This window comes from Pocillopora damicornis, chromosome 2 (assembly GCF_964200805.1).
Source record: "Pocillopora damicornis chromosome 2, jaPocDami1.2, whole genome shotgun sequence".
NCBI lineage: Eukaryota > Metazoa > Cnidaria > Anthozoa > Scleractinia > Pocilloporidae > Pocillopora > Pocillopora damicornis.
This window is the reverse complement of record NC_142671.1, coordinates 12,604,796-12,745,148: the sequence shown is the minus strand read 5'-3', so window position 1 is coordinate 12,745,148 and position 140,353 is coordinate 12,604,796. Positions and strand designations below refer to the sequence as shown.

Genomic DNA, 140,353 nt, shown 5'->3' with positions numbered 1-140,353 from the left:
TTTTTAAAAAGGAGGATGATGTGACGTGATTTATTCAATTATCAATTTTATCCAGTCATGTGCTCGGCGCATGTGATCATTTCCAGATCCCACGACAGAGTTTGCACTATTTACTGTAAAAAAAAAAAAAAAACGAAAGAACTCTACTGACCTTAAACAGTATTACCCCGCGTATTTTTTCCTCTAGCTTAGGATCAATCTCATAGAAAATATTTGGTTTTCCAGCTCTAGGTTTATTATTTTTTGCTATACCTAAGAAATTTGAAAAGGAAGCCAACCCACAACACATTTACTTTACAGTTTGGTACTTTCATGAAGTACAGTGTATATATTCTCATAACTGAATTTAAAATACAAAGTTCCTTTTTTTCCCAAAGGGACAGTCGTTTTGAGCGGGATATGCAGATGAGTCAGACGTTTTGCGTATTATTATCACAACTTTTATTTATACTTGGAGCTGATGCCAGAGACGACAAGGTACCTTATTCGATAGTTAAACATATAATAAGGGTAGATGTTTTGCGAGCTGAGTTGCGTAGTATTTTTCCGAGCCCCGTGGGCCAAATGTGACAGAACATCCTTTTTAGATGGAATAGTGTTTCCAAAGATAATAGAGTTTAGCTCGCCAATTGACAAATCATTTTGATGAGCTTCGGGTTTTGTCTCCGTCTTAAACAATCATTTATTTTTCTAATGTTTGAAATGGCTAGTCATTATTTTTTCAAATTCAGATATGCAACTTTCTAAATAACCCTTGCTGTTTACAGATTACTTGTGCGGTTGTGGCCATCACCATGAACTACCTTTCTCTCGTGACTCTTTGTTGGCTAATTGTTCAAGCTCTCTACCTATTCAACTTTACAAGAGCACGTGAAAGCGAAGAAAAACAGCACATGAAAAAAAAACTCTATTTCGGAGGAGCATGGGGTGAGTGAAAGTAGCAGAAAATAACCCAGTTATGTATGTGCGTGTTAAATAAGATGTGGCAAATCTAACAGTATGAACAGCTGCTGGAAGCTACCCAAATTATTTAAGATACATCTTGTAAATTTTGAATTTAGATGATTTGAAATGCTAGTGGTTGTTGCTGCTTTGGTGGCGATTGTTCTGATTTAATTGCATGGTTGTGCTGAAATCAAGAGGATATAAACAACGGTTTATATTATCTTGGCTGAAATATATGAGGGTGGTTATGACGATGTTGGAGTGAAAGATCTTACCAATTGCTGGTGTGGTGTCGCTGTTATCGATGGTAATGGTGAAATTGGAGTGAAAGGTCTTTCCAATTGCAATTGAGGCGTTGGTATTATTGTCGGTTATTGCAGTTTAAGTGGAGTGAAATGTCTTGTCACTTGCCAACATGGTGCCGATTTTGTCTTTAGCTGTAGTTATGTGTTTTGGTGGAGGCGCTGTTAGTCGGTTGGTGATAGTTGAGGTTATAACTGCGGTTGATTAAAAAGGGGGTGGTTGTGGTAGACTCTTGATGTTGGTGCTACTGCAGCAGCAAATCAGTTGATAATTTCAATGGGCCCTATTTCAACCTTTACCGTTTACTGTTGTGGCTGCAGTGCCGTGTCATGGTTGTCATATGTGGTTTTTGCTAATGTAGTTATATGGTGATAGTTCTCAGATATTGCCCTTGATTTTTATTTTTTTTCAAAATTGTTGTAACACAAATCTACTTCTAAAGGAGTTTCCTCGGAAAACGCCTGCTAACGCTTAAGAACCTTCATTTTTGTTTCAGGTCTGCCACTTTTTGCTGTATTTTTTCTTGCTTCCAAGTACGAGACATACAGCAAGCACCCACAGTGAGTGATCAGTCAGTTAACTCAAGAGTTACTCATCCTGTGACCATAATCTTTGCTTCTCCTATTTCTTTATCCTTTGTTAGAAAGCTAGTAGAAAAATTTGGGAATGTCATTAAAATAGCAGTAACATAATATGATTATTCTTCAATGGGCCCTCACCATTTTTCATTGAGATACGTTCCTCTTTCTTTTTCAGTTGTTGGATTTCATTCGCTGATACTGTAAGCTGGTCAGTAACGACGCCCATAATTACGTTAGGAATGGTGAGTGTAGAACCTCGTGAGGAAGCCATTACGGATATTTTATTTCATTTTTTCTTCTTCTTTTACCTTGATTTCTATACATCTTCAGATTGTACCAGTAAGAAATCGACAATCCCATAATATTGTGTTGATAACAAATATGGCTCTGCGTGTGTTTTTTTTGGTGGTGGGCTGGGGGGGGGGGGGTAAAAGTCACTATATTGCATACTCTTCTCGTATCGGCGGTCATTACGCAATTTACGTAATGATTCATGCATATTGGAACAGACTACTGATGGCGAATACTTATCTCTATGAAGTAACTAAAAATTTTGAGAGCGTATGGATATTCAAGCAGAGAGTGAGCAGGAAACGTATCGTGTAATGAACTTTTGAATTGTCGTGGAATGTCGAATGACCTCAAGATAACCTGCACGGCATATCTAAAGAATTAAATAAGATAGATTCACAGAAAAAAGTCTTATTTTATACTAAGATCAACCTTAGCAAATAGGACAATATTAAGGAAGAGAACCTTCGATTTATGCGGACCAAGAGAAGTAGCAAAGATATCCTTTTTCGTGAGAGTTTTGATGCGACATTAGACTTCGGAAATTGGATGATCATTAGAGCAAGATCTCTTAGCAAAGGATAATTTGCCCTCTGATTTGAACCAATATAAATGTCAAACTCTCAAGACATATATAGTAATCAACGCAAAGATAAAACTCATGGACATGTTATTTCCCTTTTCAGGTACAAGTCATACTAATAATCTTATTGGCTAAAGCTCTAGTCACCTATCGTAAGTCCGATAAAACGGAGGAAAATGAGTACAAGAAAAGTATCATCAAGTAAGGCTTTTCAGAAATATTTCACAAGTATGTGATTACCTTCACAATCCTGTGCTATATATGTTTCCTAGTGGAAACCAGTCGTTGATGTTAACTATCGTCTGTTAACCCGTTTAGTGTAGAAACAATCAATATGTCCAACTAATATTCTCGTTTGTGGCAAAACTTGAGCAAATTTTCAAACAGCTTTTACCTTATCGTTACTCATCCATTCCACACTTTTTATAAGCAATACCGAACATGTGACATCTTCAACAGGTCTGGACTTCAAACTGTGGTTTGCATAACCATCTCAGTTGTTCTAACTTGGCTTCTGGGGTCATTGTCGTTGAACATCGATCGAGATGTCTACCACACCTTATTCTTGATATTCAACGCAATGCAGGTAAGAGAATTGTTTTTACACACGAAATTTAATACTTGCCAATTTTTGATGAACGCAAGCCGAATGTTTCATTCAAACATCCTAAATAAAGTAGTTCACACAGGCCTATTGCGGCCACTCACTGAGTCTCATTACTGATGTAAATTTAGTATCATAAATCGTAAAGGTTATTTTATTGCTGTATTCTTTTGTTATGAAATGGTAAGCAGAACATGACACAATTAGTTGAAAGCTTACTCAAAAGACGAGCTTCATAATAAGAGGAAAAAAATGTGACTCAGATGCAAAAATTATTTAAAGGACACTTCCTTATCTGTTCTGTCAACAGGGAGTTGCTTTCTTCCTGTTTTACGTTCTCTTAAATGAAAAAGTCCGCCAACTAATACTTTCTGTTTGGGAATGGAAGAACTCTTTTGCAGAAACACCATTTGATGATCATGAGGCCATTGAAATCGAAGAAGAAAAGGTATGTTGTAAGCATGCGGTGCGACTGAGTGGTTTTCATCGTTGATTGACTAACTCTTCCATGGAACTGTGTCTTTTTTTTCAACACAGGAAAAAGATAAAAAGAAAGGAAAAAACAAACGAGCGGGCAAAGAAAACAGTGCCCAAGACGGAAAACAAAAGAGACTGGAGAACAAACCAAATGAGGCTGCTATAAATAGCATACAGACGGTGACCGAAGCAGCCTCCGACAGTAAAAGTAAGAACAAAGGAAATTCTTCGGATACCAAGCCAGATGTTCAAGGTAAAACACGAAAATATGAGGGTATGGTTTTTGCAACTGTTGAGAGATCACCCAGAAAGTTGCCCCCTATAGAGCCAAACGAGAAGACCACTTCGATGTCAAAAGCGAAAGAGCCAAAGCGAAAGAGCCAAAGCGAAAGAGCCAAAGCGGAAGAGCCAAAGCGAAAGGAAGCATGTACGGGTTCGCAAATGATCCCGAACCGCAAATTATCCCCAAATTGGACTGCAAATGATCCCACACCGGAAATTATCTCTGATGGGGACCGCAAATGATCCCAACTGGCTTCTTTTTGTAACTTTTTTCACACTACGATGTTATGAATGGCACCTTCATAAACGGAATTAGAATTCTCTTTACTATATACCTTAAAATTATGACCGAGATTTTTTTTCGATAACACAATAGACGCTACATATTTTTCCTTAACTAGCTACACATTGGTATGCCAGCGTGGTATACCGTTCTATCCTTAAATCAAATTGTATCATGTTAAACGATAAAAATATAACTATATTTAATCTGAAATATTGTAAGGTTTTCCATATATGGGTGTTGGGAAAAAGAATGGAAATATTATATTACTTTGAGCCATTCGATACAAAAATTATAATAAGACAGGTTGATTATTTCTTATTGCTTTTGGCGATCTCATCTAAGTACAATTTCTTTCACCTTTTTCTTATTGCGGTTGTGAATTTGGTACAGAACAGTTCCTCCGTTCCTACGGTAATCGGTGATTAGTTGTACTATTTTGTGATAAGCTATGTTTCTAATTACGTCAATTTTCTAGTTGTAAATCTCTCTGGTAAAAGTTAACCTCGCACAAGAATTCCTGGAAACTCCTGCTTCTTATACTATTGTTGATTACTATCAGACTGGTTTTTTTGGTCAAATTCTAAAGTCAAATTCACGATTCTAGAATATTTCTTGAATTTTAAGTTAACACCTTCAACACCTCTTCTTAAAAAAGGTGACTATGATTGTAAATAGCTTATGCTTTTTCATCTCCGCACTGAATTTGTAATTATATAACTTATGCGAATAACACGTAGTTTTCTCAGGAGCGGTACCTTAAGTACGCCCCTCCTTCTCCAAATTTTCTGTTTACTCTGTTGTTATATAACAATCTTCTAAGGCTATTTTCTCGTAAACTATCTTTTCAAGCGTTATTTCAATTCTGCCAATAGGTTAACTATAATTTTTATATTATCAATCTTGTCTTTGTTCTGGCCGATCTTAACCGTAAAATTAAGAAATTTAAGGTAGAAGATGATTTTGTGATTGCGTAAACAATTCGAAGGTGCATACTTAGTATACAGGAACTGTCGTACGTACTATAACGTGATTAGCTGGCTGAAACGGAGCGATCGCGATGTAAGAAGATTGACAGCTTAGAAGTGTCATCTTTGGTGTCACCTTTATAAGCTGGTGCACAGCATCTTTCAATCAGAGAATATAGCAAAGACTTATGTCAAAAGAAATAAGTTGAACTGTGGCGATTAAGCTCAAGACTGGCTAGTTCCCGAGGGTAAGAATTGTAATAGGAGCTCAACCAGGTAATAAAGAAAATTCAACCGAGTGTTAGAGAGTAATTCTTCTAACAATCAGTCTATTGACATCACCCGGCTGGCAACAACAGCAACAATGTTAATAAAAACAACAAATACAACAACGTAGTGTTTTTGACTAATAAGTTTCCACCCAACTTGCGGCACTGCTTGTTTTTTTTGTACCTAATTCCAAATTCCCAGTTCCCTCCTCCAAATGCCCGATTATTTCTCAAAAAGTCAAAATACAAGTTAACAGTGTCACCATTAAGCTTTTCCAAGGAGAATAACTGATCGATGTTGGTCTCTAACAAACTGGCGTTGTCTGTTCTTGCTCGCTTCACTCGTTGGCCGGGGGAATCGGCTTCATGGCCTTTGCAAGTATCATTTCGTCTCCCACTGTCACTCTCTGCCTTTTGCTGCCGGTCATTTTCTTCTTCTTTTGTTACTGAGGTAACATTATCTACTTTCAACCACCTCGTTTCGCTCTTAAGTGTCACGAGATCACTGTAGCACATCATCTATTGTTTACTACGTTTCGCTCTTAAGTGTCAAGGGATCACTGTAGCTGATAAAGTACTTGTACATAGAATGATTAGCCTCAAGGATCACCCCTTCGCAGGTGTTCTTCAGCGAGTTTTTCTTTCCCTTGACCAATTTTAATTGTGGGAACATTTAGCGTTTCACAAACAGTCTTTACTACTCCCTTAAATTCTGGACCTTAATCGCTTTGCAAAATTTCTGGAGGGTCGTGTTCGATCTAAATGTCTAAAAAATGTTTCACCTCTTCACAGGTCTCTTTTGTTTGAAGAGGGCGTAAGAAAAGAAATCTACTGAAAATGTCAGTAACAGACATTATGTATTTATAGGTATCACCGTCTATCGTAGCGGGCATGCTAACCATGCTTGCAAGATCCACTTGACGTCTTTCTTGTACTTTCGATGCTCTGATTGGCCGGAGAGGCGCCTTATTTTGAAAAAGGGGTCTAACTTTTTGCTGCTGCTTCATTGAATTTAGACTTTGTTGGATGATTCGACGTGATAACCCACCGTAAATTTGAGACATTTGTTTGCTCAATTTTTTAGCGCCTTCCCCTTTCCTATTGGTAGTACGCACTATCCACAAGCTGAGAAACGTCCAACTTTTTCACCACAATGCAGCTAGTTGCCTTTTCGACTATTCGTTTCTTCGGCTGTCCAACTGTCGGATCATGGATTTCTTTCACGGCACAGATGTCGCTTTGTAACTTCCGGTAAACCCGTCGCCTTAACCCTTTGTCACCTTTCTTAGGCTAATCTAATATATTCTATATATATATATATATCTGACATCTGACCGCATGTAATTATATATATATGTGCAAACATCGAGCACTCTCAACGCGCATTGATTTCGCTCCAATATATATATATAATTTTTTTAACCTTCCTCTGATATGTAAGTCCATGCTACTCCTTATTTTTTGGTCGGGATCATTTGCGGTCCCCATCGGGGATCATTTCCGGTCTGGGATCATATGCGGTCCAATTTGGGGATCATTTGCGGTCCAGGATCCTTTGCGGTCCTGGGATCATTTGCGGACCCGTACAAGCACCCAAAGCAACCCTAAAGGTAAGAAGCGTATCTCCTATTCGTTTTGGCCTATACGTATTTTAAGGTAACCTACTTTACAGCATAGGAGTCAGTTGTTATTTTTTATTTCAGTGATTCACTCATTTTCATCAAAAATAAACTGCTAGAGAAGTCCGGTTTCAAAACGTGTCAGTTACGTTGTTTCCTTTTCCTGCCTCGCGGATTGTAAATGGATACCGATGAACTGCTATGAAAACCTGACGCAATTGTTAGGGTGGTCTAACATTCCATTTCTATAAATCAACATACTGCCAGTGAATCTATGGTCTGGAAATCGGGGCAGCCTCCTTTGGCTTGGTTTGGGTTGGTCACGCGACTCACCTGCAGAAACTTGATAAGCTTAGTCAACTTTTTATCTTGAATGGGTATCCAAACACTTGATTCTCTTTGCTGTTTCCCCCTCAAAGAAATTCGTTGAAAATCCAGTGCCTAAACAAAAGATGGCAGATGCTCCCACTTCACCGAAAAATAAAAATCCACGTCCATCATCACTGTCTGCTCAGTCATCACGGACACCGGCTGGGAAAAAACGTGGAGTGATGTTTGAAATGAAAGATGATCTTCCTGTCGCAGGTGAGGTATTTCTGGCAAAACAGTAAATATCCTTCCGTCTTTCGCTATTTCTACGAAAAACGAGCATAACTATTATATGCCTACAGACAACGGACATTCAAACCTGCTGATAGGATAGGTGACTAGGATAAATGTTTACTTTTCATGTTTTATGCATTTTGCAAGAAAAATATTCCCGATACGAGGAGCTTAGATCTTTTCGTTGATGCCCTGTTATCTCTTTTTGACCTTCCTCCTTCCCGCGTGACTCCGATCCAGTTTGCAGTGTCTCTTTCATCATCACGATGCTTTACTCGTGGTAGCTACCTTTTTCTAGAAGTAAGCCGAGTGCAAGTGATGACAAAAAAAATTCAATCATATTTTTTTTCCTGAGTTGTTCACGTCCACATTATAAGGGTGAAATTATTATTTATGTGGTTTATGGTTTTTTTCGTTTTCATTTAAATACTCACCATATAACAGATAGTATGGCTCTAAATCGCATGCAACAGAAATCGTGCACTATGCATACACATCTTTACCAAAGTATTTAGAAACAATCGTTTTAGTCATCAAAGCTATCGCCAACTGAGAAAATACTCTTCGTAGATTTTATTTCTTTCCTTCATTGAATAAAATTTTCCATTTTTAATTTCGCGTTTATTTTGGTTTTCTTTTGTTACAATTTCTCTTTAACCAAATAGCGTCGGAAAGTTGAAAAAGGTTCTTTCCCATGTTCGCAGATCAATAGCGTTTAAAAAAATTTGGTCAGCAATTTCATTTTTGAACATTTTTAACGAGGACATCTCTCGTTTGCTTCTTGATTACCTTTCATTTACACTACTATGGCTGTCAGAAATGATCTGTGTTTTTAAATTACACTGCTAGAACTCTGAATATATGAATTATTTTACCTAAGAAGTGCGATAGTTGAAATAAATGACTATAAAATGCATCTGAACGAAACTGTTGCTATAGAATATGTTTTTTTGCTGTTGTTTTTTTTTTTTTTGTTTTTTTTTTTGTAGTTGTCCCATGTCGGAAATGAGGACGTAAGTCAGTGGCCATAGTGTTCTGAATGACATAGCATCTGATTTTTCTGTAAGCATTTTTTAGCGCTTAATTAAAACTGAGATGGTCCTTTGCAGTAAGTAAAAAAAACACCCCATACTTATATATGCAGTTGATTACCTGCACAGAATAGTCAACTATTATCATTTTTTTATTCATTCACTATCGTCCTTCTTTAGTAGGATTCATCTTCCCACCATCCAGCTCTAAAACCAGGCCATCGCAACCAGCAACCAGCCCCATCTCCACTCAGAAAGGCCAAAAGCAAATGGGAAAGAAAAGAACAACAAAAGGGAAAAAATCTGTGTAGCACTTATACTTCATACCTTGTGCTGATGAGCCAGGGGCAAGTACACGGAAGCTGCATGGCCAGTTAGTATGGAAACTGAGAATTCAACCAACGGCGCAGAATAGCACTTTTAAGTGCTATTCTGCGCCGATCGAGATTTAGTTCCAAGAGAGATTGGTACACATATGTAAACATTAGTGAAATCTTTAAGAGAAACAAAGTAAGAATGAAAAAAGTTTCAATCCAAAATATGAAAACCTAACGGCTCCAACCGTAGCTGGATAATGGATAAACCGCAAGATTAGGAGGCTAAAGAAATGTCTGTCCATCTTGGGCGAGTATTGACAATTCCACCAAGCTATTTTTTTTGGCTAAGCCATGCTGCTTCCTGTAATTAAGCTCGATTATGTGTTTTGATGTGAACGAAAACAGCACGGAATCCTCCTTGCATCGCGTTTTGGAAGAAGAGAACCAAAGATCAAGATTATTTTTTCTGTAATTAACGAAGAGGTTCACAAAGAATGGCAATTCTGCAGCACTTTTAGTAAACAGGGCAAGATCCCAAATGCGAGCGAAATAGAATTGTCGATCTTGATGAATAAAGACATGCACTGCTTTTTGTTGGTTCAACATTGAATGAAACGGTTAATGGTTTAGGTATTCCAAGAAAATATTGTTATGGGATTTCTGAGCGACATTCAGCACTTTTCATCTATAAAGAATAATCTCCTCACCATTAGCGTATGCTCAAACCCCAAACCCTAACCCCAAATTTAATGTGACTTGAGGCTTTCATTGGACGATAAATTTTATCAAGAGTATATAGGCTAAAGATAAGTATTTTTGGACTTAAATGCAAAGGAAAAAACTCATTAAAGAGTAAAATATAAGTAAAAGTGAATAGTAATGTATTCCATAGAGTGTCTTCATTGTTATCAAGATTTTTCTCGCATTTTCAGAGTAATGGTCATTAAGAACACAATACAGTTAGTGAATTCAGATTTCTTTGGTGCATTTTTCGAGAAGGAAAACATCTTAAGGGGTGATATTTTCATCTCTTCGGCAACGTGCCCTCTCAGTGCATTAGCAAGGGGGGGGTTATATGTTTTTATGTTGAAAAAAGTAAACAGCAAAAAACAAAACAAAATAAACAAAAGCAAAGCAAAAATAACAAACAAAACGAAAAAAAAAAACACAAACTTTTGAAACCGAATGAAATTCATTCACGTTATGTGCGACTCGAGTTTGGATTAAGCTTGTCACTCTCTTTCTTTCCGTGATATTTCTCAGGTAGACCTCGTTTTTACTTTCCACACCGGTATAAATCATTTTCGGCATTAACCTCAGCACGAATGTCAACAGCTGCAATTTTTCAGGCTTTCGTGTACCGAATGGAAAGTTGTAATTATAATATCTCTCAAGCTGGATTATCAGCATTGACATATCTCTGAGCTAAACTTGAACAGTTCAAATATCCAAAGTTAAAATCATAAAAAAACAAACAAACAAAAAAAAACGATATTTTTGGCAAGGAAACACCTCCCCTCAAAGCCTGAAATGAAGCACAAAGACCCTAGGCATAAACCATTTATCTCTTACGATTGCGATCGAACTCTCCTGAAAAGCGGGTTTTTTGACGGGATATAACTAATCAATAATGCAGGTCTTTCAAAGATAATATTTGTATTTCTGGGGAAAATATGACATATAATAACCCATTTTTATCTACAGACATTGAAAGTGAAGGATGACACCATGACTTTACCCACGCAATAGATTTACTTTCAAAAACAGAAGTGATCAGTAAACGCAATGTGAAGAAAGTAGACCGAATTTAGCATCTGTCACTTCATTTAAATATCGCAGACGGCGACAAACCTCCCCAATTATTATGCTAAGTGTCAAAATTAAGAAATTCGCGTTTTGTTTTCTGCGGGGTGCCAAATTGTATTTTCGCATTAAACTCGTTCGTATAGTGCTTTGAATTTTTATCTCAAACGTTTTAGAGGAGAACAGGGACCCCTGCGGTAGTTTTAGTTTTTTTTTACTTATCTTTTTTTAATGTAACTTATTTACGTACACACTTCTCCTTCCCCGCACGAAAAGTCATAGCAAATCATGAGCAGGTGTGAAAAGCAGGCTGAGTTAAAATTTTGAAATCCGTTGTGTTACATCAAATTGTCACCCTTCATTTTGATTAAATTCAAATGTATTCTCAAAATTTCCATTACCTGACTTTTCTTGACTGTTTTTTTTCGCGCCGGCTGCTTGATAAAGATCACCAGCCAATAATATTTCCTTTTATATTTTATAAACCAATCAGTACTTTCGTTGCAAATGTCTCAAACGTAAACAAACATGGCGGCGTTTCCAGAGAAACAGAACGTAATATATTTCGCGAAACTGACCCATGTTTGTATCGGCAACATCGGTTTGGTGGCTACAACCTCGAGGAAAAGATGAAACAGATATTGTGCAGTTATCATAATAGGTTTTTCCATCGTATAATTCTGGCGTAAGACGTATTTGGCACGAAATTAAGCAGAGGAAATATGGCATGTTACGAGACAGGGCTGACGACAGCTTGTCTTGTTCGCGTGCGAAATAGACATTCTGGAAGAGGAATTTACGTGTCCAGGAAATAGAGATTATGTGCTCTACAACAGATAGATGCTGGGCATCTCCAAGAAACAACCAGCGTCTGAACCAGACATTCCCTCAAGAACAAACACCGACTCAAGGCAGAGCAAACAGAAAAAACCCACGACTGACTCATCCAACAGAATCCGGTTTCTCAGGCAGATTTATTCTGTCGCTATTGGTCTTTATCATAAACCTCATTCTATTCGCATTACTTCTCAGTTTTGTGATTCTCGTGGTTCCAGTGTGTTTTTTCGCGAGGAAACTCATTCTTTATTTCAGTATTCGGCATTATCGCGATGGAAAGCTGAGCAAAATGTCGGCTTCCGAAGCTGTTTGGCTTCAAGCAAGTTGTGTAAATACAGCTCCGATGTCTAATGTTTTCTTTCTTTTTGAAGGAAGAATAACCATCGATGAGCTTGAAAGCTTTGTCAAAAGTAAACTTGTGCATCAAGAAATGCTTCTAGGAAATTTACGATTACTAAAACTAAAACAATCTCCCGTGCCGATCTTGAGTGGATATGGATGGGAAGAAATAGACAATTTAGACGTAAACAATTGCGTTTTTGAATTTAAAGGAAATTCGTCGTCAGATCCTGGAGATTTGAAAGAAATTAAGGAAATATCCAACTTCAGTGGTGGAGAAGAATTATGGAGAGTGGTCTTGTTTCCGAAATTTAATGGGAGCGAAGATACTGGGGTGCTGTTTCAAATGCATGAAAGCATTGCGGATATATTCCCCTTTGTTAGAATTGTACTAGACTCGCTTGATTACAAGACTGTCTTTCTCAAGAGGCACTGCTTCTTCCTCGGACGTTTAGCCTCTTGTTTCTTTGCTAGCTTCACTGGACCACTTGTAATTCTCAAGAGACTACTCATGACAAAGCAGGAAGATTTATGTGGGACTGATCATGAGGGAATGCAACAGAATAGTGCAGACGATACCTTCCAAGTTTATTGGTCTGGACCGATAGATTTTAAATCTGTTAAGCGGATCAAAGATGTTACTCGTACAGAAGGTAATATTATGTGATATGAATTAGTAGGAGAACTGGGAAATCTCCAAGAGGTTATATTCTTTAAAGTAATTGTAGTCAAATATTTTGCTGAAGTCAGAACAATTTTTTTCCAATAACAGGAAAAAAACAAACACAACATTAGAGAAAGTGATAGTTACAGCGTAATTGGGATTACAAGTTAAACAACCGTTAAAATCAGATGTTAGAGCAACATTTGATGCGCAAAATGCTTGAGCAGTGTTTTATAAATATATGAACTTGTAGAAATGTTCTCCATTTGCTAACATAACTCCAATTAGCTTCTTTTTTTTTCACTCTATTTTTAAAGAAAATTATAAGAGAAGTTCTGTTGAAGTAGTCTCAACATTAAACAATATTGGTTCTGGCAAATGTTGAGTGAATTTTGGAAGCATTGCCTTAATCTATATAGACATATGTGTATTTTTAAAAAGTGCTTGTTCATTACTGTGGTTAGTAAAACACATATGCAACTTGTATTTTGCATCCTGAAGTCTTTAAGAGGGACCAAGGCAAATTTTTTTGCCAGCAGCCCAGCAATCCTATGGGATTCACTTTCTTATTCTGTCCATTAAGCAGTGCTTTCAGTAAGACCTGGTACCCGTGGGAGCTCTGGTGGGTATTCTGTTGTAAGTTGAGACCTAAAACACCTAAAGTTTTTCTATAGTTCTTTCAGTTGAATAATTTTTGACTTTATGAACAAGTTTTGATAAAAATGACTGATATTGTCTCATCATATATTCAGCATACATTCAATACATTTCCAGCAAAAAAAAAAAAAAAAAGATTTTGAGATTCCAAGAACATACTGACAAAAATTTCAGTAACCAGTAACCATATGTCCTTTCAGTGGACTTTTTGAGTGAAACTCAAGAAGCAGGCTTGCATGTCAGCAAATGCAAGATTTTGATCAGTAATAAAATGATCAGTTAAACAATTGTTATAAAGGAGACATATATTTGAAGATCATCAATGGAAGTTTAACAACAAAACTCTGTTTGAAGCCAGTTTATTTTTGATGGAAATGATGGGATAACAAGAGGGAATGTTTTTTATATTATTCTCTGGTGGGTACTTTACTGAGGTAGCCACCTTCAAATCTGCTCTGCCTTCATATTAAGTAATTTGGTTTTATCAACTGAGTTGATATTGAAAATTGGCCACCCTAAAGAGTTTCTAAAGCTGATGTTTGGGTTAGAGTTAAGTAAGAGGAAAGTGGCTAACACTTGAAACCTCAGGTTTAGAAACTCTTTGTGGTGGTCAATTAATTTATCAAATCACATTTTCTTTTAAATTTACCCTCAATGGAGTTAGCACCACATTTTCTTTAGAAACTTAATCCCTTATGTAAAATTGGTTTGGATCCTTGACTGCTTGCAATACTACATTAAAATGCATTATAGATGTATTTGAGAAAGGGTTCAGTAGGGGAAAGTGCTTGGCCTTTTATTATGACTGTATGTTCTTGTGAGACATCCTCCTCCCCAATCACACTTCCCAATGTCCATCCTTGGGTTCCTATATATTGGATTTGAGGTTCACAAAGTTTGATATAGTTGAACCTCTCAGGATAGGACATCCACAAAGCTCTAAAACGATGTCCCCTATTATGGTTAGCTTCTCAGTAGTGAACTTTTACTCAACATCTACCCAAGAAATTGGGAGCTGTTCATCCATTGAAGCAGGGGTTTGCTTGCAAGTCAGTGTTTTTATTTGTAGCTGGTCATTGCTGGAGATTTATTATTTAGGTTATTGGTCAGGTCATCTGGCAAGGTTCTTTCAGCGGAAATGTTAAATGTACATTTTGATATTTATTTATTTCATTGATTTTTTAGTTATGACCAAGAATTAAAAAGTTTCACTTTGGTGTTATTTTTTTAATTGATAGATTGATTGATTAAACTTGTTTTATTTGTTCATTTTGATATCTAATATTGAATAAGCAAGATGTAAAATAATTTCTTGGAATTTTTTATTTCAGTTGACATTATTCTGCTTTCATGTGTGGCTGGTGCTATTCGTTCCTTCCTCCAGAAATCCAGAGTTCAATACCCTGATGATGTTCGAGTCTGTATAAGAACTGATGTAAGACCTCAGCATTCCAGACTTGAGCTAGACAACAAATTTTCCATGGCTTTTATCAAACTACCAGTTGGCACAGAAGGTACAGTCCCAATGCTTTGTTCTCTAGAACAAATAGTGTTCACAATGGGTTTTATTTATATTTTAACCAAGGTGAACTCACTAAAATATTGAGAGCTTTCTCTCAAAATGAGGGTTGAGGTTGGGTGTGATTGGAGTTCCCTTCCATAATAGCCTAATAACTGTGATTTATTAATTTGACAGTGGGTGCACTTGTAGCAATGTAACTACTGCTACAAAAGTGGTCTTAACATTTGTGAGTTACTCAATGTTACAATTTTTATGAGACATAATGCTATGTTGTGCTTTTGTCTTGTCTTGAAGATGACTTGCTGAATTTCATTATAGAAAGTGCTTTTTGTGTTGGGGGATCACAAAAAAAATTGATACCCATGACATCTTAAGATGTCATATAGATATTATTTATTATTATTATTTATTATTTATCTTTAGTATCTTTATTATTTATTAATGGCTATAGATTAATTAGCTATGTTTCCTTCTTCGAAGGTGCTGTGCCTCGGCTTTGGGAAACCAGACGCAGAGTAGACAAGTTTTCTTTTACTCTTGAAAGCACTATCATGTATGGCTTCATCAAGCTGTGTCTTCTTCTGTTTCCCTTGTCTGTCGTGAGGAGGCTCATTAATTACCTGCTAAACAAGGTTTCGTGTACTGTAACCCGAATTCCAGGACCTAACATGCCAGTCTATTTGAATGGCAAAATGACAAAGATGATGGCGTGCTGGACTCCTAGAAAGACCCAGAATGGTTTTTCAGTCTCTATTACAAATCATAGCGGACAGATTTACGTCGGTCTAGTTACTAAACCCTCCCAAATGAATGACCCTTCACTGTTACTGGCAGAGTTTGAGAGAGAGGTGGCCGATTTAGGCAACCACTTGGGTAAAAGAGCATTGCCATCGCATCTGCGTTGGCGTCTTAAAGTGGATCAACAACTGGTTAATGCAGTTAACGAGGAAAGGGAGAGGGAGGCCGCAGAAAATGACTTGGTTTGATTATAAGTGAAATTCAAGGCTCCGTGACAGATTCTTGTAAATTTCACGGCAGTGTACAGTCGGTAGTTTGTTTCTCTGAAAACAATCTAGTCCTCTCAATTATGTTCCTAACGATTCCCCTAAGTGTTTCTCGATCGATGGGTAAACCAGGAAAGGAAAATCTGAAGTTATCGTTTCCTCTTCAATGCGTTACATGAAAGGACAAAAAAATTAAAAGAAACGTACACCAAACATTATAAATTATTCACGGCTGTGCTCTAGCAGGGACTAAGCGCCGCAACTGACCAACTTTTGTTGATGGGTGACCTTTACACATGGCTTTTATGAAAACTTCCAAGAGCTGGGCTCCTTTTTTTTAAAGTTATTTTTTTCTCAGACCACTGTCGTCTTTACTTTCTACTAAGTAGTTTGCCTACTCCTAGAAATGAAACTTCTATGGTATAGTGACCACGCAATATGGAGCTTTGTTTTGTCGGTGCAGTTTAGGAGAAAAACTAGGCTCTAAGCCCTTTACACCTTAATATGAATATCCATTTTCTCAATACCCTTTTCTATACTTTCCTTTGGCACTGACCAAGTTAATTCGTTTACAATTGAAGCTTCTTAGGTTGCCGATCATTTCCTTAATTCTCATGATATTAATGAATGGTTCAACAGTTTTACTGTAAGGAGAAATTAGATGCTGGTCACTCTTAGGGTTTTTGGGGTTGAGCAGAGACTTATCTATTTCAATAATTTTATTCAATTTGGCCTCTGTAGTTTTTTGAAGAGGAAAAAGAACGTTTCGTTATTTTTTACCATAGTTGATTCATACATATTATACCTCATTAGTAAGCCTGATAAGATTATTAATATATAAATATACACAAATGAATGTAAATTATAAAAAAATCTTAATAAGTTCAGACTCAAAAAATGTCAGTTAAGAATACAATAAATATATATTGTGTACTATATGTAAAAACGTACAACAAATACAACATATATGCTTATCCAGAAGGTGATGATCAGTTCTTTAAATGCATGATTTCTATGTTATATTCGTGCCTTGGACGTTCATACTGTGTGTTGGACGAATTACCAAGTCATCTTTCTCTAGTTTTTCGTTTTCAAATGAATGTCTACTTTGCAAGTCAAGGGGTAGGTCTTTTGGGAAGTTCTTAAGAAATTATAGATAGGTCCTTCGCTCTTTGCCACCTTATCGTAAATCAACAATATTGAGATGTGTGCTTCTGCTGTAGTCCAAAAGTTTAGAGATTTAAGTTATATTGCTTTTGGAAGGAACTTAGGACTTGGATGATCGATGTTATGTTGTGTATGAAATATCATCATCTGAATGGTGATATTATATCATCGATAGGTTTTGCCTGTTTTGGCTTTGGTTCTTAAAAAGCTGATAACCTTTTGACCCTTGAGATAATATCCGGTTGTTCTGTACCAAGTAAATCAAAGAGAACCTTCAGTCTTGGAATCAAAAACTGTTCAAAACATCGCTTAGAGAAGACAGTTGTTTTCATAATAAATTCTGCAAGTGTCATCCAATTCGACATTGGCGTACTTTTACAGGGAACTTGCTCTTAATTTTGGAAACAAATATGGCTCTGCTTGAAACAGAGGCTGGTTTTGACACTAAATCACGTTGCTCGATGAAAGAACTAGTAAGAGCAGGAGTTCACCAAGTTACGAACTGAAAAGTTAATTACATGTCGAGAAGTTCGTTTGGCACATTCCAGTTAAAATTTGTCCATGTTTCAAATCCATCTGGTGCCTGTGCTCTATGAGCCTTTGTGTTGCATAAGCCTACCAGTTCATGTTGTCTTTTCTGTTGAACGGATCAACTGATCAGGAGTACTATTTTCAGCCGGTTCATTGCAATGTAAGATGGTTGACGTACCAGACGTTTCTACACGTTGAGGCAGATTGTGAAATCAAAACGTTTCCGGAGATGCTTGACCATTGCAATTTTGATCCACGCCATTTCAAGAAGTTGTTGAATTAGGTTTCGTAATTACCGATGGTTTAATTAGATTTCATCATTTCTTTGTAATGGTAATGCTGAAACGTTTCCCTTTCTTCTTTAATTGAAAATACTACATGACAATTATTGAGGGCAGCGTTTTTGACCCACAAATCTCGGACAATGGAGTCTGAGATGTTTATCTACGACTTTTAGATTGCAGACTGCGTGTATTGAGATCCTTTCCAAATTGAATATCTTGCATGTTCCTTTAATTTTTTGGCATTTGAACATTCAATAATGCAAATTCACACTTATTAAATTCACCTCAAATCCATGTACAGAAAACACAAAAGCTTGTACGTGTTCATTGTTTATCAACAAATCCTGTCTTGGCTCTTAAATACCTATTAAAATGTTACCATCTGACACCATCAAGGATATCTTAATACGATCTTAACACGAGTTTTCAGCACCACGCAGTTCTAAATTGAATCCCTGCTAGGTTGAAGGGAAGCAAAATGGCTTTGGCGCCTTGTAATCAGGAAACCAATCTAGACTATTTCCCTTAATGGTCGGACGTTTATTTGTTGTGTAAGTAAACTCAAGGGTCGCATTACAGAAGAGGGAAAGTCATAACAGCACTAAAAAGGAAACAAACTAAAAGGCCCCGCCAAACAGATGTCAAAACGGACGAGTCCAAGTCGACCTCAGAAGGAATTATGCTGATCCATTAGTGATTCTCTCGACAGCTAATCGTTGGGTCGTTTAATCATATGTAGATCATCGTGAGTCTTACTCGGACAAAAACGTCTTGTTTTCTTCGCAAAAATGAATAATGCGACCAACGGGACGGAAGCACCCCAAGCTCAGATGGACTATGTTGTGGAACCACTGGGCCTTCGAATTTTTCGCCTCACGGTGTATGTCATTATATTCTTGCTGGCAACGTTTGGAAACGCTCTCGTAATTTTCGTGGTTTATAAAACACGAGAACTGCATACAGGTAAGTTAATTTCATCTTCACAAAGCACAATTACGCGTACGTTCTTAAGAGGATTACGGATAAAAAGGATAAACTAAGTACCCCGCTATTGATGGTCCTCTGCTCTTGAGATTTTTCTTCAAAATCTTTTTTCTTGCGTTGCGTTCAAGTCACGAAAGTAGTATGACGAAATAGGGTTCTACAATTTGGAGTCACTAATACCATAAACACGCTGTTCTTTTAATGGTGTTGCCACTTTTTTGCGTGAAACCTCAACATTCGAAACAAGTCTAAACGACCTCGCGCCTAAATTCATGATTCATTGTCAAAAGAGGGTTTATAGATGAATAGCGACGAGCGGCATTGAGATGTTTAGAAGTTTCCTTTGCCATTTTAACTTCTAGGCCTATTTGTTACGATTTGTGTAGTAAACAAAAGAGTTATTCTAACACAAAGCGAAAATCCCTAATTTCCTCATGTTTTCGTGTGAAGCAAAGTTTGCAGTCAATTTCGGACACGGGTGAAAAGGTGTGCGAGTTTCCTGTCTAAGGGCAAACAAAAGGCAGTTCCACATCTTGATTAAGTACACATAAATATTTCACTTCGAGCATTGCTCCATTAACTGGCGTGAACTCCCTTTTCTCTGTTGACCCATGGCATAATCAGTGTTTCTGCAAAGCTTGCATAACTTCCAAAAGATCACCAACTTCGCTTTAAGCGTGATTTGTCTTCAGTGGATCCATGACGTCTACTCAAGTACAAGCAAACCATTAGAGGCACCGTGAACGCGCTTCAAGTAACAATGATGGTGAACAAACATTACTACAACAGAAAAGAAAAACAGAAAATTGCAGAAACAATTATTATAACAACGGAAGAATTTATTGAAATAAAGCCAAAGGTTTTGAAGAAAAAAGTGTTATTACTGCGTAAATTATAAATTGTCCAACGAAATATGGTTTTTGTTTCCATCAGTAAACCAGATATCATATTAGAGAAGCAGTATGATTAAGCATTCGGTCTGCCAGCTTTCCGATGAACAAAGAACTTTTTATTAACTTTATAATTACAGAACAAGAGGATATTACGCCATTTTATGCGAATTCCTAGCATTTCCCTTTTTTTTTTTTGCTTTCGTTTCACCGTGTAACAAGCCGATTCTGCTAATTATTGGAGTCATTGGTATTAATAGGACGATCGTATGTCCGTCAGGAAATCATTCACATTGACTTTCGTGACCTTTTATGTTTTTGTACGATTTTTCAAATCACGTCATTTAAAAAACTAGAAATGTAGATTACGGGGGTTAATATTATAAATACCGACAACCAAGATAGGAAAGCGTGAATAATTTATACTCAAATGGTTAGTTGTGGAGAGTTCTTCCCAACTTTCCTTATTCGTGGTTAATATCGGAGTTTTAATAATTACTTACAAAACTCGAGGTCATGTTTTGATACCGAGTAATCCTGAAATATTGCTGTTGTTTTACAATATGGAAACCTGAAGACAATGGATCATGATAAACTTGGTCGTTTTTATTTAAATTTTAATCGAAGTACTTATGAGCTTCCTGAGATTGTGGGTGGCAAGGTAACAGCTTAGCCACGCACAATTCTTCTTAGCTGAGTGTTTTTCCTCTTTGGGTAATCCAAAAAGCATATGTATTTACTTGGCCACCCGCACAAGCTTGACATGTCTCTTGACTGCTTTGTTTAAAAAAAAGAAACTTTTCAAATCGATTGTCTTTTAACTTTTCAAACCACTCGATGGATCTTAATAGCCAACAAGTGGCTGACACTCAAAATTCATCCCCAGGCCTTTACAGTCACTAAACAAAAGATAATTACACAACGTGGGTACGAGGAAAGACTGACAAGTATACTCATCCATAGTTACATACGTTTTACAACAACTTGGCCTACATCAAAGGACTGTCTTTAGGTGTAAATTTACGATAAAAATATTGGGTGAGAGAATTCATAAACAGGTCTTCATCTTTCGAATAGTTCACGGGTTGTCATCTCAAATGGAAGCTGTGTATTTAACTAATTCTCCGTTATTCCACGGGAATTAGTGGATGGTATACTCCTAGATGTTGCTGTAAGCCGGTTGTTGACGGCTCGATAAACGAGATCTTTGACAATCATGTTATTTCTTTTTTCTTTCTCTCTCAAAAAAATGTCATTAAGTTGTATCTTGCATGCTGAGACGATCGATTCAAACATTTTCACGTTCTCGTCTAACAAAAATAGAAGATGAGAAAGAACCACATCCTGCCTCCTTCTAAAGAGAACATGCTAACGAATGAATTTTGTTTCACAGTAACGGGTTTTCTTATTGCTAATCTTGCCGTGGCGGACCTTGGAGTAGGGATGCTTTGTATTCCATTCACTGTCGTATATTTTGAACTGGATTTTCACTGGCCATTTGGTGCCTTCATGTGTAAACTCCTTCCTGCTCTGATGGCTTGCTTCGTTATGGGATCGGTGGGAACAATGTTGGCAATTTCATTGGGTAAGGAATATATTCAAAGAATACTTTTAGCAGTAACAGATTATTATACTAAAAGTAGATCTCAATCAGTTATATTTCAATTTTAGCTTCGGTGTATTGTTGAGCCGAATATAATCAATTGATTGCCCAGGGTAGGTTCTTAATGGAAGAAATTGTTTCGTTTATTGCTTGCTGATGAATCCCTGAGCTGAGACTGGGAGTTTAGCCTATGGTTTTGACGATATCGGCACTCCTTGGAAGTAGAGACCACAGAATCAAAGAGCACCCTCCGTCTTCTATTGTACTCTGCTTTAGATAATAGTACGTTCTCCAATTGCAGATCGCCATCAATCCATAGTGCATCCATTTGGTATGCGTATCACACGGTATCAAGGCAAGCTGATCATGTTGTTAATATGGCTGATAGCTCTTCTCCCAGCGCTGCCAATGCTGGGAGTTATGACTACTGAACCATCTCCAGCAGGCGTCGCCTGTAAAGAGGACTGGCCTATAACCACTGGATTTCCCTACTCTAAAATATACCTATTATGCACTTTTGCATTGACTTACGCTATTCCTCTTCCAATCATGATACTTATCTACATCAAAATCGGTGTAAAACTTCGTAAAGCTATCAAAGAGGGGGCTGACAGACCTGGGTTCACTCAGGCTCAAGCTACGAAACGGATCATCAAAATGTTGGCAGCGGTGGTTGTTTGTTACGCGTTGTGTTTCCTTCCTTTCCACACCTTGTATTTCATGATGGACTTCGGGGAATATCAATCCAGGTAGGTTCTGATCAATTTATCGGTTTTACTATACTATTTCGCGCAGATAAGTTTGTTTTCTGATTCAACAGCCACAAACAGGAGATATGATTAGCGGAATATGCAAGCATCGGTTGTCATCTGCGGTCATCATTCATAGAACAGTACAGATAATAAGAGTTGTGGAAAAAAACAACAAAACAAAGCAAAACAAAACGAAACGAAACATAATAAAACAAAAAACATCCCGAAATTTCAAATAGAAAGATAAACAATAATTCTAACAGATGTCTCTGTAAGGTTGACTCGGCAAGTGAACAACACGGACTCCCGGAGCTAAGGATTGCCATCTTTTTCAAGAAGTTAAATGCCTCGTTATAATCTTTTTGCCTTATAAAAATTGATGTAAATTTAGTAAAGCGATAAGTCTAAGATCAATGAAAGGCATTCATATCAAAGTTCCCCCACTCGATACACTATCCAAACATGACTGATCGCTTGTGCTAGCTGCCATCTTATTTCTGGATATACACCCACGCATGCCCACTGCTTGCTCATCATGATAACTGTATACATCTCACTGTCTAACTTACGTGAAGCCTTTTCCTTACATTATTCTCTCATAGGTTCTTTCCAATCCTCCAAAGTTTCTCAAGCGTCTTCATGTACTCAAACAGTGCTTCCAATCCTGTGCTTTATGCTTTCTTTGGTGATCATTTCAAAATGGGAGTCAAACAAGTATTTAATTCTACTAGACTGCAGAGGTTTCGATCCAGAAAATCAACCTCTTATGGTTGGGGGTCACCTTCCACAATTAACATTTAAGCGGTTAGTTGTGAGCTGTAAATCTAATGTAAGCAAATATCTAAAGCTTCGATAAAATATTGCATAAAGATCAATTGTAGCCTGCTTAAGTTAAAATGCTGGATACCGTACATAAGTATTCCTGTCTTTGCCTTCCTATAAAAACACACCCTTATTTCCTTCTTAATTTTTAACAAACTTATAGCCTTCAGTCATAATTGAGTGCCAAACAAAAAAGGATAATTATTTTAATACTGTTGCGCCATGAGAGGATGAAGCTAAGAGAGCGACTTCCACGTGTAGGTCCATAAAGTATCCAGGGTATTTGGTTTCAGCTTGTGCGTGTTGTAGATTTTGATGAAGATCAAATTAATGGTATGTCATGAAATAAGGACACATAATTGTCTATTTATAGACCATACTACGATCTCACTTTACGTGAGTGATCTAAGAAAAGCTTTTGAAGGACTATGTTGAGAAAAAGGCCAATATGGAAGATTTTATCTCTTAGCTTTATTTTCTCTAGGTTAAATTGCCAGAGGGAAGTACAGGTGGACATCTCAATTTTTTTTATTTTTTACCGGCAGATACATGTACATCATGCAGTCCTATTTCCAAGTCCTGATGTACGGCAACAGCGCAACGAACCCAGTTTTGTATGCTTTCCTTGGAGACCAATTCAAGAAAGGATTTAAAAGAGCCATTCGCGGCGGGAGCCAAAGAGGTTTCTACACACCGCGAAGTACGATGAGCACTCGAGCTAGTTCAACTCGATAAAAAAGCTTCCACGTCGTTGAGATTTCCGAAGACCTGGCTACCGTCACTTTACTAAGTTCTTTGAAGGACCAAAATAAGATGGTCCAAGAGCGAAGATTAAGAGATGCTAATCGTATTTGGTTTTTCTCCAATCGCACCACAAAAGTTGTCACATGGAAATGATCCTTTGCAAGCTTTATAACAAGTCACTCGAAAATTAAACGCTACGAAGCCTTTTGTATATATGATAATCTGAGACGCTGGCCTTTCCAGACATTGTACGATCATTAAAAGCTCCCTGTGAGCTTTTTTACTTTATTTGAGAGGAAGGCAAGGAAGAGGTCGATTTAGAAGTTCCGTTCCACTTTTCAAAGGCTATGACTGTTTTGGTCAGCTTCCTTTGAGGGCTTGCGACCTCTGAGGAAGGAAATGCTCACATTCCCTAGACCCAGAACTGAAACTTTAGGGCAATTATAAGGATAAAAGGATAAAACAGCCAAAGCCGCATATCCTTGCGTTTTAATGTTCATTTTAAATTTTATTGGAGTTAAAAAAAAAACCCTTAAAGTCTAGATAAGTCCAATTCTCTGCGGTATGTTGACTTTTGAAGTAGTTGTATGCTTTGCATCGCAAATCTACATCAATCCGTGCATAAGTATATCTCTTTCGCTTTAGCTCTAGCCGGTGAATCCTTGTGGGTGCATGCAATTTTTTTCTAACTCACACTTTGACAAAATTTGTAACCATCTTTTTCAACATTGAAGACCAGGCTCAAAATTACTATCATCTTTAATCTGTATTAAAAGGCATCTCTAATATTTCTCATTCGATAGTAAACAGATTGGATAAAGAAATTAGGTTTTCTAAGAATTTTCTCCTTTGCATTATTTTAAATCACCATTAGTTTGGCAGATTTAGCCTACAGCATTTACATGTTACAACAACATGTAAATAAAGCTAGAAAGCATCAAGCGCTAAGATATATTAACTACACAATATAATTACCTGACTTGAGTGAAAGTAAGCCAAGCAGATGGGCAAATTTCAATTCCGCACTATATTGCTTTTTTTAGTATAATTTTTCCTTTAGCGTTTTCAATGAATTTCCTATTGTTACAATAAAAAGTAAATGACAGAATAGACTTCACATCGAAAAGAACTTAACAAGTTTACTTCATACTCAGCATAGATGACAGATAAGTACATGTTGTCAAACTTAAAGGGGACTTAAAGAAAATCCAGCGGGTCATCCCTGTGCATTTTTTGTCCGACAATAGCGTCTAAAATCGGACTCTGGCGTCTAAATTCAGAGAATGATTTCTAAAATCGTATACTGGCAAACTAGTCTCTAAAATAGGACTTTAGCATCTAGAATTGGACAACAGCGTCTAGATCGGACATTTGCCTTTAAAATCGGACTCTAAACTCCAGAATCGGACACTAAAATGGACATTAGCGTTTTGAATCGGGCACTAGTGTTTAAAATCTGACTTTAGTGTCTAAAATCAAACACTGGCATCTAAAATCGGACACTAAATAAAAAAACTGACACTAGTGTTTAAAATCAGATACTAAGGTCTAATTTCGGACACTGGTGTGTCTAAAATCGCACACCAGAGTCTGAAATCGGTCTCTAGTGTCTACAATCATGCGCTTGTCTCGAACCAAACATTAGTGTTAAAATCGGACCTTGGCGTTTAAAATCACACACTACAAATGGGAAAGTAGTGTCTAAAATCAGGCAAGTGTGTCTGATATCGGACCCTAGTGTCCAAAATCGGGCATTGGTGCCTGGATTCGGACACTAGTGTATAAGATATTAGATGCCGCCGTCTCGGATACTCTTTGTTGTTTTCAGTTCTCCTTCGCCATAGGATAGACAGCCAACGAGGTCTTGTATTCACCCTTCACTCCTTGGCATTGGAAATCATATAAATATTCTCTTTACTGTTCCCTTGAAATTTCCTAAAGTGCTGTCAGGGAGAATTGTTTAACCATCAAGAGCTTCTTTAGTTAGTGGCCACTTCCCTTATTTTCGTGTCTTTAATGTTTGATAGAAGGTTTATGCTATGAGGAGAAATTAGAAGCCAGTCAATTGAGGGTTAAAGTGGGAACTCGATTCTTTACGACATAGCTTTCTTGAAAATCGTAACTTATCGTGTATTATATTTTCTACGATGAATATTCTTCAGAAGGTCCAATATCGTTGGACCAGTGTTAAATTTGTTAAATTTAAAGATTAACTCAGAAGAAAAGATTGAAATGTAAAATTTTTAATTTCGGGGAGTGGACAAATGAAACACGGAACCAGTAGCGATTAATTGAATGCTAATTCCGTCTTCCTCTAAGCGCTGCTCAGTGAAGACTAAAAGTGGAGAAAGTGATACTCATTGTGGTAATACAGGCAAAGAAAATGTGTATTAATAGAGCCCAACCCATACACGAAGACATATTTGTGACTTGAGACAATTCAAAATTCCCCCTCCTTCATTTAATTCCTGTGTTAGGCCCGCTCAGTTCCTTATTTCCCCTTTACCCCGCTTTGCCTAGTAGATCGGTGAGGGGAAGGAACAAAAACCCAAAATTTTCGGCGAAATCCAGGCGAAAATTCCATCACATATGGAACAACTCTTAACCTTCGTTATCAAGTCTCCAAGGGTTTAAACGAAATGTGACTTAACTTTACAGCTTTACAAGATAATTTGGTTTTGTCAAATGAATTGATAATTTAAATTGGTCACCGTATAGACTTCCTAAAGCTGATTTGGTGCCCTCACGAAAATTTGTGAGTCCTCTCCAACACACACGTCTGCGTGTGTAGGTTCCCATGATTTTTTTGTGGTATCGAATTCTTTCGATGTTGGCACGGCAGGAAATAACAGATCAATTCTACAATAAATTATTCTGTAGTTTTTAAAGTTCTAAGTGCTTTTTTATACATGTACATTTGAGAGGCTAACTGCTTTAATTTTGAGTAAATATTTGGTCGAAGAGTGAAAACTGAAAACGTTTCACGAGAAAACTTGAACCTCGTGGATAGACATCTATAAAAGTTGAACATTTTATTTTTAGGAAGATGGATCACATTTATTCACTGTACCTGCCATTTTCTGACTGCCTTCATAAACAACTGTAATGATAACAACTCGGAGATATTAAACTCTAGCAATGATTGACGACTGCCCTCAACCCTGCTGGTATCAGTTAACCCTTCAATTGTCATTTTCTTATGCTCTCATCGGCATTTCAGCATTGTTAATAATAATAATTCGAAATGAATTTAGAAGCAAATGACTGATTATTCAGAACTTTTAATCACTTCCTCATTTCATTGCGTGGCAAAAACAGACATTCTGTTGTGGCTTCTGGAACTTATGATCATGGAATTACATATGGCTGGTTGCCCTTTTACAGTTACCGAAACATGTTTTTGAACTGAAAAAAAAGTGCAGTTGAGGAATTCGTGTTGTGCGCATCGATTCCACAGTTATGTAGCCAATTATATCTGGTGCGGTTATTTTGTTTTGTCTTTTCGTTTACTTTTGTACTATATACACCTTGTGGTCGTTCTTTTTCCCGGTCGTTTTCTGTAGTTTCAATTTTTTATTAGATACGCAAAGCACGCCGATTCTATTGAAGTGCCACAAGTGCCGTCGTAAGCATGGATGAGTTATATTTCAGCGCACGTTTCTTTAAAGGGGTTTTGCTTCTTTTGAGTAAAGATCTCTGTTGACAGCTCAGTTGTTTACATTAAAAACATGGCCGATGGTGTGGCCATCGGCTGAATACCTCATGAAGGTGCTAATTACATCAGAGCCATTTCTGGTTTTAGGTTCTACCGGAAAAGCGGTTTATGGCAAATTAATTACTTTACCAGCGAATCCCATAAAAGAGAAGGCAACCGAGTAAATATTAGGTTTGCGGAGGGCTTTTTTTAATGAAAAGTCAAGACAAAAGTCGGCGGGGTATGGCTTAGTGGAATTTATAGAAGACCGTACGTAATGCAGTTACTAAGGCTCAGGAGACAGTTTCCGTCCTTGAAGTGGGAAGTGTCATTTAAAACCAAAATTACTCCAGGCGTTTATTCATATTGTTTTCAGAAGTTGAATAAGGTCGAATGTGAACTTTGCATAGTTGTGCAGCAATTGCTTGAGCCGTATTCAGAGGACGATTAAGTTGTTTAGTGAGAACTTTGTGTGATGTGGCCCACAAATGAGACGAACATGCTTGTCAATACCACTTCCACACCGATACTAACGGTTGCCGAACCGTTGGGATCCAAAATCTTTCGATTAATTGTGTACACAATAATATTTCTTTTCACCGTCACTGGAAATGTGTCTGTACTTGCTGTCGTTTACAAGATAAGGGAGCTTCATTCTGGTAAGTTGAACATCTAGACAATCTATCATTTTTGGTGTGGTTAATTATAACGATCACTGAAATAGCCATAGTCCAGTACATACCGAAAATATGAACGCCACAATAGAAGAAGCACTTTAAAGTGTGCGAAGTAGGGTATTGCGTACAAGGTGTTGTCTGCATTAACAAAGTTTCAATCAAAACACCATGTATAGGCATTTTTGTTTAGATTATTTTCGATCAAATTACCCTTCAAAGTTAGGTATATGCCACAAATACAGCAGGAATACATTGAAACGCGTGGGATGAAAAAAAAAACTCTCGTGATCGATTGATTTATTAAATTCGTTTCCTTGGTGTCTCTAACTGGTTTATCAGCACAATGGAGCTCAGGGAAGAGTAAGAATCTTTATAATCTTTTAATTTTAATACTTTACGAAAATATCCACTAATACGGTGTGATGAAAATGGAATTGGTGGCAGATTAACGTACGTCGCGGATCGGGAGATATCCATGTCTCTAACAATCAGTCTATTTTTCTGCATGGTTTGAACATGAGCCAATCTTGGTCAACCATATTAGCAACAATCCGAATTTATTATCACTGAGGGAATTTAGACGATTTGTAGTCATGATATCTTAGTCAAGTGGCCTTATTAGCTATCCTTTGTCGTCGTGTCAAGTGTTTTTAAACACTTTAAAATTTAAAAATTTTAAACTAGGAAGGAGTGCATTCCAAAAACACTCCACAATTGTTTACCACGGTACTAAACTTAATAAGTTTGTATAAAACTTCTATTTTATCTGCTAATGCCCTCGGCCAAAGTATTGCCTACCAGAATCAATAAATTTGAAATTTCCCTAAGAAATGCAAATTTGAAGATTGCTATTGTAGTTTTGGGACAAGATTTATTGAACAACTCTATTGGCTGACCTTTAACAATTTGTATGGATCGGTTTCAAGGATAATTTATTTTATCTCTTTATATCGCTTTTATTACTTGATGCAATTGCTTTAAATCCTCCTGTCTCCCTGGTGATAAGCCATAACAAGTAGCAACTGGGTACAATTCAGTTTCATTTAGAGATAAATCATGTCAACAATAGCTAAGGAATTCGATTTTCAGAGCATTCCAAAAACACAAGCACAGGTATGATTTAGTTTTAATGTTCTAGATCATTCGATCTTTTCCTCTGAACCTTTCGGGATGTTCTAAAAATGGCAAAAGGACTATGCCCAGTGTTTTACATAAGCTATGGGTTGTGTTGGCATGTTTTGAATTCATGAGTTGGAATTTGCTTTGTTTCACAGAATTGTCACCATTTGGACTTTAACACTCCATCGAGGTTAACATAGCGATTCAGTTTTTTTGCATCTGTTGGTCGTTTTGACGACAAATCTATTGAAGTGAAAAGAAAATGATGGGCCTCCAAGGCTTCAAAGTAGAGTAGATTTGATACTATTCCTTTTCATGAGCAATTCTTTACACATATGGACATTTAAACTCTATGTTATTGGTAAAAAAAACTCTTAAATCTACTTCATGTGAGTGCTGTTTTAAGTCCCAACCAACTACAAATTTGCAATGCCGCCAGGTGAATTGACACTCTTTTTTTCAACTTTCCTGGTTGACGACAGGATTCTAAGTGGCCCTCAGAAAAACAAAATGGATAAATGTAGGGAATTCGTCGAAGTGCTTAGGCGTAATTGCTTTGAACCGCATGACGCAAACTTATGGCATTTACTCTTTGAAGAACCCGACGATCATTAACATCTGTCCTCGTTTCTAAACATTTATTAGTTAATGACATGTAACTGCATAAAGTAATCGTCCATCAACTGAACCGTTGTCAGAAATGAAAGCCGATGGAGATATTAACTGTTAATTAATATAAGGTGAACAGAGGTGCTAATTAAATTTTGTTAGGACAACAAAAGAATAGAATCAAAACTAGACCAACATGGATGTTTAAACCTATAAAGAATATAACCAATTTTATTGGTAGAATAGTACAGATAGCTGGAGTTAATCTTATTGTCGACGTTCTGACGCCATGTTAGTTTCAAGGAAGGTTTGCATCGCTCCAACCTTCTATTGATATGAGCCACCTCGATACAAAGTTCGACGTTCTTTGAAACCGTTTGACCCTCAGAAGCGATTGGTGTCTAAACAGCTTTATGGTAAAGTTTACAGTGACATGTTAAGGTTGTAAGAGGTTTAGGATAATCAGCTTCAATTCCAGGCAAAAGATGTCAAATTACGTTCGTTTTTATGTTGACTGTTCATAATTTTTTAAGTACACGCATTCTAGGAACTGTCGGGATGCACTGGGTATTCCGACAGTAACATTCAGTGGTGAATTGGACTTCTTCGCCTTTTCCATTTATCAGTTTTTCCAACTGAAATTAATAATCCTCACGCGCTTATCTCCGCAAAAACCAAAGGGTTGACTTTATTGAAATGATTTTGTTTTTTTAACTCCCTAACAAATCTAATACACATCAGATAGCATTTTTAATATTATAATAAAGAAAGTGAGGATTAGAAAATAAACGTTAGCAGGTTAATGTGTGGAAGATAAACTATGGTGTTGACCTTTTTTTCACTACTTTCGTCATAATGTGAATGCCCTCTTGTCTTCAAAATTTCAAAATTTTTAACTGAAAAAAGTATATGTCGCCTTATTTCCTACATCTTAGATGGAAAATATATGGTAAGCCTAGATGGAAGCCTCTTAACACTTTCCTGCTGTGAAACTTGTGGGATTACTTCCTTTTCATACCTCAGACTTTCGTGCAGTTTAAAGAAGAATAAAATCAACTCAGGGAGATTGTCTCCGTCAATCACAGCTATTGCTTCTCTTTTCCCAGTTACAGGTTACCTCATTGCAAACCTTGCTGTGGCTGATTTGAGTGTCGGCATCTTATGCATCCCCTTCACAGTTCTTTATTTTGAACTTAGATACTGGCCATTTGGGTACGCTCTTTGTAAAATCATTCCCACGGCACAAGCAATGTCTGTTATGGCTTCCATTGGAACACTAGCGGCTATAAGTCTAGGTAAGTGTTGTTTTGCTTAAAAAGTGCCAGACTCAAGTTCGGTTTTCTTTGAAGGCCGGCTTGGACAAGCGGGTCAAGTTATTAAGGTCGACATGTGTTTCTTTCTTGACTGAATTTTCTGAGGACGGTTATAGTGAAGCTTCCCCGACTTCACGTTTTGAATTCAGTTGTCAATATAAACTATTAGGTCAATCAATTCGGCTCTTGGTTTTTCAAAAGATCTCAGATCAGCTGATATGTCTTGTCGGCAATGCAGGGTCCTCTCTTATTTTGTCGTTTTTAATATCAACTGACTCAATGAGAGCCTGACTTAAAGATTATGTGAAAGCGACCGAAGAATCGATAGGTAAATAGAGATCTTTCTAAGATAATTAAGACAGCAATATTGTATAGTAAGTGCTCTAAACAGCTCTTTTCAATTTCAGATCGTTACCGAGCGATTGCTTATCCATATGAGCCCCGCATTACATTATATCAGGCGCGTTTCATCATCGTTGTCGTTTGGCTGACCGCAACCCTAGTTGGCCTACCGTTTGTCGCAGTGATGCAGTTAAGGGAAGATCAGGATGGTCTCTATTGTTCGGAGGATGGCTGGCCCAATGAGACATTCAAAGACATTTACAATGTTCTGTCATTTTGTCTAACATATGCCATACCACTACCAACTATAGCGGTGTTCTATACTATAATTGTAATGAAGCTTAATAAGGCCGCAAGGGAAACGTCGGACAGTGAAGGATTTAGAACAGCGAAAGCCAAGGGAAAGGTGGTGAAAATGTTGATAGTCGTGGTGATTCTCTACTTTCTTTGCTTTCTGCCTTACCACATCACATATTTGTGGTTTGAGTTTGGAGAAGGACAACAGTACAAGTAAGTATAAATATTCTTAGTACGACGGTCTCCATCTCCTTCTCCTTCCCTTTTCACGTGCCAGTTTTCTTTTTTCTTGACCTTGTCACCTTCCTTTATCCATAAGGAATCTTCACATTTGTATGAAATAGGAAAAACAAACATGCATGTCCTTCTCCTCAGTGCTTTAATTTGCAAGTGACTGATACGTATTGATATGTATATATTACTTCCTACAGGTGGGAATAGGTTTCGGTGTGGCTGAGTTCGCAAATCAGACTGCCAAAGTACATCCATTTTTTATCGTTCCAACCATGCCAAACTCTAGCAACAGTCCTGGGGTCTTTTATGTCCCCTGTTTATCCCTGTTTATACTGTATCAGTAAATGAGGCCACCCGCCTATCAATCATTTGAGAAAATTCGATCATAAAATCATTTTCAGACAACTGTCATTTCAAAAGGCAGCTCTTCATCAGCAATTAATTCCTTAAGTGTTTGTAAACCCTCAAACTTCAGCACGACAGGCTGGCTCTTTCTCAACTGAGTCAAACAGGCAGCGGTGTATGTCATTTTTGTTGTTGTATTTACTATTTTTGTCATTGTTGTTGCTCATATCTTCGTTGTGGCATTTTTAGTGTTAAAGCTTAACTTTTTGTTATTGTTTACGCTGTGGCTCCGTTAATCTAGTATTAGCAGTTGCTTGCGTTGTTTTGCATTCATATCCCACTATCATTTTGTATCATAAACTTCAGTCACTTTAGTTTTGAATTTTGCGAACTCGTTGGTTGCGACTTAAAGCCGATTTAACAGGCTAATCGGCCAAGTATTGAAAACAAATTAATAAACCATAAACAGGATATGCTTCACAAATAGCCTCAACGTTGGTGTGCGCCTATCCAATTGTAGATAACCGACTGAGATGCACGCAACTTGTTGAGACAAGAATGCGACACACTAGTCGGTGGTGCGTTTGTGATACCTCTACGAAACATATGCACGGTAACAAGAAATCAATTTGATTTATGGTAAACATAAATTAAATAAAACAACAACAATAGTGAAGTTGTCTACGCATGTCCTCTGACAGAATGTCTCAAGTTGAAAGCTCAACACATTTTAATATGGGAAACCAATAAGGTAAACAGCAGGATGGTTATTCCGTGTGTTTTACTTCCATCTTTTGTGATCTTTCTTTTCTTCTTTCAAGGGGAAAATGGATTCTGTTCTCCTATTGCCAAGTACTGGTGTACGCAAACAGTGCGGTAAACCCTGTGTTGTATGGTTTTTTAAGTGAACAGTTTCGAAGAGGATTCGCCCGTTTGGTGCCTTGCTGTCGAATCTGGAGTAAAGATTACAAGGTTTCAAGGTCAATGTGCTCACAATCTACTTATTATGATCGTAAGACTGTTTGTGTGACAGATGTTTAGTGTGCTTCTAAGGTTGAAACTCAAAGTTCCATTAGGTTAAGACCAAAGTTTTCACAAAATGTTTATGCTGATGAGCTGAAGACTTTAAGCAGTAGTTCCATTGATGCTCGTACCTCCAGATGCAACATTTTATAAAATATTTTTGAACTGGAATACTATTGGTTGAGCTGCTCGGTTAGATTACACCATGGTGCTTGATTGGGTCTTTTCAGCTTGCAAAGGCACGAAGTGCTGAAGGATCTTGAACGAAATCTTACCATCCCTAGGGATGGCTTTGCTTTTGCATAAAACAGCTTCACCTGCTTAATATAAAGGTTCATCTTGAAAAAAGCAAGGCGACTATTGCAAAGTTTAGCCTAAAAAAAACTTTCCTTAATGCACGAATCATACAAATAAAGCAGGTTCGATACAATTTTCTTAGGGAAATGTTTGAAAAGGAAAACATATTTGCGCATAATATTGCGACAGTATTTAGATTAAACCGTAAAAGGAGATGTATAGCCTTGTGCTCTGTAAGATGTACTATCGCTTCAGACTGATTATGGCTCCATAGAAATTAAAAAAAAAAAAATTCTCCATTTGAGAATTTGCGATTGAGGCTTGGAAACACGCCATGTTCATCTTGAAGGTTTTGCTGATAAGAACATTTGGTGGATGTGAAATGCCTAATCATATTTCTCATACATGCAAACGCTCATCCGTGCATCACATTTTCCATCATTCACTAGGTATCCATACGCCAGCAGTGTTTCACGCGTCATCGAGAGACCGACGACAATTTACCAATCAGTGTCTGTTTGGATATAAAGAGCTACGCAATGAGCAACAGAGAAGATGGTTCTCATTCAGAACGTTCATTTCCACTCGTGCCAAGCCTGGAAACAGCCGAAGATCACTTTCGAGTTGTATCTTGCATCTCTATTTATTCATGTTTTCTCGTCTTTGAGATCATACGTGTATTCACGCATTTGTGTCATTACGAACCCTTTTGCGGTGGGCTACAATTAACAAGGGCCCTACCTTTTTCGTTTTCCTTTTTCTGGTTAGTTCTTTTTGAATTGATCTTTAAATATCGTCTACAAGGGCCACGAGGGTGGAGTAGTTTGTCAAGGATCTCCCTGAGGGTTGGTAGAAACTGGGTAATCTGGATTAAACTATTCTCAAGCACCACTACTTTTCGTCGTCTGTCCCCATTTGAAATGATAACCATGCCAGACAAACAGCTGGCCCAATTTACAAAAAACAAAAAGATATTTTGGGGGACTACGAAAGACATGCATTGCTTCTGGCTCATATGTCGCACACCGTAAAACAATTACCATTAATCCTGTATACCTCCGCTCTCATCGTACTTTATTACTTCGTGACTATTTCAGCGACTGGTAATGCACTGTGAGGTTATGAACAACGGATGTTATTATAAAGAGACGGTTATCAAGGATGGAATATTCTCTAGATAGATTATCAAAACAAGAGTTATACTGTAACAATTTCTCATGATCCGCTTTTCGAGCAGCCGTTTCTGTCCTCACTGAGGAACAAGCCCTGGAGGTCTTTAGAACTTAATACGGGTAAAAGAGATTTCAGTTAATATTATCAGCGATATGTTGACGTAAAAAGGTTTTTAAGGTTGACTGAACTCTTTACAAATCTAAATAACTGAAGTATTTAAAATTTCGCATACTAATGTCAGCCATTAGGAAAGCCATCGATAAAGTATGATACATCGCAGGACATTTTTAAAGATGGTTTGACATTCTCTCCAAGCTTATCTTGCAAAGAAGGAACAATTTGACAAGTAACAGTACGTAAAAATAATTATTCTGGGGACTTTCTCTCACTATTTAGGCAAACCTAACAGTTTTAGATTTTAACAGTATTCTTTACAAGGACATAGGAGTAATTGCCTTCCGCACCACCGTGCACATGGAATTTAAATTTACATCAGGTTATGTCTCCACTCTAAATCACCCCTTTTTCTGACAAAAAGGGTTGAGGGTGAAATAGTGTCAGTTGAAACTTAGGTTCTTCTATCCCTTATACTAATAATGCTAAAAGTTAGAAGAGACACTTTACAATTTTCATCCAACGTGAAACCCAAAATGTGATCTATTTACACTTAACGGTATTGTTTCTACTCTGCGATTTTCTGGGCTCCAATTCACAAAACCATACCTTCCTTGCTGGTTTCAGGACCTAATTTACTGATGAATCAGGGAATTGAATTTTCTTTCCTGGTTTACCTCTTTTACATATTCATCTCGTCTTTCTTGGTTCTCTCTTTGTAGCGGTTTTTGCCTTATCAGTACTTGGGTTTATTTTAGCTATTTCTTTCTAATCATATTAAAGTTACTATGCTTGTCTGTAATCTAGTTTTGTTTTTGTCATTCGCCTTCACAGCTCGGTGTAATGGCACTTAGGCTGATAACCTTATGGGTTTAAATAAGGATGTCGGGCCTTGGGCCTTTTGGATGACGTTCGCCAGTGTTGTGGTCTCAGTGTGCCCGTATTGTCTCACTTCAGCGACATGTATTCCGCGTCCGCTTGGATTGTAACGTGTCCATATACTTCTGTACCCAAGGTTATTCTGTTGCTTTCGTACTTACATCTCGTTTAGGAGGTTTAAATTCACTTTGAACTGCAAGCGAAAAACATGAGTAAGCAAGTGGTAAATTTCCACAAGGAAAGTTCACATTATACTAGTTGTTTATCATCAAATTTAAAACACTTTGACTCTGCATAATGTTGCTGTAAACGTAGACATATTGATCAACATACTTTATTCTTCACTATGATGATATTGCCTTTACAAAGAGAAGAATGACGTTAAAAAACTGCCAGTTAAGTCTCCTTAAAAAGTAAGTAAAAATAATCAACGACCTCAAAGTTTTCCTGCAATTTTTTCTATATTTTGTCAAACCAACTTTATCGAATTTAAAGTGGACCACATCAATGGGATTTCCATTATAGTTTAGTTCTCATAAGGCAGCTTTCTCCGATAGATAAAACAATACTCCTGAATACAAACCTGCTCAACAAGTTGCTTTTCATTTTGAGTCTCGGCGCAGTTTAATCCTTTTTCGAACATTTTTTTGGCTTCTTCTGTCTTTCCTGTCATAGCTAAAACTCTCCCATAAGTAGCCATGACACTGGCATCATCGGGTTTCAAGTTGAGTAGCTTTTTAAAGTATATTGAGGCTGTAACGAAGTCCTCATAAAAGGCGTGGCACTTTGCTAAGTTCTCAAGAATTATCTGAAAGTGAATAGAATGACAGAATTAAGGTAACTGTTGAAAACAGGAATATACTATAACAAAAGAAGAACTCAAATGATATGGAGATGATAAGAGCATCATCCATAGAAATGTTACTCTTAACTAGAGCCTGCCTTAGGAGCAATTCCTTGGAATTGGCCTTAAGACTGATGACATTTATTATAGAGACTCTCGCTATTCCAAAATGATTGTTAGAACCACTAGGTATCAGACCTGAGTAACGTACCGTATCACTTGGAAATTTCTCGTGCGCAGACTGGATTACATCAAGGCCTTGTTTCCTGTGCTGATTTTCAATAAAACTCAGATATGACTCATTGTACTTCTCGGGACCAAAATCACCTTTACCTAAAATCATTAACGTTCTCTGCGAGTCTCCACTTTTAGCTAATTTTGGAAGCAATCGCCCAAAAATCATTGCGCTTTTGGGGAACCTGCAACCAAGAGTACTCTCAGTAAAATTTCGGTGTCTTTCTTTAGAAAAAATAATTATAATATCTCATTAGAGCCGAATTTTCAACATCAATAAGCGGAATTTAGGGGCCAAGTCTTAAAACGAGTGTGGATTTGGAGACTCGGGCGGCAAATCTCCTAAAGTATTAAATTATCATAGGGCTTTTCTAAGCTCGAGGCAAAAAAAAAAAAAAAAATGACCACCCCCGGCCGTATCGACCAAAGGAATAATTTTTACTTTTCAATGCCATATTCCACCGTTTCCTCATATGGTCTCGTAGGCCTTTTATCTCCAAGTAGATCTTCATCTAAAAAGTCTAGAGCAGCGAAATCTCTGCCTGAGGCAAAATCTGTGCCTACCTGAAAACAGCAAACAAACAAAAAATGAAAAATAAAAAAAGTAAGAGGAATTAGTCATGTAGAATCAAGAATCATTTTAAGCTTTTTTTTTTTAATTTTAAGCCCGTGTTCCTGACATTCTAGAACATTTAAAGCCCGATCTTCTAGAAAGTTCGTCAGGAATGCCGCAATGGAATAAATTTAAGAAGGAGAAATAGGAGCTAATTTGTTTAAGTCAATTATAGTTTTAAAATAATTATGATTATATAATTTACCAGTCTTTCGAATAACTGTCTTGCCTCCTCATGATGGCCGTTGTTCAGGTAATAATCTGCCATGCCTGCGTTCAGCGGAGGACTTGACGTATTCATTTGACCCTTTCGGTATTTGGTCACTCCTAAAAAGAAAAAGAGAGTTCTTTTCATTTTAGGTAAAACACTGACAATCTAGCGTTAAAAAAATATCAAGAATGTATAGAGCGAAAATTAATGAGCTTAGCTGTACTATTATATCTGTCTCGAGAGAAATTCATGTTATGCGCTATTGCTGGTCGCTGGTCTGGTTTCAACATCCGATGTGGTTGCGAAGGCCGATTATCGAACTTTAAAACGTATCAAGTTGTGTAATTGATGATTCTTTTTTCATCCTTAATCCGTTAATATTGTATGTCACTAGTTCGTAAATCTCATTTACCGTCATTCTGAAGGCGTCAAATCTTTCTCATCACTGAATCCTTTAAACTTAAACTAGCAGGCCTTAAGCCAAAAAGTTCGGCAACAAAAGCCACAAGCCATAGCGTTGGAGATTAATCATACTGAATCACGAACCTGCTTTCTTGAAATACGGATGAGCGTCATCAAATTTTCCAGCCACTGCATAGCCGAGCGCTACATTCTCCTGAGCGTTCAGTGTAAAAATATGTTCTGGACCTAAAGATTTCTAGAAAAGAAAACAGCAACGGATATGATTATATGTGAGACCTCATTTCATGAAGGTATTTTCATAATAAGCCCGTTTAAACAGTCTAAAAGGTCTTCAGTTCCGTTAATAGTCAAGATTAGGATTTTTAAATCTTAAAAGATTAAGCCTTCATCACCTAGTAACCAAGGCGTCACTATGGCTGCCTTTTTCGAATTAAAGGTTAACCAAAAATATCTAGGAGAAATGTCAAGACTTGTGCCTTCGGTGGCTGAAAGAAAGGGGAGGTGGGGGGGGGGGGGGGGAAAGAGAGGTTGGAGTGCGAAGATCTTTGTGCTTTCTCGTATTTTTGAGTCATTGAATATTAGCTAAGCTAAATTTACTAGAAAGAGGAAATCGCCTCTACCTCTGAAGTAAACCAAAATTCGCCGTATGGAATTATTTGTAATAAACTAAAATGAGATCAACATTTGAAACTCTTCAATCCACCATTCGCTGGACGGGGTTGCTGCCAAACACTATGTCCTTATAATGACCGAATGAAAGCATCATCGAGACATCAAATTAACATCGAAAACTTTGCTTCTCCCGTTGCATGCCTACTAATGATACTAGCGTCCGTCAGTTTACCTCTAAGATTTCCGCCGCTCGTATGGCGGTTTCAGCTGACTTGATAGCATCCAAATTGAGTAGAAAGGAAGAATAACTAAGTAACGTCTGACCTACGTCATGATGGTTCGGTCCATAAGCTTTAGTGCGGATGTCCAAAGCTCTGAAATATGTGTAATATATTCTTCTCAACACCGAAGCAATAACAGGGAAGGACAATCAATTAAAATATATATCATTAGAGCTGAATTTACAAAGTAAAGGTAAGGGGTTCAGAGGCCAATTTGAAAACGGGTGTGGATTTTGAGAATTAGGCGGCACACTTCGACTAAGATTTGCCAGGAGTACCCCCCCCCCCAGATTAAAAGCTGTCGCGTGACCAATGCCACCAACTTTGTCAAAGTTAAATACTCCATTTAATTCATGATCTCTTTATAGCAATGACACCATAACGACGAACGAGCAAAAACAAAGTAAGGCAATTGCAAGTTTACCTTAGATACAATGGCTCAGCTTTGCTCCTGTCGTAAATCCTCAAGTAAGCCATACCAAGATTCAACAAGGTACCACCCACATCAGGCGGAAGCTGGCCAAAATATGCTTCTTCGTACATCTTTTAAGTATTATATGAGAGGCAAAACAAACAAAGTAAAAGGAAATACTCCTTAAAGAATGCAGGATTTCTTGGATAAGAACTATCCCATTGTAAAACATCAAAAGTTCCTTACGCTAGTCCTGATTTACATCGAACTTGAGATCCAAGCCATTGAAGCATTGGACTTTCGCAATGAAATATTTTTTAAAGCAAGGAAAGCGTCATAAACTCTATTTACAGTGAAGGGGAAATCTTGTTGAGGTTTATTTTTTCTTTTAATTTATTTCTTGTTTGTTTGTTTTCTATTGAAATTGTGTATCAGAAAACGAAACTGGGATACAAACACACTCCTTAGATCGTTAATAGGTTCAATTATCCTTACTTCTAGGGCTTCCTCGAGAATTTTGGCACAGTCCTCCCAACGTTCCATAGACTTATACAAAGCACCAATGTTGTTCATTGTGTCGGGGATCAGATGATGGGTCGGTTCCAAGGTTTGTCGGTGAAGCTCAAGACATTTATTGTAATATTCCAAAGCCTAGAACACAAAAATAGGTAAAAATTACCCTCCGGATTCCAATTATTAGCAATTTAGACTGCAGGCTAAATAAAGATAACTCGTACATACCTCTTGGAATTTGTTTGTCTTGTAATATAGCACTCCTAGACCGTGTAATGAAGTTGCTACTCTTGACCACCCATTTGGCCATTCATCGGCAAACCTGATCCAGTCACCAAACAAAGGAATTACTACAATTTGAACGAGTCACAAAATAGAAAGATCTGCGACAACTTCGCGGGACAAAGAGGAAATCTGAGTTTCCCTGGAGACTCGACCTATTTACGGTTTCCCAGTGAAGTACTATTAACCAAGCGACTAGGAATTCTTAGGGGACCAAAGCGATAGTTTAGCGTAATGAGTCACAAGCGATTTATAGGATAAGTTATGTGTCCCAAGTTTCAACATGGTGAATAAATTTACGGCCTATCTTTGCATACTTTTTGCTGAGCTCGAGGACTTCCCTGTGCAAAGGTTCGGCTTCATCAAAATGCTCGGTATCCACAAGCAGGCAAGCTAATGCATTGGCCATTTCACAATAATCCATTGCTACTTTTGCATCTCGACGGATCTCTTCTTCTGAATAGGCTGACTTCTGCAATAAAACGAGGGGAATGACTAAATATACTTCGTTATGATCCTCAACTCGACGATGAATAAAACTTTCAGTCGAAAAACTAACATGAACTGCAGTGGGCGGTGCACCCCCTGCACCTAGCCCCCTACTTTTGCTTGCCCATGATCGATCCGAGTGGACGGCCTCGCATGGGACTTCTAACCAAACACATGAAATAAAACTTCTAAATTGCAGAAAAAACCTGATAGTACATCAAACTCGGGATCCTCAAGGACATATAAAAGCCAAATTCTTAGGAAAGAGCAAAATCACAGGGACTAAGGGTGATATAACCAGCTCTTCAGCAAACTAGCCAGGAAAAAGAGAAACTGATCATGTATTTAAGTTACTGCTTGCCTGCAGGCACAATGCTCTCTGGAGAAGTGGTTCAACAGCTGTCATATTCCCTGCATCACCTTGGTACACAGACATTTGGAACGCTAACTTGGCAAGCTGAAATTAAAGGTGACATAGATCAAACAGAGTTCAAACAGACGATAATTCTTCCGTCTGGTTGAGTAGATAAATATAAATTCTCTTGGTTGGATGATGTTGAAAAAAAATCATCAAGAATAGTGAAAAAAAAAATTTCATAATTGGAAAACTTTTCTTTTGCTACGTCCGTCCAAGTTTGGATGGATATGGATGTTAAGACCAAGGCTCATCAACGATTTATGTCTAAACCCAACAGTAATCCAAATGTAGCGTTTAAACCTATTTCTATATCCTATTTCATTCCTCTTCTTTCTTCTTTGGTAAAAGTTGAATTTACCTCTCCATTATCCAAATTGTGAAATTAAAATAACTTTCTTTGTATGTAACACATTAACATCGCGCATGATATCCTTTTAGTACCTTTTTAACAGCATCGATCATTTCTCCTCCTTTCTCTTGTTCTTTGAGATACAAAAGTGCAAGCTGATCATTAAGCGTCTTTTGATACAAAGCCGTTATTTCTTCTCCTATTAAACCGGTTGCGTTCCAGTAGCTAACCAGGTCGTACTTATTTTCATCGCTAAAAATGAATCAGAAATGCTTCATATAAATCGTGGAAAAGAATCAAGCATGGATAAGTTTGAAATGTGTTTTATCTTGGATTGTATTTAATTTTAGGATTTCAACAATCCACGCCACGTGGGAAAATGCGAAGAACATTCATATGGTGGCAAATCATGGGTTCTGAACTGAGCAATAGCTTGAAAAAGGAAATACAAACCTGAAGAGTGACCAGAATATCGAAGCAGTTGTGAGACACTTGATAAGACGATCTTTCTCTCCACACTTTACTAAAAGCCATGGGAGCTCCGTGTAAATGTGGTCTGGTATTGTAGTATCGTAAACCAAATCTCTCTCCTATCGTCAAAAGAATAATAATGATGAAAAGTACAGTGAAATAACATGACGATCCAGGAGGAGACATCGTTTAGAAACGTTGTCAAAAAGCTTTGCCCTCTCACCCTTAGTCTTGCTCCAAAATAATCCACCAATAATATGATGTAATGAATGGTAGTTGACTTGTCCATGCAATATTTCTCTTTAACCGCTTGTGACAATTCGTCATAGGTAAACCTTTAAACAAGAAGATGCAATCGTGGTATAAAAACAAAGAAAAGAGGTCGCTTAAAATTTTTTAGTGAAATTTAATGTGGGAATTTGTGGAAGGGGGGTAGTGCACGTTAAGTAACAGACTTTATTTGAGCCAGATCCTATCATAACAACCACTTGGCCGTGGAAGGTCTGGTTATGAGACTAGCCGATATCTCAGTCGATTCAGCTAACGTGAAATCAATGAAAGGCTTGATGCTTCGTCCCCTCTATGGAAATCACGGTGACATAAATGAGCATGCTGATAATCAATTTTCAAAGTAAAAGTCTTAAGTACCCTCGCATGGTATTTGATACGACAACAAACTAACACTAAAAGCGAGCAACGGTCCACCGGTAATAATTTGGTGTTTTAAGATGCATTTACGTGCAAACGAGTGCCAAATACTGGGGGATCCTGATCACAAACTTACAGGGTGATACAAGCAAATATACTGTATTTGGGGGAAACCGCTGAACGCAAATTAATGGTGCAGGTAACCCAGACTGTTCCTGGAAAAGTGACTTTCTTTATATATATCTTTATATCTTCATTCTAAGTTAAAAATAAGAGTCCAAATATGATTCAGTAACCGCACACTTAAGTTACCTGTAAATCCCTGATCGCTCCAAAATGAACTCTTCTATGGCGAAGTAAAGGGTAGACCACATTTGGTCCGTTATCTTGAGGATAGACTTGATCTCTGTCTCAGAAAGTCCTTGTCGAGCCACCACTATACAGCACATCACCTGAGAAATTGAAAAAGCGCTGTTTAATAATCTACTTTTCCATGTTCACTCCTCCAATTCATCTCAAGAACAAAGAAAAAATCGGTTTGTTACACACGTCTTTGACCAGATTCCCATCATATTCTTTAGGGTTATAGTCCACTTCTAGTCGCTGTAAACATTTATAAAAGAGTTCTTTTGTACTGAAAGATGAAAGAAATATACCGCACTTAATTCAAATTCAGAACCTAAAACTAGTAGTAAAGTAAAAGTAATAAAATACATTGAAAGTAAACTTTTTCTCACTCTTTCGTTTCCAGTAAGGAATCAAGATGTGCGTCTAGTTGAAAGAACTCTCCAAAGCTGCACAATTCCTAAAAAAAAAGTGAACCTCAAGCTATGTCAAATGGTAAGGGCTCTCTTAAAATATATGCATCCAATCGTATTTGTCTATTTCTTCATTACTTCTCTCTCCCTCTCTCTCCCTCTGCATTACGCGCCTTGTTTCATGAATTTGATGAAACTTCTCCTACCTTATGCAAGTCGTAGTAACAAAATAAGGGAATTTCCGATTCCTCTGTGCGAACATATTATTATCTAGGCCCCACTTAGATATAATTATCACACTAAGGTAACAAAGGTGGTTGTGGTAAACTATCACAGGAGCCGCTGGAGAAAAACCTCACATACCTCCAGTAAAATTTTCAGGTACAGAGGGTTTTCTGTTTGCGTCTTATGTACAACTTTCTTCTTTTGCTCGGACGATAAAGCTTTTCCTCGGACTTTTAGGGTTGCCTTGAAAATAAAATGAAATGGATGAGATTAAAGGACATCTGAAGTCAAAATTTCCGCTTTTGAGCTTTGCCTAAGGTCTGGGTTTTTATAGAGGAAGACTTAGAGGATGAGTCTGTCACGTTGGAGGTAACCTATAATTTTGTCCTTGCGACTATGGAGTGAGAGATGCACAAGGTCTCACTTTGTTAAACTTACTACTGCAATTTGTTCCCTTTCCTTTTCAGTTAATGACGCCATATTGATGGTAGCATAACCTCTTTCTTCAGTGAGTTCAGTGACCATTTGGACTTCGGCAGAAATTACCGATGCTATGAGGTATGCATTGGATGGCAGTGCTCTTGGAAGCCAATGTAATATCTAAAGGATAGTATGTAAACCAAGATTATTTATTAAATCAAGAATTCCTATGTTTTACTTTCAATACCTTTTTTCGTCTCTCAATCTGATTATCTATCTGTCAATTTACATCATCAATTCAGTCGATAAAACCAAAATGTCGATCTTCGCCGTAATTTTCGTCTAGTCAAAGTCACTTGTTGGTTTGCTCATTGCATGTAAATGGTCACTTGTTGTTTGCTGGATTCATCGACTCGCTGTTTCTATTATTAGTTTTGTAGGATCAATTTTCGGTTAGACAGCTTGTCAAATTAATTACCTTGTTGGTTTTTCCAATGTCATCGACTTTGTTAAGAGCATCAATTAAGATGATAGTGCGGAAGCCTGCTTTAGTAATATTCCTGACGGTTTCTGACAGGTCTTCGATAAGAATGCGAATATCTCCACCACCAGTTCCTGTGAAGTTCTCTTTGCCTGTTTCCTTCTGGTTAGACATCTTTAGCTTGAACCAGCTGATAAGCTCATCCAGGAGGTGCTTCAGTATCTTCCTTGGCTCTTCAAAGAGTGCAATCGTAATTAAGGGATTACAAAGCTAATGTAATACATGAAAAAATTACGGGCGTCTGATTGGCTGAAAACGAGTACATCTTTTTATGTAACACGAGTCCAAAGTTGTAACATGAGTGCAAATTACAAATAGCGTGCGCGTGCTGTCAAGATTTCGTCCTTATTTTCTGTTACGCTTTTTTCATGTAAGTTATTAATAAGTAACAACATAGGTTCTCGTGCAATTTGGTGTAAATTAGCACTTACAAATTTTCAAAGACTGCAAATTGCACTCACCTTACGGGCTTGTACTATTTTGTTGTCTTTGAAAATTTACTCCTTCTTATTAACACCAAATTGGACTCGAAATCATGTTATAACCTGTACAAAGTACGAGGATTCTGAAATATTTTTTCGAAATGGCAATCACAATAATAAGTAGAACTAAAATTTTACGCTTGTGAGACTGTATCAGCGAAAAGATAACAGATTTTGTTTTATTTTTCTTGCACCCTCAGTTTTCTCTTTATTTGCTTCTCTTTCTTTCAAGGATTGTATGTTTGTTTTGTTTGTTTGTTCGTAAATGTAGATTCCTCACCAGTGCTTCCACTAGAACTACCCACAAAGTGATAAGCAACAGCGTCGTTGGGAAATTTTTCTTGGTGGTGCAAGGACCAGCTTCCCAACAAACATGATTTTCCAGAACCTATAAATTGAAAATGTGCTCAACATGAGACTCTAACTGTTCAAAACTTTAAAAATTTGACTTTCAAAATATCTGCGTCAACTTATGTATTGGGTCACAATCGTAGGAGAAAAAGGACGAAACGTGTCGCAAAGAAGTGAGTGACCATATCAACCAAAAGTTTATTAAGTGCCAAATACTATAATAAGTGAAAATTTTCCCTCTAGTTTGAACTCTTATTCTCCGAAAAAAATAGTACTGACGCACTGATCACTCCTTGTGATCCACAAATTGCCTTCATCAACACAACTGCTTCATCTTTTATGAATTATCTGGCCCAAAAATCGATGTTGTTTCATAAATTTTAGAACTACAAAGTGCAAATATTCTGAAAACTTCATAACGACGCGAGACATTGGTCATACATAACGCCAATGATTGATAACTGAATATTTGAGATTTTTAAGTGGCAAATATTTTTAATATAAAACCTTCGTAAATATGATAAATATAGTCTCTCAGGTAGGTTTGGGTGGGTTCGGTTAATCTCGCGGGTATGTCTATGGAGAATGTCCCATAGTTACTGCGGTCTTACCTCCATCTCCCGTCACAACGAGGTATTCAGAACTCCCCTTTTTGCTTTGCAAATGGACGTGATCATCAATCTTTTGTAAGTAGTCTTCCCCGCCCACAAACACACCGCCCATAGCAAGTCTGCTGACCCTAAACAGGTCATGTTGAAGGCGCTCCTCTTCTAAAGGGGAAAGCTTCTGAACAGACCGAACAAGGATCACTTCTTTCAGAAACTTCTCTATTGTCTCGTACATTAGCCTAGCTCCTTCTTGTGGATTCTTGTAGTTCATATGGACAGCCAAGCACTAGGAAAAGAAATTAAAGATAAAGTTGAAGCAAACAGGAGGATATAACTTCTCAAGCAAGATTGGTTAGTCTTTCCCAGCTGATCAGCCTGACCCCCTCATTTCGTCAAGTTCCTCCGAATGTTCGTCCATCCTCTTTCATCAAGCTTTCATCGAAAGAAAGCGAAACAATGACCCACAAAGGCAAAGGATCGCTTTCAGACTTCTAGATTAGGAATCTGCCCGCCCATTTCCCATATGCAGACAACGTTAAGTCGATCTAACAGTTTTTAATTATTACATTAGTTTATTATTAGTTTTTAGTTATTATTAGTTTTTAATGATCACATTTCACTTTCAGTTTTTAATTATCTTGTTAAATCCAAAATCTAAATCTTGAAAAGATAACACCTGAAACAGTTATGAGAGATCGATTGAATGTCATTTTAATTTGAATTAGAAAGTGTTTACCATGAGTATGAAGTTCCAAATCACGGTAATCACTTTTCAAGTTAAAATTCCATCCAACAACACTTAACCCTTTAACTCCCAGATCATTCTTATAATGATAGTTCAGAGGATTTAGTATTGGATCAACTAAATATCCTCAAATTAGTATTTTTCTTTATTCTCACCACTTATCTGGTTGATATTGAAAGGAGAAATTCTATCTTGGTCACTCATGGGAGTTAAAGGGTTAAAGAAACACAATTTTATCAGAAAAAATATTTACTTTGTCTTTAGTTTCGAGAACTCTCCTCTTCAAATCCGCTAAAAACTCCGCAGCCTTAGGCCCATCTGTCGATGAAAGAAACTTCCTCGCCTGTCTTTTATCACCAGTTTCTTCAGCTAGCTGTAGCTTCAAGTCGTCGTAGGACTGTAATTTTTGTAACGTTGTCAGTCATATTGCCTTACATAGAGATACCTTGCATTAATTGAATGAATGCGTGGAGGGATGGAGAAACTACTGCACAGATACGCATCAAAATGTTTTCACCCAAAAAGGTTTTAATGCTTCATCGTTGAGATCTATGCCCATGAAAATGAATTTAACGCCGCACCTGACTTGATAGATAAAGAGCTAACCTGATATTAATCATGATGGATCTGAAGTTCATTTGTATAACAACCAATTCTTTTATTTGCAACAAAAAGCAGCAATTCATACGATTGACTGATGTTTCTGATAATTCAAGAATAAATGTCTTCATTAATCAAGAAAGGTTCATAATTCAAGTGCCACGTCCAAACAAGTATGCTCACCTTAAGGTTTTGAAATTTAATATTCATCATGGCCATTTTTGATTATTAGTAAGTGCATACCAACCTTATCTCTGAAGAAGAAGCAAGCAGCTCTCTTCCCAGGGTTTCTTAGGTGACCATGTAAAAATTCTAACTCGGTCACGGCTCGCTCGCGGTAGTCGTTCAACCAGGGATACTTAACAGCTGCAACATCAAAACTTTTCTGCAACAGATTATCAAATCCATGCCAACCATAACGCTGAAAACAGTTAAAAGTGTTATCAAAAATTATGTCCCTTCAACAAGATAAGATTATGTGCCTTTTTTTGCCTGATTACCGACGGAAGTATTATTTAATCGTAAGGCCTGAACATCCATTTAACCCGCTCTAGCCCTCGCCTCCCTTGTAAACCTCAGTTGAAAACGGCTTCAAAACTGCAAAGATTCTGCAGGCTGAACGTTTTCTATCTTTTATTGTTTGGCAGTGCTTTGGATGGAATCTGCCGCACGAGCTAAATAGCATACATTCGCAGCTAGTAAACAGGTTTAAAAAATAATTGTCGTTCTAGGCCATTCCAATATTACCATATTCTTATATTCAGGGCTCAAGGCTACAATTCAATTCATTAACTCTCCTCCCGTCCCCCCAACCCCTTGGTAACCACTTAGTAAGATAATACACGCAACTCTGGTGAAGAGGCGGAGCTGCATGTAGCTTATTTGTAATTTTTTTAATGTTGTGGCTTGTACATTTTACTCAAGCATTTCTTCTTACTTGACCAAAGAAGCCCACGATCATATCAGATCGATCCATTTCACGAAGACAGATCTCAATGGTAGCCGCGTTAGATGACATCTCAGATGTTATTCCCCATCTCATATCAACCGGCACAAACTCATATCCGGCCCTCTTGCACATGGACGACAACTGAGGCCAGTATTTCTTCGTTAATTCCTCCCTTTCCTCTTCCAGTCCTCCAAACGGTGAGCTGAAGAACACTCGAGCAGATTTTCGTAGATGTTTTATATCGATGGCCTTCGAAAGAAAATTGTAAAGAAGATGCCGAGAAAAGGTTAAATGTAAAAATAATTTATTTTTCTTTCTTTATAATTTAATTGGGAGGTAGTTCAATGAAGATTTTACCCGAGAAATTTAAATCAGTTAAAAAAAATATGGCAGGAATAATGAAGCGAATTTCAACTGAGACTATGTGATCCCTCCATTTTCGAGATCCTTTAGGAGGAAAATACAGAGGGTGGCTACGAAATAGGCTTTGATCTTATCGGTTGTAATCGTGGTTAATTTTTTTTCTTTCCTAATTCCCCCGATTACTGGCGAGTAAATATATGCTGAACACGATAGGCGTTGCCAGGAGAGCACTTGTTGACTACATCGTTGACTGGAAGCCGTGCAAAATATTTTCGAAATCTTCCTAATTACAATAACCCCAGTCTCCCGACTCTCTACAAAGAACGCAGTTAATCGTTAATGAGCTGACTACTAGCCATCGTACCTCTTTTTAGCTATAATTATAACATTTAGAATAACCTAGAGAACATACATACTTGATATCAAAGTTATTAGTGATATCAAATACGAGGAAAGTCAACTTTCCCTCGGAAGAATAAACGAGGGAAGGAATATTTGGTGCTCAACATCAATAGATTCTAATTTGTTTGGATGTAAAATCTAGATTTAACTAATTTACAACTTTCAACCGGCCTTTATTTATCAGAGGTGTGTAGACCAGGGTGAAATTTAACTCACCTTCATTTCATCTGACTGCAATTTACATCAAACAGACGAAATTATCGAGAATGTTTTATGGTGTTCATTCATACGCCCACACCGTGTAACATTTGTCTCACGGTGTCGTGGTTATACTGAATTACACACCGTATAGAATTGAGTACATTTAACTAAGGCGACGACTTTGGCACACAGTTAACCCTCAAGAGATTCCACGTTGGCTTTTGTAGACCCTGACCATGAGATTAAGAAAAAAGGCAAGACCGAAGCAAGCAATCGAGCGTCGAGTTTGTTGTTCAAAACTTGATAAATAAACTCTCTCTGGTAGATATGCTAATAAGTGTGTATTCACACAATCAGTGTGAGCATATCACAGATTTGCATTATAATGTCACGAAATAGTTTTCATTTGACTCACAATTGTTGACGTCAGCCTCGTTTGTTTACGTTTCCTTGTCCTCTGGAGACGGCGACGCCGAAGAAAACGTGGATTTAAAAAGGTATCAATATTTTCAGTAATAATTTTACAAACTCTTAGCTAGTTCCGCTCACACGAAAATCAAATTCGAATAGCGGAATAGACTTCAACAATTCCTCATCGGATAAGTCTTTATTGGGTTTTTTCCTCTTAGTCGATACCGACTCGACTTCTTCTACAGCCTTCAACAGTTCCTCATCAGAGCCACAACTTGCCTTGCAAGAAAAAGTAGCCGACAGACCCCCAAGAAACCCACCAACAAACATTTTCGGACAGGTCGAAAGGCGGATAGCTGAAAGGAGAAATCAATTAAGAAACAGGAACTAGGATCAGAACATTCCATTCGCCCAAGATGAAGAATTCATCAGATCCATGTGGGAACTACTTCCCATGTGCGTCTACCTCTCTAGAACCGTAGAAAACGGAACATTTAAATTAAGAACATTTGACTAGGAACAGCAACGTTACTTTTCTGTTTATTTAGCTTCTATCAAACGAGACTATTTTTTTTGAGCATGTAATTTTCTTTTTGATTACGTCCCATTTTTTACATAAGGAAATTTACATTTGATAAAAATAAAAAACCCTTTATGATGTTTCATATATACAAGTGCGTCTGTGATGAACTTTGTAAAATTGACTTTTCGCATCAGGAACGAGACTCAAACCCGTGATCTTCATGTCCTCCTAACAGCGTGACAGCATGACGTCGTTCCTTGAGTATTGCGTGACATTGCACCCTTTTTGCCAATTCAGCACGACTCCTTTTTCTTAGGACTTCATCTTGCAATTTGATTGGTCAATGCGTGTCACGTGGTACGAAATACTGCTCAAGATCTCTGACTGGCTACTACCTACACAAGCGACATAAACTACCATTGATAAACTATAGTTTCGTACCTCATTTGAACCTTCTCGTTTAAGAACGGTTTTTGTAATCTTTTGTGTTCATGTCATGGATAAAAATGATCACCCACGTATTCGTCGACTTCTTCTCAATATTGCGTTTCTACAAGTGATTTACGAGTAACTTACGTCTTTCGTGTGTTCGAATCTGTAAGAATTTTCCCCGAGTTACGTACTGTTCAGTCTATTGCTTAGGCTTAAAACATAGAGTGTAAAATAGGTTCGTTATCAAGATTAGAAACTGTTTCCAGTCATTTTTGAAGGAATGCTGTGATCTGATTGGTAGGAGATACGTCGGCGGAAAAAAATACCCCTTGATACGCTGGCGCAGAGTTATCAAATTCTTTTTTTTAATCCAAAAAGTAATAGTAAAAAAATCCCCCCTTCTCCCTGCTGTTTGCGAACTGTTGCCTTATTTGTTTTCCCCTTGACAATCTGAAATATGTATACCTGACTCAAGAAGGAAGTTGGACCTTCCAAGTTAATGGACGTTGCAAATGGCACTTCGGAGTCGAAATTGGAAAAAAGGAAGATCAATAATTAAACTTCAAAGTGTACATGAAGCAACTGATGAATGACAGTCGAATTTCAAAAGTTCGCCGTCACAGATCAGACGCAGGAGGCTAAGAAGTCGTAAGTCGTCATTTCATGAGAAGTGCCAAGCCGGAAGGTAGAAAATTATTCGTCAGTAGTCGGAATTCAAATTCCGAGTCCGAAATCCGAGATATAAGTTAGAAATAAGAATTCCGAAAAAAAGAAAGTCGAAAGTTGAAAATAAAAGTCCGAACTCCGAAATAGAATGTCCGAAATCCGAAGACTGAAGACGGAAGTCGGGAAATTAAAAGTGAATAGTCCGAAATAAAAACTCTGAACTCCAAAATAGAATATACGAAATTCAAAGTCTAAAGTCGGAAATGAGAAGTCCGAAGCCGAAAGTCGGAAAACATAAGTAAAAAGTCGGGAATAAAACTCCAAACACCGAAATAGTGTCACAAATCTGAAGTCCGGGAATCAGAGGTCGGAAATACTGTTGTGGCATTGATTTGTGAGCCGACAACGAAACCAATTATATTTTTTCGCATAACCCCATTAAAACATCTGATGATTGAAACATCATTAGGACTCGAAACCCAAAATAAATTGATTAGAAGTCAATAAAAGGCAGGCACAGAAGTAAATGCCTCAGGATCAAGGTTGAGTATTTTATGTTTTTATGTTAATGTTTTATGTTAATGATTTATTTTCATTGTTCCTTTTTTATTGTTTATTTATAAGTTTAAGATTTCTTTATTTCTTGTTTATATTTCTGAGCAAACTTATGTATTTAAAATTAATTATGACGATTATATGATACAAAATAATTTGTTGAAGCTTCAAAAACTGCTTCCTTCTTGATGGTCAGATCATTCATAGACACTGCAACGATGACACTGTGTCCTTGTTGATAAGAAGATGATGAATGGACACCGAAAATTTTTAACTGCTTCCTATCTGATAAACACATGATGCACTGACACCGCAACTCTTAAACTGCTTCCTTGTTGACAAAGACATAATACATCGACACCGCCACTTTTAAACTGCTTCAGTTCTTGTTGAAAAACACATGATGCATTGACACCACAACTTTTAAACTGCTTTCTAGTTGACAAACACGATGCATTGATACCGTTTAAACAACTTTTTTGCTGACAAAGACATGATGCATTGACACTGCAACTTTTAAACTGCTTTCTTGTTGATGAAAACATGATGCTTAACACCGCAACTCTTAAACTGCTTCCTTGTTGACAAAGAAATGATAAATTGACACCTTTTAAACAACTTTTTTGTTGACAAAGACATGATGCAATAACACCGCAACTTTTAAATTGCTTTCTAGTTGATAACACGTCCCACGGACACCACAACTTTTAAACTGCTTTCTTGATGACAAACACATAATGCATTGACACCACAACTTTTAAATTGCTTCTCCTTGACAAAAACATGATGCAAACACATGATGCATCGACACCGCAACTTTTAAACTGCTTCAGTTCTTTTTGACAAACACATAATGAAGTGACACTTCAACATTCTTGCCGATAAAAACATGATGCATTGACACCTTTTAAAAAACTTAGTTGTTGACAAAGACATGATGCAATAACACCGCCATTTTTAAACTGCTTTCTTGCCGATAAAAACATGATACATTGACACCTTTTAAACAACTTTTTTGTTGACAGACATGATGCAATAACACCACAACTTTTAAATGCTCTGTTGATGACAGACATGATGCATTGATATCGCAACTTTTAAATTTCTCTTCTTGACAAACACATAATGCATTGACACCTTTTCAACCACTTTTTCGTTGACAAAGACATGATGCATTGACACCGCAACTTTTAAACTGCTTTCTCCTTGACGAAAACATGATGCATTGACACCACAATTTTTTAACTGCTTTCTTGTTGACAAAGACATGATGTTTTGACACCGAAAATTTTAAACTGCTTTATTGTTGATAAAAACATGATGCATTAACACCACAGCTCTCAGACTGGTTTCTTGTTAACAGAAATGATGCATTGCCATCGCAACTTTTAAACTGCTTTCTTGTTGACAAAGACATGATACATTGACACCGCCACTTTTAAACTGCTTCAGTTCCTATTAGGAAACACATGACGCATTGACACCGCAACTTTTAAACTGCTTTCTTGTTGATAAAGACATGATGCATTGACACCACAACTTTTAAACTACTTTCTTGTTGAAAAAGACATCATGATGAACAGATGCATTGACACCACAACTTTTAAACTGCTTTCTTGTTGACAAAGACATGCTGTATTAACACCACAACTTTTCAACTGCTTTCTTGTTGATAAGAACATGATGCATTGACACCACAACTTTTAAACTGCTTTCTTGTTGACAGACATGATGCATCCACATGGCAACTTTTAAACTGCTTTCTTGTTGACAAACACACGATACATTGACACGCATGAAGTTGCAGTCATCAACCAATGCAAAGGATGATATTACGTCACGACTTATATCTTCACCACACCAGAGGAGATACGCGTAGTCTATCGATATATCTCATTCCATTCTGATCTAAGCAGCTGAGTATGTGGTACCATTCTTTTCTGTGATCCAAATTGAATCCTCACGAAAGTTTACCCGAAAATTTCTCTTTCTATACTCTGGAACATTACGTTCCATCTCTACGTAAGTACATTTTACAGTGATACTAGATGAAATGAGGTTTAAATCCTCACAAAGGATTACCTATATTTCTTCTTCTATCCAGTTGGTAGAGGCAGATGGCGACGTTTTATGGTCTAAGGTTTGAATCCTTATGGTCAATGACACAGCTGATTTATTTTGTTGTGCATGACTTTACATCGGTAAGCACGTAGAGTAACTAGCAGCAACATCAGTAGATCTGAGGTTTGAATCCTTATAAAAGTCGACCAGAAGTATCATTTTACGTCTTTTACGTCTTTTACGTGTAATTTATTACAAAGGTCGACCCACATTTTGCTTCAGCTCAGTTGATAGAGCATTGGATACCGATATTGCGAGGTCTGAGGTTTGAATCCTCTCGTAGATTTACCCAGAAATTTGCCTTCTACTCAACTGTGTGAACATTTTGTAGCTATCTTGACTATTGTGAGGTTTGAATCCTCAAGAATCTCCACCCAAATTTCTTCGTCTGCCCGGCTGCTAGAGCAGATGGCGAAGTTTTAAAAACGTCAGAAGATAGAGAATCTGACAGCAAAATCGGTAGATCTGAGGTTTGAATCCTCATTACAGTCGACCAGAGATAATCATTTTACACCTTTTTTACGAATAATTTCTTTCAAGGTCGACCCACATTTTTTTTCACCTCAGCCGGTAGAGCATTTGATACCGATCGACCCACAATTTATTTTCTGACCTAAGCAGTTAAGCATGTGGTACCATTTCATTTCTGTGATCCATTTTGTCCCCTGAGAGTGAAATGTCCTTTACAGCAGAAACACCAACTTTGAGCTGAAAGACAAACAAGAGTGCTTCAAGTAAGTGACTTGTGTTCAAAGACTTCCCCATAAAATTCTAATCTCTTAATCTGACTTAATACTAAACTACCGAAAAATAGGGGCTCGTTGAGAAAAAACTTATGAAGAAATTATTAGGAATTTAAAAAAAGGGGGAAATGTGTCTACTGCAGAAGCTGCATAGCTTTTCTCTTTGTAGCTGATAAAATGCCATTCTTATAGATATCTACTTTGATCAGACAGAGATCATTAATTATCTACAAGTGTTTCTTTGCTTAGTTTTGATCCGCCTGTTTTGTTGTGAGTTTTATTATTTTCTGTTTTTTTATCGTGTTAAGTGTTAGCCTTTAAATGGTTCTGACCCTAATCTTCCTTTTTTAACAAAAATAGACATTTCATGATAGTCCTTGTAATAAACTTGCAGTTTATTTCAAAATTTCAGTTGCATTTTAAATCTTTACTTAAAGAGGACCCATTAATTGACTTGAACAGCTCTACCATACTTGATGAATTTTCAATATCTGTTATTTAATCCTCACCTTAACAGCTAAGCACCTCTCATTATAGGTAAAGCTCTGTTGATTGGTCCACCAAATGGCTGACAATAACTGCATCTGAAAAACCTTTTGATGGCACACTCAAGAAGCAAAGAAAATACAGTTGTTAGTGTGAGATAAAAACAATACTTGCACGGGATTTTTAAAGTCTAGTAGGTATATTATCTGACAGCAACATCGGTAGATCTGAGGCTTGAATCCTCGTGAAAGTCGACCAGAATTTTTCATTTTATAAAGGTCCACCCACAATGTTTTTCTGCTCAGTTGATAGAGCGTGTGATACCGATATTGTCATGCATGCTATCACGAAAGTACGATAAGCATCATGGGATGCAATAAACCACGAGGGTTTAGATTCAATATGGCTGTCCGTGTGATACAGTACATAACATGGTGTCAGGAGTGAGATTTGAATTCCTCCAAAACACAAAAGCTAACACGGTGCTAAACGACAACAGTGATTCGCTAAACCCTTCATCAGACGAAAGAGATGACATGGAAGGAGACTCTGCTCCAAAGATGGATTGGACGAGTGAATATCTGCCCACTGCGTGGAGAGCATTCAGGCAGCATTGCGAATTCACATTTGGAGGACCTCTAAAGCGTAAAAGCGAAGAAGAAAAGTGCAATTATTTGATGATTTGGGTAAGAGACAAGGGTCGTGACATATACAATACGTGGGAACTGACTGCAGATGAAGTGAAGAAACTCGAGACGTATTACACAAGATTTGAAACCTATGTGAAGCCCAGATCGAACGAGGTGTTTGCTAGGTATAAATTTCATTTGAGAGCGCAACAAGCCGGTGAGTCATTTGAACAGTTTTTTAGTTAAAGATTGTGATTATGCTGACCCTTATGAAATGGTTCGAGACCGAGTTGTGATCGGCTGCTATTCGTCAAAAGCACGAGAAAAACCCATTCACGAAGGCTCAGACCTAACCCTGGAAAAATATCACAAGCTCAGAAAATGTAAGCATAAATAGTGTGAAGACAAAGAAACAAAAAAACCCCTGTTAAAAAGAAGCTTGGGAAAGATTGTGGTAGGTAGATTTGGTTATCAACATGACAAAGGCAAATGCCCAGCTCAAGGAAAGAAGTGCTCAAAATGTCACAAGTTGAACCATTTTTCCAGTTGTTGCCAGTGGAAAAACCCAGATAAGAAAGGAGTGAACTGTGTAGATGAATGCAATAATGACGAGTTCTTTATTGGGTGCATCACCTCAGTTAATTCTGTAGACACAAGTGAATGGTGTGAAAACCATAAGATAGAAGACAAAGTTGTAAAGGTCCAACTAGATACTGGTGCTAAAGTCAATGTCATCTCTACTAAATTTCTGCCAGACTTTACTTCTCGCTACCCCTTCGAGAAGACTCAAGTCAAACTGAAATCCTATTCAGGCCATCAGATTCCTACCAAAGGAGTAGTGACATTACCTTGTGAATGTAAAGGCAACACTTTTCAAGTAAATTTCCATGTAGTTGAAATGGAAGCTCCAACGGTACTTGGTGCCCAAACTTGCAAAGACCTTGATCTTCTTGTCCGAGTGCATCCACTTCAGCAACAGAGGAAATGGCTGAAAAGATGTATGAGCAATATTCAGATCTATTTAAAGGCCTAGGTTGCCTTCCAGGTGAACACGCCTGGTACAGTGCCTGTTTCCCTCAAAGAGAAAATCAAAGAAGAGCTTGATCGGATGAAGAAGACAGAAGTAGTAGTTAAGCAGAAAGAGCCTACTGAGTGGGTGAATAGCATGGTAGCAGTCGTAACACCCAACAAGCTTCGCATATGCATTGACCCGCGAGATTTAAAAACACAAGTGAATGGTGTGAAAACCATAAGATAGAAGACAAAGTTGTAAAGGTCCAACTAGATACTGGTGCTAAAGTCAATGTCATCTCTACTAAATTTCTGCCAGACTTTGCTTCTCGCTACCCCTTCGAGAAGACTCAAGTCAAACTGAAATCCTATTCAGGCCATCAGATTCCTACCAAAGGAGTAGTGACTTTACCTTGTGAATGTAAAGGCAACACTTTTCAAGTAAATTTCCATGTAATTGAAATGGAAGCTCCAACGGTACTTAGTGCCCAAACTTGCGAAGACCTTGGTCTTCTTGGCCGAGTGCATCTACTTCAGCAACAGAGTCTCTCAACGTGTCCTGAGGGATGTATGAGCAGTACTCAGATCTATTTCAAGGCCTAGGTTGTCTTCGCGGTGAACACGCCTGGTACAGTGCCTGTTTCCCTCAAAGAGAAAATCAAAGAAGAGCTTGATCGGATGGAGAAGGCAGAAGTAGTAGTTAAGTAGAAAGAGCCTACTGAGTGGGTGAATAGCATGGTAGCAGTCGTAAAACCCAATAAGCTTCGCATATGCATTGACCCGCGAGATTTAAATGAATCAATCAGGAGGGAACACCTTCCAATGACTACTATAGAAGAAGTTGTTGCTGATATGCCTAAAGCAGAAGTGTTTTCAGTCCGTGATACCACCTCAGGATATTGGCAAGTGAAATTAGATGAAGCTAGCTCAAAGCTTTGCACATTTAATTCACCAATTGGAAGATACCGGTTCACAAGGTTACCTTTTGGAATAAAATCAGCCCCTGATGTGTTTCAGAATCACATGTCAGAGCTGTTCGCAGATATGGAAGGCGTAAAAGTGATTGTTGACGACCTCCTAATATGGGGTAAAGATGATGAAGAACATGATGCAGTACTGAAACAAGTGTTAACAAGAGCAAGAAGTCAATCTCAAGTTCAATGCAAAGAAATGCAAAATTAAGCAAGAAGAAGCTCCTTATGTTGGCCATGTCCTATGTAAAGATGGTTTAAAACCAGATCCATAAAAGATAAGGGCTGTAAAAGAAATGAAACCCCCCGAGAATGCTAATGTACTGAAAACATTCCTCGGATTCATCCAGTATCTGGGAAAGTTCATGCCAAAAATGGCCACTGAAAGTGCACCATTAAGAGAATTATTAGAGAAGAATGTTGCATGGCACTGGGATCAACTGCAAGAGGAAAGCTTTCAGAAGCTAAAGCAGATGGTCTCCTCAACACCAATCCTTGGTTACTATGATCCAAGTAAGCCATTATGCCTCTCTGTAGATGCAAGTTCAAGGGGCTAGGTGCCGTCCTTTTGCAGGATGAGAAGCTCCAAGCCTATGCATCAAGAGCCCTCACGCCAACCCAGCAGCGGTATGCACAAATAGAAAAGGAAACCCTTGCAATTGTGTATGGAGTGCAGAAATTTCATCAGTACATCTATGGAAGAACAACAGACGACGAGACAGACCCCAAACCACTGCAATACATCTTAAACAAGCCCTTGCATGAAGCAACACTGAGGCTGCAGAAGATGATGCTGATATTGCAGCAGTACGAGTTAAAGGTGAAATACGTACCGGGATCTGAACTCTCTGTTGCTGATGCACTAAGCAGAGCATACTTGGAAGAGACTAAAGAAAGCCTCATCTCAGATTTGGAAGTAAATGAAGTTCAGCTTACACCTCACCTTCCCATTTCACGAAAAAGGTACTGTGCATTCCAGCAAGCTACTGCAGCTGATCCAACCCTATAAGTCTTAAGCACAGTAGTTCGTAAAGGATGGCCTTGTCACAAGCAGGAGCCACCATTAGCTGTCCGCGAGTATTGGTCGTGCAGAGATGAAATATCAGAAATTGATTGGTTGTTATTCAAAGCACAGAAGCTTATTGTTCCTCAGAGTAAGAGAAAAGAAATGTTAAAGCTCATCCACGTGTCACACGAAGGCATAGTAAAATGTAAGCAGCGTGGCCGAGACATTCTCTTTCGGCCAGGGATGTCATCCCAAATTGAAGAGAAAGTGTCACAGTGTTCCTTGTGCGCTCAGTTCCAGAGAGCTCAACCAAGAGAGGCAATGATCATTCAAGACCTCCCTGACAGAATGCGGTCGAAAGTTGGAACTGACCTGTTTGAGTATCATGGAGGTCATCACCTGCTGTGTGTAGATTACTATTCAAAGTGGATTGAAGTTGCTAAGCTAGACAACTTAACCAACGGCAATATCATCTGTCACCTGAAGAGTCAATTTGTTCGGTATGGGATACCTGATGAGCTTCTCAGTGACAATGGGCCTCAATATGCTAGTTCAGCATCTACTGATTTCAGAAAGAGCTATGGTTTTGTCCATACCACATCAAGTCCTCACTTCCCTCAAACAAATGGTGAAGCTGAAAGGGCAGTTCAGACCATCAAGAATCTCCTCAAAAAAGCAAAAGATCCTTACAAGGGATTGCTGAACTATAGAAATACTCCTTTGGATGGTATAAACCTTTCACCTGCTCAGCTGCTCATGGGTCGAAGATTAAAAACTTCCCAACTAAGAAAGGTTGATTTGCTTAAACCCAACAATCACAAGAAATTCAGCAGCACTTTCAAAAGAGAAAGCAGAGAGAGAAGTCCTATTATGACCAACACAGTGGGAAAGAGTTACCCCCCTTAACTCCAGGTGAGAAGGTGCCAATGCATCATGAGAATGAATTTATCCAAGCTACAGTTGTAAACAAGCATCACACACCAAGATCGTACATTGTTCGGACATCTAATGGTAAATTCTACCGAAGAAATCGACGTCATCTTTGCATGAGAGTTTCACAAGCAACGAACAAAGGGACTGATGCAAAGCAGATCGCACAACCTCAGAAAGTCACTCTTCTCACTCGAACTGGTATCCAAAGCAGACCTTGTAGACCAGGAGCAAGTACAGATCATGGCCTGCCAGCAGAAATTCGTACCCGGTCAGGTCGGGTGGTTAAGCAAAGACTATGAACTCTGAACTTTTATGAACTGTTAAGTTAAAGATGTTGACCATGAATTCTGATGCTTTCTATGGTTAAGCTTTTTTTTCTTTTTTTTTTTTGGCATGCAGTTGTTTACAGTTTGTCACAGTAGTTTCTTTGTTGATTGCTAAAAAGAAAAAAAAGGGAGATGTCATGTGTGCTATCACAAAAGTACGATAAGCATCATGGGATGCAATAAACCTCGCGGTTTTAGATTCAATATGGCTGGCGTGTGAGACAGTATATAACAGATCTTGCTCAATCTGAGGTTTGAATCCTCACGTTAGTTTACCAAGAAATTTGCCCTTCAATACCCTGCTGTTAGAACATTTTGTAGCGAGGTTGACTAAAATGAGATTTGAATCCTCAAGGATGCCCTCCCAAATTTCTTCGTTTGCCCAGCAGGTAGAGCAGATGGCGAAGCCTTATGGTCTAAGGTTCGAATCCTTATGGTTGTTGACACAGCTGATTTTTCTTTGTGTACGACTCTTGTATCGGTCAGCAGGTAGAATACCTAACAACAACATCGGTAGATCTGAGGTTTGAATCCTCATGACAGTCTACCGGAAATTATAATTTTACACCTTTTAGGTGTAATTTCATAAAAAGATCAACAGAAAATTTTTCCTCATCTCAGCTGATAGAGCGTTTGATACCGCTATTGCAAGGTCTGAGGTTTGAATCCTCTTGAAAATTAAGGAATGTCCACACAAATTTCTTCTTCTGGTAGAGTAGAAGGCGAAATATTATGGTATAAGGTTGGAACCCTTATGGAAGTTGACTAGGTTTTTTTTTTTTCAAAGCTGATAGAGTGATGAGCAACTTAACCGAGAGATATTTTGCATTGATTAATTCTTGTGGTCCCTCTCAAGCTAAGCTCTGGAAGCTTCAGTCGCCATTATTGAGTTATACAGAGATCAATTTGTCTCATTCTCTAGTTAACATGGACCGACAATGGCTTTTTTGTATTCCCTTGACTTTGAATGTGAAATGTGCCGAAGAAAGGAGAAATGCAATCCCCGCTTGACTACAGACACAGTCCTCTGGTGGTTACAGCCGACAACCGAAATGGGTCTGGCCTCCGGGTTTGAGACCTATTTAACGGCTTATTGCTCATATCAAAAACAAAAGAAAACAAAACCCAAAAACACAAAAAAAAGCGGTACGAGCTCACGCCGAGGTACCAGAGGGTAAGACCGAAGTATGGGCAATCTGCACTGCACCTCTCCTCGGGACGCGAACATAGACAAGCACTGAGTGGAGCGCACGAAGCTCTCCACCCAGCTGGGATCGCTTTCTGCGGGCTGACTGCTTGAGGTTCGAATCCTCACAAGGGACTCATATTCTAAAGTTTTTCTCTTTTGCTATCCTATATATGGTACCTTTTGATTTCTGTGATCCAACTTGTCGCGTGAGAGTGAAATGTCCTTTACAGAAACACAATCCCTGAGCTGAAAAACAAGTAAGAGTGGTCTAAGGTAATAACTTGTATTTGTACACCTTCAAATAAAATCAAAATCTCCTTAATTCTTCTCTTTCTGCTATAAATTACTAACAATTAATTACCACAAATAGGGGCTCATTAAGAAATAAACATGCGAATAAATTACTAGGAATTTAAAATAGGGGGAAATATGTCTTCTCTTGAAGCTGCATATCTTTTCTCTTTGTAGCATATCAAGTGTCACTCTTAAACAAATTTCCTTTGATCACACAGAGAAGATTAATTATCTAAAAGTTTTTCTTCGATTAGTTTTGACTTGTCTGTTCTGTTTTGTTTCCTTCCTTTTTTTATCATGTTAAATGTTAGGCTCGAAATGGTTCTGATCCTAATCTTCCTTCTTTTACAGAAATAGGTATGATAGACATGATAGTCCTGAAATATACTTGCAGCTTTAATTCGAAATTAAAGTAATTATTTCCAATATCTCGCATTCAATCCTTACCTTAACAGCTAAGCTGCTCTCATTATAGGTAAAGCTCTGTTGATTGGTCCACTAAATGGCTGACAATAACTGCACCTGAAAAACCTTTTGATGGCACACTCATGAAGCTAACAAAATATAATTGTTAGTGTGAGATAAAAACAATACTTGTATGGGATTTTTAAAGGCCAGCAGGTATATTATCTGACAACAACATCGGTAGATCTGAGGTTTGAATCCTCGTGAAAGTCGACCAGAAATTTTCATTTCACAAAGGTCGACCCACAATGTTTTTTTCTGCTCAGTTGGTAGAGCGTGTGATACCAATATTGCACAATCTGAGGTTTGAATCCTCACGCAAGTTTACCCAGAAATTTGCCTTTCTATACACTGCTGTAAGCACTTTTTGGAGCGATGTTGACTAAAATGAGGTTTGAATCTTCACGAATGTCCAACCAAATTTCTTTGTCTGCTCAGCTGGTAAAGCAGATAGCGAAGTTTTAAGGTATAAGGTTTGAATCCTTATTGTCGTAGACTGTATGATTTATCGCATTTACATACAGTTTATAGCGCCGCTGACAATATACATAGGCCGCAGTTCCTACGCCGTATGCGCTGCTTGAGCGTTACTTACAGTTTTTTTTTTGGCCATTTCGGCCGAGTTAGTTTTAGCGAAGGGTTTTTAGGCTGTGTAAGAAGCAATAACCTCGAATCGCCGCCGGATAGATCCTTATTTGTTATTCGTTCTTGATTTTCCTTTACAAGAATACAAGGAATCTGACGTATAGAAGTTGTTGTGTCTTATTTATTTTGCCAAGTGTAGCTGGCCCCCTCAACATTCGAAGTTAGAGTTCTCAAGTGAAGATCTGTTTATGAGTGGTTCGTTTACAGATGACCGGCAAAAGGAAGAGAAAATCAGCCAGTGGTTGGAAGGTAAAAGTTGTTTCTGAAGAATCGCACGTGACTCGACATGTCGCTGAAGAGGCACCGAATAAATCGTTAGAAGTCAACGCGTTTCGGATCGGCGAGAGCGGTGGAAATTTGAATGTACCGCCATCATTGGCCGTAGGAAACATGGATTTAATTTCTGTTAGCGAAGATCCTCAAGGTTCTATGAAGGAAACTAGGACGAAAGCACCGAACAAAATTTTGAAGAAGTCAACGCTGAGAAAGATGTCCATGCTAAGCGTTAGAGAGCTGGACATTTAGGAGAGCTGCGAAAACGTCGGAGTGTTGTGCAAGATTTGTTTAAAAACCCAGGAATTAAAGCAACCGAAGAAGAAGGAAGCGTTGCCATGTATGAAGAAGCATTTCGTAACTTTGTTAATAGCCATGACAATTACCTTCGTTATGAAGATGATGAAGAGAAAATTGCCTTGACATATGACATTTATGACAGCCAGAGCGACATGAAATTTCAATTAGATATTTGGCGAGTGAATGGAGGGAGAAAAAGAGAGAAGGAAGGCCCCCACCCGCATACAATTTTAGTCAAGCGTCAGCTAAGAGTATGAAAAGCTCTGCGCTCAGTAAAATCAGTGTAAAGGAATGTAAAGGAATGAAAACGATTGATGGCAAAAGCAAAGTTGGAAATACTAGCCCTCAAAGAAAAAGCAAGAATTGCAGCGTGAACTGGAAAGGGTAGAAAAGGGTAAAGCAGAGTTAAACAGGAAATTGGAACTGCTAGACGCGAAAACAGTTATAGAAAACCGAAATAGACTTAATGCTGGAGCAAGCTTTTAAGAAAGAGACAGATGGTATGAAGGATTATCTTGAAGAGTATTATTTGCAGAACAATGTGAAAGAAGGGCTATCACCACCAATGGGTGAGACAGATGCAATATCCAGCTCGGAATCGAAGCTAGTGGATAATCGGGCAATAGTATCAGATGAGCAGCTCCAAAGCAGCCAAATCCAGTCTCATTTATTGTTGTCATCTGCTAAAGTATCCGTAGGAACAGAGACAGTGGTTACCCTTTCTTCAGTAGCTCATATAGCTACAGAGGTTGGTTTGAGAAGTTCAGCTTCCATGGCACCGAGGGAATCTCACTCCTTAGTAAGCTCTTTGACTCAACACTCTCCTTACTTAATACCTGTGCCTGACACAGTTAAGCCACCCTTGTACACTATTGTGAGCTTATCACCAGCGAGTTTTCAGTCCACATCTGCTTATTACTGCGCTCCAAGAACGAAACTAACTGCAACAACAACTGAATTCTACCCAGCGTTTGTTTCACAGTAGAATCCACCTTAGCCAATACAGTACCCGTACCTCTCTCCTCAGTCCCTGATCTCAGCACAGCAGTCAGAAGCTTGGACAACAATTGCACAAGCGATCAAGCAAGGTCCATCCTTGCCAAAAGTGGAGTTAATGCAGTTCAATGGGGTTCCGTTGGAATATGCGGAGTTTGTCACGAACTTTAGAGATAACATTGAGAGTCAAGTAGCTGATGAGTCTCAAAGACTTACGTGATTACTTGCACAGTGTGTAGGAAAAGGTAAGGATGCAATAAGGATACGTAAATCTCCCTGTTGGGCACAGGCACTCAGAAGCATAGAACACCCTCCGCGACAACTTTGGTCGGCCTCATATGGTAGTCGAAGCCCATATGAAGAAATTAAGAGAAATACTGGTGCGTAAAGCTGACGCGTCGACACTTACGGATTTTGTGAGGCGGTTGGAGGATGCGAGAAGAGTGTAAGTGAGCATGGGTTGCAACTATTCAAGTGGCTTAGACAATGAAGATGTGATAATTATGCCAGTGAGAAAGCTTTCCGAAGAAGGTCTTAAAAGGAAGTGGGTCGATAAAGCAGGAGATCTCATCAAGAACAAAAGTCGAGCTGAGTATTCGGATTTCGTCAGTTTCGTTGGAAAGGCATCAGAGCGTATTAACAATAGATATGGACAAGAACTTAAGTCTTCTCCAAGTGCTGAGAGAGAAAAGAAGGAATCCGGCAAAGGAAAGACAGATTACCCACTTAAATTCGCAACGCTTGCTACCCACTGTGAAGAAGATCAGCCGGGCACCGCCGTGCTTAACAGAGTTCTACTTAAGTGTCCACAGTGTTCGGGACTGCATGGAGTCTGGAGATGTCGGATATTTAGAATTTCCTCTTTAAGAGACTGTTTAAAGACTGTGAGACAACACCGACTTTGCAGAGCGCGTCTCTCAGAGGGACACAATGCGAAACAGTGTCCCAGAGGATTCGCTTGCGCAAGGCCAGGGTGTGGTAAAGACCATCATTATCTAATCCATTCCAGTGAAGCCGACGGAAACGGGTGTGGCATTCAGATTAACGGCCGTGATACGTTTCGAATCACTGAGACCAATGGTGCTGCAAAATGAACTGTCGTAGATATCCGCGGCGCTCCGGGGTCAATAGCTGCTAAGAATGGTTTAGATAGTCCTCCGAGAGTGCGTAACAATTCTACAACTCCATCTAGTGAGCCTGTTACTGTGGGCGCGGTACGGACTAGTCGACCCTGAGTGTGGTTTAAGGTTGTTCCAGCTAAAATTAGTAGTCGCAATGGTGGCAAAGAGATAGTTACTTACGCGGTCTTAGACAGTGGGTCAGATGCTAGTGTCTACCTCAAGAGCCTGGTGCGTGCGTTACATTTGAAAAACATTAAGCCGACTAGTTTTACGATAGCGACAGTCAATTGTGAAGATCAAAAGACCGGCCATAAGGTTCGACTGAACGTCAAGTCCCTTGAAGGAGATGCAGAGTTCAAACTTAGCCGTTTGTTAACCATAAAGAGTCTTCCTGTTAAGCCAAGGCATATGGCTACCAACGAAGAAATAAGGAAGTGGCCTCACCGTGATGACATTAGTCTACCCGAAACATGAGATAAAAGGGTAACGATCCTGATAGGCAGCGATCATCCACAAATTATCGACTTACAGTTAGACAAGAGGGAAGGAGAATGCGGTCAACTCTCGGCCGTCAGGACCCCCTTTGGGCGGACTGTCTTTAGGCCCATTAGAGAAATTGCAGATGAGCAAGTGCACGTAAACATAATTAACACTGAGCGTGAAGTTTTTAATGCACAACTGGAGCGTATGTACAATGAAGAATTTGGCAACACGAACGAAACTTTAGAAGGCATGTCGGTTAAGGACCGTAAAGCCGAAGAAATCATGGATCAGTCAGCAACCCTAGTAAATCGGCATTATCAAATTCGACTTCCATTTCGAGAGGATGTTCCCAACCTTCCAGACAGTTTATGGACTGCAGCAAAGAGATTAAAATGGTTAGAACGGAATATGCAGAGAGACCCAGTCTTCCATCGCAAGTACAGCTGTGTTGTTGAAAAATACAGAACTGAAGGATGCTCAAGACAAACACCCGACGAAGAGGTACCTAAGCTCAATCCAATTTTGTAGCCTTCTCATCACGCAATATGGCATCCCCGAAAACCAGGAGAACCAAGAGTAGTCTTCGATTGTGCCTCTAAGAGTGGTGGGACATCGTTGAACGAGCAATTACTACGGAGACCAGAAAATACCAGCACCTTAATAGGAGTAATATTCCAATTCAGAATAGACGACGTTGCAGTCATGGCAAACATCAAGAGAATGTTTCACCAGGTGTTCGTAGTACCACAGGACCGTGGAGAATTTTGTTATTTGTGGTGGCCGAGTGGCGAATTATCAAGAAAGCCGAAAACTTACCAGATGCTTGTGCACATCTTTGGAGCTAAGTCTTCACGAGTGTGGCTGGATATGCCCTTAGAAAAACGGCCAAAGACAATCAGCGGGATTTCCCACCAGAAGTTGTCGAAGCCGTATTTAAGGACTTCTATGCAGACGACTTACTCAAATCGTTTTCCACCGAGGAGCATGCGATAAACATTAGGAGAAAGTAACAAGAAATGTTTGCTAGAGGAGGCTTCCAACTTACAAAATGGATTTCAAACCGTCATAATGTCTTGTCAGCATTTCCAGTGGAAGAAAGAGCTCCTCACATTAAGGATCTAAATTTGAAATCCGACAACATGCCTCTGGATAGAGTCTTAGGAATCCATTGGGATGTTAAACGTGATACGATCGACTTGGTTTTTAGTGAGAGAGAACAGTCAGAGAATCGCAAAGAACCACTGTTCTCGATTGCGACTGTAAACCATCCACTTGGATTTGCTAGTCCCTTACTCCTACCTGGAAGAGAAATCAATTAAGAACTGTGCAAATATAAGTTAAGTTGGGACGACAATCTCCCAGAAGAAATCCGTCTCCGTTGGAGAAAGTGGAGAGAAGGCCTTATGAGTTTGTAGGGATTCAGGATTCCAAGATGTTTCAAGCCATAAGGCTTTGGTATAGTTGCGTGGGCAGAGCTTTTGCCGATGCGTCGCAAGAGCATGGTTATGGAACAGCCTCATATCTGCGCATTATTTATGATCAAGGAAAGATACATTACAGTTTCGTCATGGGTAAATCGCACTTGAGACCACTGAAGAACGCAGTCACCGTGCCGAGGTTAGAATTAACCGCAGCCACCTTGGCAACCCTTGTCATATATGCTATCACAAAAGTACGATAAGCATCATGGGATGCAATAAACCACGAGGTTTTAGATTCAATATGGCTGTCGTGTGATACGGTATATAACATGGTGTCAGAAGTGAGATTTGAATTCCTCCAAAACACAAAGTTAACACGGTGCTAAACGACAACAGTGATTCGCTAAACTCTTCATCAGACAAAAGAGACGACATGGAAGGAAACTCTGCTCCAAAGATGGATTGGACGAGCAAAGATCTGCTCACTGCGTGGAAAGCATTCAGGCAGCATTGCGAGTTCACGTTTGGAGGACCTCTAAAGCGTAAAAGCGAAGAAGAAAAGTGCAATTATTTGATTATTTGGGTAGGAGACAAAGGTCGTGACATATACAATACGTGGGAACTGACTGCAGATGAAGTGAAGAAACTCGAGACGTATTACACAAGATTTGAAACCTATGTGAAGCCCAGATCGAACGAGGTGTTTGCCAGGTATAAATCTCATTTGAGAGCGCAACAAGCCGGTGAGTCATTTGAACAGTTTTTACTGAGTTGAAGCTATTAGTTAAAGATTGTGGTTATGCTGACCTTGATGAAATGGTTCGAGACCGAGTTTTGTTCGGCTGCTATTCGTCAAAAGCACGAGAAAAATTCATTCACGAAGGCTCAGACCCGAGCCTAGAAAAATATCACAAGCTCAGTTGCAAACCATGGCAACAGAAAATGCAAGCATAAATAGTGTGAAGACAAAGAAACAAAAAACCCCTGTTAAAAAGAAGCTAGGAAAAGATTGTGGTAGGTAGATTTAGCTATCAACACGACAAAGGCAAATGCCCAGCTCAAGGAAAGAAGTGCTCAAAATGTCACAAGTTGAACCATTTTGCCAGTTGTTGCCAGTGGAAAAACCCAGATAAGAAAGGAGTGAACTGTGTAGATGAATGCAATAATGACGAGTTCTTTATTGGGTGCATCACCTCAGTTAATTCTGTAGACACAAGTGAATGGTGTGAAAACCTTAAGATAGAAGACAAAGTTGTAAAGGTCCAACTAGATACTGGTGCTAAAGTCAATGTCATCTCTACTAAAGTTCTGCAAGACTTTGCTTCTCGCTACCCCTTCGAGAAGACTCAAGTCAAACTGAAATCCTATTCAGGCCATCAGATTCCTACCAAAGGAGTAGTGACATTACCTTGTGAATGTAAAGGCAACACTTTTCAAGTAAATTTCCATGTAGTTAAAATGGAAGCTCCAACGGTACTTAGTGCCCAAACTTGCAAAGTCCTTGATCTTCTTGTCCGAGTGCATCTACTTCAGCAACAGAGTCTCTCAACGTGTCCTGAGGGAATGGCTCAAAAGATGTATGAGGAATACTCAGATCTATTTTAAGGCCTAGGTTGCCTTCCAGGTGAACACACCTGGTACAGTGCCTGTTTCCCTTCAAGAGAAATCAAAGAAGAGCTTGATCGGATGAAGAAGACAGAAGTAGTAGTTAAGCAGAAAGAGCCTTCTGACTGGGTGAATAGCATGGTAGCATTCGTAAAACCCAACAAGCTTCGCATATGCATTGACCCGCGAGATCTAAATGAATCAATCAGGAGGGAACACCTTCCAATGACTACTATAGAAGAAGTTGTTGCTGATATGCCTCAAGCAAAAGTGTTTTCAGTCCTTGATGCCACCTCAGGATATTGGCAAGTGAAATTAGATGAAGCTAGCTCAAAGCTTTGCACATTTAATACACCAATTGGAAGATACCGGTTCACAAGGTTACCTTTTGGAATACTATCAGCTCCTGAAGTGTTCCAGAATCACACGTCAAAACTGTTCGCAGATATGGAAGGCGTAAAAGTGATCGTTGACGACCTCCTAATATGGGGTAAGGATGACGAAGAACATAATACAAGACTGAAACAAGTGTTCACAAGAGCAAGAAAAGTCAATCTCAAGTTCAATGCAAAGAAATGCAACATTAAGCAAGAAGAAGTTCCCTATGTAGGCCATGTCCTAAGTAAAGATGGTTTAAAACCAGATCCAGAAAAGATAAGGGCTGTAAAAGAAATGAAACCCCCGAGAATGCTAAGGAACTGAAAACATTCCTCGGATTTATCCAGTATATGGGAAAGTTCATGCCAAACATGGCCACTGAAAGTGCACCATTAAGAGAATTATAAGAGAAGGATGTTGCATGGCACTGGGATCACCTTCAAGAAGAAAGCTTTCAGAAGCTAATGCAGATGGTCTCCTCAACACCAATCCTTGGTTACTATGATCCAAGTAAGCCATTATGCCTCTCTGTCGATGCAAGTTCAAAGGGGCTAGGTGCCGTCCTTTTGCAAGATGAAAAGCCCCCAGCCTATGCATCAAGAGCCCTCACGCCAACCCAGCAGCGGTATGCACAAATAGAAAAGGAAACCCTTGCAATTGTGTATGGAGTGCAGAACTTTCATCAGTACATCTATGGATGAACAACAGACGTCGAGACAGACCACAAACCACTGCAATACATCTTAAACAAGCCCTTGCATGAAGTACCACTGAGGCTGCAGAAGATGATGCTGATATTGCAGCGGTACGAGTTAAAGGTGAAATACGTACCAGGATCTGAACTCTCTGTTGCTGATGCACTAAGCAGAGCATACTTGGAAGAGACTAAAGAAAGCCTCATCCCAGATTTGGAAGTGGATGAAGTTCAGCGTACAGCTCACCTTCCCATTTCACACGAAAGGTACTGTGAATTCCAGCAAGCTTCTGCAGCTGATCCAACCCTGCAAGTCTTAAGCACAGTAATTTGTAATGGATGGCCTTGTCACAAACAGGAGCTACCATTAGCTGTCCGCGAGTATTGGTCGTGCAGAGATGAAATATCAGCAATTGATGGGTTGTTATCCAAAGCACAGAAGCTTATTTTTCTTCAGTGTAAGAGAAAAGAAGTGTTACAGCTCATTCACGAGTCACACCAAGGCATAGTAAAATGTAAGCAGCGTGGCCGAGACATTCTCTTTCGGCCAGGGATATCATCCCAAATAGAAGAGAAAGTGTCACAGTGTTCCTTGTGCGCTCAGTTCCAGAGAGCTCAACCAAGAGAGGCAATGATCATTCAAGACCTCCCTGACAGAATGTGGTCGAAAGGTGGAACTGACCTGTTTGAGTATAATGGAGTTCATTACATGCTGTGTGTAGATTACTATTCAAAGTGGATTGAAGTTGCTAAGCTAGACAACTTAACCAGCGGCAATATCATCTGTCACCTGAAGAGTCAGTTTGCTCGGTATGGGATACCTGATGAGCTTCTCAGTGACAATGGGCCTCAATATGCTAGTTCAGCATCTACTGATTTCAGCAAGAGCTATGGTTTTGTCCATACCACATCAAGTCCTCTCTTCCCTCAAGCAAATGGTGAAGCTGAAAGGGCAGTTCAGACCATCAAGAATCTCCTCAAAAAAGCACAAGATCCTTACCAGGGACTGCTGAACTATAGAAACACTCCTTTGGATGGTATAAACCTTTCACCTGCTCAGCTGCTCATGGATCGAAGATTAAAATCTTTCCAACCAACAAAGGTTGATTTGCTTAAACCCCAACATCACAAGGAATTCAGCAGCACTTTCAAAAGAGAAAGCAGAGAGAGAAGTCCTATTATGACCAACACAGTGGGAAAGAGTTGTCCCCCTTAACTCCAGGTGAGAAGGTGTCAATGCATCATGAGAATGAATGGATCCAAGCTGCAGTTGTAAACAAGCATCACACACGAAGATCGTACATTGTTCGGACACCTAATTGTAAATTCTACCGAAGAAATCGACGTCATCTTCGCATGAGAGTTTCACAAGCAACGAACAAAGGGACTGATGCAAAACAGATCGCACAACCTGAGAAAGCCACTCTTCTCACTCCAACTGGTATCCAAAGCAGACCTCGTAGACCAGGAGCAAGTACAGACCATGGTCCGCCAGCAGAAATTGGTACCCGGACAGGTCGGGTGGTTAAGGAACCCAAATACCTGAAAGACTATGAACTCTGAACTTTTATGAACTGTTAAGTTAAAGATGTTGACCATGAATTCATTTGCTTTCTATGATTAAGTTTTCTTTTCCTTTTTTTTTGGTATGCAGTTGTTTACAGTTTGTCACAGTAGTTTCCTTTGTTGATTGCTAAAAAAAAAAAAAAGGGAGATGTCATTTATGCTATCACGAAAGTACGATAAGCATCATGGGATGCAATAAACCACGAGGTTTTAGATTCAATATAGCTGTCGTGTGACACAGTACATAACAACCCGGATCAACAAGATCGTAACTAAGGAACTCGAAAGGAGATTGAGGATTGACAGCGTTATTTACTGGACTGACTCGAGGATAGTTCTGAAGTATATTGCAAACGAAACACGAAGATTCGTTACCTTTGTTACCAACCAAGTAGACAGTAGTCAGAACCAAGGCAGTAGCGCCATGTGGGATCAGAACACAACCCTGCAGACTATGCCTCTCGAGGAATTAAAGCCTCAGAGACCAAGAAATTAGAGAAGTGAAGAAAGCAGAATTCTTATGGAAGAACAAGGACGAATGGCCTCCGTAGACTACTGAAGCTTCAGAACCACTCTTAGACAGCGACGAAGGAGTTAAAAGAGAGAAGATTGTGATTGGAGCAGCTGCCAGCTGATTTTTGGAGCTCTCTGTTTCAACTTTGCTCTAGATGAGATCGGCTAGATTAGTCGCGTGGCTCATTCGTGTTTTCCACAGACTTACGCATCCAAAATTACGGGCTGAAAGAAGCACAAGTTCAAAGATAGAGTTGAAGCTCAGTCCTACCCCTTTATCAGTATCCGAAGTGACTGAAGCAGAGAAGAGAATTGTGAAGTTTGTACAGAGACAGTCATTTCATACAGACATTGACAAGTTAGTGATAACAGGTCGACTTAAACCGTTTAAAGAAGAAGGAATATTACGTGTCGAAGGAAGATTGAAGTATTCAGATCTAGGAAAGGAAAGGAAAGCTAGGAAAGCACCCAGTTACTGAGTTGATAATCCGTCATTATCACCATCACAATAGACAAGTAGGAGTCTATCAAGTCTCTAAATAAGACCCCGGTTTTGGATTGTCAAGGGAGTTTCTTCAGTGAAGTGTGTTCTCGGCAAGTGTCACTTTTGCAGGCGTTATAATGCCATTAGAAGAGCAAGTGACTGCACAACTTCCAATGGTTCGAGTCTCTTCTGACAGTCATAGGACCATCTATCCGTTTGCTGCAGTAGGATTAGACTATTTTGGACCGGTTTATGCAAGGAGTGGGCCCAAAACAAGGTCGAGGAAGAGTACCACCCTAAACAAGCGTTATGGATGCATATTTACTTGCCTAAGGTACCGAGCAGTTCACATTGAAGTTGCCGAAGACCTGTATACAGATAGCTTCATTAACGCAGTTTTGCGCTCTCCTTGGTAGACGAGGTCCCCCAAGAGTTATTTACAGTGATAAAGGTATTAATTTCAGAGGAGCCGAGTTGGACGTTGTCAGGGCTTTGAGAGTGTGGGATCAAGAGAGGATCCAAGCCACCTTGACTAAGAAAGGAATTGAATGGAAGTTCAATCCACCAGCAGCGAGCCACCAATGGGGAGTGTGGGAAAGACTAATATGCTTGATCAGAGGAATCTTGCACTCATTAATTGAAGAACGACTTCTAGACGATGAAGCCTTGCGGACATTTTTGGCAGAATTTGAGAAAATCCTGAATGACAGACCGATAACTTCGGTGTCGAGTGACCCGCAAGACTTCGAAGCGCTTACGCCGAACCATATTCTTCTGTTACTTAGAAACGCGTCCGTTTGTCCAGATGTGTTTGAAGAGTCAGACAAGTTCAAAGAAAGATGGAAACGTGTTCATCTTCTCGCAAACGAACTTTGGTGCAGATGGACGAAAGAGTACTTGTCGACACTTCAGGAGCTACAGAAATGGTTATGTCCGAAGCCTAACTTCGGAGTTGGTAATTTGGTTTTGATGGCGGACAGAAACACGCCTCTTGGGCATTGGCCTAAAGCTTTGGTGGAAAAGACCTTCCCAGACAGTGAAGAGATAGTGTGCCAAGTAATCGTTCGAACAGCAGAAGGGGTATACCGCAAGGACATTAGAAAGCTTCTTTTGTTAGAAAAGAAGTTGCTGAGCCGCATTGAAGAGCAAGACAATTCCGTAAATAGCGATTGCGTTAAGTTTAGAAAGACTTCCTTGTCGTTTTTCGGGAGGGAGCGTGTAGGATTCGTCGCGTTTACATACAGTTTATAGCGCCGCTGACAATATAGTTAGGCCGCAGTTTCCTACGCCGTGTGCGTTGCTTGAGCGTTACTTACAATTTTTTTTTTGCCGTTTTGGCCGAGTTAGTTTTAGCGAAGGATTTTAGGCTGTGTAACAAGCAAAAACGTCGAATCGTCGCCGGATAGATCCTTATTTGTTGTTCGTTTTTGATCATCCTGTACAAGAATACAAGGAATCTGACGTATGGAAGCTGCTTTGTCTTATTTATTTTGCCAAGCGTAGCTGGCCCCCACATAGACACAGCTGTAATCTGTAATCACAGCTGTAATCTGTTACATAGGTCGACCCACTTTTTTTTTTGTCAGCTCAGCTGGTGGAGCAGTTGATACCGATATTGCGAAGTCTGAGGTTTGAATCTTCACGTAGATCGACCCAAAAATTTGCCCTCTACTCTGCTATAAGGTTTTGTAGTGATTTTGACTATTATGAGGTTTGAATCCTCAAGAATGTCCACCCAAATTTCTTCGTCTACCCAGCTGGTAAAGCAGATGCGGAAGTTTTATGGTCTAAGGTTTGAATCCTAATGTCAGGAGAAAAGAGAAATGCAATCCCCGCTCAAATACAGACACAGTCCTCTGGGATCGCCTTGTAGGGGCTGACTGCTTGAGGTTCGAATCCTCACAAGGGACTTAGATTGTAATATTTTTTCTTTTACCGTCCTATATATGGTACCTTTTGATTTCTGTCATCCAACTTGTCGCGGGAGAAAGAAATGTCCTTTACAGAAACACAATCCTTGAGCTGAAAAACAAGCAAGAGTGGTTTAAGGTAATGACTTGAGTTTATACACCTACACGTAAAATTGAAATCTCTTTAAATCATTTTCTTTCCCTTCTACATAACTTAATAATAGACTTCCAAAAATGGGGGTGCTTATTGAGAAATAAACATATGAATAAATTTCTAGGAATTGAAAAGAGAGGGGAATTACTTTTACAGGAGAGCTGCACATTAACTTGATATCAGTCAATATATCGATCAATTCGAAACTTTAACATCCTCCCCAGGCATTTGACCGTCGTCTGTTTCCGGAGGTTGAGAAATTTTTACCTTGCCAGGCGGGAGTGAAGGATTTTTACCCGAAGAGTCAAGTCTTTTCCATTTGAACCTTAAGTGTCAACTCTTTCCATCGGAATTCAATTGTTATATTTTTTAAATCTGAAGCTGTGTAAAGATAAAAAATTTACCATCGCGAACTAATGGCTCAGAAGAAATGGTCTACAAGGTTTAGATTTTAAAGCTTAGTCAATGAGTAGGATGTCACGGACGCTGATTTTTCTTTTTGCAAAAAAAATTGACAATCCAATACGTTACTTGGGTGGAACATTTGAACACATTCCCCCCCCCCACCCCCTACGGGGGAGATTTGAACAGACAAATCTGCGTAAGTTCTTATGCCCGGAAGGTTGCCATGGGGGATGATGAAGCGTCGAATTGATCGGCGCATAAGCGATTCTTCATCTAATCATTAAAGAGCAACTAAGATCAATTTCATCAAAATGTTTTGTTCTGCTTTTTTCTTTGCACACAGTACTTTGCAGGCTGAAGAAGGGTTTTGACGCTAACTTTCCTCAGTTTTGAAATCTATTGTCTGTTTATATATTCCATGATTGCCTCCGATAAAGTGACATTCCTCCAGCAGTTTAGATAGAAAAATGTAATCTCAAATAAATGTCTCCACTGCAACCTCTGAGGAATCCATATTTCACAACTAAGAAGGGTGATATTAAGCTAATTTGAAGACAAATACCTGCTGGAGCGTCAAAACGTTATTATAACTAAATCTTTTTACGCATGATTTTTTAATGGCAGAGATAAAATTTATAAAGCTTCAGAAACTAGCTTCTCGTTTAATTACAGAAAAAAAACTTACTCAGGAGCATATGTAAGATACATTGAGTTCCAATCTTTTTTTTGCTTTTCATATCTTCCCAACGTCCGCGATGAAAACAAATAGCACATCTATATATGTAAGGAAGGAATCAAACTGCTTCTCGAACATCTTGTTCGAATTGTCAGGAATGTTAATGTTAACCTCGATCGCCCTCTTTCCATATGAAGAGTGTCCGCTTTTGTAATCACGTACAAATTCAGTGGCTTTGTTCCAATTAGAACAGGTTGTATCCCACTTCTTTTAACCTTCACCAAACTGGAAGAAATAAACAACTGTGTAAATTATAAATTCCTTTTCATCCATCACAATTGTAGCCATGGATTTTCTTGAAATGTTGAAAACATAAGCGATAGACAAGATACACGATGCTTCGTCATTCATATACATCTACAATGTTTCCAGATAAATCCTAAGTAATTTGTTTCAATTTAGATTTAGGTAACGTGATGACTCTAATGATATCAAAATCTACGAAACGTTGATTTAGAAAATGAAAGCACATTACGCGACAAAAATTTAATCGGACAAAGTCAGTGTTAGAATGGCAACCGGTCGTTCCACAAACGAGTCGTTTCGCCAACGGTAGTTTCGCAAACGTTGTAAACATTTATATGTCAACCTGGGCTTAACTATACGATTCAGAATACTACATTACTGACACATTGTATGCGTAACTTATTGGATGTGAAATCTCACAGCTTAACTTCTCGTTAAAGTATATTTCATAATCAAATGGACAATTTTTATCCCGTGTCTCGATAGCTGTAAAGCAAAGCTTTCTGATAGAAGACAACAACAGTAAGACCTATTTCATATTAGTAGATTGATTTGCGGATTACAGTTACTGTACATGCAACACGCAAACGCTGTGATAGAGCGAAATCAACTACAAGACTGAATGACTTAAGCTAGAGAGTTAGTTTGTGTGCTCAAACGTTGACATCTCAAATCTACAAAGTGTGTGAACTGACTTCTACACGTATAAATGTTTATAACGTTTGCAAACTGACTTCTACACGTTTGTGAACTGACTAGAGACGTTTGCGAAACGACCGACATTCGTTAGAACTTTCTGCCCAACTTTGTCTAACACATGTTCGCTATTCCTTCGGTCCAAAATTGTCGTGCTACTTTCTATAACGAATACTTTTTTTACCAACCTGCTGAAGGTCGATGTATTTTGCTAAACTGTTGTAAACCAGAATCTTTCTCCTCTTGTCTCACAAATTTGTAATAAATGATTCCAACCAACGAGGACTGTGATATTTTGGTGAAATAAGGTTCTGATGTGGGATCAGTTAGCCGGAGTTTTACCATCAAAGTTTTGACAAAACTCTTCGAAGTATCTGTTAAGAACTGCATGAGGGATTTCGTGAATCCGTACTTTTTCAGTGTCACAAAATAAATGATAACTGTTAAAAATTCAAAAATGATCAGATCGGCTGAGCTGCGCAGGACAATAAAAAAGGATGCTGGAATTCAAGAAGTCTTCATTCAAAGGCGCAAAATTTTCGCATACACCAATAGTCGCTCAGCACTTCAAATTCTGCCTCTGCAACACCTTTTTGCTCTTTTTGCATTTGCATATGAAATAAATTTTCTTTGCTTTGGCCTGGGTGACACGTTTTTCGGGAAAGAAAGTTTAATTTGAATGATGTCGGCCATTTGAGGTCTAGGGTCTTAGAAAGTAATCCGCTTAGAGCAAACAGGGGTGGGGAGGGGAGGTGGTAATTCCTAATGTATGATTTGAAGTATCCGTGAGAGTTTACAGAATTGTGGACGCAAAATGAATTACGTGCCCTTGACTTGTGTTCTCTTTTCGCCAACAGGACTTTTCTTCATAGTGTCCATGACGCGCTCATAACACCGATTAAATTTTCCTGTAAGGGAAAAGTTTGTTTTTCGTCATGCATCGGGGAGAGGCATTTGTAAAATTATTGTGAATCGTCTTTGTCTTCTGTAGTGTATCGGAAAGAACTGAAAAAAGGATTTCTTTGGCGCCACTGGGCATAATTCGCTGATACAAACACTAATATGTTCTCTCTTTAATATGATACACCAATTTTTCTTCTTTTCTTGTGAATATCTAATAATCTCCTGCAACACCACCTTTTAGCCAGTGAAAAACTGATCTAAATATTTGCAGTATTAACCGGTTTGTATTGTCAACTGCGAGGCGTGGAATCCATAAATTCTGAAACAATCGTGCCTAGTTTATGTTCTTAATTCTTACGGAAATCACATAGCAACAAAATTTCTACTCACCGCATCTCTGGAGTTAAATTTGAAGACATTTTGTGAAATAAACGTTATTGTTGTAGCTGCTTGATATTGAAAAAAAATACCCGCCAATTAATTAGAATTTAAGGACTTAGCGTCAAGTACTGGGCACGAAATAAAACTGCGTCAAAATATCGCTTTTGCTTACTTATTGACGTTTTGGTGTGGTTTTAACATCCATAGGAATTCAATCTGACTTAAGTTTGTTGATTGCGTCTCTCTCAGGAGGACGGGACAACAATTTAACTATTCCAGGTGTTTTTTTGATTACATAACCTATTTTCGGCTTGGACAGAACAACACTTTTTGAAAGAGACTTGAAGAGGTAAATCATAAGCCTTAAGTGACTGTCACTTGTAACAATCCAGGAAGGAAGCCTTGCAAGGTACGAAATTTTAGTTTCTTTTTCTTGTTAGGCTAGTCTCTGACCCAGTGCTCTCATGAGCTACACTCAACCTCGAAAGTATCCGCGTGTTTTAGCAGGAAACTGTGCAGAGATATAGCGTTTGTGAAAGCGTGAATGACGAGCTGGCAAGGGCCCCGATTTTGACTTCAGACTCTCTGACTAAGAAGCACACGCTTAAAGTATATCCCAAAACACCGAAAAAAATTTTAACTGCCTAATTAGTTCTCAAATTCTGTGGCGACGATCGATGAGTTAACAAGTGCAAGAAAAAGAACACAAAGATTAAACCTTGGTCAAGGGTGTAAAATATCGTGATTTGTTTTCAACTCACCGAAAAGCTCGTCAATGAGGGCAATTTCAACCGGCAGATCAAAATCACCGTATTGGGACACGCTCCAAGACACACAAACCCAACCTATTGCTCCATTCTGTACAGTAGGATGGTGCACCACCCTGTTCACACCGGTACCGCAAGTGTGGTGCTGCTGCATGAAACATCCATTATATTGCACTGCCTCCCAGCGCGAACGCACCTCAAAGCGGCATGCGATACAAAGATATATAATGAGTACTGATGATTTTAAAAAGTTGTGTTTGTAATGATCTCCCAATAAAAACGACGTCTCTTTATTATCCACCACGAATCGAAACCTACGAATAAATTAATAATTTAACTAATGCAGCCATTAGAGGAAACATCGCTGACATGCTATTTATCATTTTAATACACTGTTTGTGCACATTTTTAATTTCGCATCTCTAAAACCAAAAATTGGTTAAACTTAAGATCTAACCTTTCATATGATACAAGTTTCTTTAAATTGGTTACTAAATGCATTCATAATAAAGAAGTTCGTGTTACAGGTCACGTCGACATTCTCTGTGATTGACACAGAAAAAGGAAGCCAAGTTCGTTTCTGTAAACTTCGCTGTAGTTGTACACAATTTTAACGTCGCAATATACTATTACATCTTGGCAAAAATCACTCTGGTTTCGCTTCAGGTAAGGTACGTTTTTTCTTGGGGTAAGGGGGGGGGGAAGAGGGCTGGGACCTCAGAGGGGAGGGTCGTCAGTGAAAGTGGACACCCAAAGTGGAGGGTCTTACATCTTTGTAAGCCATTCAAGGGGAATGTCTCACACCTTTTCCAGAATTTTTTTATGAGGATTGTTGTGATGTTACTTTCCATTATTCTTACAGATTAAGTTTTTCTATTCACCCACTTTGATTTAATTTGGTGTTTTATTATAGGTTCCAGGTTACATTTCTACATGTGTATTATGCCATGGCACATAGTTTTCTAGGAGGACTCGTGTCCTTTTCCGTCCGTATCGAGACGTACTGGACACAGGTAAGGGCAACCAAAAAAAATTATGTAGTTTCCATTCCTTTATTGTTAACAAATCAAAGGCAAAAAATGCATCACAATAACGAAGATTCGAAACTTGAAATCAGCCGAGGACAACAAACTAAACGATGAAAACGCGTTCGGTACTCTCAATCTCACTAAAGGTACTCTCAACACAAAGAGTTACATTCTTTACCTTCAGGCTATGTTGAGGTAACAGGTATGAAATTGTTAACCAATGCAAAGTCCTACTAAGGCACAGTGATTCTCTAAAGTGGTTATACTTCACATGGTCTCGTGCCCAGATCTCCCAAAATCGTAATTTGAGTGAAAAAGATCCGAGTTGTATAAGTGCGCGATGTTACACTCGACCAACGTAAAGTTAATCTATTATTCACTGGAGACTAACAACCAAGGTTAAATTTATGGTTTCAGAAGCAATTTTAATACAACAATTACATTGTGGAAATAAATTAGCAGAATAAAAAATTCACTACGAACAATAACGATTAAAAAATTGTCACAGCCCAGGTTGGGAAGCCAGTGTACAAAGGAGAGTAAGAGGGAAAAGTTAACAGGCGCGCGGACATATCTAAACGAACACTAAAAAGCATCTCTTCTTTTTCATCACCCCTCCCCCCTCACCACTGTTTCATCATCTTGTAGCAAAAACGAACTGGATTATTCACACTAAACGCTGGACTATTCTCCTACAATTACTTAAAACATAGGCACAATAAGCACTTTCCAGTGTATCAGTAGGTTTGGGCAACTGGGCTCATGACCTAAATAATTGCAAGTGTGATGTATATACAAGTGTTTGCCGCAGATACACTTTTTTTAAAAAAATCTTTCCATTGTATTCTGTTTGGCACTGATAGATTACATTTCCCGTATTTACAACTACTCTAGACACACTCACCAACGTCAAAGTCAAAAAAGAAACTGGTCAATGAAATACAAGACAGAAATACCCCTCCCCCTTTCCTTCCGCAAAAAAGCAACAAAGCACAAAAAACAAAGAAATAAAAACTTTCAAAACAAGAAAAAAACATCTAAAAAAGAGAAAACCAAAACGAAAAAAAGAAGAAGAAAATTCCAAGTGAAAACTATTCACAGTTCCGGTTATGTCAACTCTAACGAAGACTCCCCGTTTACTCGCTCAATGAACGCCGCATAAATTCCACGTACGAGATCCTTCCCTCCATGTTTTCATCAAACACAGAGAAAATATGAAAGAAATCTTCTTCGTTTAACGGAAAGTTAAACCTGTACATAGCAGCTTTGAAGTCAGTCACGGAGACGAAGCCATCGCCCAACGAATCCATCTTCCTGAATGCTCTTCTCAGTCCTTTCCAGTCTGAAATCATCTGCAGAAATAATAAATTGGTATATGGCCCATTTTGAATCAAGGTGAAGGGCGCACTCGGGCGAACGTGGCTTATACCGCACATAAGGCAGCCGTGACACAAAGCTAAAACACTTATGGCAAATCGCTTATGTTCCCACCTGGACAATGGAGCTTTGATAAATTACATACAAAGTTTTCTTTTAAACAAGGACTGTTTTACCCATCAAAAACTCGACAGAAATGCGCTCTCTTCTCCTATAGCCCTTTCTGTGAACTGAACTTTAATTTGCTCGAAATATATTCACACTTTCTCACCGATATGACTAACAAGCACACAAAATCATTTTCCTTTTCCTTTGCCTCAAAGTTCAAACTGAAGAATTATCCATTAGAGACTGGAATACCATCGAAGCTCTTTGGGTCTAATGTGAAGTGAACTAGAGGACGATTATGATGCAAGGGACTTCTGCAACACAGCTCACCTGGTTCCGAATTTTATCAACAACTGTATCAACAGCCTCTTGAGCTCGTTTCCCGTCCAACCACGCCGCCTACAAGAGAAAGAAATAAACGAAACATAGCACAGCAACATGTCAATTACTCGACCAAGAACTAAAGAAAAGATCGGGGAATAAAAGCAGGATAGATGAACTTTCTCCCATACATCCACTCTCATTCTGGTTCGGGCGCGACGACGGGACTTAGTTTACTAACTCTTTTTGTCCTTTCGCCATACACATAGTGGATCCTACCACTGGACGTGAGTCACATGCAGATCTACCTCGACACCATTTCCTTTGCGACTCAGTGGCAGATATTTCTGGGAGATTTCGCAGTGGCAGATCGTCCGATAACTAATTCGAAGGGTTATAGGTTTGCTCTTCTCAGGAAATCAGAATTCATTTAGAAAAATCGCGATTGTTCATATCAGCAAAGTTTGAGGTCCAAAACACCTTGAGTAAATCACATGTACAGGTGTAAGTGCCTTCAGCGCTTCAAATACCCTAAGAGCTACAATTCAGTTTACCTTCTCCACAAAAAAGAAATACAGTGACTGGCGGGATCAACTCAAATAAACGGCAGCGTTTGATTTTAATAAAGCAACGCGCGTTAAGTCACAATCGTTTCTCGCACGTCTTCTTCTTCACACGTACCAGTACAAATTGCACTATCCTTAAGAGAGCACCTGCCACTCGACCTTATCTTGAAAATTTTAACTCACCTTTGTAAGATATCTGGTGACCGGTTCCATGGGACCGAGGTGGTCAACCTTGACAGGCATCGTGGGAAGAAATTTCTTCAAGAATTCAAGGTAGCAAACCCTTCAAAAAAGAAAACAGAAGATGACAAAATAAAGCGTCAAAATCGTTGCGCGTTAAACACTGTCTAGTGTGACAAAAAAGGTAAAAAAATGAATAAAAATACTTGAAAGGAATTATAATTAAATCCAAATAAAAAACTAGTTGCATGATTCTCACCGGGAATTTTTTCCCCTATCAAACTTCCAACAAAGGCTCAAACATTCCTCGTCTGTTATATCCTTGCAAAATCGTCTCATGACACCCTATTAATAAACCAGTTGCTATTAATACTAAATGCTATTATCGTATTCAATCGAATAAGCGCGGCAACCTTTACTCCGCAATTTTTCTGCAACTCAAATGCAGCGCTTATTCGAGGGAGGCACTTAACTGGCAAAAAGTCACATGTGACTGAAACTACTGGCACCGGATTATTTCAATGCGATCTACAGACATAAATTCACGAAAACTGCAAGGGCAAGGATGGAGTCATTACCTTAAAATCATCGAATTCCAGCGTAGCACTTCCTTCCTTATCAACTGCATTGAAGGCGTTTCTCATTTCACTCCACTGAGAGCACACCTACACATAACACAGCAAAGTTTGAAAGTTGAACCGAAGGATTCAAGACTACGTGATAGCATCCGCAATCAGGTGAAAGTGTCCACAGTCCAATGGAGGCCTTCCATAAAGGCTATACTGACATCAAGCATGAAATGACTTAACCTTTCGTTCTGATTGGAGAAAGCTGTCTTCTAAACTCAAGTAGGTTTACTACTGCGTTCGCTTAAATTTTCACAATGGGATGTTTGTAAAACTCGACCGGAAGCGTTCTAAATGGATCAGAATCGTCTAAAAACAGTTCTTTCTTTTTCTAATCGTCATGGCGACTGGATCAGTCGCAGATCTGAGCGCTGCTGCAGTTGTGGGAGGTAAAGCTACTTTAGAGTGTTTTTCGGTATACTGACACGCTTAGAGCGCCGTTTGAGGACAATATTTTTTGTACATTCCGTCCATTCTTGTTTACTTGTGTTCTCTCTTCGTTGATAATCGGACAATTAAACTCCTGCAAGCTGTGTTCAAGATCATCAATATCAAGATCGTTACATTTCACGAATTTTCTAAATGTAGCCGGTCTCCTCTTCTATAGATCGACGAATAAGGGCTTGTCTAACAGTTTAAGTACCTGTTGTTTAATGTTCTTTAAAATTTCTTCCACAGAAAGTTTATTCTGATTCTTCAATGGCGGAAGAGTCTTGTCTTCCGTTGGGGATTCTGCCTGGTCTTCCTGCGCAACAACGGAGGGTGGAGCGGGAAGGGAGTCGGAGTCAACACCTTTTTCCTCAGCCACAGATTCCAACCGGTTGTGTGATAGTGATTTGGCGTAGTCTTGAAGAACGCGTGAAAGGCAGCCTACGATAACAATCGTGTTTGGCCATTAGCAGTTTATATCTTTCCTGTGTTAAGACTGTACATCAAGCATGAAATAGGGCAACCATTTGCTCCGACAAGAAGTCGTCGTCTTCAGAAATCATGGCTGGAAGAATGTAGGTTTATTACTGCATTGGCTCATTTAGATTTTCACGATGGGATGAGTGTTAAAATGATAGTTTTAACAACTGGAAAGCAGTTTTTATCTCAATCTCCCTTGGATGGATTGAGCGTCGTAAATAAAAAAAAAAAGGTTCAATGGCTTATCGTAACTATCAGAGATGTCATCAAAGGTACGTTTATATTAACAGCCGGCGCATAGAGAGAGAGAGAGAGCCATACAAAAGGCGGCTTAAAGTAAAAGTTTCCCTTTATACTAAAAACACACTCGCCTGATGCAGCCTGGCCTGATTCCTCTCCAGCTGTAGTGACGTTGGAGTTTAGAAAGCTAAACTCTACTAAATGCGCAAAGCTGATCGTACCATCCTTCTCAACAGGCAGTTTGGACCAAAGTAAATCGACTTCCGGTGATGTGAACTTGAGTTCGTATCTGAAATACCAAGCGATCACACGTTAACCCCATCACCCCTAAGAGCGACTGGCTCAGTCCCATTTTTCCTCACAGTATCACCCTTGATTGAAATATAGAGGTCATGAGAATAAAGGAAATGATCACCAAGGTAAGAAGCTCCTGATAATCGAGAAATTTTCCAGGCTTGTCAGTGTCATAAGAAACGTACAGAGAACAGTGTGGAGAATATGAATGCTAATGTTCGGCTGGAAAGGCGTAAGAGATAAAGTGTCCGTGTGCCGAATAAACTTAACGAAGTATCAACTCATCCAAGCTGGCATGTCACATAACACTTCCATAGTGAATAAAAAGACATAAAAAAGTCAACATAAATGAAGTCAATAATAAACTAAAAAATAGCCACACCGTTTTGCTGGCACAAAACTGAACAAACATAACTGGATTCTCTTCATATCGAACCATCAAGCATGTCGCTTATTTCCACCAAAGTAAGTAACCAAAAGAAGAAAAAGATTAAGGACACATATGGTTAAAAACAGATCTATACTGACCCACTCAGTCCAAAAGTACATGGACAGTGAAGCCTTGTTCCTGGTGATTCTGCCTGGGTCGCAAAACCTTTAACAAGCTTATACCACTTTCATGGCATGGCCGCTATTACCCCAGTTTTATTATTGTAAAAAAGTGTATCAAATTAAAAGGGAAAAAATTAGTTACCTTTCAAACAATCTTAGAAACATTCCTTTGGATAAATATCCTTTCTTAAGTTGATCCATTCCCTGAAAAGTCTAAATGAAACAAAACAGGACAAATATATAACTCACCCCACACTCAAAATCCAAGCCTCTTCCAGGAGTTCATTTAACAATCAAAAGGGTGCAACAGAAGCGCAAAGCGAACAAAGGGGGAGGTTTGGGTCATGTCACGTGAGAGAGACTCGACCCAAACCTCCTTTCCTTTTTCCTCTGCGCTTCTATCGCGCCCCGCTTACACACAGAACGCCTGAGACAGGTTGTTGAAAATTAAAAAAAGGAATAAGAACATACGTACCTTTTGTATTACTTGGAACTTCTCTGTAAGTATTTCCCGTACTAAGGAGAATAACTGCAAGGATAATTTCATTTTTTAGCAACTAAACAAGTTTAACATTTCCATAATCTATCAATTTCTGTCAAAAGTCACGAAGTTTTCCTAATATACATTGTATTGCCTGTTTGCAAAGTGCATTTCCAAAACTGCAAGTGATTTTCTTTCCCTCCAAAGACGTGAATAGCAATTCTCCAAACTGTCTGCTATACCTTGATTTAAAATTTTAGCTAGGAGAATTTAGGTAAATCAAACAATATACCAACCACGAGAACATGAACATGCGCAAACTTAACGTTTTTTCTATCTTATCTCCTTTCTGCAACAAGTTGAAATTGCAACGACAATGATCGTTTTTGGTGGCCTCTGAAAGTGAAAGGGAAAAATTGGGGAAATTACGAGAAAAAAGCCGCTTCTACGCGTCACAACTCCATAGTCTTCTAACAAACCTGAAGAAGATTTCGGGGCTGTGATTCTTTCTTGGCTGTTTCCGTGTGTGATGCGCTCCTTTCCTGTGACTTTCTTGATAGCGGTCTTCTCGGTGAGTTAAAGTCCTTGGGTGAAGTGGTTGGTTTGACATTGGCAGTTGAGGGGCTTGGTATTTTTACATTAATGGATACCTCTTTGTGTTGCCTGCATGAGACAAATAAAACAAAATTCTCTCTACGTACTTGAAAATTTGGCGACAAAACTCAACTAAGTGTTTAAGTTCTACAAAATGAAGCGTTTTAAAAGCATTGAACAGTTATGGTAACGTCATTTCCGCCTGATAAATCTAACACTGCTTGTGTCTGACAAGCCGTGAGACAAAGAAGTGCACCATGCTCGTACAAAGGAACTATGAGTTGAAACAATCTGACATCCAGTTTGCTTTTCAGAAACAATTAATGGAAAAAAAACATACTGCACCTCGGTGAACTAAAGAGCTCAAGGAACCGGGCGTAAGGTATCAGGCTGTGATTCGTGTCTTCCAACAGCGGACGCAAAACTGACGTCAACTCATCGTCGGTAACCTTCATCTTGAATCGAGCTTCAAGCAATTCTTTAAACTGATATCGCTTTATTACACCTAAGTTGTCTCTGTCAAGTTGTCTGCAAAGAATTCAATGATGTATAGAGTTAGGACCAATTAAATATATACAAATCAAATAAACGATCAATAAAACATTCTACAACACAGAATACAAACGTCAAGTAAAGCAAAAATCCCTCAGATGAGCTGTAATTTTAGCAATTACATGCAGAAAAGAAGCTTGAATTGTTCAAGCTTCGACGGGACTCGAACCCATGCCTCTCAAATACTAATTGGGCGCTATTACCAACTGAGCTACATGCACGAAGCCATAAGTTGAGAGTGATGCAAATTTTTAGGGGAATCTTTCCCAGCTCACCTGCAAGGGTCATTGCGTTATTTGATTTTCAATCTACTGGTCAAAGGAAATTTAAATTTATCGCGCAAATTGTGATCAGAATGCACACAGTTGTGATAAGACTTTTTGATGAAGCAGTACAACAATTTAAAACAAGAAATAAACCCTCCTACAGATGAAATTCAGCTGTGTACTCTACTCACTTGAAGGCGCCAAGCAAGGCCAAAAAGTCTGCCTGTATAATATCCAGAAGTCGGGCTTCTGCGTCAAACGCAGTCGTACTACCAAGAGCTGAGTCTCTACTGCGATTAAACCTGCATTGCAATCAAACATAAAAGGCAAATTATCGTCGTAAAAAACATTGTATTCCGTTCTTTTTCATCGGATTGCTGCTGTAAATTTCCATCAATTTCCATCGTTATTCGAGGGGCTTCCACGAGAACGATCATTACAGTAATCAAGTCGTTTCAATTTAGTGCTAGTAGTGTTGTACTATTACTATTATTAAATTAAGCTTTTTCCGAGAGAGTCAAGACTCTGTCGCGTTGTTAACCCCGGAACAAAGATGTTGTAAAATAAAAATGACTGAAATTTGAACTTGCTCAGAAGACGGAAAAGGAGTCATATCAATGTGGTGCTTGTGAGGCGTACTTCCACTAAAATATCAGGGACAGTGGGGTCACAGCTTCCCTCTTCGCGAACCACGCCCTTTCGCCTCCCGTACTTTTGCGCCCCTTTTCCCAACTCTTGCCTTTCATTGTTGTATGGCTGATAAGCAGTACTAAACAACAAACGATTGCCTTTTCAATTTCTGCTCCCGCTTTCCGCCCTCTTCCGCACCCTATTCCCTCGGGCTTCCGCCCACTTCCGCCCCCTGTTCCCCTACAATAAAATCACATACATCCAGTAGTAAACCGTGCCCATTACCTGTGTTTAGGATCATCAAGCACAGCTTGCAGGTGCCCTTTCTCAGAGCGGTCTAAATACAAATCCATAAGTTTTTTGTAAGGAACCATGCTGTGTTCACGCATACCACACCTAAAGTAGGAAGCAGTTAACGCAAATCAATTTGATTAAAGAAATTCAGTCTTTTGGGGCGGCGCCAAGGTTTTTGTGAGCTCGGCGGACTAAGGAGTTAAAGAAGGACCGCTCGTTGCCACAGCTCTTTGAGGAAAGAGACAATATTTATCATTACTTACCTTTGGAGAAAATGTTCAGTTTCAACTGGCCCAAGCTGCAAGCGGTATTCAGACAAGGCTTTACGAAAATCTGCCTTGCTTATCTAACGCAACAGAATAAATCATCGTTAATAAGGGTTAGAGACCGTTACGAATGATTTTAAGATAACTACACGCACGGACTGACTATATATAGACGAGAAATTAAAAAAAAAAAAACAAAAAACAAACAGTGCATGACGTAAAGTCTAGTGGAGAGGGAAGAATTTCATGTCCATTTCACTTTAAAGTTGACAGGTCGTTTTGCTCATCATTTGTCCTAAGGAAACTGAATTTCCAGGGTTTTCCAAATCTCATAAAGTTTAAGTATTATATATGACGTTTCTATGATATTACAACAACAACAACGTAAAGAAGCTAGGGATTAATTCACCCTACGGTACCTGTCCAGTATCTTCAGGATCATACTTCTTGAATGAATTCACTACTTGGGTGTAGCCTTCTTTAAACTGCAATATTCAGTTATACGTAATATCAGTTTTATTTCATTCTCATTATTTGTATCAGAATAACAACATTTCTGGCAAAGGTTGCCCTTTTACCACTGATTCATCCCGATTTTTCGTCCTCAAATTCATACCACTTCACCGAAGTTTACGTTTGACGTACAACATAGTCTCTTTTGTATAAGAATAGCAAACAAAAAGGAGGGAGGAGCACATTTTGTGAAAACTTGCATCATGGTAATATTTTATGGTACATACAGGGTAATGTTTCACCTTAATTTTGAAACATAAAAACTAAGTAATGAAAAACATAACAGCTTGCCACATGACGGGCGAACGCATATTGTCAAATTGGTGGCCTGCGTTCGGCGGTCTGGCAAAATTTAATCCGAAAGACAGTTAATGTATGGAGGAGAAAAAAGGGATTGCAAGAGATGAACTACAACTGCAGTAACTGAGGATTCATGTTATGTAAAGTGGTACCATCAAAGGTGACTTTAGTGAAAAATGAACAAAAATTTAACTAATTTTCATCTTACCTTTTCAGCAAACAATGTCAAAACACGATTCTGTCCTGCAGAAGTACTCTTTTCCTCCTGGGGTAAGTCTTTTCCAGCCTCTGCATGCGCAGAATGAAGTCTAACTTCTTCTTCATCATGATGTTCTTTTTCACTGGAGACCTTTTGCTCTTCTTCTTCTTTTTCAGGTTCAGTTGAGGGAAGTTGCTTCACCTTCTTGGGAAGCTCTATCGTGCGAATCATGAAAGACGGTCACTAACAGTTTTTTCGCTCTCTTTTTCTTTTTTTCAACTTCGCCTCAGTAGCAACGGTATGTACATTTACAGAAATATAATATTTTAAACTGCTTACCATAGAAGGGATTCACTCCAAGTGTTTTAAAGAAAACCACTGAATTCACTGCTCCAAGTCCTGTCTTGTCAAACCTGTGTCGAAAACATCAAATGTGAAATAAATATCAAATGAATGAAAATATCGAACAGAAGAAGCTGAGAGCAAAAGGAAATAAACGGCAAAAGTAAAGAAATAATATTTGCCTCCAATCACTCATTATTTCAACTTCCTCATTGAAGCCACAGTAAAAAGTATGTAGAACCTACTGACATTTACACAAATAATTGAACCACTGGCTGAGGAATAGCACTCACCTATCCCAAACTTTCTCAAATTCCTCCTCATACATCTGATAACCCAACACCTGTAGGGCAGTCCTTAACTGGGGCTTAAGTACCATGCCATCAGCATCAAAACAAGATGGGGGAAGTAATTTTGCATAAGGAAGAGTCCTGGAAAAGATGTTTGGTAGCTAATGTTCATAAAGGTATTCACTTTAATGCTTAAACTGATATGGCAGTAATAAATGAATCCAAGATATCCACATACTAATTTACCAACTCGCAGAGACAAGAAATCTGATTAAAAACATAACTTGAAACCACCCGAGGGATGGAGCAATGACTAGAAAAGGAAACACTCCAGAAGACATATCTACCCCTTAGTATTAGAGAAGTAAAAGTGTAGTGAATTATACTCTACATGGATCTAAAAGACTTAGCCTGTTGTTTTTTTTTTTGTTCTTGTTGTTGTTGCTTCTTCTTTTTTTTTGTTGTGAGCTAAACAATTGGGAGCAATTTTGATTCTTCTTTTAATAATTTGAAGAATTGATGTGCACTAGGCCAGATTGTATAGCTTCACTAATTAATATGTCTACAAATAGCAGATTTAGTGTATGAATTTCATTTTTTCGGAGCCAGCCAGTAATCAATACTTTGACAATATGATTTTCTACTTTATGTGCAACTTTTGATAAATTCCTTCCAGCTCAAAAAGTCTACATGCCAAGTTCAAATTGAAATACAAAATAAATAAATTGGTTCTGAACCTGATATATTAACAAGGAGACAGTCTTACCCCTGTTGAACTCTTCTTTTAAGTTGAGGGAAAACTTCAAGAGCAGAAAATAATTTTAGTGGAGTTTTCTTCTGTCCTTGTTTGTGCACTGCATGCTTCTGTTCCAAAGCAATTTCTCTTTGTCTTTGACGTAATCTGTTAGCTGGGAGGTTTGTAAGGTAGTTGAAATGAGAAGGTGGTCTGAGCACTGGATCCACCCATTCCTTGGTGAGAGTCTGTAAAATAAGCAGAATGCAAATTTTACAAATATATAATTATACAGTTCTGCAAAAAGGTAAGTTGACAGTCCTACAAAACTCTATCCCTGATTCTCGAAAACTTTGAGGATTGTGCTGGGCTAGAGTAGAGTTTTGTAACATTCAAAATCAAATTTAATTTCAAGATGCTCGAAACTCATTTCATGTGTCTCAAAACGAGGAAACAAAGGAATATTCCCACCCCTTGAAGCTTCTTACCTTTTTTCATATTCACAAGATAAAAATCCTGAAAGCATATATATATATATAAAAATATATATATATATATATATATATATATATATATATGTACTTATAGAGTATCATATAACATAACAAAATATTCGTTAGCACCAATAATTATTAAATGTACGAAAATAAAAACAGAGGATACATTGACATGGAGTCAAATTTTTGGCAGGTGGTCAAAGAGGCAATATAGGAGAGTTAGTTCCCTATTTAAAAAAACCCAAAAAAACAAGCAAGAACCAGCCAGGTCTTTGGCTCTACAATGCACTTCTAAACCCAGGGTCCAGCATGTGCATGCTGACACTACTTAAACCACCATGTCTCCCATTGTCATAAATAAGACCAACAGAATGATTGAACAAGTTTACTTTTACCGGTAATTAACATTTTACAGTACACCTTAGGAGGGAATCATACTTATCTCTTAAATTAAATGTTTTAAAGTTTTGGTTTTTTTTTACACTCTGGATGTATGCTACATTAAAGTGAGCTCACCTACTACCAATGTTCTACTAACCTCATTGTCCTGGAAATGGTGAACAAAATTTTCAAATGAGATTGTACTCTGTGTGTCCAGCCCAAGCCTGGAGAAAAATATACACTATAAGATTAATATATAGCAAATATCATAAAATTAATGGAAAGTCTGTCCATGTGGTATTTACACACTAATTGGTAGTATCAGAAATCCAACAGAATGCAGCCAACGAGTGAGAGTTCTGATACAAACAGATGGAGTGCATAAATACCATAAAGATGGACTTTCCATGGAGTATAATATGTTTATATTAATATACATTAAGAGATTAAATTATTTTATTATGTCAATTTGGCTCAAGTAAAAGGCTCATAAATTAATTATGAAAGATGTAATCCATATAAATTTCCTTGTCAATAGAAATGATGCAACCACTGCACCAACAGTACCTTTTTTTTCAACAGGATCATTTTCCTTAGAAGTCTAATAAGTGACAAATCTATCCTCAGTCATCTTTTGTAAGAAATTTGACCGCCCTGAGAATGGATTTTTGTAATTTTCTGAATGGTTTGAAAAGCGAAATAATCTGCCAGTGAAAGTTGAATGTCCAAGGATCACCTGGGTATTGTTCACTCACAAAAAAAAACATGATACCCAGCTCCTGATTGGATATATTGCTTTCTTTACATATGAAAAATGTGATACATGTACTTGCCATTCGAGTGGCTTTTGCTTCAATGTACAGCTAGCTTGCCTATAAATATATTTCTCATCTTTTTAATGTGTAAATCTCAGTACACATATGATAAAACCATGCATCATATCTCTTAAAAAGTATAAAGCTATAATTGGTTAATTCATTATATAGCCCCCTAAATTCAAATGTTTGTTTGAATTGAGATCTTCTCCCAGTATTTGAAGTTAGAGATTTAATAAATATCTTCCTGACCTTGTTTCCTTGGTCCAAACTTTAAGTTTATGGACCTTATTTTTCCCCTCCTGATTTATGACCCACACCCTTATGCTTAGCCACAAATCTGAATGGAAAAACCCAGATACATAACTTAAATTACAAACTTCAAACTCAGTAAGTAAACAGAGTAAGTAATGAGGTATGAGTGGAGGCAAATTTAATTTCTTTACCTTTGCCATTTGTTTCTTTTTCCTTCATTATTTTTTCATTTTTTTTCACATTTAATTTTACTTTAAATTTACAAAAACAAATTATTGTACTCTTCAATGAAGTAAAGACAATCACCTCTTTAAGACACCACTGATTTGGTCAGATGTAAGATAGCCACATAAATGATACAAAATATTTGCAAGTGCTTCCCTGTAAAAATACAAAGTGTGAATTACAAATTAGGAAAACTGCAGTATTTTATCTTAAAAGCCAACTTAAACTGTATCATCACGTGTAGCATCATTTAAAATCTAAATCAGTATGATGATAAGAATTTTCCCTTTTGTTATATCAAAAGACCAGCTTACTGTCTTTATGTATTGTTAAGTACATTGAGGAAAATCTAACAATCGTCTGTTACAGATGAAACCAAACAGTACCTGGATACATTGCCTTTGCCCATGGGATCATTAGAACGAAACAATTGACGAAGCCCACTTATTCTGGTCAGCAACTTTTCACGGATGAGATCTTCAAGCTAACAGAAGTAAAATTCATTGCAAAGTGATAATGTTTATTTCATGATAAGAAAATTACACTCTAAATGTTAATAACGTTAATGTTTATAAATAATTCTACTTAAGAAAGATTATTGCCTGCCTTAAATCACTTTGTGGTCCTGATATTTCAGCAATATTCAATATTACTGGAGCAACACAAGCAGCATAACCCCACGATTTCTAGAAGAGTTGGCTCAGTTAAGTTGGTATTATGCAGGTCACCTAAACTTCCAAATTATCATCCCCCTCCCCCCCCCCCCCCTCCACTTAAAAACACACATTCCTGTTCTGATAATTGTAAACCTAAGCGTGATTCTCTGAGGTTGATAATTAAACTTCATCCAAAGAATAACGGTTTTGAATTCAGGAATCAAAATAGTAAGGAAGTCAACTTGTTAAAATACTAACTTGCTACATTAAGCTATTTACACAGACATAAGATCTTCGCGGCCGTGCATGTACCTCTTCAGCTGAGAGCTTGTGTGAAGGTTTTTCCAATGCTGGACCACCGCTGTTTGGAGTCTTTCCTTTTCCTTGTCCTATAAAAATATCAAATACTGATTTTAGCTTCGACAATGATCAAAACTTTTTATTTAGGTTCAGAGTGACAGTAAGATTTTACATAATGTTAAGGTTTTCAAGTGTAGATTTAAGCTTGTAATTAAGAAGAAAAATGATTACGAGATGGCTCCTAGAAGTATAAGTACATACTCCGCACTTCGATAGACAGTCTTTAATTGGAGGCATTTATCAGGTGTGATTTAGACACTTCGGCTAATGTTGTTGATTTACATTTAAGCCAGACATATAAAATAATTGGAATTCGAAGTAGAGGTTTAATTCTGATTTTCTCTTCTCGTTCGACCTACCTAGCGGCCATGTTAATACCCTGGAGTGACCTTTTCTTCCTTGTTGGCTTGTTCGTCGCCTTAATGGTGGTAGAGAATCATTTCCTTCATCAACAATTGTAGTTGCTTCGCGGGAGTTTCCACGGATCTGCAAGAGGTCATTGTTTTCTTCTGACCGACGCAAGCCAGGATGCTCGATTACTGGCAAGGCAGGCAACTTTTTAGGTAAATCTTGTCTTGGAGAAGCAATCACATCGGCCATGCTTTAGAAAGTTGTATCATTTCCACTGTATAACTAGCATTTGATTAACTTTTAGGCTTCTGATAGAAGCCTGAACAAAGGCTAAAAATGTAACACAAGATCAATTCCATGGTAACCGCTCGTTTAATCATATTCATCAGTAAAGCAAATGAACAATATATTTGCGATGAAGCAGGTCACGCAACAGGAACCAGCAATGAACCAGGTCACGCAGCAAGATAAGAAAGAGGGCCGTTCTACATTTTATATTCGAACGATTGAACGAAAAGTATTCTTCCAATTCGATAATATCCATTGAGGAGGACGTGAAATACCTTGACACTTCCCCATATGTCGATAATACCATCCATTTTTACTCGACGTAAAATGTAACAGCATACCTTCTTCTGATTTTCACAAATCACGGCAGAACTTGGTTTTGACCCGCTCACCCTTAGACTGAGGATTACCTTGAGTCTAGAGTTTCCCCTGAGCCAGTTTAATTAAACATTTGCTCCACGTCGCTATGAGCTATACATCCTCGAGTTGTCCTGAATTAAATCGCGCGTGAAAGTGTTTTATGCAGACAAGGAGACTGGAACAGAGCTTACCTCCGTGCATTATTTCCCGCATTGTTTAAATTCGCGTCGTTATTATCAAAATCTTCAATCAGCTTTTGGCTGACCTTATCGAAACATCGAATTCCCCATAGACCTGACAGGTTTTGCCACCCCTCTAATTTGACTGCACAGCTGTGTTTCGAGCAAAGCAAGCGCTCTGTCCGTGATTTTGACCCATGAGTGAATTGTGCTGATGACTTTAGTCATCCTAGGTGAGAAGAAACTTCACGGCTTTGAGAGCTGCCAAGAGAGTCAGATCCCACGCAAATGCGAGCTGGCACACACATCACAAGAGTTAAGGATGGATATGGTTGTAAAATAACCAAATAAAAGGATAGTCATTTACCTAACATCTTTACTTCTATTTTTAATTATTTTGGAGTACTAAATACTTTGATCGTTGCAGCGGAAAGTGTTCTGAGCGTGCAATTTGAAAAAAAAAAAAAAAAAAAGCCTCGAGCACATCATTCTACCCATACAAGAGCTCAATAACTCAAATTCAATGCTTTCTGTAACTCTACGACCCACTTCCAACAAAATTAAACAAATGAACACTATTCTATCAAATGATTATGACTGAAAATTATATCAGCGATATCAGAATTGGGCAAAATAGGCTATGACAACAAAAATTTTGACCACTATTTTTAACAAACAGGACAATTCCTCAAAGCGTTTTTAAAGGACTGTTTCAACACTTTTACTTTACATAAAACCTCTCCATCGTTTTCCTAGAAGTAACTAAAAACTTCCTCTTCATCCTGTGTGCGTAGTTCATTCTCATAAGGTAATCCATCATTAACTGGGGATTAACAGACTTGGATCGGTGGTAGAAATCACTTCGGCGTTCAGGAAGGAATTAAAAGAAGAGAGAAATTCACGACTCTGTGTCAAGAGCGATGTCTGACCACAGCCAAGTCTCTCATTGTTTTAGGCCTTAACAGAAGGTCCCTTCATATTATAGGCAGTCGTCTTTCTCACCAGGAAGGCATTGTTGTGATTTTGTTAAAAATCTTTACATTTTTTTTTAAAAATCAAAGTAACCTTCCGTCCTCAACCATTAAAATATATTCTGTGCCTCTTCAGACAACACCACAATTTCATCATCAGAGTCATTCATTTGGACTTCGTTTGATTCACCTGCAACCTGAGCCCTGCCTGATCTGGAGGAAGCCCTATCCAAATCATTCATTCTTGTTTCATTGCTGCCTTCAGTACTTTCATTGTGTGAAGGAAGCACATGAATAGATTCGTCAGTGTCACAAGCAGTAAGATTAGAAGTCTGTAAAGGTGAGCTAGCTTTGCCTAGCCCACAGCCATCTAGTAAATGTACCATATGTCTACTGTGTGCCATGAGGAAGGGGTCTGTTTTTTCCACGTTTGGAGTCATCATGGCTTCGTTCTTGCCAGTGAGTATGTCTTTCACCTCTGCGGGTACATCAGGATATACAAGCAACTGGAGACAGATTTGCTCAGCTCTTACTAACACTTCTTGGACGTCTATATTGTAAGCCAGGTCGTTTATGTACTGTTAAGATAAGGAACAGTCAACAATTTTAACCGACAGTCATGTATACAAAGCAAGCACTAAGGAATACATTTTGGAATAAAAAGTATGTAGACTCGAGTCACAAATTTCAGGATTAATTAAGAAAGGGCCACACACTCATACCACACATTCAACGGGTGGTTTCGCATTCTCCAATGGCCTGATCGGTATATGAACGACAATAAATTCCCATATAATAAGATAAATCAGTATCTTTGCCCTTTGCTGTTGATGGCAATTTAGCACAACTTAGCTTCAAATCGAGTTGACAATTTCTTTGCCTAAGTAGTTCGTGTACCTTAAGGATTTCGGTGAATCCAAATCTATTCTCCATAATAATGTGACGGTGTTTATCCAAGATCGCCAAACAAACAATCAGGTGATAATTTGGCGACAATCTCTGTGACCACAACGTCTGAGGAGAAAAATAAACTCTGACTTTAATATTCGGACCGCGATCCGAACTAACAGGAAATGTGGCATAAGCTGGGATAAAAGATAGAGAAGAAAAAATGCTGTTAAAGGAGGGAAGCCATTTTGGTCTTCTCCTTGTAATTCTGAAGTCAAGGTAACTAAAGGTAAGTCTTTCAAACTAAGCCTGACCCACAGGATAGGAGAGTTTTGTAGTAGATTGGCTAGCACATTTTTCCTTTAAGAACTCACCTCCCATAATGTCATAATATCTGGAAAGGAGAACTCGCGCTTAAAACAAATAAGAAGCCACCTGAAGCAGAAGTATAAATTACCAGAATCGTGCTCTTCTGTCGACGAAAAAGAGATCAAACGGTTTTTAGTGTTGACCTCTGAATAGACTGCAAAGTATCTTACAATGTAATCTTCCAGAGAACAAACTATATCTCGATCTCATTGCACTCCCCGTGCATTTTCTTAAAAGAAAATTCGTTTCTTGTTCCATTCAGAGACATCTGCTTGCTCAGGAGCGCAACTTCTCTAAAGCCTTGGAAAGATTACAATCAGACCAAACTTGACCGACCCGATCAGAGCAGCAAATCGCAACAAAGGTTAATTTTCAAGGAACCCATGTAAACTGAAAAACATACGTTTATTAACTGGCCAATAACGTGGGAAATGCAGGCAGCCAAATTGTCATTGGTTTTAGCTTTTGATTTAATTGATTAAATAGCTGTTGCAAGGAGAAAAATCAAATACTAGGATCAAACTGACGTAAAGCCAATGTAATCCCAGGTTTCCGGCCACACTGAACTGAAAACTTCCCTGACAACGTGCTTGATTTTAAGGGTAAAGTATCAAAGGTGGGGTGGCCGAAAAAAAAAGGTTGCGCCCGGGAAAGCAGGTGTTGGTCGGAAAAAGAAAAGAATAAAAACTGAGCGAGACCTTGAGTGTCAACGAACTTTGTACTGCTAACCCAAGAATTTAGTCGTAGTAAGAAGACTGCATGTTTTCTGCAATACCATCGATGATATACGAGGTAAATGGTCATGCATTCGAATCAGCTGCAACAAAAATTGACAGGGAAACAAAAACACCTTAAGAGTGAATTACCAAGATACTTGTAGAAATGAGGATCAACGAATTTGAGTAGCACAGCCAGCTGATGAAGTTGTGCTTTCATTCCTTCTTGGTTCTCTTCAAAATTATGAGCCTATAAAGAAGTTCCAAACACAAGAAGTCAAAAATTTATATTGAAATGATCAGGGCTGTACTTTAACCATAAAATGTCATTTGCGAAAGCTATCCTTAGAGGGAAAAACTCCTTCGGAGCTTAGTTGAATAACATCTTGCGATGAAAAAAAAAAATTCGTAAATTAATGTTCATTTCACTTTAAAATTTTGGACCGTAACACTTAAAACGTTATTGCTTATTACATTTGTAATGACCGCCGAAAACTGGTCACGACGTTGGCGACTTTGAATGAAACTTTAGTCACCAATATTGTTTTACTTGGTGACCCCAAAGATCAGTTGCTAAGAGATTTTCTATTACTACTGGACAACTTTGATTCATCAAGGTCCAGAGCTACTTAAAAACTATTCCCTTATTTTGTGCATTCATTGACAAAGGTCCTGTACATTCAAAGATCACTTCCATGTGATATGCTCTCATCTGTAATTCTTAAACGTACTGGATCAGTCAAAAGTAAAAATTTTTGTTTTGGACATTTTCCATGTGTTCTACTTCTTGAAGAAATCGAACGGTTTTCACTTTTTATGACTACAGTCCCATTTGTTTTTTATCACGAAAAATTTTGTTTCTGTTTCTTCACATGTCAAGATAAGATTAGTATTTGGCATTGTTTCTGTTTCATTTTTCATAGTCACCAAAACACCCTATGTCGTCGTTATGTCGACCGGCACAGTCGTAACTTGGAGCGCTGGGCCACAAGGATTAGCACCTACCACTTTTTCCATGAAGCCCACGAAACACCAAAAAGCTTCAACTTCATCTTCCATCAGAAATAATATTGGAGAAAGAAGGTCACTCATGCCTTGTACGTAACCTGGAAAGTAAAGGATGCATTCAAGGCTTAGTAAAGAAATTTCCCCATCTTCAGATTGTGGAACAGGCAACAAAAATCTCTGCTACTCCCTGTTCTTTACTTCCTAGCACATAAAAATAGCGAGCCGTTTGCAGTAGAAACAATCCAAAGTGAGCACAAAGGTTGGGGAGAATAGATTCCCATTTATTCATTAAATTAAAACAACTTATTTCTTCTGCAGATACACAGTTTTTGTCATGCATTTCTTTTGAAGAACTTCGTCATCTTCTTTGGTAAAGGGAGAGACTTTCAAACAAAAGAGAAGGTACATATATAACGTTACGAGCTGGTGAAATGTTGAACTTACCAAGATCAAAGTTGTACATGCAGTAAGTGAGAAGAATGTCATAGAGTTTCTTCACATTGGAATGGTTGGCCTCAGAGTAGAAGCAATGTGTTCTGTCTGTCCGTGAAACATCCTTATCTGTAAAAGAACTAACAAGCTGTAATAATCTTTCCCTTTTATGACTTAACAGCCCTAGACTGATTTCATTCCCTACTGAACCCAGAGGAGGACCTTATGGTGAAGCAACACATCCCAAATAGTAATAGCTACACATATTCACAGGACAGCTGACGCATTCCAGAACTCTCACCAAGAGCTTTAAAACAATTTAAAACCTCTCATTGCTAGTCCAGGCGCCCTATAGGAGACTCATTTATGTATGTTACATGTAGGTTTTAATACAAACCAAAACCAACAATCTGAAAAGCCTGGCTTTTTATGTCAGTCAGGTAAATGTATGAAACAGAGAACTCTCTTCAATTGACAACATACTCATTTTAAGTACATGCACTAGGACAGAATGAGGATTACAAGATGTTTGCTTCATCAGTGTCCTTCTGTAGCAAGTAAATGCTTGCAACATGAACTAAAAAATTTAGTTGTTGAAGGGTTCCCATTACATTTTGTACTTCCTTACCTACAAGATGCTTTCTTTCTCTAAATTCAGAAAAGTTATTTTCTTGTGTTTTGGTCATGGACTGCCACTGCCACTTCATAGTTTTATATTCTTCCCTTGAGAACAACAAAAAGCAAAAAACAATGAAATTGGCCCAAAGAAGGTAGGAAAATAGTAGGAAAATTTGTTGGTATTTGGCCACCAGATACCAAACTCAATTTGGTTGTTCTGAAGCTACGTACACATGTCCAAGTTGAAGATTGGCTGCATACATATACCTTCCCAGTACCACTACGAAAAAAAGTTATGAAAGTTCCATACACCAACTAAGTATTAACATCATGAAGTTTATCTGAAGAGGCTTCCACTTACTCCTTCCCTCTAAAGAGGGTTTGCTGTGACTGTGCAGTGTAACCATACTTCTTGTAACCCAACAGATACTGCCAGACTGTTTTACGAATTAACTCATCAATACCCTGAAAGATGCAATTTCCACAAGGAAGGAGGGTTCTTTAATATCATCTTTATCTTAAATATTTCATATAATTTTGCAGCAAGCATGTTTGTATGCAAGGTGGTTTTGCTGTTATCAGTATGGTCATAAATCTTTAACTTTTCTTTTCTAACACATACCCCATGGAATATCCTGTCTTTAAGCTTCTTGACATCAGTGACTCGCCCTACATCATCCAGGAATGACTGCCATTCATTAAGCCTCATTGGTTCTCCTCGTGACACCTCTGGAACCTCACCAAGATCTCGCTGCATATTGTTCATGAGGAAAAAACATTATTTACTTCTCTCCACACAAAAAAGGTACAAATTAATTTCTCATTCAAAAATGCTTTTCCTTCATATATGCAAAAGTATTTTGAATATTCCAAATGTTTATTAGATTGCAAGCTGCAATGTTGTACCAACACTCTAACACTGTGCTACAGGGATCTCTGTGGTGAGCTCATGTCATTACTAAGTTCACATTAATGGTAGCAATGAATTTTTAAAAGGCCAAATCTGAAAAAAATTATTGAACCTTTCCTGGCACAGATGTCTCATCAGAGTGGTTGGCATCATCCCCAAGATCTTCAAACTCAGGTTCCTTCTTTAGACCATTCTCCTGTTCTTCTTCCTGAGTGCCTTCCACTCCTTCCTGATAGCCTACATAAACATCTCTCACATAACGTGTCACTTTGGACAAAGCATCCATGCCGTCATAATATGCACTGTGGAGTAACTTATGCCACTGAAAAAGCAGTTGAAAATAATGACTTCTTACTAAACAACACACACATTTACCGTCAATCTAATCAAAACAATTTATCTATAAAAAAAATTCTAGATCAAGACTGATTTTCAGCAACCTAATCTAAGCAGTACCAGTAATGGGTTAGTTGTTGACTCATGCCTGCATAAATGGAAATTGCAATGGGACAGTTTAAATGCCACCTATTCAGACTAATGAAGTTATTTTCTCATAGGAAACAGTCAACTGATATGTGTCATCTTAGAACATGTTTAAGGGATAGAAAATTTGTCTCTAAATTTTGGATGGTTCAGATATTACTTGGTAACAGACTTTGCATCATCTGATTTCACTACCTTTATTGTGCTACTAGCCGAGGAAAAATGAGGGCATTTGAGATGGATGAGGACAGGGAGGATTAAGTGTTTCAAGTGAGATCAGACTTCGGGGCCTCTGCAGCACCAGTTTTAAACCCTGTGCAAAATGAATCAAATATTTGTGACTTCTTCATTTAACCCTTTAACTCCCAAGTTCTCATTAGTAATTCTCCTTACTGTCTGCCAAATAGTTCTTGTGATGTTAGTTTGGAGAATTTGGTATTGGATCAACTAATAATCTTCTTATTAAGATTTTTCTTAAATTACTTAATCTCTTAAATCAAATGACTTGATAAGTTAAATCAGCCAAGTGGGGGCATGTCTATCTTAGGATCAATTTCAGTATCTGAACTGCCCACCTTCTTCCTCTTCCCTAACCCAACATAACCCTAACTTGTTATCAGTTGACTGTTGTTAGGTTGGGGGGGGGGGGTGGGTACCCAGTTTATCAGATACTGACATTGATCTATTTATTCTACTATGAATACAACTAAGGATTTGTAAGTAGGAGAAACAGGAAACAATGAGTGTATAGTTGGAGAGGGACATCTACATGTACAGCTCAAACGTCAGGTCCACAGATATCAATAATTAAGATTATTTTAAATTCTTCTAAATTTGCAGTTTTCTGTAGTTTTAATGACTAATGTCAGTAAAAAAAAGCCTTACTGGTACTCGATGGGGTAGATTATCCTCTGGGAACAACTCAAGATGATCAAGAGATTTCTTTAGTGCATTGTGATCCTCTGCCACAACAAATAACTTGTGATTGTGTGGAGATCTGAAGTCATAAAGGCAAAGAGAAAAGCAAGATTTAGAATGCACAGATATAAAAGGACTATCTCACATAACATAAGGCAATCCAACCTCTACATGGCATGCAATTAATTTTTTTTTTTTTTCTGATAGCCACTTGGCTCCAAAATTTTCAAAGTGGCAGCCAATTAAAAAAATTGGTTGCCATTTTTAAAGACAAAGAAAAACCTTTTTTTACACTGTCAGTGTTGTAGATAGACCCTCTAAAATTAAGTTCTGCATGGTTCTTCAAAGTGGACTCTAGGATGGATGATGTGCAACATTCAGGCTCACCTAAATCCAAGATGGCGTCTAGTCATCAATCAAGATGTATATGCTGCATTTTGGAAACAAACTTAACAAGGAAGTTTGCTGTGGATTTATCGTTGCAAATCTTTTTAATTCACTATATCTCTAGGTATGGTTATGATGAAGCATTCTAGTTGCCAATTTAGTGGCTAGTTCTCAGGATTTAGTCACCACAGCAAAAAATTTAGTTGCATTGGCGCCTGTATTAGGCACAATTTCACGCCCTGATTCTAACAAACAAATCAAAAGGGTTAATGTAAAAAAATTATGGCTGGGAAAAAAAGTTAAGATTGAAAGATTAAAGGAAGAAAAAAACAGAATACTTGAAAGAGCCTAATAACGGGTCATAGAACATGTTCCTACCTTGTAATCCATATATATCTCTGTAGGCGATGGATCATTTCACTTATACCCCCAGAGTGAAAATGGAGTGCTGGTTGAGTGGTGCCATTTTTTAACATAAATACAGCATAAGACCAGGCCAACTTTGGGTCAGAACGTCTGATAGAGTGCAACTCTGAGACATTGAAGTGAATGGCATACATGGATATCCTCTTTCTCTTCTGGACACTTCCATCTGTTTACAATGCCCACGAACAACCAAAAATAACATCAAAAAGTCATTTAGAGAACACTTTTAATGCCTTCACTGCCTGCATGACATACTGAGTATGCAACGCATTTTGCATATTGTGGGCCTACACACTCAGTATTTTGAAAGTTAGAGAGTAGCACTCAAATCTCTGGCACTGGAGATGTAAAACAAACTGACCTCTAAAACTCAAAACAAGTTAAGATTTTGAAAAATTAAGAATAAATCCATCTGTCTTGGTACAAGACTTCTCAGTAGAGTTGGTGGTTAAAGACCTACCATTGGCCAGTATGTATTGCGAGCTTCTGTTTTTGTTATAGTTTTCACAAGAGCAAAGCTTCTATTGTTTTCCCAAAGCTTTTGGAATAATCAATATCAAGTTAATGGTCACCAATTGTCAATGCTATGCCTGATGCATACTGGTTAAAAATAGGTCTTTAAAAGGTGAACTGATTGGGAATATTGTAGATCCACAACTCAAGCAATTGATGCATGACTATACTTTCATTTATTAAATACAACAAGTCAATCAAAACATGTTTGCCACAAATGCCAGTTTTGCATTTTATTTCTTACAAAAGTTTACCAACCCCTAAGCAGGTAATTCCAATGCAAAGGAGTTGTAGATTATAGGTACATCATGCAAGACAATGATTAACAAATGAATGTATACAGTCTCCTCAAAGTTGTTTAACAGTCCTAGACCCTTCCGAGGTGCAAAGTTCCTTTGACTGCTCTAAAATTCAAGTGTTTACAAACACCAATTTTGAAATTCACATGGGCCGAACTACAATCATGTAGATGTGCTTTGTGGTTTCCAACATCAACTATCAGAGAACATAACTTGAAAAACACTTTTTTGTAATAATTAATTGAATAACTATGCTTGTAATTTATACAGGTATCATAAATTACCTTCCTGTTTACTTTGAGTGACAAGATCCCATTCAGAATAGTCACTTGTTTCTAGCTCAAATTCTTCTTCTTCATTCACTGCAGGTGACCAATCTACAAATGTGCTGTTTTGCTGTCAAAAATAATTAAAGAAATTATTTAACTACATTGTATTGAATATTATTATTTTTTAAAGGGCACGGTAACAAATCCTGCAATCTGATTGGTTCTTTACCCAGTCAGTATTTTCTTATCTCTGCCCACGGGCCACAGTAATGCTTTCATGAGTCGCCAAGTACATCCCAACTTTCGTTGCCATTTTTCATAAATATATCTCATTTTTCCGGCTGGGCAGTATTTACAAGCAACCACTTCAGCCACTATCTCAAGCTGATAAATAACTTATGAATCCTCTCTTTTCTCTCTCTCAAATCACTTTGGTTGACAGAAAAATATTGGTTTCAGAATGAATTTGTGTAAGCAATAGTGTCATTACATTGGTTGACAAGTGGCCTATAAACCTTCTGCAATTAATTTTAATTGTTCACAAAAAATACCCAGAAAGTTAAAACGTGAGGTATTTGGTTACTGAACGATGGAACTTTCATTCATTTAATATCTGAATTTTCTCAAACAATTCGTTTGTAGTGAAAGAGCAAGAGAAGTTTTAATTTCAGTTCTACAACAAATATACCCTCCCGGTGAGTCTTTCCAAGTCCGTTCAATTTGGACATTTGTACCATAAATTGCACAACAGAAACTGAAGGAATTTATTGAGAAAAGGCTGCATTAAATCCCCTTGTGTCTCGTTGGAGTGTGCCATTCGAATTTAGTTTTGTGGACGAAAGACCAGATTTACAAACGCCATTGCAGCAAACAAACGAGCAAACTCTCACAACTTCAAATTAAAAAATTTGAATTTACTCAAAATTACTTTCCTCGCCGTTTCCTTAATGGACAGAGGTAAATCTTTGTACATGAATGAATCATCAATCAGAGCGAATAGTGCTTTCCATTAGATCATTGACTGTTTTTGAAGAAAACATTGTCGTAACAGTCCTTGCCAAACTAGTTCCGTTTTTTTTTAAATCTTCTTACACTTTTTTTTTCTTATGCACTCTCTAATTGACAGGTGTCAGATTGTGACAGATACTTGTAAAAATAATGTTTCAAAGTTTGTTAAGAAGCCTTTTAAATCACCTTTATTGTTGCTGAAATGAAAATGTTTCCGTGAGGCATCTCTCTTTAATTTGCATCACCTCTATTTTAACCAGGTGCTCGCTCAAAACTAGTTCAGTTTATGGAAGATCTTGCCATATTTACAGCCCTAAATCATTTGGGTTCTTTCCGAAAGAATCTTGTCAAGTTTAAAAAAGATAAATATGTTATTCACCAGCTAAGGGTCGGTCTGTATGGTGAAAAACTGTGACCTTGGTCACAGTTTTTCACCATATGGACCTCCCAGCCAGCAAATAACATAATCAAATGCAATACTTATTGAGTAACTAAATTGACCCTGAGAACCATATTTTAGCCAGGTCACATAGTTTGTTTTTTTTCCACAAATTGTGGGATGGCATTAACATTCCTTACTCCATGGCAGCTTGAATGATTCATCCAATAAAAAGGGGCTTGCAACTTAAGGTCAATTCACGGTGGAGATCAGGAAACGGTTTCATAATAAAACTATTGGAAAATAGACAACTGCAACTAAAAGTCTCCTAAGTCTTGTACAATTATAATTAGAGTGATATGGGGATTGGAGGTAAAGATGATTTATAGAACGAATTTTTAGAATAGACCCCTATAAAAATCCGTTGATACGACAGGTTGGCAACAAAAAAATACAATGACAACTCTATGACTGACACTGTAAGAGGTTACAAGACAGTTTAATTGAGGAAACATCGACATCAGGCAACGGGAAATACTTTAATTTTTTTGAAATGAGTCTCCATAAAATATATCAAGGTACCATAGTAGTAAGGACTACGTGAGAGCGAATCTTCACCTACTTTTTCGATAATTGTGACAATTCCGGGAATAATGTTGGCACCCTGTGTAGCAGTTAAAACAGCAGTGTGCACGAACACGCCATCTTGGCTAAACACCACCTGAAGACAGTAAGTCAACAGATGACAATTAATGCGATCAATCAATGGTGGAAAATAAACTTTACGAACCAAAATCATAAAAAAGTTCTTACTTACACCTGCTAATCTTGATATTTGACCATAATTAAACTAACCTTTCCTTGGACATCGGCCGTCTGCACAGAAGAGTCCTCGCATGTCGCAGTAGAATTCGCCGCCGCCATTATTTGTATCGAAACTTGATTGAGAAAGTTTACATCATCGGTAAAGGTTAAAAATGTCCAGACTACTTATAATAAATTGAAAGAGCAAGAAAGAGCACGTCACAGTACGTAATATTTATATATATTTATGATGACTCCGTTTACACTTTAACCCACGTAGCAAACGCGGAAAGCAAGATAGTATTTCATGTAAGCTACCGTAACATTTACATAACGCAAAAAATTAATATCTCGTGCCCAGTGTCCTTGAGTGCAAATAAATAAACGGTGTTTATAAGTATAGGTAATCACATGATTTCGAGTACACTATGGAGTAAATAAGCACGAGTCAATTTTTTCAAAGACTAACAAAATTTAAAAGTACTTATTTATTCCAAATTGCACGAGAGGAATCATGTGATTACGTATTAATAATATACATGAAAAAATACGAGAGAGCTTATCTTAATTACGCAGAAGCAAAGCGCGTGCATTAAGTGCTAAAATCATTTATTCAAAGTCTGCGAGCTAGTAACGTTGTGCTTTCGGTCAAAACAACCACTTACGCTCAAAAAAATAATATACGAAGATATTTTCACATCTTTAAGGCGCAAAAAGGTTCAAAGTCCGGCTACACAGTTCAAGGAATTGTTCAGTCTGGTTTGTTACTTCTTTGCACTGAATTAACCCTCCTCTGCATTGAATTACCTGAAAACTGCAGCATTTATCTAAATCCATCAGAACTGAGTAATTTTTTCATGTATCTTATCAACGCTAATAAGTAATTTTTTAACTGACAAAGCTGCATTTGTATCAAAAGCTTAATCAACGAGTACTAATGATTTATTTTAATGAAAACGAAGTTCTATAAAAAAAAAGCAATTGTGACAGTTTCTTTTAATAGTTGGTATAGTCTTTAAAAAGAATGCTAATTACCCCACGTAAATTTACAATAAATATAGAAGAGAAAGTGAACTATACATGTCGCCCGTTATCATCCTTTTTTTTCCGAGAAGTAATTGAACAAAGCTAAGGATGGACACGCCAAGCCCTTCAGTTAAAGATTTAGAGAGAGACCTGAGAACGAGTGAAAAATGTGAACTATTTGTGTTACATACATGAAGATCATATGATGTATTTTCAAAGTCTTGCGGATGACATTTGTGGTCTTTTCCTTCAACATGGATTCTTCGATTACCAGTTTTAGTACATAGCTACGGCCATTTGAGTTGATTTACCCAAATTCTTAAAGCTATGGATTTACATCTAAAGAGTAAACTCGGAAAGGTTTGTGAAAATAACATATGTGTAAACAAACAAACTTAATAAGTTTTTGCATGTACCTGGTAGCAGAAAATTTTCCTTGTCAGCTCACTGTAATATCATAATATCAATTTGCTTCACAAATGAAAAAAATATCTTTCGATCTTTTCTGAAAGATGTTTGAAAATATTATGAAGTGTTTGAAAAGGAGATTAATCCGTGAGAATGTATGTAGGTAGAAATTGGCGACAGCCGTATACGTTGCATTGAAAGTCTGTTTGGTATTAAAGAAATACAATTATCACGTAGGCTAGCTTGTTAATGCTGAGTTCGAGGTCTATTGTGAAACTCAACGTATCAAATAAAAACCCTACTGTTTCATTTATTGCAACCTCAAATTTAGAGCCGAGTGGTAGTCACCTAAAATTATGAATACGTTCTACATCAGATTTCGTAATATTAATTTAATTCTAATTAGCTAGAGCATCAGTATAAACCAGTCATTTTCAGCCACAAAGCGTCTCAAAATCATACAGTCTATTTTCAATTTTTATAAATTGTTTGCGAAACAAATTTGGGAGAAAAAAATCTACTAAAGCAAGAAAAATTATGCAATAAAGATAACAAGCAAACGTATGGCGAACCAACAGTATGGTCCGAATGCATTTTGAATTTGTAAAGGGCTACTTGACTCAATACACTCATGCCACAGAAGATGGAAGTAGTTTTGTTTGTTTTAGTTTCTAATTTTATTCTGAAACCTTGCTGATTTTTGACAAACCAATTTTCACACTTTTTATTTTTTCCTCCTGCTGTACGGTTTCATTGACATGCTTGTCCCTCCTGTCTGAGGAATCTCCCATCTCCTGCTATCCACCACAATGTTCCCTTCTGCTGGAATTTTTATGATGTGTTGAAAGGAACTACTGTAGCTAAAAGTAATCAAGAAAACTTACACCTACTAGGTGTGAAATTTAACTCAGAAAGTTTGCCTACTCTGTTTTTCATGATGAAACATTTTGGGTATTATTATGTTTTCTTGCAGTATAAACATGCAAATAATTGTTGTTCTGATGTTATGAGGGCACTGCATCAGTACCCTACCTTACTAGCAGATCTACAAAACTTTAGTAAGTGAGTCTTTCAATTTTGAAAGCAGTTTTTAACTGTTGGAGACAGGTTTTTTGAAAATAATTTTCTGTGTAGGTGTAATTATGAACTTTTTCTGAATATTTTTGGATTTAATATGGTTAAAAAGCAAGTTTCTAGTTTGTTAATTAAAAATGAAATATACAAGTACATAAACAATCCATGATACATAGTATTAATAAGCAATTTCAGTATTCCATCTAGAGAGGAATCTTGAACAAAAAATACAATAATGTATATTCTTAGCAGGTGACAAGTGAGACACGGTTTGATACTACTCTGATATAAAGATTGAATGAATTTATCTGGGAAGTTACGATTCATAGACATAGGCATGTCTGATTGTCCACGTTGTTGCCAGTGAACTTTAATAATTATGTCTTAAGTGATGAGTGATTCAATTTATAACTCAAGTTGTAATGTTCAGGTTTAGTTTCCAGTACTCAATCATAAGTTTTATATTTTCTGTGATAAAACTTACAAAAATTAGAAAGGGAGACAAAAAGGTATCTGTTAAGATAATTCTTGGATGAATTGATCCCACAGCACATAATGATGGGAGAGAAGCTCGATTACTTGCCTTGGATGGAACTCTTCCTGTTCTGATCAGAGGTGAGACTTGCTGCTGCATGTTCAACTGATACAAAGACTTATATAAATATATAAATAAGTATTAAACTTAATTGAGAGATATAAAGCAGTTAATGTATTTGAGCGATATTCTCTTTATTTTTGTAATTAAATATATATTCTACAACCTTTAGACTACTAGATAAAAGTGTTTACATGAGGAGATAAAAACTACATGTAGGAAAGAAGTCAAAGTGTACTCACTTGAGATGTGGACTAAAACATTTTAACCAAACACTGCAAGTCTTCTTCACTTATTGAGATTAACTGGTTATAAGTCGTTGTTATCTTGCATGATTGGTGCATTTCACTTGTGTATTCTTTCAGAGGTCAGCTAATATTGGCTGGGTTCCCCTGTTGTTGTGTTTCTTAATCAATTGGCCATCATGCTGATGTTTATTCCAGTATCATTTTTGATGTTGTCAGGAGGAAGTGAGACCAACAATAATACTCCATCTCCAGTGTATTCATAGGGATGCATGACTGTGATGCTTTCTTTTGTATGGTACTGATTAAAATGTTCCTCTACAGCTGCATAGTGTGCAATTGTATTGCCAATTGCTATATGAAGAAAGTTGCTAATTATAGGGTTTTAAAAAGAAATGGATGAATTTACTGGTAAATTATTACAACTATGAGTTGCTTCCTCATTAACTGTTGATAGCTCTCAGTTAGGGTTAAGAAATGTACAAATTAGTTACCCAAGTGTATGAACCACTTTTTGTTCCAGGTGTCACATACAACATTCCAGTGTGTGTCTGGCTACAGGAGAACCATCCGTATGTTCCCCCACTTGTGTATGTCAAACCAACAAACACAATGGCTATCAAACCATCTCAATTTGTGGATTCCAATGGAAAAGTTTACCATCCTTTTCTGCATGAGTGGACTTATGTATGTTCATTAGCATCAACTTTTATCATTTCTCTCTATAACGTATGGATTAACCCTGTAATTCCCAGGAGTGACCAACACTGAATTTGTCCTTAAAAGATCAATACTATATATGAAGCAGACAGTGATGAGAATAAAGAAAAATATCAATTGGGGAACTATTTGTTGATACAATATTACTTCCCGCAAACTGACATTATAAGAATTGTTTGTTAAAATAATAGTAAGGAGTTATCAATGAGATCAGGAAATGATCAGGCTAGACTGCTGAAAATGCATGTTGCTTTTCATACATGATGATAGGCTTGTTTTTTTTCTCAGGAATGATGATGACATGTAAGCATCTAACAGTAAGTTTTCTTCTCTTTCAGCCCAAATCTGATCTTGCTGCCTTGCTTCAGATTCTCTGTAGTATTTTTGCACAGCAGTCACCAGTTTATGCAAAAAGTGCACCAACACCACCACAACCTAGTAGTTACAATATGCCACAACAGCCAAGCTACCTCCCTCAGTATGGTGGTTACTCCCCCAATCCGGGGGCCATGCCACCATACCCTGTTGGAGCATCTACAGGAATGCCAATGCCACAACCTGGGCCAGTCCCAGGCAAGTTTACACCAGTAGTTATGATAAAAATGTTATTTACTTATTTCATATTTAGTACTACATGATTACTGTTTCAAATGAATTACATATGTCAATGATCATCTGTGAAAATATCCCTTGATCTTTATGGAGGAAGATTAAAACACTTCTCACTGTTATTCAACCTTAAATACAGAAGACTCAGTACTGAAAGTAGAAGGCAGGACTCACACAACAAGACAATGGTGTCAAGAAAACCTATCCTGTCAATTGCATAGAATCAGTCATCTGAATGCAATTTAATACCACCTGAGTTTTATCAAATGGCTAACAGACAGCTCAGATAGACATTTGAATGGAGTGACTGAGCTCAGCTCAGTAATTATTTATTTACTGAATGACTGACTGGTCAACAGAGTACATGAAGCTACTCATACAGGAAACATTCTTTTTTTTCTTTGGTGATTAGTTTCATTTGTCTTTGTTGCTTAGGAAGCAGCCCAGGTAGACCAAGTGGTGGCAGACCTCCATATCCCCCTTATCCTCCCGGAGGTGGGTCCAATATGGGACCATCTAATCCCCCATACCCTGTGCCAAATCATGCAAGCTATCCCCCTAGTACACAACCATCTTATTCTGGTCCAGCTGCCAGTATTCCACATGTCACTCAGGCTAATTTGGACACAACTGAGGGTACAACTGCAGTGAGCAGCACTTTGAAGGAGGAAGAAATTAAGCTATCACTACGGTCTGCAGTGGAAGACAAAATAAGAAGAAGTACAAAGGCATTGTTTCAGCAAGCACAGGTATACATAATCAGATTTGAACTCACTGTAGACTGCCAATCAACATCAAGACCAAAAAGCTTTGGAGACAATTTTGCTCTGTTGTTGACTTATGTTACATTTCAGTCCATATGCATTGCAATCAGTTCGCCCACCTGTTGAGGACCACCTCAAAGTGCAAGTTTGTTTGGTAGAAAGTGTGTATTTATAAGACTACATGATTGGACCAGAAGGAATCTTAGCACGATACAAATGCACTCACTAAAACCAGATCCTGGATAGGACAGGAATGTCCTCTATTCAGCTATAGCTTTTTAACCTTTTAACTCCCAAGATCTGATTGTCAATTCTCCCCTCCAGCTGCTACATATTTCCTTGTAAATTAGTTTTGAGAATTTGTTGTAAGATCAAGGCAACAAATTCTAACTGGTGAGTGTGAGTATTCTCATTACCTTTTTGCTGAAAAATGTACAGATAGTGAATGAAGAAGTCACCTGTCAATCTCTTCTGAGAGCTAAAGGGTTAACAGGTAGTACGGAAAAATTCGTCACCTATTTTCGGCTCACTTTTTTTTTGACAGATTGAATTAGATGAGTTGAACAGAACCCAGAATGAGTTAAAACGGGGAAGTGAAAAACTACAAGATATTTTACAGAAACTGGAAAGAGAACAGGTAACAGCTAGAAATATGTTAAAACTTTGTGGGGAGTAAATTCACTTTCCTTCTCTCTCTATTAGTTCAATGAGCCCATTTTCAGTCGCTTTCGAGAGATTACTTCGATGAATAATTATGACAACTACCGGCATATACAGAGAGTATATGCATCAAGAATTGACTTCGTTATTGAAATGTGCAGAAAGGGACAATCTCTCAATTTGATTAAATCTTTGATTAACGGTGTCTAATCAAATTTCTTAAGTGATCATCCAGTGAAACTGAGAAATTAACGGATTGAGTTGTGGCTTATTTGCCATATTGTCAATCACGCAAGGCAAGGCATATCGCTCCTCTTGCTCTGTGGATGTATAAAAGTCCACTGACATGCTGAAGCTGCGTACAAGGCTGGCACATGGCAATGTGAAAAAGGTAGAAATTGTCTTGCTCCAGAATTCAGCGCAGCTGTCCTCAGGATAACCTAGAATTTGGAAAGTATGTAGGTAGGGGGGAGCACTTAAAAGAGCTTGGAGAGAAGGCGGAGGTTCCGCTGATGTCTTCCAACCCTGAGCCGGAAAGTAACGTATTAGATCAGGGTAGTAAAAATTTGTCAGTACATTCCAAAGCAGAATGTACACGGTCAATATTCGCGTGCTTAACCCCTGTTAAAGACTGAAGTGTTCGAATGACCGTTCCTTGCTGGGTAACACGTAATCGTTCAAGCAGAATGCTGGAGATCCTTCCTTTCCGCCCCCCGCCCCCCCCCCCCCTCCCTTCAATTTCATTCCTCTAGGACCTGAGTGCAACACAACCAGTTTTATGTCATAGATCACTTATTAGTTAAGATTTAAATTCTCGACCGATGTCTTTTCATTCGCTTCGCAGGCGGACGTGGACAACGACATCAAATTGTTAACACAAAAGAATGAAGAGATTTCTGAGGTTGTCAGCAAGTTAGAATCGAATTCTGAAAATCTTGAAATCGACGAAGCAGTAGTGACTACAGCACCTCTTTATAATCAGTGAGTACACATATTGGTGGTTAGAATGATGCACTGTTTACTTGTGGAACTGTTGGCTCAAAAATTGTTCTCGCCAGAATCCTCAACCTATTTGCGGAGGAGAATGCAGTAGAGGATACAATATATTATCTCAGTGAATCTCTGCGTAAAGAAGCCATCGATTTAGAAGTTTTTCTTAAGGTAAGAAGCCTCCCGGTGATGATTGTGGCAATTTCAGGGTAACCACAACAGCCCAAAAAAATCAAAGGATAATGTCACAAGGAGTTAAAGGCACCAGTAAGATCTTCAAGCTTTGCATCAGTGTGAGAATGATATAAAAAAAGGAATCGTAATTTTCGATTTGGAGCAGAAAATTTTCACGTAACTTCAGGGCATGAAATTGCGCCTAATACAGGCGCAAATGCGACTAAATTTTTCACTTTGGCGACCAAATCCTGAAAATTAGTCGCCAAATTGGCGACTAGAATGTTTCATCTTAACCTTGCCTAGAGATAGTGAATTAAAAAGATTTGCAAAGACAAATCCGCGGCAAACTTCCTCGTTAAGTTTGTTTCCAAAACGCAGCAGATGCATCTCGATCGATAACTAGACGCCATCTTGGATTTAGGTGAGCTTAAACGTTGCATATCATCCATCCTAGTGTCCCCTTTGTAGCACGTTAAAGATCTTTTCCCTTACTTAATTTCTAGAACGATGACAGCGAAAAAAAAGGTTTTGTTTGTCTTTCAAAATGGCGACCAACTTTTTTTGAATTGGCTACCACTTTGATGAATTTAGGAGCCAAGTGGCTATCAGAAAAAAAAATTAATTTCACGCCCTGAACTTTGATTTGCCAGAGAAAGGCATAACTCCAGTTTAACGAGTGTTTTCGTGCACTTTTCGCGTGCAAATTTTCTGGCAGGACTACAAACCTTGACTGTGAACAGTCAATGCTAACCCTAAGCAAATATTTTAAAGCAAAGGATTCTGAAATTATTGTTCGGGCGTTTTCAATAAGAGTCCAAATTAAAACTATATAATTAAAGGTTATTTAAGGTGAAATATCAGGCAGTTTCTGTCTACCAATCAACTTCACGTTTCACTTAGTGGAACTTAACCTTGTCTAGAGAAATTGACAATTGATGAGTACTTCTATCATTCGTTCTTAGCCCCTTTTTTTTCTCTTTTTCTTTTGTCAGCACGTAAGGACATTATCAAGGAAACAGTTTATGTTGCGAGCCCTTCTATATAAGGCAAGAAAAACAGCTGGATTAACGGAAGTAGCAGGATAAAGTTTAATGTGTCTTTCTAGATATTTAGCCGTGTAAGCTCTGAATTTGCCCGCCTAAGGGCGTTACTTGAGGTTATTCTTTTCTTTTTGTATTTTAGGTGGAGTAATTCTCTTAGATTGCACTGAACAGGACGAGATTATTCCACAATTGAGGAATATTTTAAAGTGAAGTTTCGGTTATTATTCCACAAACCAAATCTTTCGAAGGGCTCCTACTGAGGCCTGCATGCAGCTCGTGAAATTGTTTGTAGAAGTGAAAGATCACCTCACGTGCAGCTCAATAAAACTACAGCTAATGATCGTGAGACTATTATTTCGTTCTGCTCATGAGGAATTGGTTGGTTCTGCTAATGTAATGACTTGGACCAACTTTTCAATCTAATCTTCGATGCTTTTAGATATGATTTTTGCGGTGTATATGTGACTGAGAAGATGTTTGTAGAGCTATATGAAAAAATACTGTACCCATTAAATAACAAAAATTGGACTTTTGGTAGTCGTTATCGCTTTGTATATTGATGTCGAGGAACCTTATTACATAATTACATATTACATACAATTATTTACCGAAGTTGTGGTAAATGTTCATCACTTTCACCAACACTTAGGTTGATAACTTTATTAGCATTTTTTACACAAGCTGAACAATTGACAGACCAAATTAAAACTCCACTCTTACAAAATAATCGCAATCAGTAAGATAATCATCCAGAGCGATGATCATTCCCGTGAACTGTCACACATCAAATCGAGTAGTTGAAGGATGTTCAAGTTGGACTAAGATCTGAGTCAAATTTTCCCTGTTCCCTCTCATTATTTACTTGTTTCGAAGTATCGTTCTCTTTTTTCTGCTTTCATCTCGCCTACGTCCTACTAATAAACGCTTCTGCCCTGCTGGCGGAAACGCAGACAACACAAGCGTGAGAGAGAGAGAGCTTCGTCGGTGTCTGGGGCGTGTGACTTTTCGCCTTCGCGTACAGGTCCAAAGCACTTGGCGCCCGGTTGAGTAGAGTTCGTGCATGGCAAGCTGAACCTTTCGACCCAGACTGTAAGCTCACCCTAAACTCTTCAGAAAATTTAATTATACTAAGGCTCATGCAGGGATTTTACAATAAATGAGATTCAAATCGCGAAGGGAAGAAACGATATGAGACCCCACCTAGATTTGCTGACACGAATGAACATATCTTGAGTCTAAAATCAAATTTTAATATTAATGTCTGTGTCCTAATCCATCTCATCACGCAACGTACGTGCTCTGCTTAAGGAAACATTTAAATCAAAGAGCTCAGAACGAAGCAACTTCGAAGCTTACCTTGTGAATGCTTTTAATGGTGTACCTTCAATTCCCGGCAGAGCCAGTCAAACGTTTGGCTTACTCATTCAAGGAGAGGACATCATAAACCCTTATAAGCCACAGTTTTGAACTTTATTTTATCGCAATTTTATTGTAACTTTTGTATGACTTAAAGCATTTGTGAGTAAGAATGCCACAGTTAGCGAACTGTGGTTGGGGTCCTTTGAACTTCAGACGCTTCAGCTACCGTGGCAGGCAAGTCGAATCCCTTGTAGAAGGGGACAGACAATAGTGACAATAGTCATAATTATTTCAACTGTCTCGTTACTTTGAAGATTGTCTGAGGAAAAGTTGCTGCTTTTATCCAAAAAAAAAAAAGAAAAAAAGAAAAAAAAAACCAACAACCAAAGACACTGATGGTAAGCAGTTGGCCCCCTCTACGTCTAAATTTGTCCGAGACATTCAAATTGGATCAAGTGAGTAAAACTATTGAGACCACGTGAAAACCTCCCTTTCGTACGTTAGTTGGCCTGTTCCACATAAAAGGAGATAAGTGTTTGGAATGTTTCACGAGGATGGTGTGATAAGTAAGTAATTCATCGAATCTCAAAAATAACAAAAATTAATAATATTAATATAAATTGATTAAAAAACAGGACATGTGGTAGACCTGTTTACAAAAATTGCCTCTCTAACCAAACGTAATCCGTTTGAGGGTCCATTTCCGTGTTCAGATGTCAAGATTTTATAGTGTGTTGGTCATATAATTTTCCGACTCTGTCAGTAGGGATGAATTCGATATTCATTTTTAAAGAAAAAAAGGCGATAAAATGAAATCTTTCCTGAAGATGAGATGGACCGTTTGCCATCTTGTCATTCAGTCAATCCATCTATTGATCCATCATTTTCAATCTTCTTTGGAAAGATGACAGCTAATTGCAAATCACTGTAATTTGTCATGTACAATAATCATTTAATCCAGAAAAATTTCTGTTTTCTGTTTTTGATAGTTTTTTTTTGTACCTGTCTGTGCACAACCCTCCAAAGCATCCCATAACTTGACTCTATATTGTGAGACAAACGAATAAACGTCCATTTATTTTAAAAACCACGATGATGCCAGCTCAGTAACATCGAACTTGCTGACCAGTGAAAAATCTCAATTTCTTATTTCACAATTATTAAACACAAAGACGGGAGAGTGATCATAATCAGGGAGCTTACTGTTTTCATGCTAGTAAAGACAAGATAACTCTACTAGCTCATTACGAGTTAACAAAGAAATTGTGTGCATCTCATTCTCACCCCCACCAATTCCTGCCCCTTTTCCACAAAATTTCAAAATCGAATCATTTTACCATGAACCATGAACGAATTCAGAGAATGTAAGCAGCAGTTAGTGATGGCGCTTATAACGCCAAAATGTCACTTCGTTGTTGTGGTAACCCATTTTAACCAGTCATGAAACTTCTATTTCATCCATGACATGCTTATTATTCGTTATCTCGAAGATACAGTCAAATCCTCTACAAAATTTCTACTCGCGTCTTACGTTCTTATAATCACCGCCTAACAGCAGACGTCCGCTAACTCCTATGATTAAAAATATGTAAACTCAGGCTAATTTGAATTAGCTTCCACTTTGTCAGTTAATTGTCTCTCAGACAGCTTTACTTAAATAGCGATTATCTCTGTGGCGGAAAAACTGCTGATCTTGTTTAAAATAGGTTTTCCCTGCCAATTCTAGATAAAATTTCAGCGCAAAACATCTGAAAAAATGAATTTAAGATTAAGATGCCGTGACTGAAGCCCATATGAAATATCAAATGATCGTGTGGATTTGTATCTGTCTCAAGACTGCACCTCTCTTTTGCCCCTATCTTTGGTCAAGTACTTCAATGAAAAAGGGAGTAAGCCTAAGAGTGATGAAAATTAAACGCAGTTCATAAGGCAGGCCTGTTAGTCTAACAATTTTCCAATTACGCACCGTGTAACTTTAAAAATTTGCAACAGCTTCAAAGGCGGATTGGCGGCTTTGGTGCTTTATTTGCGGAAATCTCAGAAACATATTTTGGCGATTTCTGGAGACTGAAACTCTGAAAGCTTAATATCAATGCATTAGTTAGAAAATGTAAAGTGTGAATAGTTTATTACCTTTTGAGTTGCAACACACTCTGCTTGGTATAGGCATTTCAATCAATTCCATTAAATGTTCGAGGACAACGTCTTCTTTTTGTCCAGGAGGACATTCACATGACCAAAAAGGTTACGCTTACCCCTGCTGTGTGCAACAAAACGCTGTTTCAGTTTTCAAGGGGCTTGTTTGAGTATTTCCTTTCGTGTTGGGAATTCCATACAATACTGCGCTCCTTATTCCAGGCGTAGTCTTTCAGAGAGACGAAAAGTTTTTACCTCTGACGTTCAATGCACGCTCATTAAGGGTAATACGTGCTCGTTTAATAGTGGATCGTTCGATACGAAAAAAAAAAAAATTAAACTAGACAGTGACTAACAACTATTCTTAAGTTCACTTCGTCCCTACATCACAAACGGTTTTTGTTTTTTTCATTTTTCCCAGTATTTCGCCGCTTATAGAGTTACTAAATTAAATTGAAACAACTGTTTGATTTTTTTCTGTATGAGTGTTCCTTGACCTTTTGGACATTTGGACTTATAATCTTTCTTTGAAGTTTTTTTCCCATATAATGTAACTTCATCTCACTTTGAACTACCGCACAGAAAGTAACCTACCGCGCTATCATGCTGTTGATTCCAATTAGTTAATATTTCTGCCCCATCTGAGTCCATTCTGGGTTGCAATACTCCACTGAACGAAACATGTGTCTTTTCAAAACAAATACGGGCATGATTGATTCAACAGTAGCTTGTGCTTTACATGAAACGGAAAGTTTGAAAACCGTAGACGTTATGCAAAACTGATTCTATTTTTAGACTCTTAAAGTTGTTTCCATACCGTAAAATACTGCACGGTTCAGCGTTAATTCTTATCTCTGATACGTCTGTTAGCATTCGTATATATAATGACTTATATCTGTTCACACTTGTACTATTATTAGTGTTGCTATTTGTGCAAATCTTATATGATAGAGCCATTCAGTGTCAAGAAAATCGGGCTAGATGCTCTGCATGTCGAACCAGTAAATCCCTTCAGTCGCCAATGGTCTTAGGATCGCAGAAATCGCCTTAGTTGTTTTTAAATCCCACAGTCATTATGGATCGCTCTATGTCGATATAAAACGCCCACAATTAGTGGCAACGTTTGGATCGCTTTAAGCTGACTGTAAGCCAGCAAATATGGAGCCCTTGGCGCCCACAGGAGTTCTGTCTTTTCTTCAGGACTTTCCTCATTAGATAGAGACCTCAATTATATAAATAACAGTGTTGAGCCCACATGTTTGCCAATGGCAGGGTGGTCATACCATTCTCGTTTTTTACCTTGGGAGATTTGAATTTTTGTAACATTAATTAGTTTACATTCTGATCTAAATTATCCAATCGTCAATTAGCACTAGTTGCTGCAAACAAGAAACAACGCTCTACGGTTTACCTGTATACAAGCTGTAAATCAAGGAAAACTCATTGATCTTAAAGGAAACGAGGAAATTGATGTTTTTACGCCACCATACTTTAGTTAAAATCTTTACGCCAGAGCATAAATATTCTCCCACTCTTTGATAAATTAGCTAATGGAGAATTGTTCATGCCAATTCTGCTTCTCACTGTCGGCATATGTGACCAGCAGCCTAGTGTAGGTGAAGTTTATTTACCGAACACCAAGAACTAAGATGCATGAGCCAACAAGCTTCTGTAAGTCAGCCGTCCATCCGACATCTTCCGACAACGTCATCAAGCAAGTTGTGAGGTAAAAAGACTCTCGAACATAGGATAGTCAAACGTGTAAATTTTGCTGGATACGTGTCAAATGGAAAATGGAGGTAAGCAAGGCGACTGCTCGAATGGGCGTGAATTTCCGCAGTTTCATGGGTGTGCTCCAGTTCATAAGATTAAAATTTAAATCGTTTCCTTAGAACAAGAATGTTTACATTCTCAGTTTTTCTAGAAGTATTTGATCCGCCGTTTCTTGTAGCTCCAGAGTTTTCTTTGATAATTAAACACGTTCGTTCTTACTGTAACTAGTGGGTTTCGATTGTAACTAATCATTCAAATATGAAAAAAGAAAAAAAAACTAACACTATGAAGCCTACTGAAAGCGAAATTTGTAACCTAGGTTAGTGTAAGTAAGAATTATTTAAGCTCCTCTGCAACGCAAATGAAAGCACGTAGTGTGTGTTGGGAAAAGTGGTCTCTGCCTAACGGGTATTCACTTCCATTGCCAGCAGACCTCTAAAAACAGGCGGATCTCATTAACAGGAAAGCAATTAAGATCGTTTTGTCTGATTGGCCACGATTTAAGTGCAGAATGGACCTTGATTCTTCTTGAAGCATATCCGGTTTAGCACGTTGATAAATAAAGACTCGTGGCATTGACAGCCGCCAATGTTGAAGATAAGCTCGAGCTAAACATCGCACCGCCATGAGGAGCATTTACATATCGATTTTGCTAATGCTTGCATTACTGAAGATTATCGCTATTGGCCATCCAATTAAGCAACAAGGAGACCCTGAAGCCATCATAATAATTATGACTGGGCAACGAGTAGAAAAACCAAATATTGAGTCGACTCTCGAGCAGACAGACCAGAAGCCGAAAGACCGATGGCTGAAGCACTGGGTAAAGAGGATATTAAGTAAGAAAGTATTTAAAAAAAGTGAACTTCTTTTTCGATTATTTTTTTCTTTTGTGTCAAAGCTTTGCTTCAAGCAACAATTATTACCGATAACCAATGTCGAATCGCAAGAGAAATCTCTCAGCGGAAAATTAATATTACAATTAATAGCCAGTCTTGTTTGATTTGATTTTTGACATGAGAGGGTGTTGACGGAAGACAGTTTTTAAGGAGATTTGACGTGGCTGATTTTACCATATCTTTCAGACACGTCCAAAAGCCGACTAAGTGACCTTACAGGCCAACTTTTAATCCTTAATAAAAATTTTGAGCATGATAGTATAGTAATAGTATTCCACAGATTTAAGACAATATTGAGACCACAGACAAAGAAAGGGCGGCGTAATGATCTGAAAAGTCACGACCACTGTTATTTTTCCATTGCGAAGGTTTAGACATTGATGAACCTAGAACTACGGAAAATTAAAAATCCCTTTTCAGGCGTTTTTGCAGCCTCCAATTAAATCTTTTATTATTATTGCGGATATGCTTAGCGAAGAAGCTTCTAGACTTTTACACGGTTGACCGACGAACGATCAATTTGCACAGCACCAAAACGACTTTTTTGTGTGTGTGTGTGTGTGTGTGTGTGTGTGTGTGGAACTAATGCATCTTACACTCTGCTTCCTTTGTTGCCAATAATAGAGAACAAAAATGGCAGATGACTCTCCCGATCGATACAGTGGACCTCGGTGAGAATGCAAGACTTGTGGTGATGAGGAAAATGCGGTGTTTTGGTCTGAAGAAATCCAAACAATATTTGTTTTGCCGACACCGGCGTAGGACACGTAAACAACTCTAGACTTAAAAAGTTTTAAACTTGAATTATAAATTTCATTAGAGGTGTAAATCTAAACTGTTATCGCATACGCTTTCGTCAAGATGATGTTAAAGTAAGCTATTTATAGAATTTTTTAGCCCGTTTGCTAAGCTCGTGTGAGATATTCTGTGCAAGGTCTACAACTACCGTTGTAAAGGGGCGTTCTGATACTGTACGACCGGAAAGAGTCCGAAAGTTATCTGAACCGCATTGCTCTTGTTGATTTATTTGTTTGACATCTTTACAGTTGAGATGAAAAAGAAGAACTGCAGAGAGTGAATTAAACTAAAACAGATGTGGGCCTGTAAAAGAAATAATCACCAACAGTCGCCATGGCCATTTAATATGTCATCAGCCGAAAGACGGCAAAATGCCAGAGCTAGCAGACAGGGCTATTAAAATAGAATTACGCAAACGTGTTGTTTGAGTACATGTTATGACCAAGATAAACAGAGATCAGCAGTGTAGGTTAGTATAACATACAGGTCAGTCAAATCTTCTTATCACGCCTCTCCTTAGCACGGAGCATAACACCTTTGCGGAGATAGCAGGCGACTCAGGCAAATACGTTCCCTCCAGAAATTGTCTTCAAAGTGAAATTCAAGCTATCAGTGTCGGTCTGTTCTAAAGAACTCATAAACTGCAAACTCGGACAAAAAGCATGCTCTATTACAGTAGATGCATATCAGAGATTTTTTGCGCCTTTGAGATAGAGGAAAGTATGCGCTCCCTGTAGCTCTCCAACAGTTGAATAATACAGTCCGCTTGTCACAATAATACCAAATTTGGGCATACTGTAGGGCCAGATTTTGGCTTTTAAGATTTCATGAGTCCAGCGTTAAGGTTTAGGATGTGGTTTACAAATCGACACTCAGTAATTTCCGTCTGGAAATAAAAAAAACTTTCGTATAGTAGCGCATGTTGTTTTCATTTTCCGGATGAAGCAGTCAAAGTCAGTTACACAACAAACACTCAGCTCGCATCTTTGGGGAAATTAAACCAAGTGTCTGAATTATTATATTATCAGGCACTAGAATGTGTTTGCAGAGAAGATTATTTAAAATTCTTTGCAGTATTTCATCTTCCTATCATCTGCCCCACGGTCAAGAAATAGGGAATTGTGAATTAGTTAATTGCATTATTACCAATCCGGATAAGTGGAATTTTCGGAATTATTTTAATTCACGAACAAAAGTTGCAACATTTACGTATCAGGAATTTATTGTCACAGTTTATGTACCAGAAATACATTCAAAAAATACTTCTCGCCCGATCCCTCACAATTTCACACATTTCGAGTGTTTGTCGTTGCCGAGGTATGGACAGCTCAGAGGGTGTCTTTTATGGCAACTGAAAGTTTATTTCTCTTGCGGTTTTACCCACAAAGCAATCAGTGACCAGGGGAATGAAGGCAAAGAGGCCACATCTTTTCTGTTGGAGTTTCGCGTTGAGAGGGAAAGTGAGAAAGATATGGAGTGATCCATTTTTGTTTCAAACGTCTTTCCCGCTTTCTGCTATCTGGAATGCACAGAACATAATCGATAGTGACCACGTGATCATGTCTCGTGTTCTATGACGACTGTTTTACCCGTGTTTATTTTCTTCCGTCATCAGCTTGTGCATCATCACACGTAGAACACATTTAAAGACCGGACGTATAATACTTAAAAATATAAATGATGATCAATCAGATCATAAGGCAAACAACTATCCGTATATTTCTGAAAATGAACGGCCGCCAGAACCACGAGTTCAAGTGAAATATATGAAGGTATCGCATTAACACGACAGAGCAACGATTCAGTGGATAATCATTTTATGAGCGACTTTCGCAATTAATCGGAGTAAAGTGAATTGGTATTTTTCTGATTTATTTCCTTCCACTAATTTGCTAAAGTCAATCATTACACCCCATCATCAAGCAATTATATTGAATAGCTCTAATGCATTCCTTAATCGTTGAGGAACGGATCTCTCCAAGATGGCATCCAAAGACGTTTAATTAACCGGCTACCCCGTTTTAGCAACGATGTCAAGTAGGAAAAAAGGTGCTTTGATTTTGTTTAATGTGCTTAAACTACTTTGTACCTAAGTTGTTTTGATAAGTGTTTGTTCTAAGACGAAGCTGAAATGGTCTGATATCATCCCAATTACCATGTCATTCTGTCGTCATACAACAGTCGTTTCCTTCATAAATAGCTTCCTTTTTATGATGAAATAAAACACGTAATGGCTATTTTTCTCAAGGTGTATTTTAAGAGATAAATAATCCATTACAGTCAATTACATCTTCGAGTCAAATAAGGCTTACAACTGGCATGAGGTAGCAAAAACAACGTCCTTGAACGAATATCAAAAGATGTATTTATTATAAATAGATAATCATTGTATAACTTCACTTTTTCCGTGTACAAATAAATAACTTTCTGATGATGCAAGACTCTTCCTTTTTTCGAAAAGCGTCCCACTAATAAATAACATTTTATCCAGATCTTTCTTGAGCTGGCACTCTATTTTTCAGTTCCTCGCAAGAGTAAACATTGTCATCCTCTGAGTTCATAAATTTCACCAAGAATCTGCTCCAGAAAATCTGCCTTGTTTCGACTGTAAAAGCATAAAAAATCCGTGTTAGATAAGAGCAAATAGTTTCGATCTTCTGCATGTGATTTCTTCACCGTAGGAGAGCCGAAATGTACGTGTAACAACTGCCAATTTATCAAACTGCTTCATAAGGAAACCCAGCCAATAACTTTAATTGTTTCATCTTCATTGCGGTTGCAGTTGTTGAACCAGAAACAAGCAACAGGAAGTGTCAGGAATGTGCTTTGCCCTCGTCACTTCAATTTTGCAAACATGTTATTTTCCCATGTTTAAAATTTCGGTTTTACACAAATTGTGCAGTACAAGGGTGCTAAAGTTTCCCACCTCGTGCTGAGTAAGTTAATTCTTAAGCTTTCAAAACCTGTATATAACAAATTTAAGTTGTTGCTACTGGTCATGCTAAATTTACTGTAACAAATCTGTGAGCCTTCTAGAGTTTGCGTTGCCAGCATTGGCATAATGTAGAGAGATAACGCTCTGAGCACAGTAAAAGAAGATCAAGGTTTAAAGATTCTTACCTTAGATCTGTGCGTTGTTTTGTATTTTTGAACCCACTTCGATAACTCTGATACTTTTCTTTCCAGCTCCAGTTCTTTGTTCTTCAGTCTCTTAAGCTTTCTTCTCAGCCTGACGCCATCCGATGCTTGCTTTTTTTTGTCCCTCTTAAGTTCATCTCTTCTTGCAGTAAGTGATAAAGCAAACCCCTCACTGTTTCTGCAGAGGGTAGCCAGGACGAGGAATAATACAAAAGAAATCGTCAGCACTGTTGATGTTTTCATCTTTCTCTCAGCGTGTCTATGCAAATGTGTCTCACGATGCTTCTTGCAGCGGTCTTTTATACCTCACTTATAAGATAAATCAAATACTTAGTTAATGACTCAAATGTGGATTGGAATGATCACGCCCCCATTCCTCGAAATAGAATGATCCAATGACATGGCAAGCTTGAAGTATCCATTCATTTGAATCCAAGCTGTTCTTGGACAACAACGCCTCAGGGCGCCTGGAAACTCCTATAAACTTCTCGCCTCCAATAGCCAAACAACCTCAATTGTAACATAAACAAACAGTTGTCCTAAAAACTTGGGCCTACAGTGATGTTTCATTCAGTCTTGTTACACCCCGTGGCGCTCAGCTCAGTAAGAAAATGCAGACAAATAATGGAGTGGTTGTTAAGGAATATTTAATGACCCATAACGAACAATTCGAGCGTTTTGACAAGCGGAATGATAGCCACTAAGTCGAGAGGCTACTGAACAAAATAGCAATTCTATCTTAATTACACATCCCGCCTGCTGAAGGGCACTTGCATTTGCACATTAACTCTTAAAAGGACACTCTTCGGATCACAACTAGACATAAACCGTTCATAAGAATGATGAATGGAAAATTCGAAAAATGCAATTTGGAAGCCTTTTATGATGGCGGTAACCCATGGCTGTCGTTTTCACGCCGATGGCATACTGTGCTGCAACCACATAGCCGAGATTCATTCATAGCGTTTGAAGTCATATCATGGATAGTGACATAATCTTGGTAATTCAGGGTTGGCTACGTTGGCTGAACATGATAATGCGATTTTACGGGGAAACTTCTTGCATTGGGCTTCTTTTTGAACTAAGTTACTGTTTTATCTATTGTCTTGAAGAATTTTCAACGGTATTTTGATGTCGTGATGCAAGGTCTTTGTTGGTCACAAAAGTGTAATAAGACTTTCAAAATTGCCTAAAACATTAACTTTGAAATGAGAGTCATCTACCAAGGATCCACTATTGTTATGTTTGAGAGGTTTTGTTATTATTCTCGCGAATTCTGTGCAACAATACCCTACTCCACTATTTATAAAACAAATGATGCTGACGTTTTTTTATGGTTTAATGTTCCCACAGTGTCTCTTCCTTTGGCCAAACCGAATTGTCGAGATTTCAATGAACTAGACAAGAGGAATTTTAGGTATTTAACAGAAAGTTAAATTACAACACGAACACTTTGTCGTAAGTTCCTCTATTTACCAGGAGCAATGACGATATGACAGTTTTCCTCTTTAATTTTAATTTCAAGGTATCTATCGGCAAAAAATCCAGAATCCAACGGAAACTTTCTTACGCATTTTTAAAATGTTCGGTTTCCGGTATAGAAGGACTTTGGTGCGTTAAGCGAACAAAAGGCACAAACTGATATTATAATTTCATGCTCTGAAGAACTGCGAGCTGAAAAAAAACTATCACTTTAAGTAATTTAGGTTAAAATATTTCCAAATAACTTGTTTTTTAATGATTTTCTACCTACTCGGAAGCTCATATTTTATCAATACATTTAGATTATCAACATAAAGAGGGTTTTATCCAGACAGATACCTCGGTAAAATCTCTTAAGAAATTACCGAGATATTTTTTGCAATGATGTAAAAACCACGTTTTCCAAATAACATTCTAAATCCATAAAAATCGATTCTAGAAAACCGGGAAATTTCTTTCTCAACTTTATATTAGCCTTCTTAAACATTGTCAGCGTGTAATAGCTTTAGTCCCAATTTAGCTGATAGAATACTTGAAGTTTCTATGCATGTCTATATCTGGTCAATAGGTAAGCATAGTCCTAAAGTTTGCGCGTTCAAGATATCGTCAATTTTGTCCTGTTTGTAATCTTTGTGTGAGACTCGTGGGCCTCTTAACTCTCGCAGTGCGTGTGCCTCTCTATAACCAGGATCAGACGTAAGAGCGAAGATAGCCCATGATAGACCGACATGATAAGGAGTAATAATAACTGCTGTCCAAGAGAAAGCGGTATAGGTTCCATGTAGCATTCACGGCGATTCTGACTCAGGGTGCAGACTTCAACTACAGATTTTAACACTTTTCTGCTCAGTCAAGAATTCCTTAGTGAAAAGCCACAACCTTGGTCACTACGTAGGATTGGAAAATGTTTCAGTCATTTATTACTTTTGTCTCTCTCTGTATCTTTGCAAAATTGAAAGAACAATTTGCAAATTTCAGCAATATCTGATTTTGAAAGGGAGAATAGGGGTGTCGAGAACTTAATTTTGGAGGTCGTTATTCAAAATTCGCTTTATTTTTACGAATTTTCTGCCACAATTTTCCAAAGATTGTCGGGGCTCAATGTGGCAGTTTCCACATTTTTGGCAGATTTCTATTATGCCCCAGCATATCGTTGACATCGATTTGTAAGACAAGTAACGCAAACTTTAACGCAGCCTAAGGAAATGATTCGCGCCTTAGAAAACACTATTCTAGGAAAAGGCTTTTTTTTATGCACGAAGTAATGCCACGTTCGGCCAAGAAAGGGGGTTAAGAAGCGATTTACATGCATATTTGGGGACCTAATTCGCCCAATCTCTAAGAAACTTTTTACCACTGCTCTATTGAGATAATAAATTTTTGACTATTGATATCATTCTATGTTCAACTAAAATTGTGTTTTTTTTGCCCAACCATTGCTCGGTGGAAGGGAAACTAGTGTGAGAAACAAAGCATGGCAGCTGTACCATTCGATCCAGGGTGCAAGTTGCGATTTATTGGATAGCAGCAGCCAGCAGGGAGCGTTCCGACCCCCATCTTTGAAACCAAGGTTTGAACCTTGCCTTATAATGTAGCTTACGTATTGTCAGCAGTTTTGTGTGCGCTTTGAAGGGATCTTGTAGCCACAGTTTGAACCTTGTCTCATGATGCAGCCCACGTATAGTTAGCGGTTTTGTGTGCGCTATGAAGCGTTGAGTGCCGGAGCTGCAAATCGAGCGGCGAAGCCACGAGAGGTGCGAGAATCCAAAATACCACCAGCTATACAAGCTAATGAGTTTGTTGTTGTGAGTTTGCTTCCTCGCTTCCTCCAGAGGTTTTTCTGAGTTTTCCGGTTTTTCTCGTACGTTAAATCACACTCCAAATCACAATTCGACCACCAAAGACGATCAAGAGCCACGTAAAACAATAAACTTGCCACTGCCAAAACCCACTTTATGATGTATTACATCATTCAGTATTTATGCCTGTGACTAAACTTGTCTTGTAAGTAAAAATGTTTCCTTTTATTTGACCAAATTCTTAGGAAATGACATAACGAGCTCGAATTTCTCTACTGCCACACCTCTGAGTAACAAATCCTTTATCCTCTCATAGATGTTGTAAATTACACAAGGAGGTCGAGAGGAAGTCGCAAAGTATATTCCTAACTAAAAATAGTTTCCATCGAATGTACTGTTTACAGAAGCCTGTCACTGTGTACTTATGAATCGTAGCTGAGAGTCAAACTCGAGACACTCGAACATGTTTCAATCTGCAGTAGTTTTATTAATGATTAGGTCCAGCTCGAGGTGGAGCCCAAATGTCGACAATAATCAATTTGCGCACGCTATAATTTAAAACGAGCATACAAACCTAAAAAAAAAACTCAGTTATTTTCCACAAATATGTTATGTTAAGCGCTTCACTGGTACATAAAGTTTCTAATGAAATTACATAAAAAGGAATAAATAAATAGAAGTTGAAATCTCAACAGCCGATTTGCATCATTTTCACAAATGTACCAACGAGCAAGCATTTTCATTGCTCGTCATTATTTCAACATTTAATGCTGGACGAAGTTAATGAGGCTGATATAATTAAGTCTTGGCAATTTATTTCAGTCTTTTCGAGTGTGTGAATTTACCCTGTTCGAAGAATGCATCATTTATAAATATGACTTTTAACTTAGTTCGCACCAATCTTGTGTTGGATCTTAGTCTTATGTTCGTTGAAGGTGGGAGGAAGTTTACAATCCAACGTTGTGTCTCAACAACATGGCGCATGTTTTCCATGCTTTTCCTGCAGTGTCATTCGTGGATCACCAAATGGGCTTCTTTCTTACGCCCCGATCTCCAACATCGAAACTTTTGCTCTACAAAACAACGACATTTTTAAATTTAGACTACATGTATAGGCCACTACGTTGTACCATCAGGTTTCCAAGATTACACGCAGTGCATTCACCTCCGTGATTTATTTTTAAACTTTTTGTTTGTTCTTCTCAGTCAGCGAACCGCAAAGAGAAAAGTCAATTTTAAAACGTGCCTTACTTTTCCTTTATCATGACTGAATCTTTCCACCGACTGCTTGTGATGGATTAAACTTTTCACTGATAATGCTTTGATTGTTTCAGACTCAAGTGCTTCTTCTAAAACGACCGAGAGATGTACAAGATACGTTTTTTTTATTTACTGCATGGCGTGTGTTTGCTAATGACGATGTTTACTACTAATTTGCTTTTTTCTCTCTATCAATAAATTTCATCTCATTCACGACGAAAGTGCTAAGTGCTTGTCTCAGACTCCACTATTCCCACATTCTTAGGATAATCAAGTCGATTTGGTTTCAAATGTTGTCATTATTTAACGCGTGTAGAAGTATCTACAAAATTTCCATAATTTCGAATGCGCAGAGATTACAGTGGATTACACTCACGTTTACACTCACGTTTTCGTTTTCATAACATCCGCGTCGACCGGTTACAAAATCGCCAAATCAAACGAGGTTGATACTTCTGCTCCAACCCCAAACGCATTAAGCATTTCATTGACAATGCTTAAATACGGAACACTCACTTACTTGTATTAGCCTTGTAGCACTGAATTAATTATTTCGTTATTATATCATAAGTCTTGTGTCTACAAACTAGACTCGCTACTCACCTTCTTGGAGAATCGTGTCAGCCAGCGCCTCATTTCCTTGAGTTTTCGTTTATTTTCTTGTCTCTTTCTTTTCCTCCGATTTTTGTTTCTTAGGCGTGCTTTTCGTCGTTTCTTCTTTCGTTCTTGTTCCCTCTTTTGAACCTTCCTTACTCTGCCATTTGTAAGAACAAAAACAACCCCGTGACTTTCCTCTGGAAACGAGAGCAATATCAGTGTGAGTGTCGTGAGGATGACAAGAAGCGTGAACGTCTTCATTGCGTGGACCACACGAATTACTTCAGGCACTGTCTTCAAGCGCGCTGTTGAATAGAGGCAAGTGCCCAACCACTTCTTTGCTTTGTGATTTAAGCTGTGATTTCGTCTTAATGGGTGGCTATTAAGAATATTGCAGCAAGTAGTAAGAGTGTTTGTTGACCGCTGGGAACGTTCGCTACAGTGCTACGATAGCCTACTTGGACTGATGTATGCAGTGGGAACCGAGGCATTGTAGCGTCATAAGTGAAATTACCGAGGAATTCCAGGTATGCTGTGAAGAGTCTGAAAGTATAATATATTTGAGAGCCTTGAGGCAAACAACACTATTTGCAGCGTTTATTCTAATGTTGTTCTCAGTTCAACTCTTAGTTCAAACACCCGTGTAATTTTGGTAAATTTTCTGATTGCATTTTTGTGAAATATTGTCAACACCTTGTTAAAGGGATCATAAATCTCTAAGTAATCGCCAATGAACAATGTTGTGATGTGTGATGTTTACAAAGGGTTAATAAAGCTAAGAACGTGAGTTTGCCGAAGCATGACTTAAAATTACGTATTTTTATCTAGGCCGACTTTTTTTCTCACGAAGAAAATATGACAGGGAAATTTCGAAAAAATGCGGTAATCGCCATTACTTATTTCCCTAACAACTGTGATTTCACAAAACTTGTCTGGTTAGGCAAAAGTGATTTTCTTTGTTATTTGTGGCTCCTACAAGACAATCACACATCCCCTGAGAATCCTAGCTTCTGATCATCTTTCAGGAAAACAGGCTTATCCAGCTGATTGCGTAATATAATGATTGTCTTCGGGAGAGATTTGAAGGATTGTTTGCTTAGTGTAAAATCTTTGCCATCTCGGCACACGGATTGCGGAAATGGCGGCGACTGGCTCGAACACATCAGACAAACTGGTGCGGTTCAACAGGATGTGGACAAGTAGGTTTAGTAAATGCACAAAAGATTATAGCCACTTAATGTCCTGATCACCATCATTGTCTTAGCCATCTTTTTGTTTGTTTGAATGTGATAAAACACTTTAACTTCGCTTTTGGGAAAAATGCAATTAAATTTGCTTTTGGAGTGGAGCAGGTTAAAGGGCACCACAAAAACTAGTCTTCGAACACGAATTTTGCAGCACCTTAAAAAACTACTTAAAATGATCGTTATAAACCGTCAACCCTTTCCTTCCTCAATTCTCGTTGTAATTTCATCTCCAGTAAAAGTTCTCTTCGTCAATTTCCTTATAGTCTTTAAAAACAGGTTAATATTGTTTTCCTTAAGTTATTGTTAGGATAGATTCTAATTGGAATCCCCCACAAGCTCACATCAACAGGTTATACGAGGAGATATCGGAGAAAATCAGCGCGCGCAAGATTTCGTATGAACGTCTTTTGCTTTTAAGTTAAGGTATAGAGTTATGCTTCTATCAAAGAAAAATGATATAATTGCAATTCCTAGAAAGTGCAATTAAAATTCTCTATCGTCTTTGAACAAAAGAGAATTCGGTAATAGCGACTTCAAGTTGAAAAAGATGGATAAGTGTTCCTTTGTCCATTCTGCATTCTACATATTTTCACCTTCATAAATCAAAAATCTTCTATCTAGACAAACTGTGGTGTTTAAATGAGGTGGAACGAGTGTTCTTGGAATCTGTACCAAGTCACGAAAGCCTTTTATACTCTAGCTCGACTATCGTCATTACCATTCTCAGCCTATATTTTCACGAGATGTTCAAATATTTTGAAAAACCACAATGACGTTTGCAAGGTAGTCAGCGTAAATAATGACGAAAGCCTTTGACTCTTTGGTACATTTCATTCTCTTACACAGTAGGTAGGATCTAAGATCCCGAGGAAAGAAACTTCGATATAAACCACCCATTTACGCAGATCAGTTTAGTATTGCTCTTTATTTTCACGACGTGGGAGAAAAAGGTGGCACCCTATCGATGCCCGGTACTTCGGCAGTATCCAGGCATGCATTCAGAATACTGCTCACAGAAACATCAATGCGTTGTTAGAAACTCTCAAGTTTAGTGTTAGTATTATCACGATAGCCTATAAACGATCACGCGAACACGCTTCCCTTGCTTAAAGATGCTATTGTGATAAAACTGAAGTTAAACAGAAAGATAATTTGTTATGTATTCTAAACAAAATCAAAATCTGTAAGATAGTCCAATTTACCCGAGGCATTAGTTTGAACTTCTCTGCGACAACTAGAGAAGAGCTTGTTCCTTTTCTGGCGACAACATTATGTTTTTCAGACGGACCCCTCATTATTTTGAAAGAGACTACTTAGCTTACGGAAAGAACAGTGAAAGCAAGTCTATAAAACCCATTCATCTCTTCGAATGTTTGGAAGCGACTCGCGACGACACTGAGATAGAAAGACTTGGCACTCTTCTGCCGTGTGAAATATACTTTAATTAATAGTGAACCGACAATTTTTTATCTTGAAATAATAGATTGTTGGCGGCGGGAACAGATTCAATTCAGACTTGCCTGATACACAGTTAAACTTTCTGGGCGATTGAGCTCCGCATTTCACTAGCAGAGAGACTGAGTGATAAGATAATTTTCCAGGAACATCAGTAATGATTGGAAATGATCGAATGAAAAAGCTTGAAAAAATTCAGAGCTTCGACGAGATCTGCTCATCTGTGGCCATATAGATACCGTTGCTATGCTAAAAAAGCTGTGTTTTGATGCCACATATTGGAAGTAAGGTCAGGTGTGAGTGTCTTATTAATTTCCACACTCAAAAATAATGAAATCAAGTATGGAAAAAATGGGAAGAGAACATCTCTTACGAGATGGCCCATATTTCACATATTTACACTTTTCATAAATAACCTCCTTATCCTTTAAATTGAAGATTTCTCCTTCGAAAAAGTCCTGGCACCCTCGTACTTTTCATAGCTCAAGCTTACAGCAGAACTAATTTTGTTTCCCTTTCCCTGGGTTCAAAACGACCAGCCGTTCGGGCTAATTAAAAAAATCAATTATCAGTAACATCTATCCAAGGCTACCGATTGTGAACAGACATTACTACGACTTTCAGCAGAATTGCAAAGAGATTAATTTGATTTATTTTCGTTTGTTGACTTCCTAGTTATTCGTTATTTTATCTTGTATTAAGCTATTCGCAAGCTTCTCCAGTTTGCCAAGAACAAACAAAATAATTCAGGCTGATCATTTCCTTCCTCTTTGTTATTGGACTGCAAAATAGTGTCACAGCATTAAGTTCTAACATTGGAAGAGCAAACCAACTTACTTTTCTCGAAGATTTTTTCTCGCAGTTGGCACGCGCTTATATTTCCCTCCATATTTAAAGATAGCAATTTCGACTGGTTGAGGTTCACTGATTCAACAGGGGTAGGGATGGGGCGTGGTCTTTTTACTTCTGTTTCGAAACAGAATTCGTTTAATGATCACTACCCTATCCTCGTTATAAAGCTAGACGGCTGTCCTTACCATACAGTTAGTACCTTACATCACTATACTGTAAAGTAACGCACTTTTGGGCAACCCCATAAATAACCAGAGCCAATCTAGCGGAGTGGAAGAGTCTTGAAATACAATAAGACAGGGATACCTATATAAATCACAATCAGAAATAGAAAAATCAGAAAATAATAGCGCACTACTATTATAAACAAAACGTCTGTCGCAGTATTATCTCGATAAATTAATGATATTGTCAATATTAGCAGCAATGCTTCCCGGTCTCTCTTAGTTTTTTCGGATATTGTACTCGACTCTTTCTATTATTTCGGGATCTCTAAAAGTGCGAAGAAGCGAAGGATAACAAAATAGTTTACAAAATTTGTTTAGGAAATTTAAACATTTTCCATCCACAAATGCCGTTGAGAAATTCAATGTCCTGGTGTCTCAAGCCAGGAAGGGATGATCTTTTTCTCGAATTTAATCAGTGGGAAAATTGTTCTTGAAAGGGCAATCTTGCAAAATGGCACCCTGCGTCACTGCCCGCCCCCCTACGGAGGTAATATCCTACGCTGCTCTCTTCAAAACAATTACATCGCTTTGTCTTAATACCAACATCTATCTAAGTCTTTGTTGGTACCAGCCAGAGAAGCTTTTTGAAAGATAATTCTTGAAAAACAAGGTGTTTTAAATGTGTTTACCGTCAGTGCTGACCACCTGAGGTTGCAAATCGAAATAAATTTGCACTTATTAGACCGATGGAGGGAGACCAAAATTCTAATTTTAGTACATTGCTTCAAGGTAGACAGTTAATGAAACTATTTTGAGAAAGATGCTCATTCTTGACTCATCCTTGACCTTGGCAACGATCGATATTTCGAGATTAAACAAATGATTCTGAGAAATGTCAGAGCTTTTGATCGTTTTGAGGGCAGAACTTTACTATATAACAAACTTATGCGTCGGGTTTTTTTTTTAAGTTTTAGGATTAGACAGTTGTATCTCTTTACATCAGACCTTATTCCTGGGTAAAATTCTACTAAATTTAATTAGATGAAGTGTTTGAAAACATTATGAGATATGATCAAACCTGAAGGGCAGAAATGGGCGTTTGGAGTCAGTATTCCTAGACAGCGGTTTAAGAAGAGAAAAGAGTATGTAATTGACACCGACCTGCAACACCAATATCGCCTATAATTGAATTGTCTTTATTTACGTAATAGCTAAGATACGGTGATTGCTATTAAGTAACGCACTGTTTCATTTTGCATTAATATAGCGTAGTTGAATTGAACTACGATATAACTTGACAGTTATATGACTTCCTTCCGTTTGTTTGATGCCTGTTCATGGTTGCTATGGAATTTAATTGATCGGGAAGCCTGTCAATACATCTTTTTCTACAATGCGTAAAAATGTCAAACGCGGAATGGTTCTATCCCAGTCTTAACAATGTGAGCATCATTTTTTTCACAAAAGCTTTTGGCCCTGGACGTCATTTATGCGTCAAAAAGGCAACCAACGATGGCATCGAAGCGTGAAATATGAGCAAATAACGTAATAAAATCAACAAATAACATCTCCGCGTTTACAAAGAATCAGCACGATTGAAAGTACGTGTGTTTGAAAACGTTTCTGTTTCAAAAGTTGACACCGTTTTTAACGACATATCATGCGTTTAATCACGTTCGTGGCGCTGTTTGCGAAGCAGTAATTCCATCTCTTAAGTTTCCTTTAGTATTAATCTATTGATACGCTCTCAACTCTGCCATTTGAAGCCGGATTCCTTTTGCTTTGTCACTATAGTGATGACTTAGCAATTTAAGAAGGGGAATGGTATTTCAACTGTAGTATACACAACTGAACCAGGTATGAAGTTGGATTCGTTAGCATTTGATCCTCCGTTACTTTCCTCTATTAATGAGATGAAACTATGTCCCCTCCAACCACAACGATAATGTGCGCACATGAATATTTCTAAGTACTTGAGATTGTATCACTCTCCATCTTAACGGAATTGATTCTCACGCCTCCAACTACTCTTCTGTGATCATTGCGTATATAGCCATTTTTTCCGCCTATAAACATGTACGTCAAAGTTTTAAGACTAACAAATATTGAATTTCGCTTCGATCTGGCAGATCCGCTGGAAACTGTCGAAGCCCCTTCTCATATGTCGGCATGGACCGCTTTGGATTAAAGCCCGATACCTTTTAGTCGATAGTAGGCGTATTATTATCACTTATCTCCAACTTCAACTCACAATTTGTGCGCTGCTTGTGGAACGCACAGTCCAGCTACTCATCATTGTCAATTTAGTTTTCAGTCCAGCGATTATCTTGTCTCGCTTCTCAAGCCGCTCTCTTAGGACTTGGTTCCTGTTTTGGACCTCAAGTTTCAGCTTAACATATTTCTCGATCTCCTCCCTGACTTGTGAGATGATGTCCTGCTTGACCCGAAGGCGATCCATCATTTCCTGCATAACACTGTCGCATCTTTGACTTATCTGCCCTTTTTCGTACCTTAGTTTCTCTGCCTGCAGTAATAGAGTGTCCTGAAAGTCGTGAGAGTTCTTTATTTGACTGTTTTTCTTGGCGAGCTTTGCTTTCAATTCCTCAATTTCGTGATACGCCCTCGCAACTTCGTTCATAATGTCAATTTTACTCCTCTCGAGCGAGAGCAGTGCGTCATTATTAACTTGAATTGTTCTCTCTTGATGACAAATTGTTGCCCTTCTCATGATTATAAAGAGACGACAGAGCGCAATACTATTTTTCCTGATTGGAGAAAAGGACTTGATATATTTCCTTCGAAATACTTTCGAAACGTTCGTCTTCTTCTTCTTTATCAATATATTGTACCTCGACGTTGTAATTTCGTAGATCTCGAACGACTGATTATAAAAATTCGCTCCCGCCACTGGGTTGCAGCTGCAATTACTTGTTAACAACCAAGTACCAAAATCTTCCTAATGGCATTGATCATTCGCTGAAAGAAAATTTGCGTAGTGCTTATTCCCCAGAGGAAAGTTCTTGTTTTTGTCTTTCAGTAGCTTCTAAGACGCCATTGTAATTTTGTTACGTCAAATAGCACCAGAAAGTTGAAGAAACAATATAGTTGATGTGTTTGCTGAGTTTGCCTTCTCTGGCTGTGCAGAAAGATGTTCGAATCAATATGTGCAGCCTTATATACTTTAGCCCCGGTGCAATGAAAATGTTATCCGCTCTTGCAAATATAGCTTACCATTATTCCTAATGTTAATAATGTTTGCCCGCGTAGATTTCTTTTGTTTTTCGTTTGTCTCTCAGCATTGGAAAACAAAAGCGTCAGTTATTGGAAGTCAATTAACATTTGGTTGAAGTTTTAGCTTAATACACGCGAATAACAATTGCTGAGGGAATCATTGTTTGAGAAGATGGTAACGAGCTTTTAAGTTTTTGTACTTGGCAGACTATAATTGTGCAAAATTGACTGTAGGACAAACTACTTTATAACTTTTGTTCGACGAATATATAGTAGCTCGTTTAGCCAGTATCTACTCTGCTGTGGTGATATCGTCATCTTAATAAATAATCGTTTACTGTTTAGTGGTAGTCCATGAGTATCCGTCTAAGCATGACGACTTATTTGCAATTATGCTATCAGTCTGTCCACTGTTGATATGTTCATTGGGTCGTTTTGCAGGCCTTGTCGATATCACCAGAAGTTAAGCACATTATTGACCCCAACCAAACTGAAGTGCAGTGACATGTTAGACTTCCGCTCGAAAGACGCTGGAGCAGTAGACATGTTAAACAAGACATTCGTCCATAAATGCTAATTACTGACATTTGTGCCTTGCCCTTAATAAAGCAGTGATAGTAATTAAGTCAAACGTGACATGCGTTTTGTTAACTCTACAACCCGGTGACGCATGATTTTGAGTTGGGTGACTTTTGAGTCTCGCCGATTTCCTCAGTAACACTCAGTGTTCATTACATATCATCATATCATCTGAGCTATCTCGTTAGCATCCGTCTAAGGTACTTACATGAAGTGAAATTGACGCCTTTGTTATGACACTTGACGTCTGCGTTAATTATATGCGACGTCGTGGTAACAAGTAAACATTATTTTTCTCAGGCGTTGGTTAGGCAGAACTAAATCTAATTTGATTTCCTGCCACTGTCACGAAAAGGGTCGAACAATAACGGTGTGCTGAGTCATAGGATTGAACATCACGATACATGTACTGACTTGAAGGCGACTTTCGACTCTTCAGCCAGGACAGACAACTTTTGAAAAGCCGTAAACTTGAAAAGATTAAATATGGCAGCGGATGGTTTAGTCGCTTCGCTGCCCTCAATTGATCCTGACAATGATTTCGATGGCAGCGAATTCTCGCCTGTAGACGAGCAAACTGAAAGTAAGACTTGCTTTGACCAAAGTCTGATCTGGGAAGTTGCGGTACACCAAGAGTTCCTTGAACCAGAGATTGTAAGAGCGAAGAGTGTTAGTCCACACCGCAAAGTCAAAGTTCCAAGTACATCAACACAGACCGGCAAAACCAGGCGGGGTGAAGATAAACATCTGAGTACAGAACACGCTGAACTTCGGCAACAGAATATGAACAGATCTGGAGTACCAAACCGTATGTCTTCAAAAACTCCTTGTCGAGATTCAGGTAATTTGTCAAGGAACGGTGAATTCGAGCTTCCATCCATCCCAGTTCAATCAAAACGACAAAGGGCCCTGACTGAACCTTATCTGTTGTCTTCTTTGAATGAAGGAGTTGACTTCGTAGAAGGCGATGTGTTTCGTAAGAACCTGAGTTTAATGTATCGTCAAGGTAGAGAAGTGAGAAAACTGGAGTATGATAACACGGCATCGAGAAGAACTTTACAAGAAGCACACGACATGATAGAAGATCTCAAAGCCAAGATTGAAAAGAGAAATAAATTCATCAGAGAGAGGAACAAGAAAGAAGGAGACATCGCTCATGTTGTTGAAACTTTAAAACGGGAAAAGGACGAAAAGCTCTTAGAATACAAAACGATACAAAAACGAATGACTGAGGCACTGGCGCTCAAAGACAAAAATCTTGAAGATATTGAGGCAGAGAGGACACAGGCTGAGAGTCTTTATCAAAAACAGTTAAAAGACAACACTGAACTGATGAGAAAAATTGAAGCAAGGGAGAAACAAATCAAGCAACTGAAAGACAAGACAGAAAAAGCAAAAAAATGGAAAGATAACGCCAGAAGCTAACTTAATTACAGTCAATGAAACAGCTGCTCCAATCATTTGGGTGGTTAAGGTTTTCAATGATTTAAAGAGCAGTTCGAGATGGTCACCAGTTCATCAAATTGGAATTAGGGGTTTTTTTTTAAAGGAACAATCAAGTTCGAGTCAGCAATTTGCAATCCTTCGTAATTCTCTCCAAACAAAGCCATCCTTGTTCCTTCTCGGTGAATGATTTCTTCTGTTATATTCCTATCTTATTGAACTGATATTTTAGTGGTCTCGGCCATCATGTTGGAGGGTATAGGTAGCTCTGAACGTTGCAAAGAATGACTGAAAATATTGTGACAATGGTTCCCAAAATCGATTATTTATGCATAACTGTTCCGCAAAGTAACAAGTGGTAAGCAACCAAGTAAGAATGTGTTTCGTGAAGTTATGATTGCATCTGTAACGTGATTTTGTCACTTAGGATAGATCTAACTGTGAGCTGGTATCATCACATCAAAGTTGCTCATTTTAAGCAACCCAACACCTCAAACAATTGGAAAGAGATCCTCTTCTCCTTCGTCAGCACAATGAACGTGATCTCATACCAATTAGGTTATTCACAGCCTCTATTCCTCTTCACTTCTAACTAACTGAACGCGACGTGAGATTCGAATTAGGGTAGGGCCCTGTTGATAAATTCATCAGTTGGGGGCCTGAGCCAAGGCGTGGGTTAGGGATTGCAGAGCATGCACTCGCTCAGATAGACGATAGACCGATAGAAATGATAGATCTTGGGTCCATTGGGCCTAGGTCTATCGTTTAGCCGGAAGAAGAGGCTGTGGATATCGTGGTACCCTTGTGAGATAATGTTCTGATGACAAAATGATGATAGGTGAAAGCCCCTGAATGGACATCAGGAAGCCAATGGTAGTGACATTAGGCCTTGACTCGCGAATGAAGGCGAGATAGCCGGCATCGAGAAAGCAGCAACGTATAGGCCACGTTAGGCCTCGTTGATTTGGCATAACAAACATAAAATGCCTCTGTGCACCAACTATCCTGGATAGTAGAAGTTTGGCAATGTGACCGTAAACTATCTGACAGGCGCAGAAAGAAGATACGTTTACTTCTTTCTAGTGGCACGGTTCCTCATGAGATCCTGTTCATAAACAACCCCAAACAAAGTTTGTAAAATTTAATTAACAAAAGGTTTTTTAGGCTTTGAGCTTATCTGAGGAATGTATATTCTAACAGTTTCTGTCGAGGCCCGTTTTAGCTCGACTGCTTCTGTAAAAGTTGTTTCCATGCCTCTTATTAAAACGAAACCCCAGAGAGGATACAGTGAAAATGCCGCATTCTGAATCTAATGATTACCTCTTGTTTCAACTGATACCAAATACATGTATTGTATGGGCTCAAGTCTCAACTTGAGCTGTTAGCTGTCATGGCTCTCTAAAACCTTGGCTTCTTCTATTTCCCTGTAACCGTATCTTAAGACGCGACACGGGAACGGGAATTCTGGGAATTCTGCTTTGGGTCGGTACGTAGGTAAAATGGAATCGTGACGCTCACTTCCGTACACCCCTCCCCCTCCTCTTTTACTCTGTCTTGCCTTGTTAGCCACTTCATTGTATTGTAGCTCTTCTCGCTTGAAAATTTTTATCAAATTCCTCTTACTAACCGTTTTTTCTGCTCAT

The 140,353-nt window shown here is 38.2% G+C and overlaps 12 protein-coding genes and 4 long non-coding RNA genes across 22 annotated transcripts in view; 10 read left to right on the top strand and 6 right to left on the bottom strand.

The window, feature by feature from the left end:
* The window catches only part of LOC113664883 (uncharacterized), a 13,260-nt gene extending 7,644 nt beyond the window's left edge, over nucleotides 1-5,616 (top strand). For 2 of the 3 annotated variants that reach the window (XM_089197576.1, XM_089197578.1), the window contains 8 exons: nucleotides 378-477; nucleotides 768-927; nucleotides 1,745-1,808; nucleotides 2,005-2,071; nucleotides 2,807-2,904; nucleotides 3,163-3,289; nucleotides 3,618-3,755; nucleotides 3,845-5,616. In XM_089197576.1, the coding sequence (XP_089053702.1) occupies nucleotides 378-477; nucleotides 768-927; nucleotides 1,745-1,808; nucleotides 2,005-2,071; nucleotides 2,807-2,904; nucleotides 3,163-3,289; nucleotides 3,618-3,755; nucleotides 3,845-4,309 (1,219 nt within the window). In that variant the 3' untranslated portion in view covers nucleotides 4,310-5,616. The remainder of the gene's footprint in view (nucleotides 1-377; nucleotides 478-767; nucleotides 928-1,744; nucleotides 1,809-2,004; nucleotides 2,072-2,806; nucleotides 2,905-3,162; nucleotides 3,290-3,617; nucleotides 3,756-3,844) is intronic. The other variant, XM_089197577.1, reaches the window with a different exon arrangement.
* A 1,476-nt stretch (nucleotides 5,617-7,092) lies between these two features.
* Nucleotides 7,093-9,259, top strand: LOC149049949 (uncharacterized). The gene is made up of 3 exons (XR_016184006.1): nucleotides 7,093-7,196; nucleotides 7,625-7,790; nucleotides 9,023-9,259. It is a non-coding gene; the product is annotated as an uncharacterized LOC149049949 (long non-coding RNA).
* A 2,205-nt stretch (nucleotides 9,260-11,464) lies between these two features.
* LOC113677825 (uncharacterized) lies at nucleotides 11,465-16,960 on the top strand. The gene is made up of 3 exons (XM_027194667.2): nucleotides 11,465-12,788; nucleotides 14,788-14,970; nucleotides 15,459-16,960. The coding sequence occupies exons 1-3, from the start codon at nucleotides 11,780-11,782 to the stop codon at nucleotides 15,962-15,964; spliced, it is 1,698 nt and encodes a 565-aa protein (XP_027050468.2). The 5' UTR covers nucleotides 11,465-11,779; the 3' UTR covers nucleotides 15,965-16,960.
* A 1,399-nt stretch (nucleotides 16,961-18,359) lies between these two features.
* On the top strand, nucleotides 18,360-24,889 carry LOC113677685 (pyroglutamylated RF-amide peptide receptor). Of its 3 annotated transcripts, none has more exons than XM_089197581.1 (5): nucleotides 18,363-18,927; nucleotides 21,232-21,423; nucleotides 21,743-22,190; nucleotides 22,796-22,997; nucleotides 23,561-24,889. In XM_089197581.1, exons 1-4 carry the CDS (start codon nucleotides 18,753-18,755, stop codon nucleotides 22,992-22,994), a joined length of 1,014 nt encoding a protein of 337 aa, XP_089053707.1. In that variant the 5' UTR covers nucleotides 18,363-18,752; the 3' UTR covers nucleotides 22,995-22,997; nucleotides 23,561-24,889. The 3 variants fall into 3 exon arrangements, with proteins under 3 accessions (XP_089053708.1, XP_089053707.1, XP_089053706.1); XM_089197580.1 differs by having other exon boundaries at nucleotides 22,796-23,022; XM_089197582.1 differs by lacking the exon at nucleotides 22,796-22,997 and having other exon boundaries at nucleotides 18,360-18,927.
* A 2,727-nt stretch (nucleotides 24,890-27,616) lies between these two features.
* Nucleotides 27,617-35,798, top strand: LOC149049948 (neuropeptide FF receptor 1-like). The gene is made up of 5 exons (XM_089196355.1): nucleotides 27,617-28,112; nucleotides 30,965-31,153; nucleotides 31,579-32,023; nucleotides 33,211-33,369; nucleotides 34,159-35,798. The coding sequence occupies exons 1-5, from the start codon at nucleotides 27,929-27,931 to the stop codon at nucleotides 34,235-34,237; spliced, it is 1,056 nt and encodes a 351-aa protein (XP_089052481.1). The 5' UTR covers nucleotides 27,617-27,928; the 3' UTR covers nucleotides 34,238-35,798.
* Nucleotides 35,246-49,661, bottom strand: LOC113677674 (TPR repeat-containing protein DDB_G0287407). The gene is made up of 27 exons (XM_027194514.2): nucleotides 49,336-49,661; nucleotides 48,343-48,603; nucleotides 47,653-47,826; nucleotides 47,059-47,202; nucleotides 46,064-46,346; nucleotides 45,382-45,489; nucleotides 44,557-44,792; nucleotides 44,097-44,258; nucleotides 43,797-43,901; nucleotides 43,413-43,480; nucleotides 43,225-43,309; nucleotides 42,988-43,127; nucleotides 42,251-42,362; nucleotides 42,010-42,146; nucleotides 41,649-41,808; nucleotides 41,151-41,246; nucleotides 40,618-40,772; nucleotides 40,247-40,340; nucleotides 40,001-40,156; nucleotides 39,518-39,636; nucleotides 39,045-39,186; nucleotides 38,324-38,435; nucleotides 37,772-37,893; nucleotides 37,396-37,517; nucleotides 36,931-37,138; nucleotides 36,459-36,683; nucleotides 35,246-36,068 (listed from the first exon to the last, which is right to left on the bottom strand). The coding sequence occupies exons 1-27, from the start codon at nucleotides 49,339-49,341 to the stop codon at nucleotides 36,033-36,035; spliced, it is 3,768 nt and encodes a 1,255-aa protein (XP_027050315.2). The 5' UTR covers nucleotides 49,342-49,661; the 3' UTR covers nucleotides 35,246-36,032.
* A 72-nt stretch (nucleotides 49,662-49,733) lies between these two features.
* On the top strand, nucleotides 49,734-50,481 carry LOC149049947 (uncharacterized). The gene is made up of 2 exons (XR_016183643.1): nucleotides 49,734-49,817; nucleotides 49,950-50,481. It is a non-coding gene; the product is annotated as an uncharacterized LOC149049947 (long non-coding RNA).
* A 22,216-nt stretch (nucleotides 50,482-72,697) lies between these two features.
* Nucleotides 72,698-73,811, top strand: LOC113677643 (uncharacterized). The gene is made up of 2 exons (XM_089191869.1): nucleotides 72,698-72,894; nucleotides 72,977-73,811. The coding sequence occupies exons 1-2, from the start codon at nucleotides 72,698-72,700 to the stop codon at nucleotides 73,809-73,811; spliced, it is 1,032 nt and encodes a 343-aa protein (XP_089047995.1).
* Nucleotides 73,812-80,190: 6,379 nt separating this feature from the next.
* Nucleotides 80,191-95,134, bottom strand: LOC113677737 (EF-hand calcium-binding domain-containing protein 6). The gene is made up of 24 exons (XM_027194572.2): nucleotides 93,968-95,134; nucleotides 93,561-93,637; nucleotides 92,979-93,076; nucleotides 92,674-92,748; nucleotides 91,455-91,521; nucleotides 90,453-90,667; nucleotides 89,690-89,827; nucleotides 89,394-89,467; nucleotides 89,064-89,269; nucleotides 88,462-88,527; nucleotides 88,040-88,122; nucleotides 87,768-87,878; nucleotides 87,044-87,154; nucleotides 86,380-86,562; nucleotides 85,920-86,103; nucleotides 85,435-85,488; nucleotides 85,102-85,172; nucleotides 84,245-84,402; nucleotides 83,608-83,834; nucleotides 82,917-83,003; nucleotides 82,598-82,683; nucleotides 82,342-82,441; nucleotides 81,602-81,670; nucleotides 80,191-81,138 (listed from the first exon to the last, which is right to left on the bottom strand). Exons 1-24 carry the CDS (start codon nucleotides 94,206-94,208, stop codon nucleotides 80,923-80,925), a joined length of 2,997 nt encoding a protein of 998 aa, XP_027050373.2. The 5' UTR covers nucleotides 94,209-95,134; the 3' UTR covers nucleotides 80,191-80,922.
* Nucleotides 95,135-95,148: 14 nt separating this feature from the next.
* On the bottom strand, nucleotides 95,149-107,421 carry LOC113677747 (TBC1 domain family member 17). Its single transcript, XM_027194582.2, has 15 exons — nucleotides 106,236-107,421; nucleotides 106,003-106,101; nucleotides 104,009-104,120; nucleotides 102,865-103,078; nucleotides 102,067-102,178; nucleotides 100,811-101,020; nucleotides 100,411-100,539; nucleotides 100,150-100,253; nucleotides 99,799-99,893; nucleotides 99,183-99,299; nucleotides 98,736-98,836; nucleotides 97,881-97,980; nucleotides 97,020-97,117; nucleotides 96,655-96,771; nucleotides 95,149-96,335 (listed from the first exon to the last, which is right to left on the bottom strand). The coding sequence occupies exons 1-15, from the start codon at nucleotides 106,302-106,304 to the stop codon at nucleotides 95,868-95,870; spliced, it is 2,145 nt and encodes a 714-aa protein (XP_027050383.2). The 5' UTR covers nucleotides 106,305-107,421; the 3' UTR covers nucleotides 95,149-95,867.
* Nucleotides 107,415-115,023, top strand: LOC113677805 (tumor susceptibility gene 101 protein). 2 transcript variants are annotated; one of them, XM_089196352.1, is made up of 10 exons: nucleotides 107,415-107,570; nucleotides 108,592-108,676; nucleotides 109,242-109,307; nucleotides 110,056-110,219; nucleotides 110,591-110,825; nucleotides 111,297-111,610; nucleotides 112,170-112,262; nucleotides 113,130-113,266; nucleotides 113,344-113,446; nucleotides 114,445-115,023. In XM_089196352.1, the coding sequence occupies exons 1-10, from the start codon at nucleotides 107,538-107,540 to the stop codon at nucleotides 114,535-114,537; spliced, it is 1,323 nt and encodes a 440-aa protein (XP_089052478.1). In that variant the 5' UTR covers nucleotides 107,415-107,537; the 3' UTR covers nucleotides 114,538-115,023. The 2 variants fall into 2 exon arrangements, with proteins under 2 accessions (XP_089052478.1, XP_089052479.1); XM_089196353.1 differs by having other exon boundaries at nucleotides 107,430-107,570; nucleotides 110,591-110,829; nucleotides 111,301-111,610.
* Nucleotides 115,024-120,312: 5,289 nt separating this feature from the next.
* Nucleotides 120,313-122,372, top strand: LOC113677778 (uncharacterized). Its single transcript, XR_003446823.2, has 2 exons — nucleotides 120,313-120,602; nucleotides 121,287-122,372. It is a non-coding gene; the product is annotated as an uncharacterized LOC113677778 (long non-coding RNA).
* A 1,444-nt stretch (nucleotides 122,373-123,816) lies between these two features.
* Nucleotides 123,817-125,381, bottom strand: LOC113677772 (uncharacterized). Its single transcript, XR_003446822.2, has 2 exons — nucleotides 124,581-125,381; nucleotides 123,817-124,065 (listed from the first exon to the last, which is right to left on the bottom strand). It is a non-coding gene; the product is annotated as an uncharacterized LOC113677772 (long non-coding RNA).
* Nucleotides 125,382-128,082: 2,701 nt separating this feature from the next.
* LOC149049946 (uncharacterized) lies at nucleotides 128,083-130,298 on the bottom strand. The gene is made up of 2 exons (XM_089196351.1): nucleotides 129,743-130,298; nucleotides 128,083-128,952 (listed from the first exon to the last, which is right to left on the bottom strand). The coding sequence occupies exons 1-2, from the start codon at nucleotides 129,995-129,997 to the stop codon at nucleotides 128,899-128,901; spliced, it is 309 nt and encodes a 102-aa protein (XP_089052477.1). The 5' UTR covers nucleotides 129,998-130,298; the 3' UTR covers nucleotides 128,083-128,898.
* A 4,814-nt stretch (nucleotides 130,299-135,112) lies between these two features.
* Nucleotides 135,113-140,004, top strand: LOC113677887 (uncharacterized). 2 transcript variants are annotated; one of them, XM_027194744.2, is made up of 2 exons: nucleotides 135,113-135,314; nucleotides 137,130-140,004. In XM_027194744.2, exon 2 carries the CDS (start codon nucleotides 137,754-137,756, stop codon nucleotides 138,690-138,692), a length of 939 nt encoding a protein of 312 aa, XP_027050545.2. In that variant the 5' UTR covers nucleotides 135,113-135,314; nucleotides 137,130-137,753; the 3' UTR covers nucleotides 138,693-140,004. The 2 variants fall into 2 exon arrangements, with proteins under 2 accessions (XP_027050545.2, XP_089052476.1); XM_089196350.1 differs by having other exon boundaries at nucleotides 135,126-135,314; nucleotides 137,568-140,004.
* On the bottom strand, nucleotides 135,546-136,743 carry LOC113677906 (uncharacterized). Its single transcript, XM_027194769.2, has one exon. It carries the CDS (start codon nucleotides 136,183-136,185, stop codon nucleotides 135,700-135,702), a length of 486 nt encoding a protein of 161 aa, XP_027050570.2. The 5' UTR covers nucleotides 136,186-136,743; the 3' UTR covers nucleotides 135,546-135,699.
* Nucleotides 140,005-140,353: the final 349 nt, after the last annotated feature.

Bases quoted from the DNA above. Each gene is read 5' to 3' on its own strand.
- LOC113677643 (XM_089191869.1), top strand. From the start codon at position 72,698: ATGCCATTAGAAGAGCAAGTGACTGCACAACTTCCAATGGTTCGAGTC. The intron at 72,895-72,976 runs GTACCGAGCAGT...TCTCCTTGGTAG, and splicing joins TGCATATTTACTTGCCTAAG to ACGAGGTCCCCCAAGAGTTA.
- LOC149049948 (XM_089196355.1), top strand. From the start codon at position 27,929: ATGTGGCCCACAAATGAGACGAACATGCTTGTCAATACCACTTCCACA. The intron at 28,113-30,964 runs GTAAGTTGAACA...CTCTTTTCCCAG, and splicing joins GATAAGGGAGCTTCATTCTG to TTACAGGTTACCTCATTGCA. The intron at 31,154-31,578 runs GTAAGTGTTGTT...TTTCAATTTCAG, and splicing joins ACTAGCGGCTATAAGTCTAG to ATCGTTACCGAGCGATTGCT.
- LOC113677805 (XM_089196352.1), top strand. From the start codon at position 107,538: ATGGATTTACATCTAAAGAGTAAACTCGGAAAG. The intron at 107,571-108,591 runs GTTTGTGAAAAT...GTTTTCTTGCAG, and splicing joins TAAAGAGTAAACTCGGAAAG to TATAAACATGCAAATAATTG. The intron at 113,267-113,343 runs GTGAGTACACAT...TGTTCTCGCCAG, and splicing joins ACAGCACCTCTTTATAATCA to AATCCTCAACCTATTTGCGG.
- LOC113677747 (XM_027194582.2), bottom strand. From the start codon at position 106,304: ATGGCGGCGGCGAATTCTACTGCGACATGCGAGGACTCTTCTGTGCAG. The intron at 106,102-106,235 runs GTTAGTTTAATT...TACTGTCTTCAG, and splicing joins CGGCCGATGTCCAAGGAAAG to GTGGTGTTTAGCCAAGATGG. The intron at 99,894-100,149 runs GTAAGTGGAAGC...GTTGTTCTCAAG, and splicing joins ACCCTCTTTAGAGGGAAGGA to GGAAGAATATAAAACTATGA.
- LOC113677906 (XM_027194769.2), bottom strand. From the start codon at position 136,185: ATGAGAAGGGCAACAATTTGTCATCAAGAGAGAACAATTCAAGTTAAT.
- LOC113677737 (XM_027194572.2), bottom strand. From the start codon at position 94,208: ATGGCCGATGTGATTGCTTCTCCAAGACAAGATTTACCTAAAAAGTTG. The intron at 91,522-92,673 runs GTGATTGTCTTT...ATTTTTCTCCAG, and splicing joins ATCAGTGGTGTCTTAAAGAG to GCTTGGGCTGGACACACAGA. The intron at 87,879-88,039 runs GTAAGTAATGAT...TTCCTACTTTAG, and splicing joins ACTGAACATTTTCTCCAAAG to GTGTGGTATGCGTGAACACA.
- LOC113677685 (XM_089197581.1), top strand. From the start codon at position 18,753: ATGAATAATGCGACCAACGGGACGGAAGCACCCCAAGCTCAGATGGAC. The intron at 18,928-21,231 runs GTAAGTTAATTT...TTTGTTTCACAG, and splicing joins AACACGAGAACTGCATACAG to TAACGGGTTTTCTTATTGCT. The intron at 21,424-21,742 runs GTAAGGAATATA...CTCCAATTGCAG, and splicing joins AATGTTGGCAATTTCATTGG to ATCGCCATCAATCCATAGTG.
- LOC113677825 (XM_027194667.2), top strand. From the start codon at position 11,780: ATGTGCTCTACAACAGATAGATGCTGGGCATCTCCAAGAAACAACCAG. The intron at 12,789-14,787 runs GTAATATTATGT...TTTTTATTTCAG, and splicing joins AGATGTTACTCGTACAGAAG to TTGACATTATTCTGCTTTCA. The intron at 14,971-15,458 runs GTACAGTCCCAA...CCTTCTTCGAAG, and splicing joins ACTACCAGTTGGCACAGAAG to GTGCTGTGCCTCGGCTTTGG.
- LOC113677674 (XM_027194514.2), bottom strand. The intron at 43,902-44,096 runs GTAAGTTTAACA...TTTATTTTCAAG, and splicing joins AAAGGGAACAAATTGCAGTA to GCAACCCTAAAAGTCCGAGG. The intron at 43,310-43,412 runs GTGAGAAAAAGT...TTCATCTTTCAG, and splicing joins TCCTTACTGGAAACGAAAGA to TACAAAAGAACTCTTTTATA.
- LOC149049946 (XM_089196351.1), bottom strand. From the start codon at position 129,997: ATGAAGACGTTCACGCTTCTTGTCATCCTCACGACACTCACACTGATA. The intron at 128,953-129,742 runs GTGAGTAGCGAG...GTTGTTTTGTAG, and splicing joins TGACACGATTCTCCAAGAAG to AGCAAAAGTTTCGATGTTGG.
- LOC113677887 (XM_027194744.2), top strand. From the start codon at position 137,754: ATGGCAGCGGATGGTTTAGTCGCTTCGCTGCCCTCAATTGATCCTGAC.